General features: G+C 26.9%; 44 protein-coding genes across 44 annotated transcripts; 28 read left to right on the forward strand and 16 right to left on the reverse strand.

Moving 5' to 3' along the window:
* Window positions 1–400: 400 nt before the first annotated feature.
* VNE69_05213 (uncharacterized protein) lies at window positions 401–1450 on the forward strand (the record flags this gene model as incomplete). Its single annotated transcript, XM_065473697.1, has 1 exon — window positions 401–1450. One exon carries the CDS (start codon window positions 401–403, stop codon window positions 1448–1450), a length of 1050 nt encoding a protein of 349 aa, XP_065329769.1.
* Window positions 1451–12247: 10797 nt separating this feature from the next.
* On the forward strand, window positions 12248–13300 carry VNE69_05214 (uncharacterized protein; the record flags this gene model as incomplete). The annotated part of the gene is made up of 1 exon (XM_065473698.1): window positions 12248–13300. One exon carries the CDS (start codon window positions 12248–12250, stop codon window positions 13298–13300), a length of 1053 nt encoding a protein of 350 aa, XP_065329770.1.
* Window positions 13301–18492: 5192 nt separating this feature from the next.
* Window positions 18493–22407, forward strand: VNE69_05215 (helicase (MOT1); the record flags this gene model as incomplete). The annotated part of the gene is made up of 1 exon (XM_065473699.1): window positions 18493–22407. One exon carries the CDS (start codon window positions 18493–18495, stop codon window positions 22405–22407), a length of 3915 nt encoding a protein of 1304 aa, XP_065329771.1.
* Window positions 22408–22960: 553 nt separating this feature from the next.
* On the forward strand, window positions 22961–23986 carry VNE69_05216 (APC/C activator protein (CDH1); the record flags this gene model as incomplete). The annotated part of the gene is made up of 1 exon (XM_065473700.1): window positions 22961–23986. The coding sequence occupies one exon, from the start codon at window positions 22961–22963 to the stop codon at window positions 23984–23986; it is 1026 nt and encodes a 341-aa protein (XP_065329772.1).
* Window positions 23987–24264: 278 nt separating this feature from the next.
* On the reverse strand, window positions 24265–24489 carry VNE69_05217 (DNA-directed RNA polymerases I, II, and III subunit RPABC5 (polR2L); the record flags this gene model as incomplete). Its single annotated transcript, XM_065473701.1, has 1 exon — window positions 24265–24489. One exon carries the CDS (start codon window positions 24487–24489, stop codon window positions 24265–24267), a length of 225 nt encoding a protein of 74 aa, XP_065329773.1.
* A 327-nt stretch (window positions 24490–24816) lies between these two features.
* Window positions 24817–25227, forward strand: VNE69_05218 (peptidyl-prolyl cis-trans isomerase NIMA-interacting 1 (PIN1); the record flags this gene model as incomplete). Its single annotated transcript, XM_065473702.1, has 1 exon — window positions 24817–25227. The coding sequence occupies one exon, from the start codon at window positions 24817–24819 to the stop codon at window positions 25225–25227; it is 411 nt and encodes a 136-aa protein (XP_065329774.1).
* Window positions 25228–25470: 243 nt separating this feature from the next.
* Window positions 25471–27501, forward strand: VNE69_05219 (minichromosome maintenance protein 5 (MCM5); the record flags this gene model as incomplete). The annotated part of the gene is made up of 1 exon (XM_065473703.1): window positions 25471–27501. One exon carries the CDS (start codon window positions 25471–25473, stop codon window positions 27499–27501), a length of 2031 nt encoding a protein of 676 aa, XP_065329775.1.
* A 237-nt stretch (window positions 27502–27738) lies between these two features.
* On the forward strand, window positions 27739–28344 carry VNE69_05220 (transcription initiation factor IIE subunit beta (tfa2); the record flags this gene model as incomplete). Its single annotated transcript, XM_065473704.1, has 1 exon — window positions 27739–28344. One exon carries the CDS (start codon window positions 27739–27741, stop codon window positions 28342–28344), a length of 606 nt encoding a protein of 201 aa, XP_065329776.1.
* Window positions 28345–29229: 885 nt separating this feature from the next.
* VNE69_05221 (putative SP-containing protein) lies at window positions 29230–29631 on the reverse strand (the record flags this gene model as incomplete). The annotated part of the gene is made up of 1 exon (XM_065473705.1): window positions 29230–29631. One exon carries the CDS (start codon window positions 29629–29631, stop codon window positions 29230–29232), a length of 402 nt encoding a protein of 133 aa, XP_065329777.1.
* A 3999-nt stretch (window positions 29632–33630) lies between these two features.
* Window positions 33631–34572, reverse strand: VNE69_05222 (putative SP-containing membrane protein; the record flags this gene model as incomplete). The annotated part of the gene is made up of 1 exon (XM_065473706.1): window positions 33631–34572. The coding sequence occupies one exon, from the start codon at window positions 34570–34572 to the stop codon at window positions 33631–33633; it is 942 nt and encodes a 313-aa protein (XP_065329778.1).
* A 4072-nt stretch (window positions 34573–38644) lies between these two features.
* On the reverse strand, window positions 38645–39619 carry VNE69_05223 (putative SP-containing protein; the record flags this gene model as incomplete). Its single annotated transcript, XM_065473707.1, has 1 exon — window positions 38645–39619. The coding sequence occupies one exon, from the start codon at window positions 39617–39619 to the stop codon at window positions 38645–38647; it is 975 nt and encodes a 324-aa protein (XP_065329779.1).
* A 4779-nt stretch (window positions 39620–44398) lies between these two features.
* VNE69_05224 (putative SP-containing membrane protein) lies at window positions 44399–45316 on the reverse strand (the record flags this gene model as incomplete). The annotated part of the gene is made up of 1 exon (XM_065473708.1): window positions 44399–45316. One exon carries the CDS (start codon window positions 45314–45316, stop codon window positions 44399–44401), a length of 918 nt encoding a protein of 305 aa, XP_065329780.1.
* A 3913-nt stretch (window positions 45317–49229) lies between these two features.
* On the forward strand, window positions 49230–50126 carry VNE69_05225 (putative SP-containing membrane protein; the record flags this gene model as incomplete). The annotated part of the gene is made up of 1 exon (XM_065473709.1): window positions 49230–50126. The coding sequence occupies one exon, from the start codon at window positions 49230–49232 to the stop codon at window positions 50124–50126; it is 897 nt and encodes a 298-aa protein (XP_065329781.1).
* Window positions 50127–52356: 2230 nt separating this feature from the next.
* On the forward strand, window positions 52357–53289 carry VNE69_05226 (putative SP-containing membrane protein; the record flags this gene model as incomplete). The annotated part of the gene is made up of 1 exon (XM_065473710.1): window positions 52357–53289. One exon carries the CDS (start codon window positions 52357–52359, stop codon window positions 53287–53289), a length of 933 nt encoding a protein of 310 aa, XP_065329782.1.
* Window positions 53290–55181: 1892 nt separating this feature from the next.
* VNE69_05227 (putative SP-containing membrane protein) lies at window positions 55182–56114 on the forward strand (the record flags this gene model as incomplete). The annotated part of the gene is made up of 1 exon (XM_065473711.1): window positions 55182–56114. One exon carries the CDS (start codon window positions 55182–55184, stop codon window positions 56112–56114), a length of 933 nt encoding a protein of 310 aa, XP_065329783.1.
* Window positions 56115–58440: 2326 nt separating this feature from the next.
* On the forward strand, window positions 58441–61403 carry VNE69_05228 (putative SP-containing membrane protein; the record flags this gene model as incomplete). The annotated part of the gene is made up of 2 exons (XM_065473712.1): window positions 58441–59238; window positions 60786–61403. 2 exons carry the CDS (start codon window positions 58441–58443, stop codon window positions 61401–61403), a joined length of 1416 nt encoding a protein of 471 aa, XP_065329784.1.
* Window positions 61404–63373: 1970 nt separating this feature from the next.
* On the forward strand, window positions 63374–64288 carry VNE69_05229 (RING finger protein 121; the record flags this gene model as incomplete). Its single annotated transcript, XM_065473713.1, has 1 exon — window positions 63374–64288. The coding sequence occupies one exon, from the start codon at window positions 63374–63376 to the stop codon at window positions 64286–64288; it is 915 nt and encodes a 304-aa protein (XP_065329785.1).
* Window positions 64289–64452: 164 nt separating this feature from the next.
* VNE69_05230 (uncharacterized protein) lies at window positions 64453–64761 on the reverse strand (the record flags this gene model as incomplete). Its single annotated transcript, XM_065473714.1, has 1 exon — window positions 64453–64761. The coding sequence occupies one exon, from the start codon at window positions 64759–64761 to the stop codon at window positions 64453–64455; it is 309 nt and encodes a 102-aa protein (XP_065329786.1).
* A 1487-nt stretch (window positions 64762–66248) lies between these two features.
* On the reverse strand, window positions 66249–66572 carry VNE69_05231 (spore wall protein 8-like protein; the record flags this gene model as incomplete). Its single annotated transcript, XM_065473715.1, has 1 exon — window positions 66249–66572. One exon carries the CDS (start codon window positions 66570–66572, stop codon window positions 66249–66251), a length of 324 nt encoding a protein of 107 aa, XP_065329787.1.
* A 769-nt stretch (window positions 66573–67341) lies between these two features.
* Window positions 67342–67899, reverse strand: VNE69_05232 (uncharacterized protein; the record flags this gene model as incomplete). Its single annotated transcript, XM_065473716.1, has 1 exon — window positions 67342–67899. The coding sequence occupies one exon, from the start codon at window positions 67897–67899 to the stop codon at window positions 67342–67344; it is 558 nt and encodes a 185-aa protein (XP_065329788.1).
* A 1296-nt stretch (window positions 67900–69195) lies between these two features.
* Window positions 69196–69735, forward strand: VNE69_05233 (Rho-related GTP-binding protein; the record flags this gene model as incomplete). Its single annotated transcript, XM_065473717.1, has 1 exon — window positions 69196–69735. The coding sequence occupies one exon, from the start codon at window positions 69196–69198 to the stop codon at window positions 69733–69735; it is 540 nt and encodes a 179-aa protein (XP_065329789.1).
* Window positions 69736–69887: 152 nt separating this feature from the next.
* Window positions 69888–71198, reverse strand: VNE69_05234 (queuine tRNA-ribosyltransferase catalytic subunit 1 (QTRT1); the record flags this gene model as incomplete). The annotated part of the gene is made up of 1 exon (XM_065473718.1): window positions 69888–71198. One exon carries the CDS (start codon window positions 71196–71198, stop codon window positions 69888–69890), a length of 1311 nt encoding a protein of 436 aa, XP_065329790.1.
* Window positions 71199–71390: 192 nt separating this feature from the next.
* On the forward strand, window positions 71391–71831 carry VNE69_05235 (YEATS domain-containing protein; the record flags this gene model as incomplete). The annotated part of the gene is made up of 1 exon (XM_065473719.1): window positions 71391–71831. The coding sequence occupies one exon, from the start codon at window positions 71391–71393 to the stop codon at window positions 71829–71831; it is 441 nt and encodes a 146-aa protein (XP_065329791.1).
* Window positions 71832–72123: 292 nt separating this feature from the next.
* On the reverse strand, window positions 72124–73461 carry VNE69_05236 (ankyrin repeat protein; the record flags this gene model as incomplete). The annotated part of the gene is made up of 1 exon (XM_065473720.1): window positions 72124–73461. One exon carries the CDS (start codon window positions 73459–73461, stop codon window positions 72124–72126), a length of 1338 nt encoding a protein of 445 aa, XP_065329792.1.
* A 679-nt stretch (window positions 73462–74140) lies between these two features.
* VNE69_05237 (nup54 domain-containing protein) lies at window positions 74141–74675 on the forward strand (the record flags this gene model as incomplete). Its single annotated transcript, XM_065473721.1, has 2 exons — window positions 74141–74452; window positions 74610–74675. The coding sequence occupies 2 exons, from the start codon at window positions 74141–74143 to the stop codon at window positions 74673–74675; spliced, it is 378 nt and encodes a 125-aa protein (XP_065329793.1).
* A 3326-nt stretch (window positions 74676–78001) lies between these two features.
* On the forward strand, window positions 78002–79396 carry VNE69_05238 (MULE domain-containing protein; the record flags this gene model as incomplete). The annotated part of the gene is made up of 1 exon (XM_065473722.1): window positions 78002–79396. The coding sequence occupies one exon, from the start codon at window positions 78002–78004 to the stop codon at window positions 79394–79396; it is 1395 nt and encodes a 464-aa protein (XP_065329794.1).
* Window positions 79397–84407: 5011 nt separating this feature from the next.
* Window positions 84408–85010, forward strand: VNE69_05239 (nucleoporin NUP57; the record flags this gene model as incomplete). Its single annotated transcript, XM_065473723.1, has 1 exon — window positions 84408–85010. One exon carries the CDS (start codon window positions 84408–84410, stop codon window positions 85008–85010), a length of 603 nt encoding a protein of 200 aa, XP_065329795.1.
* Window positions 85011–85077: 67 nt separating this feature from the next.
* On the reverse strand, window positions 85078–85536 carry VNE69_05240 (calmodulin; the record flags this gene model as incomplete). Its single annotated transcript, XM_065473724.1, has 1 exon — window positions 85078–85536. The coding sequence occupies one exon, from the start codon at window positions 85534–85536 to the stop codon at window positions 85078–85080; it is 459 nt and encodes a 152-aa protein (XP_065329796.1).
* Window positions 85537–85708: 172 nt separating this feature from the next.
* VNE69_05241 (nuclear transcription factor Y subunit (nfya-1)) lies at window positions 85709–86077 on the forward strand (the record flags this gene model as incomplete). The annotated part of the gene is made up of 1 exon (XM_065473725.1): window positions 85709–86077. One exon carries the CDS (start codon window positions 85709–85711, stop codon window positions 86075–86077), a length of 369 nt encoding a protein of 122 aa, XP_065329797.1.
* Window positions 86078–86508: 431 nt separating this feature from the next.
* On the reverse strand, window positions 86509–86889 carry VNE69_05242 (putative SP-containing membrane protein; the record flags this gene model as incomplete). Its single annotated transcript, XM_065473726.1, has 1 exon — window positions 86509–86889. One exon carries the CDS (start codon window positions 86887–86889, stop codon window positions 86509–86511), a length of 381 nt encoding a protein of 126 aa, XP_065329798.1.
* Window positions 86890–87168: 279 nt separating this feature from the next.
* VNE69_05243 (ABC transporter (ATM1-type)) lies at window positions 87169–89031 on the reverse strand (the record flags this gene model as incomplete). The annotated part of the gene is made up of 1 exon (XM_065473727.1): window positions 87169–89031. One exon carries the CDS (start codon window positions 89029–89031, stop codon window positions 87169–87171), a length of 1863 nt encoding a protein of 620 aa, XP_065329799.1.
* Window positions 89032–89902: 871 nt separating this feature from the next.
* On the forward strand, window positions 89903–91624 carry VNE69_05244 (ABC transporter (ATM1); the record flags this gene model as incomplete). The annotated part of the gene is made up of 1 exon (XM_065473728.1): window positions 89903–91624. One exon carries the CDS (start codon window positions 89903–89905, stop codon window positions 91622–91624), a length of 1722 nt encoding a protein of 573 aa, XP_065329800.1.
* A 124-nt stretch (window positions 91625–91748) lies between these two features.
* On the reverse strand, window positions 91749–92330 carry VNE69_05245 (ribosomal protein eL18; the record flags this gene model as incomplete). Its single annotated transcript, XM_065473729.1, has 1 exon — window positions 91749–92330. The coding sequence occupies one exon, from the start codon at window positions 92328–92330 to the stop codon at window positions 91749–91751; it is 582 nt and encodes a 193-aa protein (XP_065329801.1).
* A 330-nt stretch (window positions 92331–92660) lies between these two features.
* On the forward strand, window positions 92661–95153 carry VNE69_05246 (endoplasmic reticulum aminopeptidase 1; the record flags this gene model as incomplete). The annotated part of the gene is made up of 1 exon (XM_065473730.1): window positions 92661–95153. One exon carries the CDS (start codon window positions 92661–92663, stop codon window positions 95151–95153), a length of 2493 nt encoding a protein of 830 aa, XP_065329802.1.
* Window positions 95154–95264: 111 nt separating this feature from the next.
* On the forward strand, window positions 95265–95600 carry VNE69_05247 (uncharacterized protein; the record flags this gene model as incomplete). The annotated part of the gene is made up of 1 exon (XM_065473731.1): window positions 95265–95600. One exon carries the CDS (start codon window positions 95265–95267, stop codon window positions 95598–95600), a length of 336 nt encoding a protein of 111 aa, XP_065329803.1.
* A 108-nt stretch (window positions 95601–95708) lies between these two features.
* Window positions 95709–96149, forward strand: VNE69_05248 (putative SP-containing membrane protein; the record flags this gene model as incomplete). Its single annotated transcript, XM_065473732.1, has 1 exon — window positions 95709–96149. The coding sequence occupies one exon, from the start codon at window positions 95709–95711 to the stop codon at window positions 96147–96149; it is 441 nt and encodes a 146-aa protein (XP_065329804.1).
* Window positions 96150–96190: 41 nt separating this feature from the next.
* VNE69_05249 (uncharacterized protein) lies at window positions 96191–97435 on the reverse strand (the record flags this gene model as incomplete). Its single annotated transcript, XM_065473733.1, has 1 exon — window positions 96191–97435. One exon carries the CDS (start codon window positions 97433–97435, stop codon window positions 96191–96193), a length of 1245 nt encoding a protein of 414 aa, XP_065329805.1.
* A 2630-nt stretch (window positions 97436–100065) lies between these two features.
* Window positions 100066–100623, forward strand: VNE69_05250 (glutaredoxin-3 (GRX3); the record flags this gene model as incomplete). The annotated part of the gene is made up of 1 exon (XM_065473734.1): window positions 100066–100623. The coding sequence occupies one exon, from the start codon at window positions 100066–100068 to the stop codon at window positions 100621–100623; it is 558 nt and encodes a 185-aa protein (XP_065329806.1).
* Window positions 100624–101153: 530 nt separating this feature from the next.
* On the forward strand, window positions 101154–102059 carry VNE69_05251 (Ran-specific GTPase-activating protein; the record flags this gene model as incomplete). Its single annotated transcript, XM_065473735.1, has 1 exon — window positions 101154–102059. One exon carries the CDS (start codon window positions 101154–101156, stop codon window positions 102057–102059), a length of 906 nt encoding a protein of 301 aa, XP_065329807.1.
* Window positions 102060–102332: 273 nt separating this feature from the next.
* Window positions 102333–103295, reverse strand: VNE69_05252 (transcription factor tau; the record flags this gene model as incomplete). The annotated part of the gene is made up of 1 exon (XM_065473736.1): window positions 102333–103295. The coding sequence occupies one exon, from the start codon at window positions 103293–103295 to the stop codon at window positions 102333–102335; it is 963 nt and encodes a 320-aa protein (XP_065329808.1).
* A 920-nt stretch (window positions 103296–104215) lies between these two features.
* Window positions 104216–105211, forward strand: VNE69_05253 (glycerophosphoryldiester phosphodiesterase; the record flags this gene model as incomplete). The annotated part of the gene is made up of 1 exon (XM_065473737.1): window positions 104216–105211. One exon carries the CDS (start codon window positions 104216–104218, stop codon window positions 105209–105211), a length of 996 nt encoding a protein of 331 aa, XP_065329809.1.
* Window positions 105212–109222: 4011 nt separating this feature from the next.
* On the forward strand, window positions 109223–109915 carry VNE69_05254 (uncharacterized protein; the record flags this gene model as incomplete). Its single annotated transcript, XM_065473738.1, has 1 exon — window positions 109223–109915. The coding sequence occupies one exon, from the start codon at window positions 109223–109225 to the stop codon at window positions 109913–109915; it is 693 nt and encodes a 230-aa protein (XP_065329810.1).
* Window positions 109916–116721: 6806 nt separating this feature from the next.
* Window positions 116722–118716, forward strand: VNE69_05255 (uncharacterized protein; the record flags this gene model as incomplete). The annotated part of the gene is made up of 1 exon (XM_065473739.1): window positions 116722–118716. The coding sequence occupies one exon, from the start codon at window positions 116722–116724 to the stop codon at window positions 118714–118716; it is 1995 nt and encodes a 664-aa protein (XP_065329811.1).
* A 1612-nt stretch (window positions 118717–120328) lies between these two features.
* On the forward strand, window positions 120329–120715 carry VNE69_05256 (NEDD4-like E3 ubiquitin-protein ligase (WWP2); the record flags this gene model as incomplete). The annotated part of the gene is made up of 1 exon (XM_065473740.1): window positions 120329–120715. One exon carries the CDS (start codon window positions 120329–120331, stop codon window positions 120713–120715), a length of 387 nt encoding a protein of 128 aa, XP_065329812.1.
* Window positions 120716–124197: the final 3482 nt, after the last annotated feature.

Consider the following 124197-nt stretch of genomic DNA (forward strand, 5'->3'; position numbering starts at 1 on the left):
TATGAAATAAACAGTATATTTATTGTTATTATTGTTGTTGTTCATTCTTTCTAAAATACTTGCCCTTAAACATATTATTTTTATTTATACAAAAATAATTTCTAGAAAATTCGTTATGATGTCAATAATCTCATGTGGTTTATATCACATTTATATAAAAAAAATTGACAAAAGTTTCAAAGTATGTGTAACACATATTATCATCATCATTCTTTGTACGTCAAAAAATGTCAAACGTCTCAGTTGATTTTTTATCAATGTCAAAAATCATTGTTTTTGAAAAATTCGGCGATCGGCCTAAAATTACCACATAGCGCCTAATTTTTCAATACAACAGTTTTTTTTTCTCTAAATTTTTTTTTGTATAATTTATATGAAAAAATTCTAGTTAGCCCATAAAATGTTTTTAATATTAGATTTAGTATATTGCGCTAATTTAAATCTAGATGCGCACTTAGAATGTTCAATTTACAAAAATAGTAATGATACTTCTAATACATCTACTCAAGAAAAGTTTGATAATGAATCACATGCAGAAATTCTTAAACAAAATTCAAATATCGATGGTTTAAATTATGAATCTGCTAATGATTTATGTGGTATCACTAATTTCATATTTGAAAATATTATTAATTTTAATATAAACAATGACTATCAAGATTTAAATTCTTTAAAGGAAGAAATGGCTAGTACGTATTTAGGTAAAGACTATAACGATTCTTTGGAAATTGACGATATAAATATTATAACAATTGAGTCTCAAGATGAAGATACAAAATCTTCTCAAACAACGGATAAAGTAGGGGACATACCGCAAAACACCAAAAGTTTAGCCCCCGACAGCTCTTGTTATTTTTTTACAGTAAAGGAAAGATTATCTCAGTGTGAGGAAAAAATCAAAACAATTCTTAATAAAGGAAACTTGGAAAAAATTATATTAGAGAAAAAAAATCAAAATGGGATAAACGAAAAAATGATCGATAAAGAGATTATGAAATCCTATAATAAAAAATTAACAAAAACCAGATTGCATAATCGTAAACTAAACGTTAAAAATTTACGAGCTTATGAAAAAGTATTAAGTGAACCATGGATACCTACAGATATAAAAAACATAATAACTGATTTTATAAGAATTTTCAACTTATTTATAGAAATTTTTTATATTAATGCAAGACTACCCAAACTGAAAGTAGGATCAGTTGAATCCAGAATCAATATCCAAAATTTCAACATCAAAATTTTTTCCCAATATAAAAACATACCAATTTTAGAAAGTTTTCACTTACTAGAAGATAAATTAGAAACATATGAATACAAATATGTTGAAATTAAATATGTTTTAGAACAGCTTATAACTAGAATTAAAACGAAATTAACAACCTTGATCCTACACTATAACGAAACTATAAACATTCTTAGAGGGTTGAATCAATTATACTACAATTAATAAACTTCTTAAATGCGTTTTCTATATTATGTTGTAGTTAAAAATGGCACTTTTTGTAGACTATTTTATTTATTTCTGCAATAAGTTTTACGAGATAATTCAATGAGTAAAAAATTTAACTTTCGATTTCATCGCATTGAGATAATGGAATGCCGTATAAACATGATAAATGAAATTAGATGTATTTAATTGTTCAGTGTAATACTTGATAAATCTATACATAGAAAAGTACTCTATTTGAAACTTAATAATTTGCATCTTTGATCTGCATGAAATCAATCGCGGATTATTTTGGATAAGTACAGAAAAAAGCACCAAATATTACAATATAACAGCTCATGATCACCCGACAACTAAAGAAACTTAATTTTAAATATGGCAATTGCCTCATAAACATGCTAGAACCAAGAATACCCTTTAAAGTGCTTGGCTTCGCCAACTTATAACATAAAGATCTTGAAACTATATTTGTAATTTCTTCGATTTTTATGTAAAAAACAATAAAATTCATGATTATTAATCGTTAAAAAAATTTTAGAACATAAACAGATCATAAATACACACTTAAAAGGCCGCTACAGTATTTACAAATAAATTTGCAAACGAACTATTAAAAACTTTGTTGTATAATATCAATTCTTGTTTATATATATATATATACAAGAAAATGTTTTTTAATAGAAAAATATCTTAATTCTTCATACTAAAACTTTCCCGCGCATAGGTATTCAATCTTTTCCTCTTCTAAAAATAAAATTACTTATTTTTAATTATACAATTCAATCATATGTTTTTTATTAACTTGACATATAATGTAGGAATGAAAGGATCGTTGGATATAATCCTTACAATATCGTCCAAAGCTAAAAAGTTTAGATGTCTATTATATTTATGTATAGTATCTTCTACCAATACAATATTGCATAGTAATGTTTTTTATGTGTTTTGTTTGAAAAAAACTGTTTTTACTTGTTAATTATTTTCAAATATATATTTTTAGTAAGTCTAAATTTTCTTAATTTAAAGCCTTTGGGTGCAAAGTTTATTGCCGTATTAATTTTTTTTATTTTGACAATTGAGCTCATTATCATCTGTCTTAACAATCTTATTTTTTCTTGTTTGTTTTCGCCTTCTCTAATCTTTCAAGTTTATCCTTTAAACAATGCTTTATAGAAGTTACATGGAAGGCAATTTGTTTTTCTTATTCTGTTTCTTATATAGTCACTAAATTTTTTTACTACATTAGAAATCAATATATTCAGATTGAATTCTTTGTAATATTTTCAAAAACTTAAAAAAATCGTACTTGATTTTTTTTTCTAAAACGTGTTTGCTTTGGAGCGTAGAAAAAGTAATTTATTGCAGTAAACATACATGGGCTTACCTTTGGGCCTATATTTTCAAAGGGCGTCTTCCCCGCCTTTTTAGGCTTCAATATGTGTTTTTAGCGTAAACCTTGCCGAAGTGTATCCTTAAGCATAATACATTCTTTTTTATTCTCGTACTTTGATTTATTTAATATTTAAAAGTCTTCATATGAACACTCACTGTCCATCAACTAATCTGTTATGAATCAATTTATTTTTTTAGATAAAAAGCTTTAAACGCAGTGTAATCAGTAGAAATCAAGTTTTTTATAAATAACCATTATTTAAAGCATTTAATCGACTATACAGCTAAAGTTTCTTCCTATGTGATAGTTTACTAATTTCGCATCTCTAGGTTGCCCGGATACAAATGATATCGATAGTTCTATTCAATTACAAATTTAGTCTAATATTGCATCTAGTCCCAATGATACGTGTAAACAGTAAAAAAAATTAGATTATAGAATGCTTACAATATGTATAGTATTAAACTCAATGTTTTTTTGTATTATTAATTGGAATTCTTCCCATATATATTGGCATTTTCCTTTATTAACAGTATTGGAGGACTGCAGATTTCTGCACAGTACAAAAAAACTTCTATGCTAGATGATAATTCCTAGTTTTTTTTAACATCCTTCGAGTTTTTAGGTCATTTGTAGTAACTAATTCCTTTTGTTCTATATTCTATTGGTTGACTTCTATAATGTAAATTTTTTTGCCATAAATACAAATTAATGCTTCTAATTGTTATTTTATTTTTTTTTAATAATTGAAATAGATATATTAAACGGTATCTAAAGCTTTTTGATGCTCTCTAATAGTTTTGTAGTGTACTAAAATATCGATGACATATAAAAAGCGTGTCTATACACCTATAAATATTAACTTTATTTTTACTTTTAAACGTGTCCTAATATTTTAAACCCGTTTATTAAGTACATATAAATAAATTCCATTAGGGTATACTTATTGTAATTTATATTTTAGTTAAACAAGGATAGGTTCCGCGTTAGGGTCTCCTGCTTGTAGGTGGCTTCTCGTTTCTATAGTCCTTTCCACATCGGCTTCGTCTCCTCTCCTTCGGTAGTCCAAAGAAATGCTTTCTAGCGTCTTCTATAGCGTGATCATCTGGATATACGCTTCTACCTTATTAGGATTCTCAAGTCTTGTGGTATAAAATTTGTGAAACTTAGTCACTATACCGTCCTAAGTGATTACGTAGGAAATTATTTCTGTTTAAAAATCATATATTAGGCCTAATTCGTTCGCGAGGATTCTATACTTTCTTAAATTATCGTTTTCTACTTGCTGTAACACTCTTGTGATGTGACACCTATTTCGATTATTCTGATCAATTTGTTCTTTTTATCTACTACGACAATGTCTGGTTTATTATATTTGATCTTTATGTTTTTTTACTGTCGTGTCTATTCTTATTTACATATTTGTTGGCAACTATCTGTTGTACTGAGTGGTTTCTTAATTTCTTCTTATCTGCACTTTATATTTTTCACACAGTAATAGGTAGATACATTTAAAATATCAAAATGCAGTCTCGTATAATCGTGTCCTGGCATTTTTCGCACATTGTCGCTAGATGATCCACGGCCTTTGCTGATTTATTACAATAAAAGCAATTTCCAATCGATTTATTAAATATATTTCGGTCTTGTAGGGCACATAACTTAATTTCTGTCCTGGTATTCGTGCTACCTACCTCAAGCCACAGTGATGAATTGTTAATGTCGACTATTTCATATTCTAATGCCTTAAACAACTTTTTATGTTTGTTTTATTATTTATGTTGTTGTATAGGGTATTCTATTGAGCATCCGTCAGTGGTTTTTGTTCCACATCTATTAGCTTATATTTTTCCTGGACATATGCTTTAATTAGAAAAAAGTGAGTTTTCTTTTTTTTTCTGGCTTAATATAATAGCTCGTCTTCTGGGGCAGATATTGACCGATTGTTTGAGTCCGTTTTTACTTTAAGTAGCATGCTTTCACTTTTACACACTGCACTAGTAAGTCCTTCCCGACCGCATCGCAAAGAAAGTATAGCCTTTCTTTTTATGACGGCTGTGAATGACCTATCTGTACGTTCAATGGCATTATAATGAGTCTATCTCAGGTTCTATATCTAGTACACCAACGTAAAAATTTATAATTTAAATAGCAAATTCGAAAATTGACCTTAAGGTGTTTTTGGCGTTAAGTTTTGTACTACAAATCTAATAAGTACATAATATGTTTTTATTTTATATTTAAGGGCTGTATGTTCTCTGTATGATTGTTTAAGTTTGCCCCCAAAAGCTTCTTATAGATCTATTAGCCAAGTACTGGTATATAAACATAATTGTATTAATTTATCCGTCAGTCTATAACTTTCTAAATCTACAAGATTATTGAGTTTAATTAAAAACTAGTAAATCTAAAGCTACTTTCAAACAGCAGGGCTCGCTTTTCTTCCCACGTCAATCAGACTCTATAATACATTTTTTAAGTAACAATCTTCGTAGTTACACTTCCTCTTTCCTTTTCCAACCTTGTGAAATTATATATAGTCTTTCGACAACATTTCTCTCACATTTAAGTGTTAAATATAAGATAAAATCTTTTATTCCTTTGTTTTTCAAGTACAAATTATAAATTTCGATACCTGGATCTGAAACGATTCCTTCAGAGGGTATTTACTTTATTTTTCTAACCCCTAAAATATAAGGCAAAACAAGAAAAGCATGCACTAGCACTCAAATTACTACTATTATTTAATATTAAAAATACCAAATTTAAATACATAAGTCATAAAATTCAATTTTTAAATCATGTTACAAATATAATGCGCTTTTTAAATTTCAATGAAGTTTGTTTATAAAAATTAGACACACGTTTTACATTTTAAATTAAATAAGTCGAAATAATTCTAAATATATAGTCTAATTTATATCTAATAATTTAAAATTGAATTTTATACACAAATGTATTTTTATTTGGTATTTTTAAGATTTAAAGATATCAGTAATGTTTTTCCTTCCTTTTTGCACTACATTTTGGGGTTAAAAAAATAAAGTGAACCATCTCCGGGGAGCCGTTAGAATATCTCGGCCAAAAAATAGGATTTATTATTGAATTTTTTTTACAAATAATACAAGAATATAATATTTAAACTTCTACAAAAATTCCATACAAATAATTTATTGATTGTGTCGGTATATATTGAACATATTAACTTAGCATTTTTCTAATATCATTTCTTTTATTTGTAAGTATACAAAATTAAAAACGAATGTGAAATATACGCCAAAAAAGTTAGAAATAACAGGACTGAAGTCATATAGATTTAATTGTACAGAAATATGAGATAATAAGAAGGAATCTATTCTATAATAAATTAGAAGAATGGGCTAAAAACAGCTTTAGTGTAAAAAAATGGGGGGGGGGGGTCAAAATTTTTAAAAAATTGCCCCTTTTTTTTAAAAAGGAAGAGAAGAGAAAACTTCAGAAAAAAAATAAAATATAATTAAGAGATAAAAATGCATGAAAATTAAATTTAAAATAAATAAAATATATCAAAAACATAATTTTAATAATGCTTTGAAGATGTCTTTGCTCTCATTTCTTTTAATCATATATAGAACTAAATATATTTCAGCAAGTTCATAAGTCTTACACCTATTAGGTATAGAGGCTTTTAAAAACCTCCAATTCCCTTCTATGGTGTTTGTATGCACACCTGTCTCTAAAAGTTTGACTGTGATTCACAGTCCTATGGTCCGCATAATGATTTTTTAACGTTGCATACGCCCTCCACATATCCGAATAAATTACGGATTCAAAATTTACATGCTTAAACATGATTGGAAATAATGTATTTCTGTCTCTTTTCTTTATAATTACGAATACAATCATCTTTGCTTCGGTTCGTTCCACCATACCGAAACACCAAAACCCCTTAACTTATCTTCCCCTATGATGCTTATTTTTTCCAATTTTACTTTCATCGATCTCCAATATAGTATTTTCACCTCCTATTTGCTTTGTTTTATTTATATATTTCTCATAAAATTTTAATTTATATAATTTTTCCAGTGTAGAAGTTACATTTTGAATGATACAGTTTAAAATTTTAGAAATATGCGCTACTTTAAGTCCCATTGTCTATAGATTAACAATTTTCAGCATAAGAATATGATCTGTCTTACTATTTATATTTAGAGTATTATTCCATTTTTAAAATCTTTGGCCGCATTTGGGAAACTTACATCTCAGATAAGCTGTTTCATTGGATACTCTAGATGTATTCCCACCACAAATTGTACATTTTTGCTTATTTTTTTTTATTTTGTAGGTTTTCATAAAAATCTATAATTTCTTCATTGCTCAGCATTCCCTTCCTTTTTTTAGAAAAGGGCAATTTTTTAATAATTTTTACCCCCCCCCCCCCCCAATTTTTTTTACACTAAAGCTGTTTTTAGCCGAAGATTGTATTAAAAGAATTAAGATTTATGATAAATTAAATTACATTAATAAGGCAATTCTAAGAAAATTTTTTTTAGAAAATAAAATGTATAGGACTAACAAGTAAAATTTTAAATTTTTTCGTTGAAGATAATAGGAGGAAGTTTGAGAACGAGTTGAGACAAGAAGCACTTAAAGAAATAGATAAATTATTACATAAGATTCGGGGATAAGTACCCAATTCATAAATGAGTATAAACAAGAAGAATTAGAAGTATTTTATAAAAAGCTGTCCGATATTGTAAAAATACAATTTAGAAGAAGTAGTAAAAGATATTCGATAAAGCTTTACTAGAATAATTTAGGAGTGAAATATTTGTACTGGATCAGAAGACATTTTTAAGCATAAAGAATATAATATCAAACTTGAATAACAAAGAAATGATAGTAAAAATTTTAGGTATACATGATAGTCTTATAAAAAAATATTAAGTAATTTACCATGACAATATATACTCTTTAATTTTACATTGTTTTAGTGAAATTGATCATATCTTATGTGTTAAGAAAATGTGGTATTGTCTCAATTTATAGATATTTAATACAAAGCAAACAAAATAAAATTAAATATTGAAAATAATGTTAAAAAACTTTATAAATTTCTTCCTATATAAATTTGATAATATTAGTTTAAGTTTTACTTCTGCGATTAAAGTTAAAATTGCTCGTTTTAAAATCTTATATGTACTTCTTTTTTAAAATTATTTTCATGAGCATAAATTTAAGGCTTCTGATATCTTTATATGTCTAATGCTAGAAATGCATGAATAAAAATGTTGATTATGAATGCATTCAAGCAAATGAAAATTTTTAATATACTAACCAAATATTAATTTGCAAGACAGGCCGCATCATACATTAAATAGTATAAGAAAAGGATATTACATTTACTATGGTTTAATAAGGGTATCTACATAAAATATTGTTTAGAATGAATATGAAAATAATATAAATCTCAAAACATCAACCAATAAACTGATCTGAACTAATTGAAAAAAAGTGCATGCAAATGACTCTCGTAAAGTATTAAAATATGTATGCTCATCTTAAATTCATTACTCAATTTGATATGATCCTCTGTATTAATATCAACCCTCAGTTTACAAATACTAATATATTAAATTTGGTGAACTTCTAAATCTAAAACTAAGGAGCGTTTTTTGTGATTGTCACGTTATGTATGTCTAAGGTCTTTTGAAATATAGTCTGATGCAGCAGATTGATAAAAAACTGTATAAAATACATTATCGGAGAATTATATGTAATAAAGTCTTAAATTTATGTTAACTATATAATTCAAAACATATTTAGATCTTTAATCCCTATATATAGATTAAAAAATTTTTTAAATTTCACTGACGTTAAGAGATTAGTTCTCAAACTCGAAAAAATTAAAATGCCATTAAATTCCTTTTAAGTTATTTACACTATCTAAATATATTAAATTAACTATTTATTAAGAACTTTTGAAATTTACTTTGTAAAATATTTTAAAAAAGCATATACAAGACATATGAAACCGTCTTTGAGATATTAATTTTATAACTTCAAAAAATTGATAACTTCGATGTCTTCGAATTCGTAAATATATTTATCTTTTAAACACATATCACACGAATTATTTAAAATCCCTTTCTTAAAAGATATTATAACACATAAATATAAATTATGTATTTGTATTCAGACTGCGTTAGATATATAAAATCGTTTCATAGACATTATCTGTTTCTAATCTATTGATAAACAAAGAATTTATTATCGTATTTATTGAAAACTTCTTTTTATAACATCTTTTTACAGTCCATTTCATTTTTATAGACACCTTGTTATAAAATTTATAGACTCCTCATTTTATTAAAGACACCTTGTTATAAAATTTATAGACACCTTATTTCATTTGTATAGAACCCTCATTCATTATTATAGAACCCTTGTTCTAAAATTTATTTTACTTTCCATTAAAATTTTTAACCCTTAAAATATGAGAAACCTAAATGTCAGAGAAGAACTTGAGGAATATCGTACAGAAGAATCATTTGTCGAGATAGAAGTTGAAATGCAGTCTTCTACCCCAAGAAAACCCAGGAAGATGATTACCAGGTCGATAATCGAAAGTTTTCTTTCGTTACTCGACACTGGTATGAAACTTATTGATATGGAAGTTGCTTTAAATCTCAGCAAGTCTAGCCTCACACGCCTATATAAAAGATATCTTACAGGAGATTTTACCAACCTTTCAACTTTTAAAACGGCAGGACAAAAAAAGAGTGAATTTTTAAAAGATATTTCTATGGTTTCAATTATTATTGCAACGGAAATAGCCCCGAATCCTCGTCTAGGTCTTTATAATTTATCCGATAAATTGCAAAATGTAAATTCCACGGGACATTACTAAAAGTCAACTGTTTGCAGACTTGTTAAAAAATTGGGGTATAGTTCTAAAACCCCGACCTTGATTCCACTAGGTAGTAACAGTCCTCAGAACAAGCTGTTAAGGTCTCAATATGCGAGAGTAATAAATATCATATTAAATGATAATTTAATATTTCTCGATGAAACTGGTTTAAATCTGCACCTTAATACTTTTGGTTATTCTTTAAGAAATACTAAGTGTTGTGTAACGGTCCCGAATTCTGAAGGGACTAATGTTTCGTTAATGTGTGCTATAAGCGTTAATGGATTATATGAGCATAAAACTAAAGTCGGAAGTTTTAAATCTACAGATTGTCGAATTCATTAACAACTATTTACCTATTTGTGAGCAAGGGGAAAACAGAATTTTAATATTGGATAACGCATCTATACACAGAACATCCGAAGTAGCTGCTGCATTTAGAAACAAAGGATACAGTCTAAAACTTCTCCCTCCATATTCTCCACAACTAAACTCCATCGAGAAGTTTTTTAACAGTTTCAAGTCCAGAGTAAAACAGAGACCTAGACCAACAACCACTCCTTTGTTAATTGATTGTATTGAGGGCGTGTTGAACACAGAAGTATTCGTCATGGATGGTTACTTTTCTCATATGAGAGAATTTATCGAGAAAGCTCTTGTCAATACGGATTTTTTCTGAATTAATGAAATTAAAAAATTTAATTTAAAATTTCTAGGATGTTTTCATTGTTTGGCATGTAAATATTGATGTTTATATCTTTATCATTGTCTCTTCTTCGCGATTCAACTATATAAATAAATTATGAAAAAAATAAAAATAAATTATATAACAAGGTGTCTATAAATTTTATAACAAGGTGTCTATAAATTTTATAACAAGGTGTCTATAAAAATAAAATGAGTTGTCTATAAAAATGAAACAAGGTTTCTATAATTATAAAACAAGGTGTCTATAAAAATGAAATGGACTGTATATCCTATTCTTCTCTTTAGTTGTATTGTTTTTTGTAACATATTTATCATTTAAAAATTCAAATAAAAACTTTAATTAATAGTCCTCTTTTTACAACAGCAATTGCAAAATGTAAAAAATAAACACAAAGTTCGATGATTTACTCAAAAATTTTTATATTAATACAATAATAAAAGTTTGATTGTAAAGTGAATATTTATATATTTAGTACCACGTACCCCTATACTGCTAGTGATGACGCTCTACAATGTTGTAGAATAATTATTTTAATTTAATTGTCTCTATTTTCTTTTACACCTCTTGTGTTTATCTCTCATTATCTCTTCTTTTGTATCTTTTTTATGAAAAAAATTTCTAAATTTTCTAAAAAATTGACACATCTTAGAAAAACAGTCCATAGTATTTGTAAGAATCATATGTATCATTGTTAAAAATTGTACGCAATAAAAAATGTAAAATCATAATCTATAAATTTATTAAAATATGTTGTAATAAAAAAACTTCGGAGTTCGAGTAGAAAAAGATCATAAAAAGTGTTGCTTTCGTTTTCTACATAACAATGAAGCACTAAAATTTATAAGTTAGGCAGACAAAAATATTCGACTATTTCTACATTGAAAAAAAGATATTATGAAATAGCTAAAAATTAAAATTTACAGTATATTTTTAATGTCGCTATAATTATTAAGTATTTTTTATAATTTTAATTTTGTAAAATATTCAAAATGTTTACCTATTATATACGAAATTTGCTTTAAAGATCTTTAAATTTTACAATAAATGTTAAAATGCAATACGGGTCTTAGATAGAACACATATTTCACACTCTAAAATCAATGCTCTAAGAAAGGAAAATTTTACATATATTATGTCTAATTGTTGCAACATAAAATTAAAATTTTGTATCTAACAATATAGTTATTATATCTTTTAAATTATAGGTTCAAATGGTTTTGTCTTGATCTTGCTCCTCCTTTTTGCCTTAATTTTATATGTTAATGAGAAAACCAAAACTCTTTTGGAAGTGTTTGCTACTTTCTACCAAAAACTATAAGTATTTGATCGCAAAAAATCAACCATAATTGGTTTCTATGCAAATTGTTTTAACGTGCCAGGAAATGTACATTTTCTTTTTTATGAACATCTTTCGGGGTATATCTAAATATTACTGTTTCGAATTTGTCTCTACACAATAATCTTGAAAATTTATAAACATACCAGTTAAAAGTTAAGTGTTAATTACTCACGATACACTTCTTGTAGTAATTTGCTTGCATACTTTTTAGAAAATATTTATATAAAAAAATTGACAAAAGTTTCAAAATATGTGTAAACACATAATATCATCATAATTCTTTGTACGTCGAAAAATGTCAAACGTCTCAGTTGATTTTGTATCAATGTCAAAAATCATTGTTTTTGAAAAATTTGGCGATCGGCCTAGATTTACCGCATAGCGCCTAATTTTTCAATACAACAGTTTTTTTTTCTCTAAATTTTTTTTGTATAATTTATATAAAAAAATTCTAGTTAGCCCATAAAATGTTTTTAATATTAGATTTAGTATATTGTGCTAATTTAAATCTAGATGCGCACTTAGAATGTTCAATTTACAAAAATAGTAATGATACTTTTAATACATCTACTCAAGAAAAGTTTGAACATGAATCACATGCAGAAATTTTTAAACAAAATTCAAATATTGATGGTTTTAATTATGAATCTGCTAATGATTTATATGGTATTACTAATTTTATAGTTGAAAGCTTTACTAATTTTGATATAAACAATGACTATCAAGATTTAAATTCTTTAAAGGAAGAAATGGGGAGTACGTATTTAGGTAAAGACTATAACGATTTCATGGAAATTGACGATATAAATATTATAACAATTGAGTCTCAAGATGAATATACAAAATCTTCTCAAACAACGGATCAAGTAGGGGACATCCCGCAAAACACCAAAAGTTCAACCCCCGAAAGCTCTTGTTATTTTTTTACAGTAAAGGAAAGATTATTTCAGTGTGAGGAAAAAATCAAAACAATTCTTAATAAAGGAAACTTGGAAAAAATTATATTAGAGAAAAAAAATCAAAATGGGATAAACGAAAAAATGATCGATAAAGAGATTATGAAATCCTATAATAAAAAATTAACAAAAACCAGATTGCATAATCGTAAACTAAACGTTAAAAATTTACGAGCTTATGAAAAAGTATTAAGTGAACCATGGATACCTACAGATATAAAGAACATAATAACTGATTTTATAAGAATTTTCAACTTATTTATAGAAATTTTTAATATTAAGGCAAGAATGCCCAAACTGAATGTAGGATCAGTTGAATCCAGAATCAATATCCAAAATTTCAACATCAAAATTTTTTCCCAATATAAAAACATACCAATTTTAGAAACTCTAAACTTGTTGGTAAGCAAATTAGAAACATATAAATACGAAAATATATTAATTAAACATAATATACGAAGGCTTATAACTAGAATTAAAACGAAATTAACAACCTTGATCCTACGCTATAACAAAACTATAAACATTCTTGAAGAGTTGAATCAATTATACTACAACCAATAAACTATTTAAATGCGTTTTCTATATTATGTTCTAGTTAAAAATGGCACTTTGCGTAGACTATTCTATATATTTCTGCAATAATTTTTACGAGATAATTCAATGAGTAAAAATTTAACTTACGATTTCATCGCATTGAGATAATGGAATGCCGTATAAACATGATAAATGAAATTAGATGTATTTATTTGTTCAGTGTAATACTTGATCAATCTACACATAGTAAAAGTACTCTATTTGAAATTAATAAATTTCATCCTTTGATCTGCATGAAATCAATCGCGGATTATTTTGGATAAGTACAGAAACAAGCACCAAATATTACAATATAACAGCTCTTGATCATCCGACAAATAAAGAAACTTAATTTTAAATGAGGCAATTGCCTTATAAACATGCTAGAACCAAGAATACCCTTTAAAGTGCTTGGCTTTGCCAACTTATAACATAAAGATCCTGAAACTATATTTGTAATTTCTTCGATTTTTATGTAAAATACAATAAAATTCATGATTATTAATCGTTTAAAAATTTTAGAACATAAACAGATCATAAATACACACTTAAAAGGCCGCTACAGTATTTACAAATAAATTTGCAAACGAACTATTAATAACTTTGTTGTATAATATCAATTCTTGTTTCTATATATATACAAGAAAATGTTTTTTAATAGAAAAATATCTTAATTCTTCATACTAAAACTTTCCCGCGCATAGCTATTTAATATTTTCCTCTTCTAAAAATAAAATTACCTAATTTTAATTATACAATTCAATCATATGTTTTTTATTAACTTGACATATAATGTAGGAACGAAAAGGATTGTTGGATATAATCCTTACAATATCGTCCAAAGCTAAAAAGTATAGATGTCTATTATATTTATGTATAGTATCTTCTACCAATACAATATTACATAGTAATGTTTTTATGTGTTTTGTTTGAAAAAAAAATTTTTACTTGTTAATTATTTTCAAATGAATATTTTTAGTAAGTCTAAATTTTCTTAATTTAAAGCCTTTGGGTGCAAAGCTTATTGCCGTATTAATTTTTTTTATTTTGACAATTGGGCTCATTATCAACTCTCTTAACAATCTTATTTTTTTTTTCTTGTCTGTTTTCGCCTTCTCTCATCTTTCAAGTTTATCCTTTAAACAATGCTTTATAGAAATTAAATAAAGGCAAATTTGTTTTCTAATTCTGTTTCTTATATAGACACTAAATTTTTTTTACTACTCTAAAAATCAATATATTAAGATTGAATTCTTTGTATATTTTCAAAAACTTAAAAAAATTCGTACTTGATTTTTTTTTCTAAAACGTGTTTGCTTTGGAGCGTAGAAAAAGTAATTTATTGCAGTAAACATACATGGGCTTACCTTTGAGCCTATATTTTCAAAGGGCATCTTCCCCGCCTTTTTAGGCTTCAATATGTGTTTTTAGCGTAAACCTTGCCGAAGTGTATCCTTAAGCATAATACATTCTTTTTTATTCTCGTACTTTGATTTATTTAATATTTAAAAGTCTTCATATGAACACTCACTGTCCATCAACTAATCTGTTATGAATCAATTTATTTTTTTAGATAAAAAGCTTTAAACGCAGTGTAATCAGTAGAAATCAAGTTTTTTATAAATAACCATTATTTAAAGCATTTAATCGACTATACAGCTAAAGTTTCTTCCTATGTGATAGTTTACTAATTTCGCATCTCTAGGTTGCCCGGATACAAATGATATCGATAGTTCTATTCAATTACAAATTTAGTCTAATATTGCATCTAGTCCCAATGATACGTGTAAACAGTAAAAAAAAATTAGATTATAGAATGCTTACAATATGTATAGTATTAAACTCAATGTTTTTTTGTATTATTAATTGGAATTCTTCCCATATATATTGGCATTTTCCTTTATTATCTGTTTTAGAGGACTGCAGATTTCTGCACAGTACAAAAAAAAACTTCTATGCTAGATGATAATTCCTAATTTAATAACATCCTCCGAGTTTTTAGGTCATTTGTAGTAACTAATTCCTTTTGTTCTATATTCTATTAGTCGACTTCTATAATGTAAATTTTTTTGCCTAAAATACAAATTAATGCTTTCAATTGTTATTTTATCTTTTTTTAAACATTGAAATAGATATATTAAACGGTATCTAAAGCTTTTTGATGCTCTCTAATAGTTTTGTAGTGTACTAAAAGATCGATGACATATAAAAAGCGTGTCTATACACCTATAAATATTAACTTTATTTTTACTTTTAAACGTGTCCTAATATTTTAAACCCGTTTAATAAGTACATATAAATAAATTCCATTAGGGTATACTTATTGTAATTTATATTTTAGTTAAACAAGGATAGGTTCCGCGTTAGGGTCTCCTGCTTGTAGGTTGCTTTATGTTTCTATAGTCCTTTCCACATCGGCTTCGTCTCCACTCCTTCGGTAGTCCAGAGAAATGCTTTCTAGCGTCTTCTTTTGCAATTTGTCTGGGTATCCGCTTTTACCTTATTAGGATTCTCAAGTCTTGTGGTATAAAATTTGTGAAACTTAGTCACTATACCGTCCTAAGTGATTACGTAGGAAATTATTTCTGTTTAAAAATCATATATTAGTCCTAATTCATCCTCGAGGATTCTATACTTTCTCAAAATAACGTTTTCTACTTGCTGTAACACTCTTGTGATGTGACATCTATTTCGATTATTCTTTTTATCTACTACGACAATGTCTGGTTTATTATATTTGATCTTTATGTTTTTTTACTATCGTGTCTATTCTTATTTACATCTTTGTTGGCAACTATCTGTTGTACTGAGTGGTTTCTTAATTTCTTCTTATCTGCACTTTATATTTTTCACACAGTAATAGGTAGATACATTTAAAATATCAAAATGCAGTCTCGTATAATCGTGTCCTGGCATTTTTCGCACATTGTCGCTAGATGATCCACGGCCTTTGCTGATTTATTACAATAAAAGCAATTTCCAATCGATTTATTAAATATATTTCGGTCTTGTAGGGCACATAACTTAATTTCTGTCCTGGTATTCGTGCTACCTACCTCAAGCCACAGTGATGAATTGTTAATGTCGACTATTTCATATTCTAATGCCTTAAACAACTTTTTATGTTTGTTTTATTATTTATGTTGTTGTATAGGGTATTCTATTGAGCATCCGTCAGTGGTTTTTGTTCCACATCTATTAGCTTATATTTTTCCTGGACATATGCTTTAATTAGAAAAAAGTGAGTTTTCTTTTTTTTTCTGGCTTAATATAATAGCTCGTCTTCTGGGGCAGATATTGACCGATTGTTTGAGTCCGTTTTTACTTTAAGTAGCATGCTTTCACTTTTACACACTGCACTAGTAAGTCCTTCCCGACCGCATCGCAAAGAAAGTATAGCCTTTCTTTTCATGACGGCTGTGAATGACCTATCTGTACGTTCAATGGCATTATAATGAGTCTATCTCAGGTTCTATATCTAGTACACCAACGTAAAAATTTATAATTTAAATAGCAAATTCGAAAATTGACCTTAAGGTGTTTTTGGCGTTAAGTTTTGTACTACAAATCTAATAAGTACATAATATGTTTTTATTTTATATTTAAGGGCTGTATGTTCTCTGTATGATTGTTTAAGTTTGCCCCCAAAAGCTTCTTATAGATCTATTAGCCAAGTACTGGTATATAAACATAATTGTATTAATTTATCCGGGCAGTCTATAACTTTCTAAATCTACAAGATTATTGAGTTTAATTAAAAACTAGTAAATCTAAAGCTACTTTCAAACAGCAGGGCTCGCTTTTCTTCCCACGTCAATCAGACTCTATAATACATTTTTTAAGTAACAATCTTCGTAGTTACACTTCCTCTTTCCTTTTCCAACCTTGTGAAATTATATATAGTCTTTCGACAACATTTCTCTCACATTTAAGTGTTAAATATAAGATAAAATCTTTTATTCCTTTGTTTTTCAAGTACAAATTATAAATTTCGATACCTGGATCTGAAACGATTCCTTCAGAGGGTATTTACTTTATTTTTCTAACCCCTAAAATATAAGGCAAAACAAGAAAAGCATGCACTAGCACTCAAATTACTACTATTATTTAATATTAAAAATACCAAATTTAAATACATTAGTCATAAAATTCAATTTTTAAATCATGTTACAAATATAATGCGCTTTTAAATTTCAAAGAAGTTTGTTTATAAAAATTAGACACACGTTTTACATTTTAAATTAAATAAGTCGAAATATTTCTAAATATATAGTCTAATTTATATCTAATAATTTAAAATTGAATTTTATACACAAATGTATTTTTATTTGGTATTTTTAAGATTTAAAGATATCAGTAATGTTTTTCCTTCCTTTTTGCACTACATTTTGGGGTTAAAAAAATAAAGTGAACCATCTCCGGGGAGCCGTTAGAATATCTCGGCCAAAAAATAGGATTTATTATTGAATTTTTTTTTACAAATAATACAAGAATATAATATTTAAACTTCTACAAAAATTCCATACAAATAATTTTTTGATTGTGTCGGTATATAATGAACATATTAGCTTAGCATTTTTCTAATATTATTTCTTTTATTTGTAAGTTTACAAAATTAAAAACGAATGTGAAATAGACGCCAAAAAAGTTAGAAATAACAGGACTGAAGTCATATAGATTTAATTGAAAGAAATATGAGATAATAAAAACGATTTCTCATAATTAGCAAGAAGATTGTATTAAAAGATTTATGATAAAGTCAAATTATCATAAAAGCTTAATTCCTAATTTATACGATGATGATACAATTAGGAAATATGAGGGTAAAGAATTAAAGATAATATTTCAAATAAGATCTGGGAGTAAGCAAACAATTTATGAACGAGAAGTAGTTTAAATTATTTGGGAATGATAAAAAGTGTCAAAGAAATGTCTAAACTTGAACCATAGAAAGAAACATTAAAGTAAAAATCTAAAGTGTTTTTAAGCCTATAAAATTATTCTTCTCTAAATTTGTAAACAATTATTCAAAATATTAAACAAAAGTACACATGATAAATAATATGTAATTTCTTTTAAATATGTTTACTTTTTGGATTTTTTCATTTTCTTGAGTTTATTTGTTTGCGCTTTATTTTTTTTAGCCCTTTTTCTATAAATACAATTTTTCTTGTTAACCCATGAACAAATTGGAAAAATTTTTTAATACACTTTTATCTTCAAATTCTTCTTTATTAAAAAAATACACTACAGACGAATTGACTTCACAAATCAAAGAATACGTCGATTTTACTCCTTATTTAGTCCAAAATATTTACAAACTTCTTATTTCCAATAATTCTGATGATAGAATTAATGGTTCAGAAATATTAAAATCTTTAATGTTTCAATTTAAACTTATTACAAATTTCAAAATTGAATTTAAAAATAAAAATGAAGAATATTTAAGTTCAACAGGAATCGAATTTGAAGGAAAAAACGAATTTAAAAGTAAAAATTTTTCAGAACAAAAAAAAATTTTAAAAGAAATTGCAAATTTAGAACATGTTGAAAATAATTTAGTTACAGAAATTGATTTCAAATTTGATAGCAAATTTTGTATAAAAAAACAAAAAATTAAAGACAAAAAAATCGAAAATGTTTTCGATTTTTTTGAAAATTTAACTAATAATTTGTTAAATTTTGAATGGAATAAAAGACATGGTGCATTTTTAGCTTATAATGCGATTTTCGAATCAGAAACTAAAGGTGATATAGAAATTAAAATAGATTCAGAATTATTTAATAAAATTTATGAAATATTAAAAAATGATAAATTTACAGATTTTGTAGAAGATAAAGCTACTTGTCCTGTAAGAGAAGCTGCTTCTAAATTATTAGGTGGAATTTATCCAAGAATTTGTAAAAATAATATAATTGAAGAAATAATAAAATTTCTTGATGATGAAGATTGGCAGACACAATATTCAGGGTTATTAGCAATAAAAAATCTTAAAGATTTTATTAATAATCCAACTTTCTTATGTAATAAATTGTACAATTTATTAAATTGTAAAGATGAAGATGTAAAATATTTAGCAGCAGAAATTTTAAATTTTTTTTTTGATTTTACAGATAAAAATATAATTTTTAGTAAATGTATAGAAAATTTAAAAGATAATGAAGAAATTAGTATTAGTAAAGTTTCCATTTTGAATTTATTAAAGAAATGTAATAATTTAGAAGAAGTAGATTTTTTATATGATTATTTTACATCACCAATTTTAGAAGTAAGAAAAAGTGTATTAGATTTATCTAATACACTTAGAAATAATTCTCTAAATTTTTTAATAGGTGAATTAATATTAATAGATGAAAAAGAAGAAATTAGAAATGAAGCTATAAAAATTTTAAGAGAAAAAGAATTGACAGAAGATTTTTTAAATCATTTTATGAATATTTTAGGGATTTCTTTGTATGAGCCATACAATACGAATTTGTTTGTTTCTTATGATGACTCATATTTCACTAAGAGTGGAATACAGAGTATAGGGAAGAATAAGATATTAAATAATAGAGTGAAGTTATTTCAAATAATGATTAGGAATAAAGGAGATATTTCTTATGTACCTAGTACATTAATAGGAGATGTGTTTTATAAGATATTTAATGAAAATCAATATAAGGAAAGAAATGAAATTATTAGAAAGCGAATAAAAAAAGATGAAGAAAAAGATAATTTAAATATTTTGTATGATAAATTTAAGGATATCAAATTATTACCAATGAAAGAATTAATTTTTAAACTTAATAATCCTGATAAATTGTCTTTACATCCTCTAGGAGAATCAATTTTCGTAGATTTTTTAAGATGGAAAAGTGTCCAGGAATACCCAAAGATATCAGAAAATTTAATAAATTTCTATAAATACGAGAGAAGTGTAGAATTCTTAGAATTCTACACTTCTCTCATAATTGAAGATTATGACAAGGATCAAATTAATTTAGACTTCTTTATTTCTGAATCTTATAAATTTCTAATATTAGGATATGAGAACTTTCTAATATTCTTTAAGATATTTGGATTTAGAATTTTCTCTAGTGCTTTTTATAAGAATAAGATCTTAAAAGATGAGAAGAAATATAAGTTCTTTAGTTTGACGATATTTTATTATAAAGACAATTTGAAAGATTTAAGATTTTTATATGAAGAAGTAATGAGTCGATATATTCAAGACAATTCTAATGACTTAAATAATATTGACAATACTAATAACAAAGATTTTAATAACTTAGATTATAATAATACTAATTTTAGTTATGACAATGTTGTTTATAGGGAAATAATTAAGGGCTTCTTGGTGGATTTAAGTTACACTGAAGATTTCATAGACAAATTCCTTGGAAATCTAAATCTCAATTTACTGGATCCTTTGATTTCTTTCATTGATCATTCATTTTACCCTGTCTTAGTCAAGCCTCTTTTAGGCTTGACTTCTTCCTCTAAACTCTTCTCTTTTATAATTCCCAGACTCAATTTCAAGATAAATCAAAATATCTCGGCCGCCTGGACTTCTAAGATTTCTTCTAGTAAAGAAGACTTAGAATGTCTACTGGATAATAAAAAGATAAAAGATTATAAAATCAAATGTCCCACTACAGTAAAATTAAGGAATTATCAAATAGAAGGAGTCAGATGGATAAACTTCTTATATAATTTCAGGCTTAATGGAATATTAGCAGACGACATGGGACTAGGGAAGACAATACAAGTATTGTCATTTATATGTAGTGAAATATATAAGACAGAGAAAAAAGTACTGGTGATTTGTCCGTCGAGTTTGACGGGACACTGGAATATGGAAATTAAGACATTTTTTCCTGATATAAAATCTGGAATTTATTCTAAGAAACAAACAAATTCGTCCTCTGACGTCATAATAGTAAGTTATGACTCATTTAGAAATGACCACGAAGATTTCATCCAAAAAGACTGGTTTTATATAATTCTCGATGAAGGACACATTCTCAGGAATTCTAATACACTTCTTTATAAGAGGATTAGTAAATTTAAATGTAGACAGAGACTTATCTTGACTGGTACACCAGTGCACAATAGTGTAGAAGATTTAGTATCTCTTTTTAATTTACTAATGCCTGGTTATTTAGGGAATATCAAAGATATTCCCTTTATGACTAGTAAAATGTCAGATAAAGAGTTAGAGAGTGTAAATTTGAGACTTAAGAATCTTAATAAACAGATATTGCCATTTATAATGAGGAGATTGAAAGTTGATGTATTGACAGATTTACCACCTAAGATAATAAGAGACATAGTAGTTGAGATGGGACCAGAACAAAGGCAAATATACGACAATATACACATGAAGACCAATACTATAAAAGATGTATATCAAGATGGAAATCAAATAAGTCAAGATGAAAGTAAAATAAGTCAAGATGGAAATCAAGTTAGTACAAAAGATGATGATCTTAGTTATAAATCTCTAAATAAAAGTGATGGTTTAAAAAGAACAAGAGATTTATTAAATGCCACGTCACACATCTCATACTTCAAGAAATCTACAGAATTATCTTGTAAGTTCAAAGGTCTAGAAGATATCATAAATTTATACGGAGGAGAAGACATAAAAAACAAGATCTTAATCTTCTTCCAGTACAAAACTACCATAGACTTCGTCCTGGAAGATTTTAAAAAGAAATTTAATCTGAAATATCTCAGACTAGACGGGAGTGTGCCTACCACTAAAAGGGCGAAGATAGCACAAGATTTTAATGTGGGAAATATCCCCATATTATTCTTGACTACTCATATAGGAGGCCTGGGACTAAATCTAACAGGAGCAGATACAGTCATTTTTTATGAACATGACTGGAACCCATTTAATGATCTCCAGGCTATGGACAGGGCTCATAGGATAGGCCAGAAAAATACAGTGAATGTGTTCAGGCTGATAACAAAAAACAGTGTAGAAGAAAAAGTGATGAATTTACAGAGTTTTAAAGTTTTTATAGCGTCGAGTATAGTGAGTCAACAGAATGCGGATATTGAGACAATGAACACTAAAGATTTATTAGAAAGATTTACTAAATAAAAAAATATTATTCTAAAAATGTTCTATATTAAAAATGTTCTATATTAAAAATATTCTATATTAATGAACTAAAACATAAATATAGATGTTGAATATAAGTATTAAGTATGACTATTATATTCTAAATTTGTTTGTTTTTAATTTATTTATTTTTATAGAAAAAATAAACACATGTCAAAATGCCCCAGTAAACATTGATCAATGAACAAACACAACAATAAAGAAAGATATAAAAAATTTTGACTTGTATTTTAATTATAAAATTTTTGAGTCGTAATATTAATTCTAAAATTTTTTCGTGTTTTTCAATATACAAATAAATATCATTTAAACAACATAATATTAAAATAATATTAATTATAAATATTAAAATAAATATCATTTAAACAACATAATATTACATTAAACATAATATTACATTAAACATAAATATTATAAGATATACTATTTTATACAACATAATATTAAACATAAAATTAATTTTTTTTTTATATTGTTTACTGGCCTGAAACAATCAATTTACAATTCTAAAAGTGTTTACAAAATAAACAACATGGACAGATCTTTCCAATCTCCATTCATAAATCCATCTTATTTCCCAGATTACGATATTAATAAAATCCCAGAAATCTTCTCTCCTCTAATAATCTCTCAATCTTACAGAGAAATCCAGACTAAATCACTAGCAGACGACTTCTATTCTAATTTATTAGATTGGCACAATGATAAAATTTATTTCGCTATTGAAGATACTGTCTATATTCATGATTTCCATACTAGTAAAACTTCTTTATTACAAACAATTTATGATAATAATATCACATGTGTAAAAGGAATAGGAACTAAATTATTATTAGGTACTAGTTCTGGACATTTACATACACTAGATTTAATTAAAAATAAAATTAATAGAAATTTAGTACATAAATCTAGGATAGGAGTTATAAAAATAGAGAATAATACGATATTAACTGGTAGTAGAGATAAAAAGATCAAGTTGATTGATACTCGCTCTGGTAAAATTACTAGTGTTATTTGTCAACATAGTCAAGAAGTATGCGGGATGGATTTAAATAAAAATTTTAAGACACTTGTAACAGGCGGGAATGATAATAAAATGTACATATTTGATTATAGAAATTTAGATTTACCATTAAAAAAGTGTAATCAGCACAAAGCGGCAGTCAAAGGGATATCTTTTTCACCTTTAAACACGAATTTGTTTGTTACAGGAGGTGGGTCAGCGGACAAGACAGTGAAATTGTGGGATATGAGTTTGATAAATAATACTAATAATAATTTATTAGTTAAGTCTACAAATTACGGGTCACAGATTTGTAATTTAAAGTGGCTTAGAAATAATCAAATATTAAGTACACATGGGTATTCTAAAGATGATATAAGAATGTGCGGATCTTATGATTTCCAGTGTACTAGACAGTTTTTAGGACATAGAAATCGAGTAATACATTTTTCGGTGAGTGAAGATGAGAAATATTTTGTGACAGGATCTTCTGATTGTAATATAAGATTCTGGGAGATATATGGGGAGACACGAAAAGAGTTAGAAATACGATAATAAAATGGATTAAATACAAAATAATATTATAAAAAATTTAAAAAAATCAATATTATTAAAATTTAAATGGTATTAGAATTTTTATATATTATAAAAAATTTAAATATTATAGAAAAAATATAAGTAAAAATTTTAAAAAAACTATAGGTAAAAATTTTACAGATTATTAAAATTTAAATGTTATCAAAAATTTTACATATTATAAAAAAAATCAATTTTTATATATTTACAATATTAGAAAAATCAATTTTTGTAAAATTTTAAATATTACTTTAATATTATAATTCATTCCTAAAGTGCACATCTCTCGCTACATCAAATTTGACTAGTTTATTTATTATCTCTGCATTCCCTAAGAACATCCTTCTACAACAGTATCTCTTAATGTCTAATTCATTAAGGGCTTCCGCCTCTGTATTCTCAGTCTTGATTAAGTACTGGTAGGCTTCCCACTTACTGGAGATTTCTTTATTACAAGTGAAGCATCTAACAGGAATCAACATATAAAAAAGAAGGGAGTAAAAACATAAGCAGAAAAACAACATAGTGGAAAAACATATAGTGGAATAAGATTAAGGAAATGCATAGTGGAAAAACATAACAAAAAAAAACCAAAATCAAAAAACATAACAAAAATAAGACAAAAAAAAACAAGACAAAAAAACAAGACAAAAAAATAAGACAAAAAACAAGACAAAAAAAAAGACAAAAAAAATAACAAAAACAAGACAAAAAACCAAAATCAAAAAAAAAAACATAAAAAATAAGACAAAAATCAAAAATCTCATCAACAAATAAATCTTCATTTTCTTTCTTTACACCCCTTTTTCATGTGGCACAAAATTAAAGAAAATGACTCTGTTTATTTCTACAACTCTGACACAAAAGAGAAATCCCAAGAAAGACCAAAAGAAGGCTTCAGATTGTACCACATCCTCATAAAACACATTAACTCCAGGAATCCAGTAGAAAGAAGTGAACTTGAGTCACTAAATCTTTGTAAAAAGATTTATGAAGAATTACAGACAAATATAAATATTGAGAATTTTAGGGAATATTTCAAGTCTAAAGCCAGGGAACTTTCAGAATGCAAGTCGAGTCTGAAAGGAGGGGACTTGGGATTTGTGTGTAAAAATGAGATGTATAAAGAATTTGAGAAGGCGGCATTTATTTTAAAAAGGGGGCGGATTATAGGGCCAGTGAAGACGCCTTCAGGATACCACATAATATTTAGGAGATAAACCAAATAAATTAACTAATATAAATACTAATATAAATAAATTTTATAGTAATTTAAATCTTCAAGCTTGATTTAATCTTAAGTTTGATTAAAATAGTTAAGCTTGTTTAAATCTTAAATATCTCTTAAGTGTTTTCTTAAATCTTTGAGCTTAAATCTTAAGCTTGTTTAAATCTTAAGCTTAAATCACGCTCGACAATTTCAAAATATGTTTCAAAATATTTTTCATTTTTTTTTGGCCCTAATGACTTTTGATGAACAGAGAATTACAAGTGTAGATCTCATCACTAACTCTCTTCCTTTTAATAAATCCACTATCCAGTCAAGTTTCTTGGATTTTATCCAGAATTTTAGATCTGATCATAGGGAATATATTCATACCCTTACTAATAATATAAATCAACATATTTATGAACTAGTTATAAAACTAGAACACATAAATCAGTACTCTGATACTCTTTCAAAATTCATTACTACTAATCCTGAGAAATTTATAGAATATTCTGAAGAAATTATAATTAAAGAATATTTTTTAGACCCAGTAAAAAATTTTCAATTACATATTATTAGTAGTGAACAAATCCAGAATATTAGAAATATAAACGCGTCAAAAACACACAGAATTATAAGAATTAAAGGACTTGTAGTCTCAGCATCTTCTATAATTACAAAACCAAAAAAATTATATATTGTCTGTAGAAATTGTCTAAATGGCAAATTTGTAACAGAAATTATTCCTAGAACATGTGAATCTTCTTGTCCAATTGATCCTTACATTATTGTACCAGAAAAAAGTCAAGTACTGGATATTCAATATATAAAAATCCAAGAAGAATTTGAAGATATTCCTATGGGAGAAACACCACGACATTTTAGTCTTATAATGGAGAAAAATCTAGTAAATAAAATCATACCGGGATGTTTAGGAATATTTACAGGGATTTATGGGATAACAAATAAAGGAAATAATAACTACTGTTATATAAAAGTAATAGGCTTAGAAACAGTAAAAAATAAAATAAGTAGACGATTTAGTGACGAAGAAATTGAAGAATTTAAAAATATGGCAAAACAACAAATTTACAAGAAACTTACAAAAAGTATAGCGCCGAGTATATTTGGACATGAAGATATAAAAAAGGCACTAGCTTGTATGCTTTTTGGTGGTACAAGACGAGTAATGGAAGATAAAATTAATTTGAGAGGAGACATAAATGTTTTATTATTAGGCGACCCTGGGGTCGCAAAAAGTCAACTACTAAAATTTATGGAAAATGTCGCGCCGATAGGCGTGTACACCTCCGGAAAAGGAAGTTCGGCCGCCGGCCTGACGGCCAGCGTCATAAAAGACCACAATGGGGATTTCTATTTAGAAGGAGGCGCCTTGGTTTTGGGGGATAATGGAATTTGCTGTATTGACGAATTTGATAAAATGAATGAACAAGACAGAGTCGCAATACATGAAGCTATGGAACAACAGACTATAAGTATAGCGAAAGCGGGTATCACTACAATATTAAATACAAGAACTAGTATTCTAGCAGCTGCTAATCCTGTATTTGGTAGGTATGATGATTATAAAACACCTGATGAAAATGTGGAATTTGGTACTACAATTTTGAGTAGATTTGATTGCATTTTCATTTTAAAAGACAAACATGGGCCAAATGACCTTGCGATGGCCAAACATGTACTTGGAATTCATAAAAAAGATATTGAAGAAAAAGATGACGAAGATATTATTAATATTGACAAATTAAGAAGATATGCTCAATATGCCAAGTCTAAAGTATTCCCAGTCTTGTCTGAGTCAGCCGGGAAATTATTAATAAATTATTATGTCAATACAAGAAAAGAAGTCAAGGATCTAGAAAAAGACACTTTTAAAAAGAGTGCGATTCCTATAACAGTAAGACAATTAGAAGGAATTATAAGGATAAGTGAATCTTTGGCTAAAATGGAGTTACTTGATAAAGTATTAGAGAGACATGTAGAAGAAGCTATAAGGATTTTCAAAGTGTCGACAATGAACGCAGTGTCACAAGGGCACATGCTTGAAGGGATGGTCAGGTCTGATGTACTGGAGAAGATAGAAGGAATATGTGAGAAAATAAGGAATTTAGTGCCTTTGGGGGCGAGTGTAAAATATAGTGAATTGATTAGTAAAATAGGGAGACAAGATGAGAATTTGGGGAAGAAGGCTATTGACTACATGTGTAAACAAGGGAAATTGATTTACTATGAAAATGGGAAGTCTCTTGTGAGGCAGCCCTAAAATTAAAAATTTAATAGTTTATTAAATTTATACTATTTTATTTTTTACTACATTTTATTTTTTTCTATTAAAATTTAATTTTTTATACTATTTTATTTCTTATATTAAAACTATTTTATTTTATTATTACGACTTATTTTTTTTATAAATTTTTTTGCATTTGATTTTTTTTCGTTTTTTTGCTTTCTCCCATATATTACATCGTAATATATAATTCTTTTCTAAATTTGACCCCTAATGCAAGAGAATGACAGACATACTAATTCATATTTACATGACATCCTCACATTCTTAAAATCAACTTCTGGCTCAGTCACTTTCACTGACTTATACAATAAACTAAAAATCGACATACACAGCAATCTTCGTCTCTTAAATGCTCTCCAATCTAATGAGAAAATCCGGATACAAAACAATCTTATTGAATATTTGTACACTTACAATATTAAAAATAAAGAAGATTTAGTCGAAATATTCAAAAACAAGAAAGAAGGAATAGAACTAGTAAAACTAAAAGATAATCCTGTAGACATCAGTGGATTCTTAGAAGACTTCTTGATTCTTAAAGATAATGATGGAAGTGAAGTCGTGTTTTATAATGAACTACATATTGACAAACTGGACGAGGAATTAATAAACTTATGGAGAGCAGTAAAGATACCAGGATATCAAGATATGCTTAGTGAACTTAATTGTGCGGGATTGAAGAGCGACAAGAATGAAGTGGTAAAGAGGAAAATAATAAATAAAAAAGCGAAGAGTAAAAAATATAGAAGGAATATAAAGATAACTAATACACATGTAAAAGGATTAGATCTGAGTGGGATGGATGATCATCCATAAAATAAAAAAAAAATTTTAAGTGTAAAATATATTAAAAGACATGTATCTTATTCTAAAATAAAGCTTATTAAAAAATAGAGATCTTTTCGACGCTAGTTATATAAATATATAGGCCATATATAGAAATTAGATGTATAAAAAAATACTATTTTAAGTACAATACGATTAGATTGACATTTGGAACTACTTTACAATTGAAATTGACATATAAAAGAAGACATTGTAAAAAAATCTAAACGACTGCAATTTATAATATAAATAAAACACATGGAAACCACAGTAAAAAAAATATAACATCTTTTTAAAAATGAATTGGGCTTAACATATGAAAAAAAAAAGCACTGATTATATTGGTTAAAAAATTTTATTACTAGGTGAAAATATTTGTTCGAAATTTTTTTTAAAATAAGATTATCTGATAAAAAAATTCTAGTTCAGCTTTGCTAAATGACATAGTTTTAAAATCTTTTTGAATTGCACAAAAGCTTTGATTCGTTCTATTTTTTAGTGGGCTTGTTGCTGATTTCATCTTATCATAGAAGAAAATTTAAGTGTCTTGTACTTATTAATGACATATTAATAAATTGTATAGAAATACACAAACAAATTATATTTATGCCTTTTCAACTTAAACTACACTAAAATCCATATGACGTAATTTTTAAAACTTTACAATAAAAATTTGTTTTTTTTTATACAGTTAGTTATAGACACAATCTACCACGAGTCTCTGTCATATATTCATCTTTTTAATTTAATAAAGTATTTCAGTAACATATAAATTCAAGTATGTTTATATTGTGTCTACATGTTAATTATTTTGTAGATACTAAATAAGAATAATGTATTACAAATAATAAAAAAATGATGTGTAATTTTTTTTTATTATTTTCTTATCGTATTCTGTAGAATCTCGCCCAATGATATGTCATTAATCTTATTTTTCAAATCATCGTCTTCTTTATTATCAATACCATCATAAAAAAGACAATCATTTTCTGATAAAAAAATAACTTTTTGAAATTTTTTCATTTTTAATTCATTTATAATATTAGTGAGATCTTCTATAAATTTTATTCTGTATTTATTAAAATATGTTAAACTATTCAAAGAAAATCCCAATGCACAGTTTACATTCTCAATTTCTCTAGTTATTGGAACAGTTTTATAAAAAACTTCTTCGCTATTTTTTATTTTATAAGTTATGTCGTCTACTACTTGTTCAATATCTTTTATATTATAAGAAGCAGTGTAGATGCAAAATATATAAAAGAAATAACAAATCATGATATGGGGTTAAAAAAAATTTATTTATATTGAACAACTCGTTATGGGTGTAAACAAAAGCAAAATTATTATATTATTTTTGAATATGAATCATAAGAAAGAAACATTAAAATTGTGCTGTGTCATAATATTGTAGACTAATTATTTGATAAATGTCAAACATGTCAAGTATTTAAATTACTAACGAAAAAATATTTGCTGAAAAATATAGAAAAAAGTTGAATATATGAAAAATACAGCAGCTCCGTATGAGCACCAGTGGACATATTATTACACATGTAAGGACTAGATTTTGAGGTACACATATATAAAACTAAGCTAACTCAAAAATCATTATTTCTTTTTCTTTAAGTTATAACAAATACATTAAGATAAAAATTTTGGTTTTGGATATAATATTATTTTTTTAGTCAAAATAAGAGATTTTTTTTTATTGGTGTTTTATAATCTTATTTTGGTGCGAGACATAATGAAATTATTGTCATGTGTATTGATGTAAACAAACTTATTTTTGAAGCTAGAAGACTATAATAGTGAATAGTACAAATAAGAAAATACTTACCAATATATTTAAATATCAATAAAAAATGAATAATTTAAAGTTATGTATTAAAGATGGGTTTGAAAATTACATCAACAATGCAATGATTAAACAAAGTTTATATTTAAGACATCGTAAAAATTTGTGCAAGATTATAAAAATATAAAGTAACTTTTACTGTAAAAATTGTATTAACCTAAAAAACTTGATTTTATCGACAAGTATACTAAATATTTACATATCAAAGTAAATAAAAAATATAATTTTTTTGATAATAAAAGTATCTAGTGGGTTGAAAAATCTAAATATTAAAGATAACAGCGTTTTATATTACAACTACCATTAAATCGCACATTTCTGATAAATAAACGTTATCAAACTGTAGTTATCGTTTTTAATCATCTTCCAGGGTCTTCAATAATTTAAAACAAAAAGAATTTCGTGTCTTAAAGAGATTAATGAATGGATCTTATTTTTATTTATAGATACATTAGAACTTTTACTATGTTTATCGAAAATATGATTCAACACAGACTATAAACCATAGTAATTGAAATTTTCATATGAAGATAGATGATTTGGAAAAAAATTTAGACATGCAGCTTTTTCGTCCCAGACCATCTATTATTAAAAATTTTGTATGTTTAAAAATTCAGTAGTATATAAAATCGATTTAGTGGAGAGTGTGTTTCAAATAAAATACTTAAATTAATACTCGAGATACGTATTATTGATGTACATTTTCTAAAACTTTAATCAACATTGAAATAATAACTATTTAAGATTATGTATAGTACCGAAACATTGTAAAGATCCATCAAAAAGAAGAAAATGAAGATTTAGTATTAGTGGTAAAAATCGTGATATTTACGACTTAAATAACAAAAAAAACCATAAAATTATTTATTTTCTATGTTGACGAAAAATATGATAGATTTATACTGTATATAAATAGCAATGACGCTAAAACATATGTCTTTCATAGGCCGGATATATATATTTTAGAATTTTGACCTTAATAAATGCTAATGAAAATGAAAGTATCAATTATTTGACGACATAAACTAAAATATCCGACATTTCGACAAATAATTTTTACCACATATCGATTTTCAAAAAATTAATTTTAAAAAAAATCTTTTTTAATTAAGTTGCTTCTTTTTTTGTAGTTCAAACTGATCATATTTTTATTATCATTTAATTTCTGGTTTTTTGTATTAAGTTTTTTGTCTTTATAGTAGAGACCTGTTGAATAATCTTTTACATGTTTTAATATAAGGTATAACAGAAACAAAAAAACAATTAATAAAACTACATTGACCCCTAATATTATATAAATATTATCACTTAAGAAAGTAAATATACTTCCAGACATCCTGAACTCTTTCTTGGAATCTATATTAGTTTCAGCCGTTGTAGCATTTAATACTGAAGTTGATTCAATTGTTATTAGATTGTTAAAAAACGTTGTTTTTTTTAACGTAGCATCATTGATAGTAGTTGATTTGATTGTAAAGTTGATAGTACTAAAGGTTTTGGGTGTTTATTCGGTTATAATATAATCTGTTGATCCTATGTTTGTAATTATTAGCGGTTAAGAGCCATGAATTCCCCGCAGTTTCCACGTTTTGTCGATGTTTCATGCTCTTGTTGAATTTTTTTTAGTTCTATATGTTACATTTCGACCAAATATGCAAAATTTAAATATTTGTATCAAAGCATTATAAAAAAAACTTTTCATTTTCATATTTTTGGCTTTATTTATAGAGGATAAATGTCATTAAAAGAAGATTTTAAGTAACTATGTTTTCCATACGATTCAAGACTAATTTTTTTCAGAAAAGATAGATATTACGAAAAGAGAAAATTTAACTGTGTCTTTTATTAATGCTACGTTGTTGTATTTTTACTGCTCACTGATTGATTGTAGTAATTAGCAATTAAAAAGCCATTACAAATTTATTTTTTTGTTTACAACTCTTAAATCATTGGCAGTTTTGTTACGCCATTCTACTCCTGTTAAGCCAAATACTAATTTACATCGTCCTTATTTTTTTTTTTGGAAAGAATGCTCTTTTATACAAGTCTTTTTGGAGGTGTGGTTTAGCACTTACGTGCATTACTTATTCTTTATTAATTTTTTCGGGGGGGGGGGTTTGTATGAATATTAAGTGTAGAATATGCCATTGGTTAAATACTCATTTAAATTACTGTACCCTTGACGTATTATATGTGACCAAGTCATGATATATGTATACATATTTGCGGAAATTAGCAGATTTGTTGTCTTAATGCATTTCATAGCATAAAAATATTTGAGCAAATCTCAAAGCATCATGAAATTTTATTTGCAGGTGTAAAATAATGCAATTTATTATTTAAAACGAAACCAAGTAATTAAGATATTTATGTGATATCGGCATAAAAATTCTATCTTAGAAAAAAATTTAAAACATTATAAAATGTTTAATAGCATAAATGAGGGGTTTATAGTAATATATCTTCGATTGCTAAAACAAACACAATTATCTTTAGATCTTTAAATTTGTCGTGATGATGGCAATATTTTCTCCGACTTACAGCTTTAAAATTTTCTAAGCTAATTACATTGTAAAATGACTAAAAAATGAATTTAATAGCTACAATTGAATAATTTTTTATTACATCTTAGTTCGTGTTTATAATCAACTTTGTATCATTAAACCCATTGCTTAATGCTCAATTTACCAAAAATATATTATATTTACTAATTGCCTTTTTAAATGATTATAGATTTGTTATTGATTTCAAAACGGTGTATAACTTCAATACAACTGAATTTGTACTTCGATTAATAAAGTTTTTTATACAAACAATCGTCTTAAAATCTGGGCATATACATAGTAATTAACTTAAATACAACTATAGAATTTCATAAAATTTTTTAAACGCATTTATTTGATCATCATTTTTATGGTAACAATTAATAATACAACCATTTTATTCGTTTTAATCTTTCAGAATAAATCAAAACTATTAAATTGTTTCTTTAAAATCATATTTTTTGGTTAAAATGTAAATTTTTACTTCTTAGACAAGAAGATTGCTCAGACATATTTACTTGCTAATAATATAAAAATAAATTCTTTTAATACTTTGTATAAGGTGTGAATCATCTGTGATATTTCTATTACTATGTTCAATTTGAATTGCCATTTTATATCGTACTTTGCAATATGTATTATACTTGATAAATTGGGTTTGTATTTATATATTTTATAAAAAACGTTCTAGACAATATTTTATGAGTCTAAGAACAAATGTATATGTCATTGAACTTTCAATGTTCTGCAAATTAATACTGCACATGCAAAAGGAAATACTACGTGTTTTACCTAATAACCAAAATAATTGATAAATAAATGTAATAATTTACTTAATATAAAAATTTATCTTAAGTATTGTTTACAAAGGTTCGTTTATACTCGGATTTCATTTAATTCAATTTCCTCGTGAACTTTTTTAGGCTTGTTTTTTGAAACCCTTTTACAATACTTATCGACTCTTAAGTGTCTTCCTCTTAATGATCCGCATGCACTATTTATCTTCCAGTAAGCTATAGAAACTACAACAATAATTAAAAACGCATTAATTCCCATTAAAATATAAAAATTGTCATGGATAAATGTACTTAAAGCTTCGCCAATTTCGTAGGTGCTTTCATGATTTATCACAGTATTATTGTCTTCAATTGGCATATCTTCATAACATACTGCCTTTGATATTTGTCTTCTGTTTTCCTTTAAAACGTTAACAATATTTTCTTTCCCTTCTAATCCATAACAATTCTTGTTATGAGATATGAGTGTATTGCACATTCTATAGAGGATTCCAGGAATTTCTCCTATTCCCTTGAATACATAACATGTGTTTTTATATATAATGTCTTTAATCGCATTTTCCACCGACGAAGAAGCCTCTAGTACATCTTTAAAACATATTCCCAACGTATTATAAAATCTTATTGTAATATCTACGATTTCATTAATAAAAATTTGCACAGAAAAATCAAATTTATCTAAAATAAAAGGGTCCCAAGCCTCAATTTTAAATTTTTGCTTAATTACAATCTCAAATACATTCTTCAATTCGTTTTTTACCTCAACAAAACTATTATCTGTATCATTGCTTTGAGCCATTCGTTTAAATATAATATGTTCCGTTATACTTTTCCACACTATTTCAGCAAAATCCTGGATAGTCATCGGAGGTTGGCCTGTTATATTCGCAATTCCGTCATATGTACTGCATAATTTATAATGATTGATATCATAAGAATCAATACTCATATTATTTTCAGTTGTTCTTATTATTGATATTAGTATTAAGATCAGATTAAAAGAATAAAATAATAAACTCATTAAAGGGTATAATATATTTTACTTAAAAAAGAATAGGATCATTCTATTTTTTTATATATTAAAAAAACTACTTTAAATTATATTAAAAAGTTATAAACTAGCTATTCCAATCTAACCATTTGTTTTCCATTTTTTTAAAACCCGGTCTAAAAATTTTGACTGAATTATATAAATCTTTAGAAAACCTTTAATTAATCAGCTAAATACTAAATAAGTATGTTGGATAATTATACGAGTTTTCGGTTTGTTTTTATATTTATATCAAATTTTGTGATTTTTACATCTATACATAATTATTTTCTCGGAATAAAATTATATGTATAGTTTATTGTTTTTTACTATAAATTAATAAAAATATAGTAGTATTTCAAATTTATAATGAAACATAAATTGTAGGAATATTATAAAAACATGCCGTTTAGGATATTGGTTTTAAAGTAATTATTAAAAAAAAATAAGTTTGGTCTTGCTTGGTCATTTTATTTTAAATAATTCTTGGAGCAAATTATAACAACTTTGATTTATATTATTAATAAAAATATAATAACAAGTATCATTTTCAAAATAATGTGATAATGATATAAATTTGAACATAGCGGTTTTCTATAGTCATTTGAGATGTAATAAATTTTTAATGAGACGTGGATTTTTTGCAGTGGATGACCGTTGGGAACCCGCAATGAAAATTTAAAATGACCATACACGATGTAAAAAAATAGCAAGATCTGTGAAAACAAAATTTATTGTAACATATGAATTTTATGGTGATAAATAGTTTTGAATATTTAAAATAGATGAAAACTTAATTGAAAAATGTAATAAAACAAAATCTGAGTGTGGCTACTCGTTCCTGTAGCTAAATAAAAACAGCTATTCTCTCGAGATAATACAAGATGAGGGATTCCCGGTTCTATTGTAATCCTGATCAATGGAAAGAATACGATGCAGCATTTATACAAATTACAGTATAGAGCAATCTAACCGCGAAACCTCTATAAACATTGTGCCTATAAGCAATCCTGAGATACATACCAACAAAATGAGAAATTTAAGTCTCTTTCCAGATATATCTTCTGTCTGTACATAAAATAAAAATGACGAACACTATGAGTATTTTTTACAATTTATCTAGGCCTATAAATATCGAAAAATTGGCGTGTAAATCACCATATTTTATTTTTTAAGGTAAAATTTTAAGGTTCTTTTTTATTTTTCAACTGCTTTTCAATTTTCATTGCGAGTATATATTCTAATGGGGTTTTAAACGGGCAGGCACCTAATTATTATATGATCATGTCTATTAATTTATATGAACTTACTGCACGTTAAAGTCTACAATGCTTCTTTTTATGTTTACTTCTGGTCTTATTAAAGTATAACGCATTAATAGAAAATTACGGAAGTACTAAACAAAATAAGCCTAATAATCATTTTCCGCTTTTGATAGCATTTAGAGTTTAGATATTGAACAATAAAATGAAGTACTAAACGCAGAAAAAAAGCGCCTTAAGCACACGGTGTAATAACAAGCATAAAAGTTAAGTTTGGGTTGTCAAGTGTGCATACAAGACAAAAAATAACCGTTTTACCCCCAATCAGAATTTTTTTTCTACTTATATAAAGTAAAAAATTAATGTCAAGCTTTTTTATACTTCAATATATCTAGACCTTATTTGGGCAGGGATCTTGTAATTTTTTCAAAGTTTGTGTGTTTTATTGCTTTGTCTTATTCCGTTTGACCTATAAACCAAAATATCTGTGACCGATTATACACACAGATTGTATTTTTTACCTATGCACATACATGCAACAAGATAAATTTTCGCTGTAACTTCTGTGACTTTACAGTTAAGATCCCTTTGTATCATTAAAAAAGATATAATATATCACGCTCTTGTCGAGGTTGACTACTATGCGTGAGAAATATGTAAATTAAAAATCACCGTGATTTAATCGAAGAAAACATGAACCTTTTGCAAACGGACTGAGTCTAATACAAAAATCGGACAATAATAGTTCTTTATGGGATGAAGCGGAGATAAATTTAATGGAAAGTACATCATAGAGCAAACCCCCTATTATACGGCGTATAGATCCAGCTTACTGTGCCAAAAAGACTTTAGAATATATCCATGTTACTAAAATACAAGGAAAGGAAAAATAATAAGAAGTATTGGTAGATCTGTAAGCGCACTATCTAAAAGAAAAGTTGATTTAGTAGGGTGGGGGAAATAGAACTAGACTTATACTAACATGCGTCAAAAGTATGCACATTATCATTGTATCTAAAATCTGCTGAAAGCACATTATCGTGCGGACACAGAAATATAGGTGTCATAGTTGATTGTAATATAGAAAAACGAGAAAATATAAATCAAGAAAGTTATTTTATTTATAAAATATATTAAAATGTTTACAAAAATATCTTGTTTTATATAGATACTAGTTTAGCTTTGATGTTGATATAGCGAGATTTGCGTAAATGTTATAGCATTTTTATTTTGATTTACCAATATAGTTAGAAAATATAAGGAGAGGTATATTTTGGAAACAACAAAAAAATCATTAAATTTAACTTAAATAGAAAATTGAATTATAACTTATCTATAAAATTCGGGGAATAACTTCATATGTTTTAAATTCAATTTCAAAAAATTCTTCTAACAAAATCTTGATGTTAATACTTTTTTCATTTTTGGCGAAATAGTTAAAAAAATCTTAAAGTCGATATTTTAAAACTGGTTTTTAGACAGATAATAATCAATAAAATGTATTAATATTTAATATACTCACTTATTAATATTAAATTATTGCAAATAATTCATATTTAATTCTTCATTGAATAGATAAGTGCAAAAAATGATTTTTAAATTCAAAAGAACGGAAAAAGTGGTGATAGAAAATTAAATTTTTTTTTGTAATATAGTAGAACTATATAGATATTACAGCAAAATTTAGACATTTTGCTTATAGGAACTATTTGTATTGTACAAATTTTTTTAATATTTTTTTAATTTATTAGATATATGAGTTGCATTTATTCCAAAAAATCTAAAAATGTAACTAAACTAAAAGTCTGATTATACTTAGTCACATTTTAGCAACCCACACTAATTAGATGCCGACTAAGCAACAAAATTATAAAAAATTATTTATTGAAAAGAGGGCCGTGTACCACACGCGTTTGTAAAGATTTTTGACAATAATCAATGTCTTAATTAAATTTAAACAAGGTTTTTTGGCACATATCTTTCTGAGATACAACTTTATTAAAGATAAATTTTAGTTAAGGTTTATATTTTTATCATCCATGTCCATAAATATGGATTTCTTTTAAAAAATTTTATTATTGTTTATGAAGTAAAAAAATCAAGATATGACAATATAATATGCTTATGTGGGATACCACAATTTTATATTATGATACAATGTCCATTATTAACATAGATGGAAGCTGTGTATACCTGTTTGAATATCGAATTATATTTAATCATTTGTTCTTCAAAGTACTTCAAAAGCATTTTTAAGAAGTAATCAAAGGCAGAGATAGTAACTTAATAACTATAAAAAATTTAAAAACGTAAATTATTAAGCACGGGATATAATATAAGATAAAAACTTTGCGAGTCAGGCTTCTGCCTAGCTGCTATAATGCTTTTTATTGAAAATGCTTTTATATTATAAACTTTCTCTGAGTGTTTCATTTCCTTTTCTCTTCTTACTTTCATGCCCCAGGTGTGTTTTTGCTTAAATAGTATAGAATGACCGTTTTGACATGTTTGGCTTCAAAAGTACAGTTGTAAAACATGGTAGTTAGGCCTTCACAAATTCTCCTGTCATATCTCGACAATATTGTTGTCTCTCCAGAGACCTGTCAAAACACATGTCATTCCTTGGACAGGGCAAATCTCAGTATGCACCTAGGCTTGTACTCTGCAAAACTTTTTTTACAATATTCTCTAAGAAAATCATACATACTTTTCTATATTTATACAAAAATTAGCTTACGAATTTGTTTAAATAAAAAAATAAGTTAAAATTACATTTAATTTTTAATTGAAAAAAATTAGAATTAATATTTAATCGAATTTTCTTTTGATCCTTCAAACCAATTAATAAAATTATCAGCAGCTTTTTTTGCAGCCTTCAGTATCTTTGGAAGAATATTATAAGCGTGGATTAACAGAAATGGCGTAACAACCCAGGAAGCCAATGTTTGATATAGATTCAATAACATAAAAATTAACGCGATGGTATTATTGTAGAGGCCCTGTGAAAGATCAAATTCTCTATATGTAAAAAAACCATTAACCCCGAAATTTATAACCGTTTCAATTGGGCCGAGTTTAAGCATTTGTCCCACAGCGCCCATACCAAAATCTATAATTTTTTTCCAAAGAGGTTTTTTAGGAGATTCTTTTATAACATTAGATTTATAAAAAACACATTTTTCTGCATTCTCCGCAAGCTCTTTGCTAAAATCTGCATTTTTATAGCTAGATAAATCATATTCCAGAGACACCAATTCTTCTTTATCGTTCAACTTCAATTTAATCTCATTTAAAATAAAATTTCTGATTTTCAGTTCTTTTGGAATTGAATCACTACCGGGGTTATCAAAAATATATAAAGAAATTTCATATGATTCAATTGTGAAATCTGCCATTTTTTCAACAAAAGATTTTTCAGATTCAGTAAGATAATCGAATTTTACAGAATCTGGATCGATCAGATTTTTTTTTAGCAAAATGTAATCGTTAAAGGCGCGCTTCATTTTTTGTTGTTTTTCTTCGAAAGTACTTTCAGAGGTATTTTTTGCTAATAATTCTATTGTTTTATCATTTTCTACTATAGCTTCCCATACGACTTTTATGAATTCTTGCAAATCAGACATTTTTATAAAATTAAGTTTTCCGTTTTCAATTAATTCGTCGAATCGCCCGTTAATATTAAAATTGGATTTTAATATATCTACTTTGCTGCTGCTTGTTCTAACTAAATGTAGCATTAGATGCAACAATTGAAATAAACGGAGTGAGGATCTCATTAAGGGGAAGAAAGAAAAAATTATCTAAATAAAAATTAATAAATTTTGAAGTAGGAATTTAATATTTTTATAATGTTTATTAAAACTTCCAGAATCATATGATATTTGTTATTATTTGATTTTTTACTAATTCTTGTGCGTTTTATATTGAAGCCGCTAGGAATCAATTAAAATTACATCTTGTCGAATCTTTATATAACAATTAGAATTTATTAACTTGATTTAGAAATAATCAATTGTATACTTGGCTAATATTAGTAAACACTACTATAAACAAGTAAAATAATTATTGATGATCTATCAACATAAATAAAATGTTCAAATTTATGACATAAGGAAGTCAATTTTAGTGATAAATTGATTTGTTTTTAACCCATAAAAAAGAACATGTTTAAATTGAACAAAATTTTATTTTTTTTATATATTGTTAACCATTTATTTATTAAGGGTTCTAAACCCTACATCCCCCCTCCAGACGGGTAGTCTCTCCATCTTCTAAACAACTCTTCCTTATCTCTTTCAAATCATAATGCCTCTTTTTAACAATTTTACCATCCAGTAGTCTCACAATATATGAATCATTTTCACTTATAGCTACGATCCTTCCGCGACCCGTGAATCTTCCCTTGTCTGTTTTCGCACGTGTACCTAAATTTTCTCTCCTAGCGATTCTTACCTCTTGGCCTACTGTAAATGTCTCTCTGTGTCTTCTCTTGAACCGACCAGCATATTTTCCATTTTCATCATTTTCAATTATAACTTCAGCAGTTTGATCTCTCCACGCTTCCATCGGCGTACATTTTATTGCTGTATGTAGTGTATTATTATATCCTTTGATTGCTCTTTCTATCTTTCCAGAAATATTCCCATCATTTTGCTTTATCAATGTCTCTCTTATAGTTCTGATGCATCTCTCGATTCTACCATTACTCCTATGAGCTTCTAAGCCCACTTTCCTATGTTTAATATCATTAATACTACACCATTCTTTAAATCTATTACTTACAAACTCTTTTCCGTTGTCTGTCACATATTCCTCTGGAAATCCATCTTCCCTTATCCACTTTTGTAATACCTCTATAACTTCACTACTCTCTTTACATCTCAAATTCGAACCCCACAACCTTCTAGTAAAGTAATCAATACCCAGTAACACATACCTATTCTCTCCACCTATGTCCATTAAATCCAACGCCACTTTCTCCAATTTCTTTCTAGTTACTACGAAATCACATCCTCCTGTGTTTTTCCTATTGTTAATCCCACATATTTCACAATTCTTAATTACCTTATTAATATGATCTTTCATACCAGGCCAATACCATCTTTGTTTAATGTTATAATAAGTGCCTTTGACACCTCTATGGTTTAACTCCTCATGTACTCTTGTTATTTCATGTTCTCTACTATCTAGGCTCAATATCTCTTTCACCTCACCTGTGGAAAATTCCCAATACTGTTTACCGTCCTTTTCTTTAATATGTTTCTGCTTTTTTCCCAATATTTGTTTTTCGATCACTTCTTTTCTCTTGTTGTCCTTTTCTTTTTGTTCATCCGAAACTTCTACCTGATCATACTGCCTACTTAACGCATCTGCATCTGTCATCAACTCCCCTTTCACATACTCTATTGTAAAGTCAAACTCTTGTATCTGTTCTACCCATCTGTTTATTCTGTTATTATTGAAGTATGGCTTATTTCTGATCTCTGCTAATGCTTTATGATCCGTCATCAAATGAAATTTCCTTCCTCTCAAATCACTTTCAAACTTCTTTATTCCAAAAAACACCGCCAACATCTCCTTCTCACTTATCGTATATCTTCGCTCGGTAGGAGTCAACATTTTCGATGCCCATTGTATCGGAATCCACTCACCCTCTTTATTTTCTTGTAATAGAATTGCTCCGATCCCCGTATCACACGCATCAGTTCTTACTCTAAATAGCTTTTTTCCGTCCGGAATCTTCAACTTTTTCATATCTCTCAAGCCTTGCTTCATATCCTCAAAAGCTCTTTCCATATCCTCCGTCCAATTCCACTTAACATCTTTCTTTAAAGCCTCAGTAAGCCTTACTGTTCTATACGCATAGTTGGGAATAAAGTCTCTAAACCAACCAGTTAGTTCTAAAAATCTTCTTAACTCTCTAACATTCTCAGGTTTTCCATATTCCAATGTCTCCTGCTTTTTAATCTCATTCGGTCCCATGACCTCCCCATTAATTGTTACTCCCAGCAACATCACCTCATCTTTTTTGTATTGTATCTTTGTTTGGTTTATTCTCAACCCACACTCTTTAAACTTTTTAATTACCCTCTCTAGTAACTCGTCATGCACTCTTACGTCTTTACCATGAATAACTATATCATCCATATATACTTCCCCGCCTTTACCTCTGAATTCATCTAAAACTCTGTTCATTACTCTCTGCATTATATGAGGCGAATTCTTAAACCCCATAACCATACTATTCCATTCGTATACTCGACCATTCACTTCAAATGCTGTTTTGTGCTTATGGTGCTCCTCAATCTCAATATGATAAAACCCTTCTTTTAAGTCGATAACCGTAAATACTTTTGACCCCTGTGTGGCTCTCATAATATCCTTAATTAACGGTAGTGAGTACGGGTCCTTGTCAACCAAATCGTTTAACGCCATCAAATTGCTTACCAATCTTACGTCCCCATTTGGGTTTTCAAGTGCTCTTATTGGACTCCTCCACTCACTTTTGGAACGTCTTATAACCCCTCTATTTTCCAACTTATTCAAGTACTCCTCAAATTTCACCCTAAGGTAGTATGGCACATTCTGCCCTCTTTTCACAACCTTTTCACCTTGCTTAGTATTTATTGGACACTTCTCTCCTGTGAGATATTTTATCTTTTCTTCTGATTCTTTAAAAACTTCCGGATACTTTTCAATTAAATTTTCTAACTTATTTACTGTTTTACATCTTTTCCCTTCATTGTTGATAATTGGTTCTTTCTGTAAAACTTGTTCCTTTTTAATTTTATATTTTTCCCTACCAGCTACACTTTCATGACATTCTCTAGCGTAATGCCCTTCTTTCTTACATATAAAACATTTTGTAGTTTCTCTGATTTTTCTTCTTTTCCTATACATCCTAAGATTTTCTTTTCTTTCTTCCCTAAACTCTTTCAACACTTTATCCATAATCTCTTTAATCATTTCTTGTCTTTCTTCTGACTCTCTCTCAAATTCTGCTCCTTTTTGTAAGCCTTTATAAATTTCCTCCCAACTGCTCCTTCCGTCACAAAAATTTTCAAAAATATAATCCTGCAAGTTCGCAGATGCCAAATCCATAACATCTTTCCACTCAACTTTCTCAACTTTCAATATTAACTTTAGTCTCTTATCTATCCTAATTGACTCTTTCTCTAATGTTCTAGCCTCTTGACTACGGGACTCTCTTGTTTCCCTGTTCATCCTTGTGTTCGCCATGTTAACCATTTATTTATTAAGGGTTCTAAACCCTACATATATTAATAATTTTGTCCTACATGTTAGTCTAAAAAATTTTTAATTGTTTGCTTTTTTCCTAACTTATGTAGAATTCAAGGTGAACTATATTAATATTTTATTCATTTGTATGAATTAAATTGAATATTTTACCACGTTCAAGAAAAAAACAAAATAAAGAATTAATAAAAACAATATTCTTAACAGATAAAAAAATATCTTCAAAGGTTAAGTAAGTTTCCCGTTTCTGTAAGATTTTTATAACGGCAAATTACTTTTCTAGATATCGTCTACCATTAGCACTGTCATTTGAAAGTGAGCTTATCCTTTTTAAGCATTCAAGATAAAAAAAAAATTTTCATCAAAAATTGATAAATAATCTATAACTTATATGATCAAATACAAAGATCTTTGTATTTTTTTCTAAGGTAATTTGTATCTATACAGTTTCAGGCCAAAATTTATGGTGATATTTTTTCTTTGAGCAAATTTCATAACTATACATCAAAACTTCATATATTTAAAAACAAAGATAGTCATGGTAAGACAACACGTTACAAGTTTTATTCTTTAGTTGCTCTACAAAAAGAAGGGTTTCGTTAAAAAAATAGTGCATGCTTCAAAAACCTACAGAACAGTCAGTTTAAATATTGTTATTAGTTGTTTATAAATTTTTTTTTTTGCACTTTCGTATTTTCATCACATTAAAAAAATTTAGTTTGGCCGTTTGAGAATAATCTATTAATGATGGATTTGACATGTCGATGAAATACTTAATATTATAAGCAAGACAATAGTGATTTAATGTCTATTAGAATCTTAGAACATTGGTGCAAGACTAAAACGTCCTCGATGAGGTTGTTTTGTTTCTGTAAAATTTCCTCACATGTTTTTTAAACAATCATCAAGCCCATATTAATTTAACCAATAAACTTGACAAACAAACTAGTTTTAAAAATACATTTCAAATTATGTAAAAAAAGATTACAAAGTCCGGAGTGAGCTATAAAAGCGAAGCACGAAAAATTAAAATGACTAAGTAAAAATATAACTAATTATAGTCGTTCATTGCGAAAAATTTTACAGTTGTGTGGCAGAGAAAAATCTATAAATTACTAATTTAAATGCAATCATTATTTCTGTATCGGCATATTTTTGATTTTTTTACTTAATATAATTAGTGTAAAAATTTTATAATTCTAAAGATTTTGAATTTAAAAAGCCAAAATAGACCCAAAATATTCTAATTTATGAAAGAAAAACGTATACTTATATATTATTAGAAGTAATAATCTTTATTATTCTTCTTTATATAATATCTTTTTCTTTTTTGTTACATTAAAAAGGTTACTACTTTTTTCACATAAGTAAAGAAACCCCTTTGCTATTAGTGCTACTATTAGAATATAGAAAGTAAAAACATTAAAATATTTATAAGACGACCAAATTCCACCAAAAAAATTTTCATATGTGCTATTATTAGGATCGTACTCTCTATAACTAGAAAACATACCAAAAAAGAAGCTAAACAGAAAGGCCCCAAATCTATAACTATACAGCTTGTTGAGTATACTTTTATTACAAGATTGCAATTTTGAAATGGTTGTTTTTGACTTGTTTTTTATTTCAGTTATCTCTGCAATCCTTTCAAGATCTTCTTTTTTATATGCTGGAATTATAAACCTCAAGCCAATAAGTGCTCCGTTTACGTCTTTTAGTAAGCTAATGTTATTAAAAATGCACTTTTTTATTTCTCTTCTTTTTTCTTCTGAATTGGTTGTTTCATTTGGCCATTTATAATGAAACATATTATATGCATTTACTGTAAACCTTGACAAATCATCAACGATTGTTATGTCGGGCTCTGGTAGTCTTTGGAATAACTTAGAGTTATTATCAGACATGTTTAACTTCAGCATAACTAATTCACTGTGCGCGATGTGTAACATCTTCAGTCTCACCTCTAAGCTGTTTTTAGACTTACTCTTTTCTAATGCCTCTTTAAAACCATCACTTCCTGCCATATTTCCATATACAGTTTCAATGAAATCTTTAAGATCCTTCAACTGAGGGAATTTTTTTTCTAAATTGTCCTTCAATCTAACACATTTTTTCTTATAAGAACATGATTCTACTTCATCTGTTCTTATGTTGCTTCCTAAAACTAATCGCATCATACAAAGCACCAGTGGAAAAAAATTAAGCGACAATTTCATTGGGGTAGAAAAAAAAATTATTTAGATAAAAATGAAATAAATCATAGGTAGATAATTTATATAAATAATGTTTTTTAAAAAACTTTAAAATCATAGATAATTTGTAATTATTGGCTTTTGTTTTTTTCTGATACATTAAAATTTTATCTATAATAGACAAATAAAATACAATTAGTTAAAAGATACCGTTGTCGTGTTAGTCTCGAGACAATAATTAGTGGGCTTGTGAGAAGAAGGTGAATTATTAGTTAATCGTTTATTACTCATCGTACCCTTGTTCGGGCATTTTCTTAAATACTTTTACTTAAAGTTTCCCTCCGAAATGTAGCATTTTGGGCGGGAAATAAAGACAGGATAAAAGTTGTAGAAATATGTGTAGTACACATATTTGAGACATAATGGTGAGTTACCAAAAATGTCAAAAATCTCATTTGTTCCAAATAAATACAGAATTAATTATGACTAGGAATTCTGATGGTCGGCGTAGGTTTACCGCATGACAGAAACATTGTTTTATATCATAAAAGTAAGACAACTGATATTGTTTTAATACTATAATTCATGATATGGATAAAATATCAAAAACATAGAAAAAAATATTATTTAATGACTTCAACTACAAACAAAGTACTACAATAAGCATTTTCGATGGATTAATTTGAAGATCTAGTTAACTTTACCATCGTATAAATTGTTAAAATGTTAATTCGCTGTAGTGCAATATATAGTTTGAAAACAAATCAATTAACTAATACTAATTTAATAGAATATAATTAGAGTATGCTTATTGTAGTTTATACTTCTAGTTAAACAAGGATAGGTTTCGCGTTAGCGTCTCCTGCTTGTAGGTAGCTTCCGGCTCCATAGTTCTTTCCACATCGGCTTCGTCTCCCCTCCTTCGGTAGTCCAGAGAAATGCTTTCTATCGTTTTTTTCCAGCGTAACTATCTGGATGTACGCTTCTACCTTATTAGGATTCTCAAGTCTTGTATTGACTAATACTATTTATATTTATTTATATGGTATAAACATATTAAATATTCATTAATTTCTCTAGACCGTTGGTGTCAATATTTTCATGTTTCTATAAATTTTTCGATATTGATTATTTATTTGGTTATAATTATCTAGATAATAAATGAATTATGATATTGTTCTTAAGATTTTGGCATTACTGATGAAAAAAATACTTATTTTTTTTTTTAAATAAAAATGTATTACTTTAAAAACATCTCTCGTTTATTAAATATTATCATTTATAGAATTAATATGATTTTCTAAAATATATGGAATTGTGAGTAGAGAATACAATCCGCAAAATATAATTGATTTCTAATATAAATTTCAATACATTAAACCAGTTTTTTTTACTAACTAATACATTTTTTACTATTAATATATGTGATAATTTTTTATTGGTTATAAATAAGAGATTTCATAATATTGTATAAATGAGAAGTTTAACTGTTAAAAATAAGTAGAATTTAGCTAATATAATACTTGTAAAGTTATTTATTTATGTTAAAGGAAAATTAAATATGCTGAAACATTTTTAAAAATTTTATTCATGTCTCTTAGTGTTTGAAACTTACATACTTACAAAATACTCATTTTAAAGACCGTTTATTTTAAATTTATTTGTCTTTCCACTTAAAAAACTAATCCCAAAAAGGGGATAGAAAAAAATGACCACTTTCAATAACAAAAATAACATGTAAATTTGATTTACATGCATGCAATACTTTCATCACGTACCTTATGAATTTATTTGACAAATTTTAATAATTTTTTCTTTGCACTTTAAAGCAATTTGGAAATATTAGAGATATATTTTATTTATTCTGACTAAATTCCGCTGTTACGGCGAGTTAATATTAAAGAGTTTTTATACATCCTCCTCTAAAATAGGCAGAAGTATTGAATAATTAACACTTCATCTTAAAATGTACAAAATAATAGTTGTTTCGGTTTAAATTGAATGTTGTACAATAACATTTTTTATTTAAACAAAAAAATTTTCTTAATATTTGTTCCTTTCTCCCAACCAATATATAAATTTACTATAAATAATGCTTCTATCAACAAAAACGAAACATTTTAACCAATTTTAGTAAAAATTTTTATCAAGACTTAAAATTTTACTGGCTTAAATATATTCTCTAATTATTTATTATGTTGTGTGCAACATTAAAATGCTTACACTACCATAGAATTCTTAGTTTAAATTCTTGTAATTTTCTGCGAAAAAATACATTATGTTAAAGTAGTAACAATGTCCTTCATGTAATTTTTTGTAAATAACTTAGGTTATTTAAATACCAAGTGTGTAATCCAATATAGAATTTTGATTGTACAAAAAGACACAACGAAAAATTAGATTTGTAGGTATTACTGAAGAAAACATACAAAGTACGTGAGACCACGAAAAAAATATCGCGTGGATACGATGAATACTAGAATAATTACTAATAAAAAAATTTACCTTACTATGATTGATATTCTCGTGTTCATCAAAAGGGAGGATATCAATATTCGAAGATTATATAAGCAAAAAAACCTACTTTTCTACTCAAAGCTATTACAAAAATGGATGCAATTATAAAACAGAACTGATGCATATGAATCAAACAATAGTAAATCGTTGTTTAATAACATGAAATAAAATATCGATTCAATATTTTCGACAATATAAGGCACGTCTGAAATCGATTTTTACACATCACGGCTATTGTGTCGAAAAAGCATAGAATCTACCTCAAAAAACAAAGACGAAATATTAAAAAAAAAAAATTTAAAGAGCAGTAAATGCATTTATGGAAGTCAACTGCCAGCAAATAGATTTGTTCGGCGAAGAAACTGTAAACCAGGAGCTATTTTGAAATTCAACAAAAAGCTAAAAAGAAGGGGAAAATTCCTTTTATTATTTAAAAATTTAAAAGTTTGACGAGACATAGATATATTCAGAAGCTCATGTAATATATTAGAGGTATTAACTATAAGAAGCAAAATTTTTTTACTAAACTTATCACCAAAGACTGTCTTGCGTCTACTCTAAGTTATAATAAAGTATCGAATAATTTAGCGAAAATAGCTCTATGGGGTTGATTTCTTTTGACTATTAGAATCAACGACGAAAACTTGCGAAATAACTCTCTATACAATATATAGCTTAAGGTAAAACAATCTTACAATAAGTCAACAAAAATTTAAAAATGTTATTAGGAGGGAACAATTAGTTGTGTATTTTAATTCGAACGCATTTGTTTGAATGTTAAAAAAAACCAAATGAATATCTTATAAGAGGTTACTGTTTTTCACCTACCGTGATAAAATAAAATTGAAATGGTACTCGATAAAGTAAAAAAACAAATGTAGGCATATTTTTCACAGATTCGTTAATACTGTACAAATAACTAGTTTCCTTCACAATATATATTTAATTAGTTTTTTGATAAAAAAATTTGAATCCACCTTTCAAATTTTTGTATTTCGGCTTTTGATTTATTTGCCATTTAATATCATAAATGACATGTATACGACATTTATGACAAGCTATTAAATATTACAAAGGACAATAAATTTTAAATCGTTCATAAGTTTTTATTACATTTAATTCAAGAACAAAGGTTTTTACTGACAAAAGGTAACATTTTATCTGAGACTATATAGTTTTATCTGGCTTTAGTCATAAAAGTTTAGAGCCGCATTAATGCTATAGTGAAAATATTTGTTATACATAATTTTAGGTTTTACGATAATATTGAGCACATATTTAATTTTTCTCAAAAATATGACTATTTTAAATATTTTGAAATAAGTATTTATAATGCAAAACAATATAATTTGGTTGATCAACAGTCAATTAGAAAAAAATTAATATAATTTCAATTAAATGTATGAATTTTAGACCCCAAATGAGCTTGGTTTGTATATTAACTCAATTATTTATTTTCAAAACATATACAACAAAATCTTGTAAAAATATTTCTGATCCGATAGATTTGATTATTAAAAGTGGGAAAATTTGTGATGTTTTAAATACAAAATTTAACGAAACCGGCCTGTCATTTGAAACTGTTCAAAGCTTTGGGGAAAGTATGTGGTACGCAGTAATAAATCATGAAATTTTCATTAATATGACAAAAAATATTATCATGAAAGCTGATTTCTCGCAAAGACTAATAAATTTGAAAAACGCATACTTAGAAATGATTAGAGGAATATTTATAACAAGTACTTGGAATTCTACAATAATAGATTTGATTCCAGCGAATGATCAACACTTCATTGATGAACTTATTTACGGTACATTAGAGTATTACAATATGTTACTTATGTGTTATAAAGATAGAATTTTAAGTTCAAACTGCATTAAAGACGCAATCGAAGAAATTATTAGACAAAATACATGTTACATTAAAAATGGAACAGAGAAATTTCCTAGTCTCGTTTTTAAAATTTGTAAAGGCCTTATCCCTCATTTTAAGGAGTGTTATAAAGATAAAGGCATGGAATACATTTATAATGAAATAAAATACAATCAAGATCAATTATTAAGAGCTGAGTGTATAAACAATTCTAATTATGATGTTAGTAATATTAAAAACATCACTGACATTTTCACGTACGATTTTTTAAACGTAAATTATGATAATAAAGTCGCCGAAAATGATACTGGTACAGTACCATTGATATCAAAATGGGGGTTTCTCATATTGATGTGTTTAGGCTTATTATTATTAGGATGGGTGTATTACAAAAAGAGAATTAGAAAAAAAATACAATATACAACAGTTTACAATATTTATTAAATTTTTTATTTGAATTATATAAAAAATTAAAGTTTGTTAATAAATAATAAGCTAAAAACAACTCATATGAGGCAAATCAAACGCTGCATAAAATATTAATATCTGACCGAACATGATCTTATTTATATCTTAGATTAATTATTTTTTTTGAGAAATATGAAGAAATATAAAATATAAAACGATATTAAAGTAAAATTTCATAAAACAGCTTGAAACTAATTGAGTGCAATTTTTTATGAATTAAATTTTTAGAATGTTATGAAAATTAAGCTATCAGGACCTTAATGAATTGTTTAAGGATTTTTTTCGTATGACTTATAATAATACATTCAAATCGATGGAGGCTATGTTGCATCAATTTTCATTTTTTACTAATACTAACATATTTATCAGAAAACCTTGTTATATGTCAGTGTTGGAGCTGCTAGCTTTTATTTTATACTTCGTTGATTTTTATTATTATATGAACACCATTCCAAACATCGATAATACAAAAAATGACACACTGTCAGCATTGCAATTGAATATAATTAACAAATTATTCTAGAAATATATATATATATATGCTTCAGACAGATTTTAAATAAAAAACAATTTCGTTTGAATAAATATTGACAAACTTTATCCAGATTTTATACTTAGCTCTTTATTTTTAAGAAATTAGTTAAATAAATGTGTTTATGTAATTCAAAATGTTAACATAATAAATTACAGTGATTATTTGTATAAATGAGCAAAGGCTTCTTTTTTTTTAAAAAAATAGAAAAATAACTAATATTTCTACTTATTAGTATGTACTGACCCTTTCTTTTACACGGGCGTTTAATGAGATATAAAGACTTATAGAGTTATACATAAGAGTAATCAAAATATTAACAAAAAGACGATATTAAATCGTAACAACTAAGGTATTAGGGACAAATCAAATTTCATATACTCGAAGAAAAAATATTTTGGTTGTTCTAAGATAAAATCAAAATATTCTACTTTATCACTGGTAAATACAAAAATAAAAACTTTTAGTTTTTAATAAAAACATTTAAACAAAAAAATTCTTATTACATAAAATTTAAGATGGAACATGGATAAGAAAACTCGTAATAAAAAAAAATATTATTTGCGTGATTTTTAAGCTACATTGTTAAAAATATATTTTAAATAAATTGCATGATTAAATTGTTAAGGAACAAAAAAATGATATAATATGTACGTAAGCAAACACGACTCAATTTACACCATATAAATATGCATTTTAAATTTTGATGATTGGAAGATTTTGCATATTTCAATTTTTTTAAATTTTTTGCATCATTCACAAATATATACTTATCGTATTATTTGATATTAATTATTTTTATAGCACAATCATTATGTTTATAACTTGCATTATGACTTACTTTAAATATTATGTTACACAAAACTATTGTTTATGTTTACTTGGAAAAAATCACCAATTTTTTTTATATTTAGAGGAGTAACATTTTGATTATTGTCGATCTATATAAAATTAGCGGGTAACTCAGCTTAAATATTTTTTTTCTCGCACTTTACATGATTTTTAATTTTTGTGAAACTTCATATTTATTTAATGAATATTTTTAATAAAAATGATGACTAAATTTATCAAAAAAAATAAACGTCATAGTTACTAAAAAATACAAGGTTGTGATCATACATATTACTTTGTTCTTTGATTGTGAAACTTTATTTACACATAAATTTTAAGGTAAAAAATTAGACATCCTCAATAATCTTACTTAATTTCTAGCTACACAATGTCAAAAAATGAAAACATTATGTGCTAAGAAGAAAAACAAAGAAATTTACAAAATTTTTAGTTTATATTCAGATATTATTAAGTAAATTAATATTTCAAGAGAAGCAGATTTAATAAAATAAAGTATCTAGAGTTTTGATAGACAGATACCTAGAGAATTTTGCTCATTTTAAAAAATATATGAAGTTTTTAAAAAATATGACAGGTGTTTTTAGTTTTTAAATATTGAAATAATTTAAATAAATACTATTAATTAAAGAACATCAGTATGTTAATTTTAAAGTTATCAATTAAATTTACAAATAATTACATGTCTCCTATACAACCCTTTATCAAAAAACTTACACAGTGTGGTATTTTTTTAATATGAATTGAGAACAATTTTGCAATTAAATTTTTATTAAAAAGCTATTTATTTTAATTATATAAATGTTTCCTTGTTGTTGCCCATAAATGAAGTTAAAATATTTTTCTATTCAGATTCTAATATACACATTTGGTATAATAAAAGCCGGAAACAACGTAACTGAAAATTTACATGATATGATGAATAGTAATTTAAATAAAAGTCAGATTTGTAATTCTTTACACAATAACGTTGGTGATAATGGCCTGTCATCAAATGCAGTTCTTGATTTTGGCTTTTTATTTTGGGATGCGATAACAAACCATGATATTTTCAAAAACATGACACAGAACATAACGTCACCAGAAAGTTTCAATTTTTTACACTTAATATTGAAAGTCTATTATATTGAGAAAATTAAGGAAGTATTTAGATTAAAAAAATGGAACCCAGAATTGCTGGATGGAATTTCATCGACTGTGAGAAACTTTACTTATGAGTTTGTAGACGGAACACTAGATGCTTATAACATGCTACGTTTATGTTTTAAAGATACAATTAATGACTCTAATTCTACCAAAGAATCTATAGAGAGAATTCTTAAGGAAAACACATGCTTTATACCCAAAGGGATAAGTGAGACCATTCCATCTTTTGTTATTAAAATGTGTGCAGGTATCCGTCCATATTACAACGAGTGTTATGGAAATCGAAGCACTCTTCTTTTTTTGGAGGATGTGAGAAAAAATCATGACCAAATATATAGAGCTGAATGTAGCAATGATATTTATGATTTTAAAAATATGAATACAAAAGATTTAAGACTTGAAGATAACGTTAAATTTTCATATTTAAATATGTTAGAAGCCAAAAATAATGGATATATTTTTAATTTGAGTCCTAATTTATGTGTCGGTATTATAATTATTTGTTTAATGTTTACCTTTTGTGGATACTTGTATTACAAAAAATGTATTAAAAAAAGATCTGATCAATATAAAGCTTATGATTCGATGGAAAAGGAAAGAGTTGAAGTTTAAAACTTTTTTGATGTAAATAAATAATTTAGTTTGTAGAATTCTTTTCTTGGTAAAAAATATTTTATAGGGAGTAATTTCTAATATGTATATTGATACGTCAAAAATATTCTATAAAAAATTTAAACAATTAATTTTTAACATTATCCTTTGCAAAAAAAAATTATTTACGTTTTGAAAAGGATTTTTGTGATGTATTTTAACTAATTAAAAAAAAATTGTATGATTTAGTAAAAGATTTAACTTGATTAAATATATGTATTATTATTTTGATGTACTTGAAAATCGAAAAAAAAATCTAGATTTTAAACTGAAAAATATAGTATAAAGTAAAGAAAGGATAAAAATACAAAAATATATGCATATAAATAGAAGCATTTTCATATATAAATACTTTGTGATAGGCTCTTAAGACATTTTATCAAAACCCAGATTAGAAAATGTTAGAACAAAAAAAAATTATTTTTAAAATTCAATGAAACGACATGTCGAATATATTGAACCTATGCACAGCATTTTTGACACGCACTGCTCTTCCTATATAGACGATAATAGGTTATAAAAAAAGACTATTCGACACTTATAATCCAGAACATCTAAATATTTTTTTACTTCCATTTTGTTATATCTAAAATACAAAATAATATTTTCTGTCTTACTATAAAAAAATCTTGTGAACTTACAAATGTAAATATTTCACACGTGTTGTACATAATTAGCATGTTTTTCTTGTAAACTCGTTCATTAATATTGACTTTTCTATAGGCTGTGAATATAAATTCAAATACTAATAAAATAAAAAAAATAAAACAGGATCTTCGTAGTATTATATGACTTGGCTTCCAGGTCTCTTTTGCTGCCTATTACAACAATACAGAGTATAAATATCAATTTTTATAGCTTTTTCTGTAGGTAAGTATATGTTTTTATGCAATTCAATATAAGAGAATTACAAAGCTTTTAAAGTATTTTGTCTTTTGAATTATTTGTTTAGTGAGCAAGAAAGCGTTAAGAGTTACAATCGCCACAGATGTAATTTTTTTTAAAATTTGGAGGCATTATAACAAATTAAAAACTCTAAAAACGAGTTAAATAATTATAATGATTACCAGTATGTGTATAACAACTCATTATAAAACACAACTGGTAAAAATAATTTAGAAACTAAATATTATTCTTAAACGTTTAGAATGGTTTAACAATAAATTATGTATTATTTAAGCTAAAAAGAGCATCCTTATACTTTTAGTGCATCTACTCTACGTATTACACTATATTTTTCGTAATTTTTTGTACAGGCTTTTACATTTTTTTATAAAACATAAGTTATTTAAGTGGGAGATGAAAGCACACGTATAAATTATCCACACAATGTAATACTATAAAATTATTGAAAATGTGTAAACGAATCGATAAAAGACATTATAACGATAGATAGATTAAATTTATACAAATGCAAATTTATTATGTGGCATAAGTTAATATTTAAAAATTTAATCCGGGTTGTTTGCCTACTACTTTAGATGTATTAGGCAATAAAATAATAAACTGAAAATCATTGACTTTGCAATTAAATTATTTAGTTTAAATTAAACTGACGATGTAGTTTAAATCATTTTTAATCAAAAATTATAGCAAAAAAAAAGAGCCAATACAAAAAAAATATACGTTTTATTATGCGTTTTGAGGAATTTCTAAGCAGAATTATATCTACATCAACTATGACCTGTATTACTAATAATTTACAAACGTGATTCTACCGATATACATATAAATTAATGTTCAGATACTTTATAATTATGTTAGATAATATTTACTATACTTTGTATATAATTTTAATCTCAACAAGTTGTATTAATTTATATTATAAATATAGTAAATTGTAATGCCCCCAAATGAAGTTATTTAAATGTTCTTTCCTTTCAAGTTACATTATTTTTTGTATAACAAATACGGATGATAATGTTTCCAAGCTTTTACACTCTATGGTTAATAGTAATCTAACTAGGAATCAAACTTGTGATTCTTTAAATAATAACGTTGGTGGTAGTGGTCAATCAGTTGAGACTATTAAAGCTTTTAGTAAACTGTTCTGGGAAACAATAATAAATCATGATATTTTTAAAAGATTGACAAAAAATAATACCGCAACTTCTTTTTTTGTTGATATACGTGCATTATTGCAAGACAGATATTTAGAATTAGTTAAACAAGCATTTAAATTAACGAAATGGGATCCCGACTTATTATTATATTTTCCATCGTCTGAAAAAATTTTCACATATGATCTAGTGGGCGGCACATTGGATTATTATAACATGTTACGTTTATGTTATAAAGATACAATTAATAATTCGAACTCGACTCAAGAAGCTATAAAACAGATATTTATTGAAAACACATGTTTTATACCAAAAGGCTTAAGTGATATCATTCCTTCAACTGTTTTTAAGATGTGTAAAGGTCTACGTCCGTATTACGACGAGTGTTATGGAAATAGAAGTACACTCCTTTTCTTGGAGGATGTGAAAAAAAATCAAGAAAAATTATCAACTGCAGAGTGCATGACTAACTTATATGATTTCAAAAATATAACTACTGCGATCAATAATACAACTGAAAATATAAGGTTTGAATATCTAAATATGTCAGAAGATCAAAGTACAAATTTTTATGGTTGGTTTGGATCTATCTTTGGAGTTGGTATAATAATATTCTGTCTAGTATTTATTTTATCTGGATATTTATATTATAAAAAAAATAATGAAAAAAGATCTGCAGCTTTTAAAACCTATAAATTAGTTGAAATGGAAAAAAATAAAGCTTAAAAGGTTTTTTATATTTTAAAATTTTCTTTCCATTTAATGTGTTTTTTATAAATATACAATGTACATATATATCATTTTTTTAGTATAATGCAAATTACAATAAAATTTAAGGCTCATTTTTTTAAGATATAAATCTCCTGTGATATCGTTAAGTGTTATATTGTGTTTCAAAAGTTTCGAATTTCATTAAAAATACTATAGTTACAAGCATAATTTTTAAAAATAGGAAGTTTATTAGTTTTGTTGCATCTAAAATATTTCTAAAAGATTTATAATAGTTCTAATGCAATTGTAAATAAATATTTAAATACAAACGCTACATACTAATTATTCTTTTTACATTATAGACTATAATTTAAATGAATTTGTATAATTTTGTTCATTTCCTCGTAAGAATAAATCCATAATTTCAGTTTTTTTTATATACAGTTCATATACTTATTTTCTTTTATATTTTACAAAAAAAAATTATTTAACAAATTATGACATCTATTCGTCAGATCACCTCAGTTAATAAAAATTTTGGGTACATGGCCGTTTGGAACCCGCTTTGGGAAAATGAACCCGCATTGAAATTTTAAAGGACCCCCCTTTAAAAAAATGGCAAAATTGGCAAAAACAATGTTTGTTGAGGCAGATGAGGTTTTTAGTGATGTAATGTATTTATACGTGGAATATAAAGAAAAGTTTATTTTGGAAACATTTGATGCTGAATCAGTGCGCCTTGCTCGTTTCTGTAACTAGTAGAATACTGCTTTTTCCTTGAGGTGATACAAGAAAATGTATAACCTGTTTCTATATGATCTCTAATCAATGGGTAGCATGTGATGTCACATTAGCTAAGCAAAGGGATGGAGCACAGTATTAAGAATCACTCCATAAATGCCGTAACCTCTAGCGATTCTGAGTCACAATATTATATAATTTAGTTGGTTTCGGCTCATTCCTATAAGAGATATTTGATCTTAACATAAACAAAGAAGAACACTATGAGTACCTTTTACAGTTTCACTAGGCTTTTCAAATTCCCAAAAATTAACGGATAAATTGTCTTCTGTCATTATTAATAATAAATCATCAAGTCCTTTTTTTATAACTTTTTTTTATTTTTCCCTTTTTTTGAATTTTTCAAAGCGAGTTTATTTTCCCAAAGCGGGTTCATTTTCCCAAAGCGGGTTCATTTTCCCAATGCGGGTTCATTTTCCCAAAGCGGGTTCCAAACGGTCATGTACCAAATTTTGTAATTTTTCATATTAATTACTCTTAAATGTAATTCACATATAGTTCTAAAAAATGATTTAAAATTTTTGAAGTATACGGGTACATTACTAGACTAGCTTTAATTATAGTTGCATGTTTGTTAATATTTTACTATACTACAAATTTTATTTAAATACATCATTCGGCTTCTTGAATTGTCGTCGTGTATAAACATTCATTCAGCATAATTAGTACGCAACATCTATTTTTATTGATATGTTAGCGCGATTTTATGCTTATTGAATATAAATATATAATCACGCATTTTTATATTAGGATTTATATATGTTCGATTTATAAATGAGCATATTTATATAGAATTACAATATCAATTATTTAAATTAATATTTTTATGATAATGGTATTTCGGTGTACAATCTTTTCAATGCTTTTATTTTTTCTGCTTCCGTTTAATTACACCAACTATTATTGTAATATATTATATATTGTGATAAAAATGCTGACTTCGACAATAAAACATTTCCTTGTGACAAAATATATTTAATACATATAATCAAAGAATAAATTAATTATTTATATAAACCAAAGGAGCTTTGCGGAATGAACATAAAAATTATACCATGTGTTTGCTCTAAAAAATAAAGATTTGTTCAGCTAATTTTTATTCTCTGTACCCAATAAATTATGAATTAAAGTAAATACGTACTATAATATGAGATTTAAAAACTTGTTCCAATTCAATTAAATAAAAAATATCAATTTGTTTTATTTTAAAATTCATCGAAATCATAAGCACAATTAAAAAAAAAAACAAAATGAAATTAGTAATTATTTGATTTTTTTCTTCATTATTACAATAAAAAAATTCCAGTCAGCGGTGACGTGTGTTGACAATTTACAAAAATCAATTTATCACAAAAAAATGTTCTTATTTTAAGATATATCATTAAATTTGCCCAAAATAATGGTTTGATAAAAAATTATTTTTTTCTAAACACTTTACGAGAGTTGTTTGGATTAAAAATTAACATAAAAAAGTTTTACAACAATGTAAAAAATGTTTTCTGATAAATTATATATAATAATAAAATTTTAGTACCCATATATGAAATTCGAGCAATGTTTTTCTGGGTTATTTTACTTATTTCTTGGTGTAAAAAATGCGAGTGATAGTATGTCCGATATTTTACATGACATGATTAATAGTAATTTGACAAAAGATCAACTTTGTGATTCTTTAGATAATAAAGTTGGAGGAAATGGATTGTCATTATTAACTGTTCGAATATATAGTGAATTATTTTGGGAAACGATAACAAATCACAAAATTTTTAAGGATATGGTACAAAATGATGTCTCAATATATAGCTTTGTAAATCTACGCTATTTGTTAAAAGATGGATATGTAGAATTAATTAGACAGTTATTTAGAATAATAAAATGGGATCCTTATTCATTAGACTTTCTTTCAATGTCAGAAAAAAAATTTATTTATGAACTAGTTGAGGGCACCTTGCATTATTATAATGTTTTACGTTTGTGTTATAAAGATATAATTAATAATTCAAACTCTACTAAAGAAACTATTGAAAATATAATTACGGAAAATACTTGTTTTTTACCGAAAGATGCAAATGGACAGTTTTCTTCTTTTGTTTACAAGATGTGCGACGGACTTTACCCCTACTATATGTTGTGTTATCAAGATTTATGGATGAATTATACATTAAACGATCTAAGAAATAATTTTAATTCACTATCAAAGTCCGAATGTACTGATAATGCGCTTGTTTTTAAGAATATAACTGATTATGTAAATAGTAAAATGAATAATATAACGGAAGACCTTAAAATTCAACCATTGCATATGTACACAGAAGAGAATACTAGTTATAATGGTAAAGTTAGTTTAATCTTCTGTATAATCATTATGTTTATGTTTTTAATCTTCTTTTATATGGTACACAGGTACTACAAGAAAAAGTACCAACGAAAATTAATAAATTTACAATTCACAACTTAATCAAAACAAAGACAAACTATTGTTTAACAAACATAAAAAAAAGTATAAATGATTTTGTTTGTAAAACTTCTATCCTTATAATCGATAGTTATAAGTGTAGCGTATGAAAAAAGTGACATATTGTCTATATTCAGCCCTCTCCTTAAGTTATTAATTGTATATGTTGTAATTACATTAAAGTTTTTATTTATTTGTTTTGCAAAACATTAGTATTTAATTTGGCAATGTATAAAATATTTTCTAGATTTTTATAGCCATCATTATTAAATCAAAATAAACGTTATATATGTTTGTCTATATTTCATAAAAGTATTTAAAAAAAATTTATTAATTATTTAAATCTCATTCTAGTCGTATAAAAGTCTTATTTTTAATATAAATTTGGAGCAGCTAAATATTTTATAATTAATTGAACATTCGTTTTGATATATCCAAATATGTAAAAGCATATTGAAATATTAATGGAAAAAAATATGAATAATGTTAAGTGGATTGTATATTAAAAAAGTAACAAACATATGTTAAAATATCTATAGATTCTTTAATTTTAAGGAACAACAAACATGAGTATATAAACTTTTTTTTTATATTAGTATATACAACGATATGCATGTTTTCTAGTATGTCATACTCCTATTTTAAAAATATATTAATATTTTTTTCATTTGTATCCTTTTATATTGTAATTTTTAATTGCTGAGGGATTTTTATTTTGTTTTTTATTAACATTAGAAGTTTTGGATTTCATACTCTAAAAATTGATAAAAAATCATTAATCGCAGTTTCAATGTGCTTTTTACAATTTTTTATTGCAATACTTAATTTGTAAATAAAAAATCAAATTTTTTATGTACCTATATAATTTTTCAATGGATTTATATTATTTTTTTAAATTTTATGTAGATAAGTTACTATTGGACACTATGGAATGTTCAAATAGTTTCATTTAACTAATAATTAACGTGTTTAATTGCATATCGAAAATTTGTTAATTGATAAATTCTAATGGATTAAAGATATAAATTTTGCAAATCACAATTTTACAAAAAAAAAGCTTCTTAAATATTTGATTGGTAGTTAATTTGCCAAATATTTTGCTAGATTGTGCAAATCAAAGAGTTGATAATTACAGACCTTTTTTATAATTTTTTTTTTATTTCGGTATTACTTTCTATTTGACTAATATTTATATTAATTTGTTTATTTGTTGATTTTCTCGGCAACACATATAGTTAAATTTTGTAAATATACAAGAGGTGTTACTTTTCATCAAAATGAAAATAAATTATTTGCATGTCTTGACTATTTTTTATAAATACCAATTACACGTGCTAATTTTTCATAAGTTTCTTTTCAAAAAATAATTAGTCCGATTCGAAAATGTTATTAAAAAAAGGTCATTCGTTATTAAATAAATAAAAAAAAAGAATGGAATAAAATTAATGGACAAAAAAGAATCAACTTCTAAGAAATCTGAATCATCTAAAGGCTCAACATCTAAAGAATCAGCTTCGAAGAAATCTGGATCATCATTGGGCTCAACATCTAAACATTCTGTGTCATCGAAAGGGGTAACATCAAAGAAGTCTGTATCTTCTGAGTTTAAAGATGGTAGTTCCTTAGATGTTGGGGTAGGATCTGCTGCTTTCTCTAGTACGGCTTACGACACTACAGATATCACAGAACCATTAAAAGAAACAAATTCTTCAAGTTTTTCTGACGTTGAAGGCACAAATGCTCTTACCAACACTTATGTAATAAGAGACAAATTTGATAATCCTGTTCGAGAACTAGCTTTCCAGGAAAAATTCGGGTTACCTGTTGATTTCACGGCCCAAGATGTTCGCCTCTATGTTTTTAGTGATGGGTTTACTGTTTGTTGTGCTAACCAAGAACCAGAAAGTTCAAATATACAGACAAATTCTTTTCATCAACTGAAATATACGAGGATGTTTGATCGACCTATAAGAGAAGTTTATATGGAAGTTGTGGAAGGAACCGTACTTGTAGTTGGGGAATTTGCAGATTATGATTATCCACAATAAAGTATATTTCATTTACATATGTATTTAGAAATAATGAATTTTCTATTTAAAGCAACGTTTTTGAAATAAAAATCCTCTTTTATATACGTAATTGAAAATTAGTCAAGGTATGAGTGTCTGTTTTTGCAATTAAATTTATATTTGTGCATTGATAAATGCAGCAAATATCTCGAGGGAATAAATGATAGGAGTAAATAACGTTTAATCGTAAATTTATCATAGGGGGTTATATTTCAGACTTTGTTTGTGCAATAAATCAATGTTCGAAGACAATATATATATGCTCATGTAGATTTTTGATCTTTTTAAAAATTAAATAAGTTTTTACAAAGATATTTATTTTGCCCACGGGCATAAACTAGTCTTCCAATATATATATTTCCAAAAAAATATCATTTGTTGCAATATGTTTTTTGTTGTTTTGATCACTTCTTATGAGTTAAATGAAAAATCTTATTGAAAATGAAGTACAACACTTAATTTCAAGTAAACTTCTGTTCAATAAACCACTCCGATGAGATCGTAGTAGAGATTAAATCAAGACTAATCGGATTTTTAATCATAATTTTGTCTGTAAACACTATGTATAATGGATGTTCTCTTTTAAAGACGTTTAAGAATGTATCTCCTAGTTCAATTGGTATTACATTTAATACGTACTTTATACGTGACTTTTGATTTGTGCATTTCTTTGTTATGTCTCAATTGATGTATCGATTAAAGTCTTTTTCAATTGATAATTAAACTAGGAGGTTGTATTTTGGCAGTGCATATACGATATTTGTGATAATGTACATGAGTATTGTATTAATACATCCCAAAATTCATATATATTACTTTATATTCTAAAAGAATTTTCAAATAGAGGAATCTAAGATTATCTCGTCAAAATTGATTTTACTTTGTATCATTTTACAATAATGACGTAATCAACTTCTTAATCGTTTCCTACTATTTATTTGCGACTCTAGCTTGTATTTGTAGCAAATATTACTATTTATTGATTTTCTGCTAATCAAAACATGAGTTTCCCTTAAATAATATATAATAACACTGTTGTTTTAGTCGATCATCATATTCAAATTTCACAGCAGCAGAATCTTCAGGCATACATTACTTGGTTCGTATTATTATTTGTATTAAACAGACGACAAAGAAGTAATTGGTACGGCGGCATGGCAGAATAAGTTTACACTAACAAATTTTTTCCGACGTTGTTTTTTAGCCTAAAATAATTTCTTATCAAGACGTAGCAATCTCATATATGGACTCATTTTGCATCTAATATGTTTATATGTGCTTATTTGTATTCAGTGAAAGGTTTTCAGTACAATTTACAATATTTATATTAATTTTTTAACAATTACATCATCGAGCTTAGTATTTTAGTTACTTGTCATAGTTATGACACAATATTTTACGCATCAAAGTTTAAAATAAATGATTACTATGCATTATTCATTTATTTCTGTTGAGAGTTTACATATTGCAAAGAAACTATTAGATTTTATAATGTACAAGAGCGTGGTCTATTTTATTTTTTTTGTGTTATATTTTTTCTTGTGTCCAAAGAATTATCTTTTTGCCTTTTCGCCTCTGATTATCCTGCTTATAATATCGTCAAAAACGTTTTTTACAACATTTGATTGGGTAAATTTTTAATTAATCATAAGTTTCTTTTATCAATGGTCAATTTTTTTTCCAGTAATTTTATTCATAAATATTTACTAAAAATTCATTTTAGCAACTTTTTCTTTACCATTTTTAATCATAAATTTTTTGATATTTACCTATTTGGGATTTTTTTCTCCTTTATTAAAAATAATTTTTACTATTAATTTTTAACAAATTAAATTTGCAAATTTTTTTCAAAATAGAAAACAGGTTTTATGTACAACACTAATCGTAGTTTGTATATTTTTTTTTTAATTGGTTTTTTTTGTTATTTATACTCTGTTTGTTTTACCCCCATGTCAAGTTTTGATGATGCACAGTCTGCTACAGAGCATTTTATATATAATGCAGACAATTATAATAGGAGAGAATATCATTCTCCTCCTCCCAGATATATTTTTATTCAAACTGAACCCACTATAATAGATTTTATTCCGTTTATATTTTCAATGTTAATATACGCCTTAGTGGTTCAGACGGGCTGCGTTATAGTTAAGAAATGCAGTACTAGGTTTTATAATATCTTAGTATTCTTGACTTTAATGCTCGCTCCACCTTTTATTTTATTATATACTGGTTTTCTTATGTTTCCATTTTTATGGGCTTTATTCGTCCTACCTATGTCGGTATTATACTATAAAATTAATAAGAAACCTCTACACAAGAACATGCCTAGAATGATTTTTAATATATTTAAAAATTTATTTTTTATAACTAATATAGGTATATGTGCACTACAATCTTTTACTATACTAAGTTTCTTCTTTTTTTCATCCTATATTGTTTCTTCTTTCTTGTCTCTTCTTACAATAGTCTATTTCGCTCTTTTAAGTAGAGAATTGGTCTTCCTTTTTAGTGAGACTATGGCTTCTAATACTGGTTTTTACAGTAGAGAAGGTATTCCTCAGAGGAATAATAATGAGTCTCTTTGTATGATTTGTACTAAAGTATTTGACAATAGTGAGCCTATTCATACGTTGATTTGTAATCATAATTTCCATGAGACATGTATCAAAGGATGGACTATGATAGCCAAGAAGAAGAGTTGCCCGTATTGTAAGAAAGGTGTCGATTTAGATACATTTAGTAAGGATATTTGGTATCAAAGCGAGATATGGTTTTATCCTTTGATTGAAGCATTGAGGAGTGGAATAGTGTTTGTTTTTATACTGATAGTTATAATATTTTATAGACTAATAAAATCGAAATAAATCATTCAAAAACATATAAAAGAGATATATATACATTATAGTAGTATTTTACCACTAGACATATTTGATCTAATATAATTTATACTAATCTAGTTTATAATACATGTTTATGATTTATCTATTTTATAATGAATTTATCTAGTTATTAGTCTATTATTTATATTTCATTTAAATAAGTCCCATTCATTCTTATTTATGTCTAAATCTTGCAAATATTTGAAGAACCTCTCAAAATAAACTTCTTTACATTCCAGCAAAATCTTGAGGAATTCTTTGTTTTCTTTAAAGTTAAGATATAATTCCACAAATTTATCAAAACATTCATAATCCTTTACAATTATAATAAAATTCTTAAGATCTCTAAGATCATCGTGTTTATTAGTGTTATTAAGAAGTCCAAGGCGGACTTCGTCCATTCTAAGTAATATCTCAGATTTAGACAAGGAATTTTCTTGAAATAATTCGGTGCACATTTTTGGGGGTATTAAAATAACAAAAAAAGCCAAAAATAAGAAAAACCTAAATAAAAAATCAGAATACCGACTAAGAAGATATCTGGCGGGATACATGAAGAATTTAAAGCTTAATAAATGTATATTGTTGTAACAGTCGCTTTAGAACGCGACAAACAAATATTTGAAGATATTAGGCAAGTACTGACTGAATATTATCTAAACACAAATAGAAAGCATAAAGTGCCTATGTCTGTGAAAAGATGTTTTTTAAAATGTAGGTTTAATTCGTGAGCAGCCTATAATCCCGATTTAATTACCATAAAATCATTAACACGGAATTCTAAATGGACTCAAAGGCAAATTTTACTCTAAAATTTAAAAGGGTCGATTTTTTTCTGTGCGCTTTTAGGAGCATTTTCACTTTATCCCCCCCCCCTTACCAATATAAATTAAGAATTTTTAAAAAATATCCCTTTTTTTCGAAATTCGAAGCGGAAAAAATGTGAAGGAGCAAAAGTCAAAAAAATAAAGTTGTAAAAAAATAGCATATTTACCAAAAATAAAACAATTGTTTTTTCGTTTTTTTTCAATTTTTTAAAAATTTCCTTCTTCCAATTATTGATCAAGATTTATCTTTATTGTACATTGCAATGTATAACAACGAAATCTCTGTATAAACAATATTTATAAGGTTTATTTGCTGTTGTAAATGAATATTTTTCAAGAATTAAAGAATTTTCAAACATGTAATATTTTACTTTTGGAGCTAAAATATAACATATATTAATAAATTGACATTCTATACGATTCAATAGATCTTAAAAGAGCATAAATATAACATTATTTTTACTTTGTTTGTCTAGAAAAAACCAATAAAAACCTAAAAAACAAGACTAATAAATATACTACCAAACTAAGAATAACCAAACCTAGAATCTGTTTTAAACAACATAAAATGAAGTATAAACAAGTTTATCAATGGCAAAAATTAATTGCATGACAAAAGAAAGCAATAGGTTAAAACATATTTTTACAAATTTAGACTTCTATTTAACTCATAGTTTTTTAGAAAACATTATTAAATTGGTTTAAATAATATATTTTTCATAAACTATGTTTAAATTAGATATTTCTAAGACCTTTTTTTTACTTATGTAAATTTTTCTCTGTTCCTTTCCGCTCTGGACGCTTCGACTTTTAAAAAACAGGGCTAAAAATAAAAAATTCTTAATTTATATTGGTAAGGGGGGGGGATAAAGTGAAAATTAGCCCGCTTTTATGTTTAAATTAGAGGTCAATGCCTCTTTAACCGCCTTGTTTTGGGCGACCTCCCAGTACAAAATTACATAGTCAAAATATGCTATAGGAACTTTTTTATAGGCTGTCATTATGACGAAGTCTTAATTTAGTTTATTTATAATAATAGTCCCGGGCTTACAATATAAATGAAAAAGTTGGTATAATGCCACGTCATAGATAAGATATATTAATAAAATCATAATGATTTATTGAAATTTCCCTTCTACGTAAGGATGTCCTTTCTCTTCTTTAAGCTCCACATCTTTAACATTCTTCGTAAATTGTCTTTCATGCTCAACCCTGAAGCTGCACTTTTCCCCGGTCTCACAAGTCATACTTGAGTATCCATGAACTTTGTAACTATTTTTGCCCACTTCAAGTTTCAGATCTTCTTTCTTGAATCCTTTTGGTAGCATTTGGAATTCTTTAAAACATGTGTCAGTGCATGTATTACAAGATTTCAGGGATGTGGGACATGGTTCACATGTGCAACATTTGCAGTCATTGTTTTCTTGTTGACTATAAGACATACTCATTAATTGTAAGATAAGACGAGCTTAAATATTTTTAATAGCCAATTAAAAGATTAAAAAGTTTTTTACTGTCAAGAATAGTATTTGATTGGTTGTTTAGTAGAATTTTGTGGTTTATTTTTGGTTTAGAATTTTAATTTGTTCATTGACAAAAATTTTATGTCTAAAAATAAAATTCAAGATTTCATTTTCCAAGTTTTTATAGGATGAAATTGCAGGTCAAATTTATTGGCTAATTTTGACTTAAATTTCATTCGACATTTTAGTAAATTTTTGATTTGTCTATGACATAAGTCTTTCAAATTTTAATGGCTGAATTTTAGCTTAATAAGGTATGCTGGTGTGTACCACAAGTTATCGGCTGTTAAAGTTTTTATTTGCTGGGTGCTTTTCTTCAATAACAATAAAAGTTTTTTAGTTAATTTTAGCTTAAATTTCATTTATGCATTTTTGATACATATTTATATAGTTAGTTTTTTTAATGTTTCTTTAAACATTAACTAAGTAGATTACTTTACTAAAATATGTCAAATCCTCCTTTTCTAAATTTTTGATTTGTTTTTTGATAAAAATTTTTGCGGTTGATTTTTGTAAATTTTTTTATGGTTGATTTGTTTTTTGAGATGTTTGACATTTTGTAGATAATTTATCTACAAAAATATGACGCATAAACTTAAAATTTGCATAAAATAAATATTTGTGTAAAATATAATTTTTAGTTAATATTTTATTAGTAAGATATTGTTAATATTTCTATTATTGTTTATTATCTTCTCTCAAATATCTCATTTAATGAATCTCTCAGATTATCAGTCAAATTTTCTATATCTTCATTCTTAACACTCAGCTTATTCTCAAACATATAATTTATATCTTTAAGAAATGAACTTTGTTCTCCATTTTGTTTTTTTAATCTGCATAAACAATCAAATAAATAAACAAGATTTTCTTGTTTCTTATCTTTTCTTCCTATACAATGTCTTATATAATCAAATATATTTTTTAAAACTCTATCATAATCTTCAATAGCCTCTTTTAGATCATTTATCTCTAAGCCCATTCTGTACTCTTTTTTTTCTAAATCTTTTATGTGGCCTAATTTCTTCTCTCTGCTCTTTTTTGCTGCTAATCTGTTTTTTTCTTTTTTCCATATTATTTTTAATTGTTCTTCGTCAAGATACTCATTCATTCTAACCGGGTGCATATATTCATTGGGTATTGGATACCTACCATATCCTGGTTCTATGCGTTCTTGGTAATAATAATTGTTATCGTATTGGTCTGGGGCGTTAAACTTTTTATTGGTGTTTTGGTGCTCTTTCATATGGCTTACATCATTTTTTATTTAATATTTTGGATTTGGAATAGACCGGTCTATTGGTCCATTTTTATAGATTTGTAATGTTGACACAAAAAAAAATAAAAAAAAACATTAAACAAGAATTTAAAAGACAAAAATTTAGACATTTATAATTTAAAAATCAAGAATTTCAACTAAGACAAATAATAATCATTAAGATTATACATTATTATTATTAAAATTATATTTAAATTCAATTTTTATGATGTTTATTTTTTATGCAATTTTTGATTTTTTTGTTTATGCATTTTACTTTGTTGGTTAACAAACAAATTGAAATTTAAAAATATAAATATGACGACATTCTGCATAAACAATGAGAAATATTTTATATTTTACAAATTTCATGTCAAATATCATTATCTCTATGATTTGATCATGAAGTAATTTGATGACCGAATCATAATTAAGTATAAAGTGACTAGAAGTAAAGTACGATGAAATTTCTAGTTTACGCATTTATGATCAAAATATTGAATTATTTTATTTTGATTTATTAAATTGAAGAATTTATTTATGATTTAAATATAGAGAAATTTACTAAGAGAAATATAATTATGACTTAATTCCAAAGAATGTTCTTTTAGAATAAATGAATATTTATTCTTAATTAAGAGACAGTTGGTGGTCTATAAATTGAATTATGATTCATTATGAAATGTATTTAATAATGAATCATTAAGACTTTAATGATGATATAAAGAGGCACTATTCATATAGAGCCTCTTTATGTTCCAGACTGAGTTTATTTTATCCTCTGGGCTTTGGAGTTATGATGTCATCATTTCCTGACATTTGACACTTTGAAAATATTTAAGAGAGCTTCCAAAGAAACCTCAGAATGATAAAAATTATTTAAAATGTACAGAATAATATAATTATACAAGATAAGTTAATATTCATTATAGATGGAATATTCTAATAAACATAAAGGTTTTATTTATAATAAGAAACATAGCATAAGAACAATAAGATCATGTCGGCTAGAAATATTGTAAGATGTGCATAAAAGAGTAGCAAGACAAGATTTATGTCGGTAACAAATATAATAAGATAGCTTAAAATTTAAATAAGACACAATAGAAATACATACATAAAATTTTAAAGACAAATATATAGAAATTTATAATTGGCACTTTTATTTATGAAGGCGTAAATGTTAAGTTGATTTATAAATTTGACTGGTCCCTACAAATCCCAAGTGTCCAATAAGATATTATTTCTTTTTTTTCTGATTAAATATCTTGGGCTTCTTATTTTATGAGGACTATCAAGCTGGTCTTTGTAGGGGACAATTCTGTAGGGAAGACTTGGCTTATTCGGACATATTTGAGCAATGAGACGCCAAGTGGATATGTCAGCACAATCTTCGACAACTTCGGGACAAGAATCCAGTACAAAGAAGAATATTATATGTTAAGCATCCACGACACAGCAGGGGTCAGTGAATGGAGCAAGACCAACACTCTGTCTCATCAGCAGACAGACGTCTTTATCGTCTGTTTCTCTGTAGACGACACTGACACATTTAATAATGCAGTCAAGTTTGTAGACAAATTGAGGCGATATGATGTCCCAATAATCTTGTGCGCTACTAAGGCCGACTTGAGAGATAGTCGAGTAGTAGACGCGAGTGTGTCTAATCATTCGGCCGCGAGACTGGGGTGTTATGATTATATTGAGACATCATCTGTAGACTTCAAAAATGTACGGAGGGTATTTGACACGGCATGTGAAGCGGCCATAGAGCCTAAGGATTATGGGACAAGTAAATGTTGTGGAATATTTTATTGTTGTTAAATAAATAAAAATTGATGTATTTTTATATGTATTTTATAATTATATGATAAATGCAATTGTATTCTGTTTTTATATGTAATGATTTATATTGTATTTAACATTATTAGCATAGAATTTACTAGCTAAATTTCTAAGTTGTAAATAAATTTTTATTATAATTTTATATTAAACTTCTTCATGATTTCTACAATCCACTCAGGTATAACTTTGTATTTTTTATTCATATATTCCTTTATAAATTCGGGATATTTATCTTCCAAAATGGCCTCTCTAATTCTCTTGGTCAGATTTCTCATGTAATATAAATTGTGCTCAGTAGCCAACATACAGAAATTTGTAGTACCTTTTATTAGGCTTAAATAAGCATACGAATAATTTGTACACGTAGAACATCCACACTCTTCATTCTTATTAATTTCATATTGTAATTTATTATTGATTAATATATCTCCTTTATCGCTGAACAGTCTGCCGAATCGCGCCGTCCTTGTCGGGTACACGCAGTCTGACATGTCTGTGCCTAAGGAGACACACACTACAATGTCCTCGGGGTAGCCGACGCCCATGATGTATCTCGGAATATTGTCAGGGAGATTATTAGTGCAGTATAAAACAGTACGAGCAAATTCACTCTTTTCTTCGCCGCCACTCAACCCGCCTATGGCTAAACCTTTGGGCTTTCTTTTGAGTATTTCGTCAATACTGTATTGTCTTAATTCTTCTGAGAGTCCGCCAGTGACTATAGGAAACAAAATCTGCTTACTAGATTTATCTAATTTAATAATTAGATCATTATCTCTTTTTAATCTCTTGGTATTATTTTCTATGTTATCTTTTAAATCTACTGTATTCTTATCATTAGAAATGTTATTGTCTTTAACATCTAATTTATTTCTGTCTTTGACATCTAATTTATTATTGTCTTTGACATCTAATTTATTATTGTCTTTATTAATGTTTTCTTCTTCATCTAATTTATTGTAATATACTTGTTTAATACATCTATCAAGCCATCTTATCGATCTTTTACTTGCAACTTCTATCTTTTCTATATCATCATTAGGATTAACTACCTCATCTAATTGCATTATAATATCTGCACCTAATGTAATTTGTATATCCATACTTTCTTCAGGCGTAAACATCTTATCAAAAAATTTTACACCTTCTTCTTCTACTACAACATCCGGCAAACTGCCAATCTGGAAGCCGCCACTATCAGTGAGCATATTCTGTTTATACTTCATAAAATTTTTAATATTTTTTCCCAGATTTCTGAGATGATAAGTGTTGGATAAAATCATGTTTTCTTTTATATTGTCAACTGTGACTGCTTTCATTGCGCCGTATGTTCCGACGGGCATGAAAATGGGAAGGGAGAGTGAAGAATTTGATAATTGAAGAGATGAGACACGGGCATTTGTAGTAGAACACTTTTTTATAATCTCGAACTTGCCGAACATGGGTTGAAAAATAAATATATTATAAATTTGTGCAATTTTTGGAATTTTTATATTTTGTTCGTTATTAATTTTAAGATTTTTCATATACCGTTATTAATATAAATTTATTAAGATTTTTCTTACTATAAAATGCCCCCAATTTTAGACAATATAGAAATATTAATGTTTTTTTAGTTTTTCCTTCCCCTTCTAATGGATGGATACGCGTCTTGTAAAATTGTTATTGGCACAAAAGCCACAAAAAAGAAAATCCCGAATTCAGACATCACACATGAATGGATGGTCTACGTAAAAGCGCCCAAAAACATTATAAAAAATGTACAGTACAAACTGCACGATACATTCACGCCCAACACAGTGATTAAAGAATACCCTTTTGAACATGTTGAACATGGGTGGGGCGAGTTTACGATACAAATAAAAATTTTATTGTTTAATGATGACCGACTTTTGACTAGTCATTTCTTGAAATTGCACGGGGAAGGAGATGTTGTAATAAATGAGACTATTGATGAGATAGCGTATAAAGGATTGGGGACTGAGTATAGTGTAACAAAAGAAGAAGAAGAGGAATATCAGAAGATTGATAAAGGAATAGAATACATGTTAAAGCTACTTGGGGAATATGATTGATATTTCAATAGAAAAGAAAATTGGAAATGTGTAATATTAAATTAATTTGAAAAAAATATTAAAGGGGATATTTGTTTATTTAATACAAACTTATACAAAACTAATATAAAAAAAATTGCATACATAAATACTAGTTTACCTAATACAAAATAATATTAAAACATATATAAAAAAAAATTCAATAAAAATTAGTTTATTTAATACAAAACATATATAAAAAAAAATTCAATAAAAATTAGTTTATTTAATACAAAACTGATATAAAAATTTTTAAAATAAAATTTTTATTTTTTTATCTTTTATATAAATGCTCATTAAATAATATTTCTAAATCTCTAAACTTCCTATATTTATATTCCGAAGTTGTCCTTAATCTATAAATCATTTTTTTTGCTTCTTTTTCTCTACTATAAAAAGTTACAAGTGAAGTTATTGTAAATCTTGAAGGTTCTTTATAATTTTTAATATTCATTATATGTCTCATAGACACCGATGAACACTTAAATTCTGGATTATTATAATCCATATCTGCTAGATTTACTAACACGTCATTCTCTTTATAATTCGGTGGTACCATTTTCCACTCATTCTCATCATACAAATCTTTGGGAGTTTTCCCTTGTTTATTTTTTATATTGACGTCGCCTTTGGATCTAATTAATATTTCTAATACTTTGTAACTCTTACACCGTGCTGCTATGTGCAAAGGCGTGTCTCCATTTTCGTCTTGTAAATTACAATCTATTTTTACCATTATAGATGTTACAGCATGATTTATATCGTCAAGATAGGCAGAAACGTGTAATGGCGACATTTTACAGAATTTCTGTATGATATCTATAGAAAAAACTGCTAGTACTTCCATAACTTCGAATGTGGAATTTACTACAAAACAGCACTTAGAATAATTTATTAAACCTTTGTCTTCTTGAAGAAGTTTCTTGACCATTTCTGTATTATTTTCCATACAATAGAGGTCTAATAAAAATATAGGATTTTCTTCATTATTGATTATTTTTACTAAATTAAATTGATTTAACAATTTATATTGTGTTGTAGTAAGAAAAGACCATTCTTGTTTGTCGTATAAAAAAAGATTTTTAGAAATACAAAGCATTTGTGGTGTCAATCCGTTGTAGCTGAGACTGTATGATGGATTGAAATCCATCATAAGTCGCCATATCTCGTCACTTAGTACACAACTTAGTTGGAAATAAGTCGGCGACAGATCACTAGCAAATGTCGAGTCGTTTATATTACTAGGAAATCCTTTTTTTAGGAATTCGTAGACGATTTCCGGTCTTTTTTTTAATAAAGCGAGTAAAAAAATAAAATTTTGTAAATTGTAGAAACCTGTTTCTGAAGGTATAGGAAGTTTATAAGGGGTATTGTCTAAGAGAGAAATTTTTAGTAAATGTAGTGCATGTCTTTTATAAGTGAGTTTTGGTTTTTTATAATCTGTTTTTTCTTTTTTTTCGTTTTTTTGGATTTTATTACATTTGTAGTGTTGAGAAAGATAATAAAGATTGAGAAGGGTCTCTTTTTGGAGATTTGGGTTTGTGTCTTGGAGAATGAAAGTGCAGTATTCAATTTTTGGATTGATAAGTTTCTCGATTTTATTAAAAAACATTAGGGACAACAAAAAAATAAAACAATAAATAAGTGATAAAGGAGATCAATAAAATATTATCAAAATATTTATTATGTAGTTTGGTTTTTGTTTTTTTAAATGGGCCCAATACCAATCAAAAAAAGATGCGACAATTTGAGACGTTTTTAATATTGTTGTGCACAAAACATTTAGATTTATGTAGTCACACAAATAGTAGGGCTTATGAAGTTTAAAAGACTCTAACTTTGCTACATAAAGAGCGTTTAGATATTTAGAAATAAGAATGTGAAAGTCTGGACTTCTGCTGCCTACATTCTTTGTTGTTTTTTTTAAAGACGTGACCTTGTGTTCAAGTCCAATTTTGTGCTATATTTTTATATTTTTCCTACGTAATAATGCTTAGTAATTGTTGCCTCCTTCCTTGCTCTCCTTTTTTGCACTTCATTTTTGGAGTTTAAATGTCTTTCTCGGGGGACTAAACTTCTCTTTTTTTTCCTCAATTTCGTTCTTTTTTTTTTTCTTACTTATACACTGGCTTTTAGTAATAAGCTTGTCTTTCTTTTTTTTTCTAGATACATCTTAGTTTTGCCTTTCCAGTCTTCTTCATAAGAATATTCGTTTTAGCTCTTCGTTTCTGCTTTTGATTTATGCTGATTTTTTTTCTTTACCCATTAATAAAGAAAATGATTTGCTCTTCATGTTTAGTAATCTTGAGATGGCTTACAATCCCGAGTCCCCTAATTACAAATTTAAATTTGTTTTTTATAATAAAGTCTCTTCTCCCTTTCTCAAGCCTGTAGATTTCCCTGATGATCTCTGGTTTAATGCTCTGAAAAAGGACAATACATTAATGCCTGTCTTATTGAAAGGGAAGGAGATAGAATTGAGAAGAAAGAATCAGTTAGATACACTGAGTAATCTAAATATGTCTTATTCCTTCTTACAAAGCAGGATAGATGAGTTAAAGCTCAAGTCCGAGAGGATAAGAAGCAAGTTACAAAATTCTCTTGTAGCGTACAGGATACTTGTCTACAATAAATGTAGGCTTAAGAAGGAATAATTGTAGTCATATGAATGATATTGACAAGATCAATACGGAGATAGAGAAAGAAGAATAAAGTATTTAATTAGAAATAATAGGAAATTTGCTTAAATTGATCTGTAAGATAAATGAATATTTGTATGAACACGAGAGGAAGATTTGTATATTTCAAACTATAAATAAAATATAATAATATCATCGAAGGCGAGGATGGAATCAGTAATATGCGACAGAAGAAGAATAAATAAAGACACAACCCCTGCTTGGCTGCGTAGACAACTGCTTTTGAAGAAGTGCATGTTGAGGAAAATGCTAATAAAATTTGAAACAAGAACCAAATAAAAAGATAGTTAGAACATGTGAAGATCTGATTTATTTGAATCCAACTTGAAATGTTCGTCCTTAAGTCATTGGCTAAAGGTGCTAATAGACCCCCCCTCCGAGGGTGTACACTTTATTTTTTAAAACCATAAAAACGAAGTGTAAAATAAAGGAGGAGCAGGAAGGGGACAAAAATTACTAAGCACTTATGACATTAAAAATAACAAATAAATATATTTTTATGTACACAATTATATTTTAATACAAGTTTGTATATTCATTTAGATTCATAAGCATTTTTTACCCTTCTGATTTTTTAGAATTGGGGACCAAAACGCCCCCTCTTAGGGTGTTCACTTTATTTTTTCGAACCCCAAAACAAAGTGCAAAATAAAGGAGAAGCAATCATTAGCATCTAAATTAGTTGCATCTTTAAACATAAAAAATACCAAATAAATATACATTTGCGTACGAAATTTAATTTAAAAAAAGATTATAACCATAAAACTATATAATTCTAAATAACTTAACATATTTAAATTAAATTTTTTGATTTAACAATCTGTATAGATCGTTGAACATTTATTTAAATTTTCTTATATAAATAATATTTATAATTTAATTGTTGGTTTATTATTGTTAAAGACAATTGTAAGTTAAGGATTAAATTTATTAAATCTATATTCTCAACATCCCCGCGCTAAATTTAGAATTGGGCGATAAAAAAACTTTACTACTTCCTACGTCTACTACTGGTCTCTCAAAATAAAAGTGCATTTTTATATTAACTGACCATGGGCTGCGCTTTACTCTACCGCGTCATACAATCCCTTCTAATATTGGTCTTCTAGGTACTTTCTTTCCCTGTTTTAATACATAAAGTTGGCCCTACTAGGAAAATCGACCCCCCAAAAAAATAAATATTTATTGAAAAACCAAACATTTTTCTAGAAGTAAAGCAAAAGCATGAGGAATTGAATATTTTTTTTTATATTGGCAATGTCTTTTACGCCAAGAAAGTTCTTCTAAAAATTTTGAGATACGATTATGGTTTAACCCACTTCTTTTTCTATAATCGTGTTTTAAGTGGGACCAGAAATTTTCAATCTGGTTTGGATGACCACCCTCTCCATTAACAAATCCCTTACTATGATTTACTATTTCATGCACTGATCCAAAATTAGCCACAGCTTTAGGATATGATGGATATCCATCAGTAACAATAATAGTTCCTGGAAGTATATATTTTTTAAACTCTTCTAATAGAGTTTCATGTTTTTTATTAGGAATTAATGAAACAAAAAAATTCGTTCCTTCACCTTCTATAACTCCTCCAAGTATCCATTGTATACTTTGAGTATCGTCTTGTATAGACGATGGATTATCAATCACTAGACCATTGCATATGGCCGTTTCATCAATTTGAATGTGTGTATTTTCTCCACCTATCTTTTCAATTCTAAGGAAGTCTCACTTATAATATTCATTAATACATTTTTAAATTCAATGTATGTGGACTCGGCTATCTGACAAAAATTAATAGCCTGATAATTGGTGTATGAAAAGACCCAACAATACAAGCCCCTTAGAATCTTCTTTTATTCTATATTCGATTTAAAAAATTTGGTGCTTTTTTTAAGGAGCACTTTCTTTTACATTTTTTACTTGGGCATTTGTACCCTTTCCCATCAATAGAGGAAGCTGTTTTAATTATTTTCATGTTTCTTATACAAGTATTAGATACACATGGCATAACAGGTTTTATTACACCCACTTCTAACAAAAGTGTAATTGCCGTGTCATTATCTTGGAATATAGGATTCTAAGGATCAAGTTCTCCTACCTTTTCTAAAATTCCTTCTACTAGCATAATGGGTAAGAAAATGGAAAAAAAAATAAAAAATACCATAGCTTGGAAAATCGACCCTTTAGAAAAAAAAAATAGACAATAGAGTAAAAAATCGAGAGATTTTTTGATTTTATAGAAGTGATATTTTTTTATACTGTTTTAAGTAGAGGGGGTCGATTTTCCTAGTAGTGCCATAAAGTCTATGGGCATGTGATTATTCTTTACACATGTCTTCCCATCAATGAAATCGAATTTTTTCCGTCTATCTCATTCTTCGACTATAACACAGTTTCTTTTCGATTTTCTTCTCTTTTTAAATCTCTCTGGATTTTTGAACACTATTGATTCAGCTATCTTGCCACGATAGCTTAAATGTGAATAGTGGAATTAACACTACACTCAATCTCGACAACTCTTATGTAGATCTTATTACAGTCAATACTGTTTCTCCATAGCTCTTTATAGCTACTTTACGTCTTCACCTATCCGGGTCCCTCGACTGATGCAAGCCATCACCTTCTCTTCTGTTAGACAACCAACCATCCCCATTCTAACCTAGACTGCATTTTTTACGTCTCATGCTTCGACGGAACTTACGACCTCTTCTTTTGTTTTTTGTTTGGGTTCAATAATTTTATTCTCCACCATGTTAAAGACAATTGTAATTTAAGGGTTAAATTTATTAAATCTATATTCTCAACAATTATAAAGTAGATTTTTGAAGAAAATCTCTTTTTATAATAAACCAAAAATTAAAAAAACTTGAAAAAATAAGAAGGGCAAAAAAGATATAATACTTTAAATGATTTTTATAATTAAATTTAAAATTAATTTTCGTATCTAAGCATATATTTATTTGTTATTTTTAATGTAAAAAGTGCTTAGTAATTTTTGTCCCCTTCCTGTTCCTCCTTTATTTCGCACTTCGTTTTTGGGGTTCGAAAAACTAAAGTGTACACCCTTGGAGGGGGGGGGGGCCTTGGATCCTAGCTCCAAGTCATTATAACCCGACCCATTAAATTCTAATATTAAAATATTTGATAATTTTTTAAAAAATTCTTGTATTTTTGTTATTTTCATTAAAAAAACGATATTTTAGATTTTAAACATCATGTATTAGCTAAATGTTTTATTTTGATTATAAATACTAACAAATTTTTCTTCATGTCCTCTGTAATAAAGTTTTTTTTTAAAATGAAAGAACATAAATCAAAATGGGTACCCGTAAATTCGCCTACAGGCGAATTTACGGTTTTTCGCCAAAAGTTCAAAAATGGTTGTTTTCGCCAAAAATTTTGCCCATAAAAATTTTCCTTTTTTTTCGCCGAAAATCTACCCTTAAAAAAATGAACGACAACTTTGAAATTTTTAAAGGTCAACGTGGAGGGCAAAATCTTATCTATGAAGATCAGATATACACTTTAGACTACAATAAGGACGGAACTAGGCGATGGAGGTGCAGTAATAGGTCTTGTAGAGGAGCCATTACAATGAATGAACAAAACGAAATCGTTAAAAAAGTTATTCATTCACATGAACCAGTACCTGAGAAATGCATGTTTAAAAGAACTATCAAAAAAATAAAAGAACAAGTTGCTACAAGTAATGAAAACTCAATAGAAATAATAAAAAAACAACTACCAGCATTGTCAACCAGCTTAGATATTACTAAAATGCCTTCCATAGAATATTTAAGAGATACAATCAAACGAACAAGAAATTCAAGACTCGGATTTATAACTGGTTGCATTATGGATATACCCGAAGTCTTGCAAGTAGATTCTAAAAAAAATCGTTTTCTTAGATTTGATAGTGGTATGCAGGATAATAATAGATTTATAATATTTTTTTCAGAATTCAAAAAAAGTATGATTGAAAAAATAGATACGTTCGTTGTCGATGGAACGTTTAAATCTTCTCCTCAAGGATTTTACCAAATTGTCGTCTTTCATGGACATATATTTGGCAAAAGTTTTCCATACATTTATATTCTACTCAAGGGAAAAAGTGAAAGGTCATATTCTAGAGCCTTCGATAAATGCAAGGAATTAGTTATTATGAATGTTAAGAACTTTGTGACTGATTTTGAGAGAGGATTGGTCAATGCATTACGAATATCTTTCCCTGGAGCAAACTGTAATGGATGCTTGTTTCATCTTGGGCAGGCAGCCTATAAAAGAGTCGGGGCAATGGGGAACATAGAAAAGTTTAAAAACGATTCTAACTATAATCTAGTATTCAAAAAGATTCTTCGATTAGCTTTTGTGCCAATACGAGATGTTCCGGTTTTTTATAATGATATTAAGAAATTTATACAAGATAATTCAATTACAACCACAGCTAACTTTCAGTTATACTTTGAAAATAATTATTTAGTTTCCCATGTAACAAGAGAAGATAATGGTGGGAGAGCTGTCGCCAATATAAATTTTTGGAATGTATTTGATAGGGTAAAAAATGAAATTCCTCGGACTTCTAACAATGCAGAAAGCTGGAATAGAACCATAAACAAGAGGATGGAGACAAGAAATCCAAATATCGCTTTTTTTCTTTCAAGAATACTCGATTGTGAAGAAATGGATATATATAATCTAAAACGTTATAAAAAAGGATTATTTGAAGCTAAAAAAACCCAAAAAGCGGAGGAAAAAATTAGAATAATCGTTAAAAATTATAAACATTATTCTCGTGAAGAGTACATGAATGCTTTACTGCAACACGTGAATTTCAAATGCGAATAAGTTAATTCAATAAACCTATTTTTATTATAAATGCTTTTTTTATAACCAATAAATTTTAATTAAAATTATAATAAAGCTTTTCAAATCTTTTATTTCTTTCTTAATACCAATAAATTTTTTTTTGTATTTTTTTTTGGCGAAAAACGAGCAAATTTTAATTTTTGGCGAAAAACCGTAAATTCGCCTACAGGCGAATTTACGGTTATCGGCTCACCATGCCCTTGTGGGGGTTTCGCTATTTATACTTTACATGTTTGTTTGATTGTTTGTAAACAAACAAACTACAAGAAGTTTTAGAAAGACCATTCTTAGAAAGGAGTATATTGTATCATTACATGGATATGAATTATTTGTTAAGAATAGCAAACAAATAATGTGATGAGCTATGTTTGTTTGATAAGGTCATCCGCATATATACTGAAATTTTCATAACAAAGTTATTATAATATCTTTACTGGACTTTTCGAAACATCTGCTAGAATCTACAAAGTATTTTCTTTTTTAAGTTGTTGAATTGCATTTACGAATGCTTCAATGGTTTTCTAATCATTGTAAATTTATAAATCTGTCAAGTTTTCAATATAAATTATATGATAATTTTTGCAAGTGTTTAGAGTTGTTTTGTCGATTTACAGTACCTACAATTGTTACTTTGTCATGAGTGCCACATTCTTCGTTGACTTAAAGGTTTTTTACACATTTAACTTTTATTCATTTTCTTAAGTTATACTATTTTCCCATTGTATATATTGTGCTGTCTGATTAAACGATTTTGCGCTGTTTTTTTTCGTAATTTTTTTTTGCCGCCTCCCTATTCTCAAGTTTGAAAAAAAAATCAATAAATTAATGGAATTTAAAATTAATCGTTATATCAATTTATTACATTATATAACAATAATTATGCAAAATGTATATCCATTCTTCATATTAGATTTAATTTTTGAATAAAAATCTTAGAATATCGCAATACTAAACAAGCAATCCAAACAACTGCGTTTGTCGAAGAAAAAAAATAGTAAAGATTTTTTAATGTCGCCATCCAGATGAGATGCTTGTGAAAACTTTACTCAATAACAATAGAAAACCATTAGAAAACTAAAAGTTTAAGATAATCTGTCTCATTTTGTTGAGTTTCCCTTCATAACTACCAAGATGCAACATGGGACATAGGTAAACCGACATGCGTAGATCGGTAAAGATATATATATATATAAGTGTATTATTTCTATCAAATTTAGCATATAAAATGTTTTTTTGATTTTTGCTTGTATAAATAAATTAAGACTTGTATATAATAGTCGCGCTGCCTTTAGATCAGAATATATATAAGTTAAATATACCTAACTATTTTATATAGTGATATTATACAAAGCGAGTTACAAATCGGGGGTTATAAAACATTATTACTCACGACTTACACCAATGTTTGCAAAACACGATTAAAAATTGTTTAGTACAATTATTGGCTAAAGTGAGCTTTAGGTAACGAAAATCGATATAGGGGTTTTTTGCCCCTCTTTTCAAAAATGGAGGAACGAATTCTGACAAGAGAAGAAATCGAAATTATATATAATAATTTGTTTAATAAAAACAACCAATATGTACTGTGTGTTATGTTAGGATGAGTTTGGTTATGTAAACGGGATTACCTCATTAAATGTACTTGGAAGGACTGTAAGAAGACAGTATCTTTATGGAAAGACACTTTCTCTGAAAACAGTAGACTCGATCATATTACAATTTTACAGGTACTTAATTTGTGGATTCTTGGCTATCCTCGTAAGAATATTTGTCAATATTTAGGTTGTTCTAAGCGTTCTATATCCTTCATTTAACAAAATTAAAAGAAATAAACATTTTTGATAAATATTTATCATCTTTGAACAAGATAGGCGGAGAAGAAGTTATAGTAGAAATAGATGAAACTATAATTGGAAAAAACAAATATCTTAGAGGTAAATTAGTAAAGGGGTTTTGGTGTTTTGGTATGATAGAGCGTTCTCCAGAACGCAAAATTATACTTATATATATTAAAAAAAGAGATAAAGAAACGTTAACAGCTCTTTCTTTGAAATTTGTAAGTACGAAAAGTACTATATATAGTGATATGTGAAGGGCTTACCATTCTTTGATACAATATTCAATGAACACCACATGGTCAACCACTCATTAGACTTTCGAGATCCTAGTACTGGGGTTCATACCAATACCATAGAAGGTAATTGGCGTTCCCTCAAAAATTCTATACCTAATAGAAATAGGTCGGCAAATAGTGCTAAACTTTATTTATTTAGATACATGCTTCAAGAAATTCAACTAATTCTGTTTTTGATGCATTATTAAATTTATTGTTCTAATCTTTATTTTTGTTACTTTCTTCAAATTTTCTTTCCTCCATTTTTGAAAAAAGGGGCAAAAAAAACAAATAACCCTATATCGATTTTTGTTACCTAAAGCTCACTTTAGCCCAATTATTTATTTTTCTGACTTTTACGTTATGTTATGAACACATTAGAATAATATCACGAATCCATGTTCTTTAACCCCTTCTTATTTCTGTATCCATTTTGTGCGTACAGACATTGATAGAAAAGAATTATTGTGAATTTTTTCTCTAAAAATCATTTATATTTTAACAAATAAATTTTACTGTAGTAAACAGAAGATAAAATAAAATAAACATATTAAAAGGATGAAAAATTTTAAAACTAAAATTATCAGCTATTTATTTAAAATAAAACTAGATAAATATTAGAAAGACTGTACAAAAGAAAAAATTTCTCATTTATAATAGATTACGAATATTTAAAATCAATGCTAAATATGTTAGTTTTTTAAAAGAGTATTTGTTTACAAGACAGTTAAAATTTAAGAATCTTAAAAAAATTCTTTGGGCAAGTAAATAAATTTGAGCGATATTTTGGAAAAATCATAAATGCGCTAAATACAAAATAAAATCATTCATATAAATCATAAGAATAATATTAATAGTGATGATACAACAAACATTTAGTACAATATATATATTAATAATAACGAAGGTAATAACAATGATGGTATTAGTTATGATAATATAACAGTTTTTTGTGCTTGCGAATTTTTTTATTAGTTTTCAGATTATTTTTTATAACAATCAATATTCTGATAATTATAGTTCAAATTAGGTAAAAATCTCATTTTTATATGTAAGTGAGATATCTATTTAATAAATAAATCTTATTTCGGGACATATCCGTATTGTGGTGTAATTAAAAAATAAAACCAGAAGTACATATTTTATTAGATATTACTTTCAAATTTATAACAAATAAAGCAAGAAGTATATATATAATGTATAGGTAAATTAATCTAAATGTAATTTTAATGATTAATATTTTAAATTAAACACTCAAATTCGAAATGAGATTTGTCTTGTTAAAATGTGTAAATTACTTCAGCTTATATTTGTTTTACATTATAAATTAGTAGTTTTATACAGAAAAAAATTGTATGAAAGAGGTATAAAAAATTTTATATTTTAATAAGAAAGTATTATGAATATATATATACTGTGTTTTATGGTGAAAACACACAATTCCTCATATTGAAACGTATTGAAATAAATAAAATAGTATATGAAAAAATTATAAACATATTTAGATACAGAATAGCTTAAAATATCATAAATTAACTAATGACGAAATATGAGGTATATATATTAAAATAAAATAAATTTTTAATTTTGTAATATACTAATTATGAAGATTTTAATATGAGCATTTAAAGTATTTAGATAGAAATAATAAAATAATTAATTTATTTATGCAAAGAACATGTTTTTTTATTGCATAAGGTCAAAATTAACATGATGGTATATACAATAAATAAAAAGTTATGTATAAAATTATTATTGTCGTAGTTACTTACGCTTAAACCGAGCATTTATAATGCTTGGATATTTCTTTATATTTTTATAATATTTTAACCCCATCTTATGGAAGAATAAGCCAATAATACATTTCATTAACAATTATACTTAAAATTTATAGAATTTTAAAGTGGTTCTAGCACATTTGTCGTTTTTTTTTGATATAATAGAAAAAAATACCCAAAAAGAGCTCCCATTTTAATTCTTTGCAAGTATGAGGTAAAGGGAACCCTTAAATACAAGCACGGGAATTTGATTGTGATTCTTATCTAATTGTTACTATTAGATTCCTACATACAAAAAAATCCGTGTAATTTGCCGAAGCAGCAAACTTCACTGTATACATTAGACTTGAGTTCAAGAAAATATTGTTCAACCTAAAACTCAAATCGCGTCCAGAGTAATATCATGGTAAATATACTTAACGGTCATAGTTTTCTATAACTCGAAAATATACATCGTCGTACTTAATGAAAGGTCCCGACATCGATCTGTATCACGCACGCTTCTTATACCGCCACAAAAGCAACCCGGCATTTTTGTTGGACTACGTTGACAACCATTCTCGGCTGATACCGGCTACCTGTTACAGAATCTTGTAAGATAGAGTCAACCCCTTCACATTGCCATATTTTGTTTAGTCTCTCAGTTAACTCTAGGATCCCACTCTGGAGTGCACCAGCAATGTGGCCCAACTTAGGCCATACCCAGCAGATACTTTTATGTATAATTAAGTCACCACAAGGATGATACAGTTTTTTGGCCTTAAGTGGCGTTGCTTCACTGGTAGATGCAAATCCCCCAGTGGCTGGACGTACACAAGTTTCATTGAATCAACTTAATGATTATCGTAGACTTTTTCATCATCTGAGTTGTTCAACTGCACCATAGAAATAGAAACATCCTGGCGCTTTCGAGAATCGAACACAGTCTTGCTCAATGATCGCATCGCCTTCGACCACTGGACTGGAGCTCTTATTTTATCTTTACTGTGTGTTCAAATATATTCTTCTTAGTTTTGCCTTTCCAGTCTTCCTCATAAGAATATTCGTTTTAGCTCTTCGTTTCTGCTTTTGATTTATGCTGCTTTTTTTTTCTTTACCCATGAATAAGGAAAATGAGTTACTCTTGATGATTAATAATCTTGAGATGGCTTACAATCCCGAGTCCCCTAATTACAAATTTAGATTTGTTTTCTACAATAAAGTCTCTTCTCCCTTTCTCAGGCCTGTAGATTTCCCTGAAAAACTCTGGTTTAATGCTCTTAAAAAGGACAATACACTAATGCCTGTCTTATTGAAAGGCAAGGAGATAGAATTGAGAAGAAAAAATCAGTTAGATACGCTGAGCAATCTAAATATGTCTTATTCCTTCTTACAGAGCAGGATAGACGAGTTGAAGCTCAAGTCCGAGAGGATAAGAAGCAAGTTACAGAGTTCTCTTGTAGTGTACAGGAGACTAGTGCACAGTGTCTACAATAAATGTAGAGCAAGGAAGAATAATTGTAATCTCATGAATGATATTAACAAGATCAATACGGAGATAGAGAAAGAAGAGATGGAAATCGGGGATAAGAAGAAAGAAGTAGTAATGTATTTATTAGAGATAAAAGGGAATTTACATAAATTGATCAAAAAGATCGATGAAGATTTGTATGAGCACGAGAGGAAGATTTATGTATTCCAGAATATAAATAAAATAACATAATTTCTAGAAAATATGTCATATGTTAAATTTATAAAAATAAATATTAGCAAATTTCTTTTAATTTTGTTTATTCGCTTATTATTTCTCCATATTTCATTTTCTTAGTCAAATTCTTAAAATTAAGTCGCCCGTCTTCCCGGCACCCTTTAAAAAGTAAATCCACGTCTTCATTAGAAAGTGCATCTTCTCCTTTGGTAAGCCACTCTCTCAATTCGTCCTCATCTTGGAATTCACTCACTGCCCTGTAAATCTCAGACTCAGTGTTTGTCGCGCTAAGCCTTTCCCCGACCATCGTAATAAAAGTCATAAAAGAGAAGCCTTCGCCCATCTCAGACATCATCTCGTCCATTTCCTTCTCTGAGAAGGGCGAGCCTATTGAATTAGTAAAGGAATCTAAATCTTCCCTTGTTATTGAGCCATCGCTGTTCTCGTCAAGAATGGTGAATGTCTCTCTTAATTCTACAATTTGATTTTTACCTAACATGTGGAAGATATTTGAACTTTGTCTACGAGATCTTCTCTGCATTTCTGGGTAAAAAACAAACAAAGACAACACAATAAATATTTAACAAATACAAAATAATATATTTTTAACAAATATAAAATAATATATTTTTTATTTTTCTTATTTGTTCTTTTTTTTTACTAGTGGCTTTTTGTTACATCTTTTTTTATTAAATTTTCTCTCCTCATCAATCATGAAACTAGACAGTGAAACATCTGATGAAGAAATAAATACTAACACCAAACTAAATATTCCATCTATGCCTCATATAACCCCAAATAACTACAACAATGACATCCCACCCATGTCTACATACTCATATGAATATTATAACGAACAGGGAGACCAGCCAATATATGTAAATATAAAACAACTTGGCTGTATACAAAAGAGGAAAGCGCGTAGAGAATATTTGGACACTCTCATGGCCGAGCATAAGAATAATTACTTACATGAGAGCAGGCATCGACATGCCATGCAGAGGAAAAGAGCGCCGACAGGAAGATTTTTAACAAAAGAAGAGAGTAAAAAACTCAATGAGAACGAAGAACAATATAAATAAAACTAATTTATATGGGTAAAAAATGTATAAGTTTATTATTTTTTAGTATTAATTTTAAGGTTATATGAGATACTAAAGTAAAAAAAATTATAACAATAATAATTTAATGACATATGACTCGTTTTTAAAAAACATCTTTACAAAATAATACTGTAAATAAATTTGCATTGGAAATACCAAACATTTATTGATATTTTAAAATGACCATTTTTAAAATATGAATTAAGTAGATCCAATCACACTAAAAATGTAGAAGCCGATGCTAGTCACACTAAAATGTAGAATTTTGTATATATCTTTTTTGATTTTTTAATGTGTCTTAACCAATATATAGCTGAACATATAGAACATTATTATATGTTTATAAATTTATAAACAAATTGTAAACACATTAAAACATCAATAAACAATTTAAAAGTTAATAATTTATTTCAATTAGTCGTAGGAAGTCTGACATAAGAATTGCTCTCTTGACTTTTTCTTGTTTGATATCCAATAAAAAAGAACAAACAACACGCCACACTAAACATCGCCAATCTAACCATAGAGTGACTGAAAAATATCTCGCTAAATCTTCTCTTAAACTTGCTATTATCTAAATCATTTTTTTGTACTTCGTCATCTTCAACTGCAAAAGGTTGCACTTCCCTGTGAATTCTCTGTACAAACAAAGGCTCGGCATAAGGTCTCATGTGTCCTAAATTGCTATTGTATGAGTAAGGAGTTGAAGATGTCTTAGTGGTTATCATTAAAGCGTGTCTGGGTTCGAATACATAACAACTGACTAGATTGAAGATAAGAACTAAAGACATGATAATTAAAAAAAATAAAGAAAAAATTTAAATATGAAAAAATGAAACATGTTTCAAAAATGTTTCGAAAGTGACAAATCAAAGAGAACATGTTTGAAAAACGAGTGGTTATTCAAAACTACGCGCCAAATAAATCTATTACTTTGAATATATTGGCAACATTATAATGTACAAATGTATTAAAATAATAATTTGAAATTATTATAATTGAGAAATAAAATCAAAAATTTCACAGAAATATTAAATAATTGTAAAGACTTAACTTGAAATAAAATTAATTTAATATAAGTGCGACTCCTTAAGGAATTCTTTATAACTATCATAAACCATAATTTCATTATTATAAATTCCTAAAATCTTATCAAATTTCTCTAAAAGAACATGTTTATGAATTATCGCTATAACTGTCTTATCTGATAAATAAGTATGCATCTTATCAATGAGATTTAACTCAGACTTGGGATCCATGTTGGCAGTTGGCTCATCTAAAATGAAAATATCTCCATTTTTGATAACACCTCTTAAAAAAGACATTCTTTGTTTTTCTCCACCACTTAAAAATTTTCCATTGTCGCCTACATCCCGATTTAAATCTTTAAAATTCATATCGTACAAAGTACAAAGCTTCAAAATGTCAGTCTCACTCAGATTCTGACTGTTGTACAATAAATTGTCTGTTATCGTACCACTTAAAATTCCAGGTATTTGTGGAACAAAAGAGATTTTATCTCTTTGATCAATTTTATAAATATTTCTCATTTCTTGATTATCAATAAACAAAGAGCCTTTATAATCCCTGTACCTTAAGAAAACATTTACTAAGGTAGATTTACCTACTCCATTTTTGCCAACTAATCCTACTTTTTCACCTTTTTTTATTGTAAAATTTGCCGGATTAGTTAAAATTCTATCTTCAATACACAAAACAAAATCTTGAAATTTGATGTGTTCATTTAATACAAATTTCTCTCTTCCATCTCCATTTATTTTCACTTTCTGTGTCTCTATTATTGTTTTTTTTATAATATCGAAATCTTTAATGTCTCTACTTGAAATATTTTTTATTAATACGGGTTTCTGATCTTTTATTTCAACTGTTTGTTCTATATTTTTAACTTCTATGTCTCTATTATCAGTATGTTTGTATTCAAAATACATTTCCATATTTTCAATATCATAACGTATTTCGTCCCAGTCATTATTTCTAATATCTGTGTAATATTGGGAAAGCATAGTGTAGTGGGTTTTCAAATGATTAAATTTAGATTTTAACTCACAGAACAGCTTGTTAAACAAAATAAACTCTGCTGCGTTTTTTATATCGAGATAAGCATTCTTTTTTAACATTAAATAAAAAATAAACCCATTAGGTATTATCACGACACTTCTATTAATAAAACCACCAAATGAAGACAAAAACGCGGAAAAAATACCATAATATCTTATATTTCTGAGTTGTGTATCGAAAATTTCTATTTCTTTGCTTTCATTATTAGTAGCCTTAATAATATCATAATTATAAATAATTCTATACAAATTTTTAATGACTTTGTCATATTTCTCTGTATATTTATTTCTAATAACATTCCTGAACTTAGTTATCGGGACTGTTAAACTTACTACTGTTACTAAAGCACTCAAAGAATAAAGTGTAAGATATATATTAAAATAAATATACATCATAACGATAACTGAAATAGCAAATGATAAATTATAAGAAAAAGAAAATAATAAAAGATGAAAACCATGAACATAATGAAAAACTTTTCTGTCTATAATACTTCTAATACTTGATGGACCAATTTTATAATAAGTCGCTTGATTAAGATTTAAAGCTTTTAAAATGTAAAAACATATACAAATCCTGTAACATTTAGTCAAAAAATAATCAGAAATTATTGGCAACAAGTACACAACAATGTAGACACCTAAAATCTTAGCTGATTTAGTCATAAGAAGTTTGACACATTCATCTTTTTTTGAGAAATTTCCAATATTTTTCAATAATTCAATTTCATCAAAAAAAGCAGTCACTTCAACATAAGCGAACATTGTAACTAAAGCTAAAACTACAAATACAAAACTTTTATAAATTTTGTAATCATTTAGAAAATTAATCAATATTTTCAAATCTTTATTCATTAGGGGTATCTTATAATATTTTTATTTATAAAGAAAAATAAACAGATATTGTAAGTAAAGGAGAAAAAAACAACATTACCGTTTTTAATCAAAAATTAATTTTAATTTTTTATTAAAAAACAAATCTTTTATAAAATGAACAGAATTGTGTCATAAAAAAAAGTTAAAATAAATATTTTTAGTTTTAATTTATAAAAGCCGTTAAACTGAATTTAATATAAAATTAATATATTGAAAGACACATTTGACATGTCAACGGTCAATTCGAAAAGTATTTAGCCTCGTCATATTGGATTTAATAGTGTTTATAATAGCCCTTGATTTTTACATATAAATATTCAAATCAAAAGAAAAGGAGAAAAAATATTTCTACTCCCCTTTTGTAATGTTTGTTTTATAGAATAAGGCTATTTTTATAATTTTCTGCTTTTTGTTTATAAAAGCAACAAACTAGTCACTAAATTAAATAGTACAATTTAATGCTATAATTTACAGACACGATTTCTTTAAAACTCTTCTTAAGCTTATATGAGGGTAAATTTTTACGTTTTATAATTTTAAAAAATGTCAAACTCTCAATATGTCCAACTGTCGCCCATCCATTTTAATGTCATGTATATTGTATATGACTTTGATCATGTGATCAAAGTCTTACGCTTTTTGGTATTAATAAAAGCAGAATCCAACTGTTTTATTTACTAATTTGAGAAAATGATTAAGTATTTCATAATTCGTTATAGAAAACAATAAACAATAAATTGGCGGGAAAAAATATTTAATTTTAAAATGCTTAATTTTGTTTAATTTAGTTTAATATTAATTTTAAAATTTTCTGATAATTTTTTAAAAATGAAAACATCTGTACCCCTTTATGAATGAAGACCATAAGACCTTGACTTATCAACAGTCTATAAAGTACACTTTAAATTTCATTTACCATAATCCATTATTTAAAATAGTATTAGTTCCAATAATATTATTATCAGTAGCAGCTGCTACATTCGGAATTGTAGTATTGGAAGTTATAACAGACATAGAAAAATATTTTGTATGTGATTTGAAGTCTGAAAGTGCTTTCAATTTGATGATTAGGTACATGTCTGCCCCCTTTTTTCATTATATTTTAATTATGTTAAATGATGTTATTGTTGCGTTCTTTATTTCTTCTGTTCTAAGACAAGCCTTTTGCGCATTTACTAATGAATATGTCTTAGTTAATTACGACAAATTTCACTCTCTCGGGTCTGGACAGATACACGCTATAATACAAAGAAGATTAATAGCAATAGAAGAATTTATTAGATTATTAATTACAAGCGTATTACACGATTTTATATATGTTTTTGTAGCATTTAGTAAAATGTTTACTGACATAGAAAAAAGATTATTTTATTCAAATGTCGCAATGTTCGTTTTTTATTTAATAATAATTTATTATATCATGAAAATGAGAGTATCTTTTAGATTGAAGTTTAATCAAGCTTATAATTTAGTCTCAAACACATGCTATGGCATTTTAACTAATTATGACGTCATCAAGTCATATACAAATGAAAAATTAGAAATAAAAAATTTAGATAAAAAACTGGAAGTAGTACAAGATAAAAGTATAGTATTTGATTGTTTAACCACATTTGCTGAATTAATACAGAAAATAGCACTGGTTATTCCCAATGGTCTGATTTTATATTTAGGGATGTGTAAAATTTTTTTCGTCGAACTAAGTGCGGCCGGGAAATATTCGTTATATAATAAAATATTTTTAGAAGTTAAATCTAAAATAGCCAAAATAACTCAAGATTCATTAAAAATCACAAGATATTTGACTGATATTTCTGATTCCAGAATAGTAGAAGCCAAATTAGACGAAGAATATAAAGGCCTGCCTATAGACACTTTTAAAAGATCTATAGTATTAAAAAGGGTATCTTTTTATATAAAAGACATAAAAATATGTTCTAATGTTAATTTGACGATTTTTAAAGGTGAAAAAGTAGCGATAGTGGGTAAAAATGGCAGTGGTAAGTCAACTTTGTTTAATGTTTTACTAAGAATGAGGGACTACAAGGGAAGTATTCGTATTGACGATATGGAAATGAGTAATATTTCCAAATATGATCAAAGGCAAATAATTTCTTATATTCCTCAGAATCCTGGTATAAAAGAAGGCACTATTCTTGAGAATATTAAATATGGCAAGGAAGATGTTACGAATGAAAAAATTATCCAAATTTGCAAAGATTTTGGATCTCATAAAATATTTTCAGAGTTGCCTGATGGATATGAAACTGAATGCGGGGAAATGGGCAAGTACCTAAGTGGAGGACAAAAACAGAGACTTAGTTTTATAAGGGGAGTTATAAAGAATGCAGACATTTTTATCTTTGATGAACACACATCCAATTTGGACACGTCTGGTCAAAGGGAGTTAGTAGATTACATTTTTACTTTATTAAAATTCAAAACTTGTCTCGCAATTTTACACAATCAAGAAGAATTGCCCAAATTTGATAAGATCATTGGGCTATCTAATGGGAAAGTTAGAGTATATGAAAGTTATAATTCTTATTTAGAAGACATTCATTTATATTAAATTAAAACATTTAACTTTAATAATTTGTTGTATTTAGTAAACAAAATCAGACATTTATTATATTGCAAAAAAATTTGTTAATTTACAGTTACATTTCAATACTAAATATAAATTAAAGTTTTGTTTAATTTTCTGATTTTTTATTAGATGCCTTTCTTCCTTTCATTCTAATTCTCTTCTCTCCACCACGTTGCTTCTTATTAGCTCTTGGTAAAGTTGTAGATCCTTTCTGACCAGGAGATTTTCCCCAATATTTAGCGCTCTTTCTCTTCATTCTGTCTCCTTGAATTAAAACCATATTGTTGAGATCTGAGCAAATTTTAAATAATTGATCTAAAGTAAAGAACTTTCCACTAGATCTTTCTACTTTTTCTTGTACAGATTTGGACCAGTCTAATGCTACGATCCTCATAGGTGGTAAAGTAACAAGCCTTTCATCATCTAAAACTTTCCCGACAACAACGGCCACTTTGTCACTGTCTTCATTTAGAGACTTGACGATCTCGGAGACGCGTACAACTGGACGATCTTTGTTTGACATTGTAAGACGCTTGGCTATTCTCTTGATGTCATCGTTTGAACAGTTCTTTGCTACTTTAATGTAGAAATCGGCAAGAGACTGCAAAAGTGGATTGGGAGATTTCACAGTCTTTCTTTTAATGACTGTGGATTTTGGTATTATTTTTTTAGCAAAAGTAATGGCCATTTGGGGGTCGAAAAAATTTCAAAAGAAAAAAAAGGCGAAAATGTTTGATGTTCTTTCAAAAGAAATTGAACCCTTTAAAGCTCAAGAAAAACATATTCTTTTTTTAAAAAAAAAATTTAAATAATCTTAAAAAATTAATTAAAAACGGACAAAGCAAAATGATACGAATAAAATGTTTTTCTGATATACCATAAATAATAAGTTTATTAATAAAACTAAGCACATAATAATTCATCTATAAAAACATCTTGAAACATTTAATCTATGAAGTAGAATTTGATATAAAACAAAACAAAATAGACAATAAAAAAAATGACACTTCTAAACAAAATGAATTTTCTATTTTTATTAAGTTGTATTTACACTAATAAAACTAAAAAGAGACTAGACAAAGAAATAATTCCAATTCACTACGATTTAAAATTTAATATAACGCCAGAAAAATTCGAAGGTTCAACTGTCGCCACTGTAAAAACTTCAAGAGACACGAACAATATAATTTTAAATGCGAAAGATTTGAATATTCAATCAGTTAAAGTAGAAAACAAAGACGAGGTCAAAGTCAAAGAATTTACAATTAAAGACGATCTGCTAAAAATTTCTCTTGCAGAGCCACTTAGAAAAGACGAAACTTACAAGTTAACATTTAATTTTCATGGGAAATATTCAGACGAAATGGATGGAATTTATAAAAGCAGTTACAACGGCAAGCCGCTTTATTCCACACAATTCGAACCAACCTCAGCAAGGAAGGCATTTCCTTGCTTTGATCAGCCAGACATGAAGGCAACTTTCTCAATAACAATTAAAGCTCCTGAAAATCATACAGTCTTGTCAAATTCATCTTTGGATAAAAAAGAAGGAAATTCATATTTATTTAATTATACCAAACCTATGTCAACATATCTTGTCGCATTTGTAGTAGGCCAATTGGAATACATTCAAGCATCAACTTCCACTAACATACCCATCGCCGTATACGCAGACAAATCTGATATTAAAAACGGAAAATTGGCTTTAGACGTGGCGAAATTTACTCTTGACTTCTTTCAAGATTATTTTCAAATAAATTATCCATTTCCTAAACTCGATCTGGTTGCAATACCAGAATTCGCCATGGGAGCTATGGAAAACTGGGGACTGGTCACTTTTAGAAAGACGTCTTTATTATTTAATCCGAAAACTGACGCGGTAGCTTCTAAATTAAATGTCATTGAGACAGTTTGTCATGAATTGGCTCACATGTGGTTTGGTAATTTTGTAACAATGAATTGGTGGAATGATTTGTGGCTTAATGAAGGATTCGCGACTTGGGCATCTGTCATGGCTTTTCATAATTTGCCAAAATCCATTATCGATTTCGATATTTGGACTAATTTCGTAAATTCGACACTCGAAGATGGAATGGAATACGATGCTCTACACAGTTCACATCCTATTGCCGTGGAAGTTCAAGATCCAAATGAAATTAATCAAATTTTTGATAAAATTTCATATAACAAAGGTGCTTCATTAATAAGAATGATAGAAAATTACGTAGGTCATAAAAATTTTAGAAAAGGAATACAAAATTATTTGAATCATTTTAAATATTCTAACTCCGAGTCTGATGATTTTTTTGGTTTTCAATATAATTCTCAAGTAACAACAAAAATGGCACAATCTTGGCTAAACCAAAAAGGATTTCCTTTGATAAAAGTAGAAGAAAAAGATAAAAACTTGATAATTAGCCAAAAAAGATTTTTATCTGGAGAGAAAAAAGACGAAAATAAACTTTGGATTGTGCCGATAACAATAAAATTTGAAAATGAAAATCCAAAGACTTTGATTTTAGATAATCAAAGTATAAAAATTCCCATGACTAGTGATATTTATAAATTAAACATTTCTAACGTCGGCTTTTACAGAGTTCTTTACGGCCAGCGGACATTTGAAAGAATTTTTAAAAAATTTGATAATAACAAAGAAAGACTTAATATTATAAATGACTTATTTGCACTAGCGTATGCGAATTATGTCGATATAAATTGGGTAGTGAATTTCTTGACTTCTTCGTCTATTGATTACGATTACGAGACTCTAAATTCCATATTGTCTGGTCTAAGAAAGCTATGTAGGATTTATTATGAAGATAAAAAAATAATTGAAAGTATAAAAAAAGCTATAAAAAATATTATTGAGCCATATATCTTAGAAATAGATCTAGAAAAAAATAGTGAAGATATTACCGCTAAATTGTTCAATAGCTTGATCGTATCTAATGCATTATTTGTAGGTAATCAAAATATCAAAGACAAATTGAAAAAACTTTTTATTGACTTCAAAACAGGCGAAAAAAATATTTGCCCGGATTATATTTACCCGATGATGGTCTCTGTGGTCGATGACAACCTTGACGATGTGATCAATATTGCTAAAAATTCCATTTTATCAAATATAAGAATTATGGCCATGAGAGCACTTGGAGCTGCGCAAAATGTCGACAATATAAAAAAAGTCTTAAATTTGTATAGCGAGTTAGACAGACAAGACATAAGTTACTATTATTTTGGATTAAGTAAAAATATAAGTCATCAAAAAATGATAATAAGTTTTTTTATTGACAATTTTGATAAAATTAGTTCATATATTATAAATCAGAGTATTATTAATTCTTCTATGTCTCATGTCTTGAGTGAAATCTCTGATTCGAAATTGGCAAGTCAAATTTCTAATTTTGTAAAAAAATTTAGCGAAAATTTGACTGTACAAAAAATAATAGAAACTAATGAAATTTTTAAAAATTTTAAAGAAAAGAACCCAAAAATAACAATAAAATATTAATTTTATAAAAATTTTAAACATGACATGGTTTTTAAATCCTTTTGGAAGATCTTTAAATATTCCAGTGAATCACACCACTAGTTTACAATAATCTTTCTTACACCCCCGTAAATGTCAATACATTTTTTACTTAAACTACCATATGATTGCTCTGAAGATTTATTAGAAAAATCTTACAAAAAAAAAATTATAGAACTGCATCCAGACAGATCTAAAAAGAACACACTTGATCAATACTATGAAATAAGGAAGGCTTATAATAAATACAAGAATAATTTATTGGATGATAATTTCTATTTACAATGTTTTATTGAAGATGTCGATACGCTCATTTGTCGATGTGGTACTTATTTTGATAGATCGAACTTAGTCCACGATCGTATTGAGTGCGAAACATGTTCATGTTTCATTATTGTATGTCCAAAAATCAAACTTATACAAAATTAATATGTTCACAAGTCTGATGTCCGTGTCCAATAATAGGCAAAATCAACTGACACAATTGTAAATATTATGATTGTTTGGGATATAAAGAAAGATATATAAATAAACAAAATGCTTTTCATTCTTTTGTCTGTTATTCCATTTATAATTACAAGAAAACATGCTCATCATGCAAGTAAGTTGAGGCCCGTTGTTACTTATGATAGACTAAACGTTTCTAACCACGAACTCAAAAAAATTTTAAGAAATGAATTAGTAGACGTACTGCCTGCTATCAGTGAACAATTTGAAACAAATTTTAGGAATAGGAATATTGATTTTGACAATTATAGAGATCTCATTTTTGTTTCTAAGCGTGTCCGTCAAAATGGTGGACGAAAAAAAATCGAATACACAGTAACAGAAAAGATAATTCCTAAAAACAATGAAATTGAACAAACAAAATATGTCAATAATGATATAACAGTCTGGTATGTTGTATCATTTTTCTTTTTATTAGGATTAGGATTTACTTTTTTATTAAAGTATAAAAAAATCAATATAATTAAATAATTAGAAATTAAAATTTTTATAACTCAACTTTTTTATTTTAGTTATCCTATTTCCAGTTGTATTTTACTCATTCTAAATTTATAGATTACATTCCATTTGAGATAATCAGTTAAACTGTCAAACTTGAAAAAATGAAATCCATCACAAGTTTTAAACGCTATGTGAAGCGAATCGAGCTCAAATTCGGCTGATCTAGAATCTTTTCTTAAGAACATGGTGTACCCATTAGGTGTCTCCTTGATATTTGTTATTATTTTGTCAGATATATCAACTAAATCTTCATCTTCAGGAATTGGCATAGAGCAGAATTTAAACATTTTGCATTTTAATTTCTTCTTACAAATGTATAACGGACTTTGAAATATATCAATTGTATATTTTTTAGCTAGAAATGCGTCAAAGTCTTCCGGATGTTGTAAATCTCCAGAACTTTCGTTCATTACGATATTTTTACTCTTTTTTTGTATTTTTGATTTATAAACTGTTATTAAATTCTCTTTGAATGATATCCAATTGTCTGTGTAGTACCCCTTACTGCACATTTTATGGACTTTACCAATTACTGTCTTAAATTTCATGTCGTTAAATGTCAATATATCTTTTATATGTATAAGGCCAGGGTTCTTTTCAATAACAAATCTTCTTAAAGGAACATTAGTATCAGGTCTCTTATTCTGTTGTATAGTTCTTGTTTTAGCTTCGCTTATTAGACCAAAGGTACTTATAGGCATTGATGAATTATCATAATAACTATCATCTGGATAACTTTTCAGAAATACTTTTTTACAAGATATTGGTGCGTCAATTTTAGTTATTAGTATGTTAAAAGGCCTTGACTCGATTTCTTCTCCTCTATCTGCGTCTTCATACCCATTATTATGTATAGTTACTTGGGTTTTTTCATTTATATTTAATTCATCGTAATCGCTATTTGCATCAACACATTCAGAATCTACTAAATTGTGTTCGTTACACAAATCTATACTATCATTTTCGTTACTTGGTTCTTCATGATCTATTAGTTTCTTGTTTTCAATATATTTATTTAGATTTTTAACGGATTCAGCATATGGATTTTTTTCTAATATATAGGCGTCTAATAAAGATTCAAATGCAGTATCCTCTTCATATTCACTAGATTCTATTGTAGAATCCGAATTGACCTTATTGTTGTTGTAACTTATCCATTCATCAATATATTTTAATCCATCATATTTCGTAGTATCTACTACTTTTTCCTCGACATTCATATTGCCGTTATTTGATTCAATACTTTTATCTTGCATTTATTTAATTAAATTTACTCTTTTTATATTTTTACTCCTTTAAGTTTTCTCCTTATTTTAATGTTTAGAATTAAAGCTTTCTTATTCAATAATAATGACTAAGTGTGTCAGAGTTCAAAATTTACCTATTATTATACTTATTTAAAATATTTAAATTAAATTGATTTTACAATAAAAAGTTAGTTCTATAATCAAAAGTTTTTTGGTTAAGTTACATGTATTTATATTTTGTTTAATGAATAAAACGGTATTTATTAAAAAAATCTCTATTTTCTGTCGGAATAAATTTCTACATACAAATTATTTGTAATTGCTATGAGATAAAAATTAAATCAGTATTGGTCATTCAGTTGTGAGTCTCATATTTAATTGATGTTTCATTAAACCAATAATTTTCCTATTGGTACAAAATTTTTTCAATTTACTAATTGTTATAATCATTTTAAATATATTAGCATACATGTAAAGGTATTTATTATCATAAGAAATAAATATTCGAATAAAGTTAAAATTTTTAGATAGATTAGTTATTGTCCTGTATAGACGGGACTTTGCTATATTTATAATAGCTTTCTAAATAATTTTTAATATTATATAATTTATTGATGGTTTCTCTATTTCTCTTATACTCCATATATACCATACCCTTCACAGACAGACTTTCTTTTATAGTTTATTTTTAATTTATTAATTGTTGTCAACGCTAAACACAAACATTGGCGTACTTACGAATGTAGTAACGACCATCCAACTTTCGTTTGTTTGTTTGTTTGTGTGACTCATCATTACATGCCGTTTAAGATGTTTGACAGCTGATCGTTTTGACAGTTGTCTATGTGATGTAGTCATGTACATCACAGTTATGTAAAAGTAAATACGGCTTTACGGATCCTTTACTATGTATTTAATTAACTATTAATACTTGAGATATTTAAATTGATAATACTATCTAATAGATAACGATTTAAAAAATCTAAAAAAGATCTAGTTATCGTCAAGCAAACTAATGTACGAAAAACAGGTATCTTTTTGTACACATTATTAATATTCTTGGTACTTAGTTACTAAAAAAACAAGGCAATAAAATTAAGTTCAATATAATTGTAAAGTTCCTATGCATCTTAGTTTGCTATTTTACCATTTACTTAATGAGGTTTTGACTACGATATATTACATTTAATTTTTCGGATTGTGGATGTTTATTCATTTTTAATACTAGATAAAATATGTTAGGTAGTTGTATATAAATATTATTGTATTATTTGTCATAGAATTTCAAATATAACGTTGGGTGCATTTTAACCGCAGAAAACCTCTTTTTTATTTCATTATTAAAGATTCAAAAACTAGCAAATTTATCATTGATTCTCTTACGTTCACATATTTAGAATATTTTATTCCCTTTGTTCAATAGTTTATTATTTAGTAATAAAGTAAATATTTCTTTATAAATTTTTTTAATTATATTATTAATTTAAACATTGTAGATCTCACCATAAAAATTAAAATAACATTGTAATACTTATCAAAAAACATTTATGATAAAATCCGAGTTTTTAAATTTAGTTGAACAATAATTACACAACCTAAATTTCAAAGTGAACTTTTTTGTGTTGAATTTACATCTATATGGATGTATGGTATTGTTACTAGATAATATGGAATATAAAAAGACATCGCGGTAATTTGGTGTAATTTAATTATATCTCATTAAGTGGTCATTCAATACTACACAAAATATGAAAGGCTTATATATGTTTGGCGTTATCCTTTTCTTCATGCCCACAAATGTATATACAGTAACCGATGATTCAAACATTCAAGTCAACAATTCTTTGCAATATTCTTAAAAATTTACAAACGTTTATTTACACTATTATACATAGATACTACTTTACCGGGGGAAAATTTTAATGACTCTTTGTTATAAAAAAAATTTTTATCGTTTTAATTATCACTACATTGTGCCAAAATCATTTGAACAATAGAAACAAAGTTACCAATAATGTTATATATTTTTTTTTAAACATTCACTAAATCTTTAGATTAGGGGTGGTATACATTAGTTTAACAACGTCAAAGATCAGAATAAACAAATTTATCACCAATATAATATCTTCCTAGTTTATACAATCAGCTGAAAGATCAAAATAAGTGCGACCTGTTTATTTTTATAAATTACGAAAAAAGTTATAAGATTAATTTACGGCCTGATTAAAAATTTATTGTGTGTTATAAAACTTCCCAATTTAGATTTGTTTAATAATCTGATTCTACCTTACAATAAAAAAATTATAAACTGTTGCTGATTAAAAAAATGTAAATTTTTTTGATTGTTATAGCTCGAATATACACATGATTTAGTGCAAAACAAATTTCTAATTTATTTTTTAATATTAGAAATAGTTGCATGTCCATTTTTTTGATAAAATGTATTACATAAATAGTCAATGTGTTGATTTTTATTAAAAATATTTTCATTTTTGTTTTAAAGTTTAGTCATCGTATAGCTATTATTAACTTGTTTTGAATGGTATTGAGTCCTTTCGTATTAATGTAAATCATCTAAAAGCAATGTATTTTACTTAACCCGTTAAATATTCATTGTAATACATAAATTATGCCCTTTAATGGAATACAACAAGGAAAAGAATGTTTTCTATGAAATTGACTATTCAAACAAGGTACTATTTTATGAAAATGAGTTGCCTCATGAAATAGATGACAATATAAAATTAATAAATGTAAGAAACCAAGAATTTAAAGAGATTGTTATGGAAAAATACAAATTGAATAGCATCCCTGCTCTCATGTACTACAAGCAAGTTGTTTATCTTGATAAAGAAAATCTACAAGATTTGAAATTAAACAAAGACAATTTATTAAGAAACGAAATAACGAGAATAATAAATAGTGCTAAAATAGTACTTTTTATGAAGGGTGAAATAGAAAATCCTTATTGTCAATTTAGTAGAAAAGTCGTTAGTATATTAAAAAAAGCTGGAGTGAACTTGGAAGATGTCGTTTACTATGATATTTTAATGAATGAAGAAGTAAGAGAAAAATTGAAAGAAATGAATGATTGGCCCACTTTTCCACAAATGTTTGTGAATGGTGAATTCATTGGAGGATGTGATATTTTAACATCAATGGATGAAAGAGGGGAAATTTATGAATTGCTTAACTAAATTTATTTTTCTGTTCTAATTTTATATTTTTTAAATATTGTTGTGCTTAATATATTCATTATACTGTTGTGGTTTTTAAGAAACATTAAAATATTATGTGATGTATGGATTTGTATATAATATTTTTGTTTATAAAAATGGTAAAAGTAGTTGTGATTAAACAAATTGTTAATAAATTTTAAATGTAAAGTGTTCATTAAATATTTGTCTTTTGTAAAAAAACCGTTATGAGATTTTTGACGTTTTATTTTCATATCGAAAATAACGGTGTAAAATTATGATCAATTTTTATATGTTGATAATCTTTTTGTTGTCTTCAATGGATGGAGGAGCAAAAAAAGAAAACCGACATATCTCAATATTTACAACTGATCATAAAAAATTTAATTAATTTTTGATTTTCCGTTGAAAAATTAAAAAATCAAAAATGTTTACAATAAAATTCCATACTAATTTATTTTATAGATTTTATTATTTTAAATATGATGTCGTTTTTTATTTAATTTTTCATTAATTTTTTCCCCTTTACAATGGATCGAAATTTCATAACTGATCTTAACAAAGCTTTTTTACAAAAAGCCAACGAATTTGTTGAAGAAAATAAGCCAATTACAGAATTGTTTGAATTTTATAGAAAATGTATGAAAAAAAATATCAAAGAAGATAATACATACTTTAAAGTAGACAAAAATTCCATCGAAAACAATGCTAATATTTCGCACCACATTCAAAGTTCCGACAGCGACGAATTTAATTTGTTAAAAAATAAGTCTATCCAATTTAAAAATTTTAAGAAAAAAAACAGTAATCATGTTTGCTCAGAAACCGAGATCTACAAATTCCTTGTACAGTATTATGATTATGAATGTCCGTATACAATTCCGACATATAAAAAACGAAAAGTCGTTGAAACGAACTTTGATAATGAAGATTTTACATGGCCATTTTTGGAACCTCCAAAAAAACCAAGAACAGTTTTTGATTCTGGCCCGACCAGAGAAGAAGTTGGAGAATATAATAGAAGAATTTTTGCTGCTTATACAGAATATTTGAATTATGAGAATGACGTTATACCATATACATGTAATCCTAATTTTATTGATGAAGATGCAGATGAAGAATTTTGTAATAATCACCACGATCATCAATTTAAAGCCGAGATCGAATCTTATATTTATAATGGAACTGATTATATTTATCAAGATAAAGCAATAGTAAGAATAAGTAGAGATAAAGATAATCAATTAGTATTCTCTCTTAAATGTGGTAAATATAATATTGAATCTTCTTTAGATAATTTTAAATTGTATTATATCGAACATGATGGCAAAGTCGATGTTTTGAATATGGAAAATTTTACTATTTCTAGATTGTTATTCAATAATGAAACTCATTCTAAAGAATTCTATAGCTATTTTGACGTACCATGTGAATAAAATATTTAATTAAGTTTTTGTGTGTTATGTAAACAAAAAGAACAAACACGTCATTGTTTGCGTGAAAATAAAAATTTTCACAAAGATTTTAGGTTTTATAAAAAAGACAAATTTATACTCACAATGAACATTAAAAGATGCTTTATTTTATGTAATATGTAAGTAAAAACTATTACCATAGTCAATGACTTCGAAATATTTAAATTTTTTATACACAGTGTATAAAATGAAGTTAAACCATTTTTTAATTTAAAGATAGATAGCAAATATTTTTTATTCTAAAATATCAAAATATTCTTTTTCCTCGGAAGAGTTTTCAAATTTAACATGATTATGGTACAGAATAAGCTGCATGAGTGTTTTTTTAAAAAATCCATTTTTAAAGTCACAATCTTCTTTTACGTACCAGTCCATGTTTTTTTCAACTTCTTTAATAATTAAGTCTTTTTCAAATAAGTGAAAGAAAGCACCCTCTGATCGTAAATCTATTAATTGATATTTATAATTTTTTTTGTCAATTTTCGGATCATATCCAAATGAAACCCAGCAATTTCTAAATGGACCATCCATTACATAATATCTAAACATTGATATAATAGTTTTAATTTTTTCAGCTGCTATATTCAATTTTTTTGATTTTTTATATTCTTGAAATAATGCTTTAATTACAGAAAATGGCAGTATTAAGCACGGCAAACTATTTATAAAATGGCTAATGTCTTCGTCTACTTCTTCGTTATACAGCGGACTTACCGGAATTTTATCATTATAATAAACTCTTACACTTTCTGTTTTATTTTTATATAATATTGTGTTTTTTGTTATCGTAAGTATTTTTGGTGTCATTTCATAATGATTAATAATCGGTGGATAGTATGGTGGAAACTTTTCAATTGTTATTTGACTTGTATCAAGTAAATTTGTAATATTACCGTCTATGAAAACATTACCTAATTTATTTTTAAACGCTAGGAAATCTGTATTATCAATATAAAAATCGAGAGGTCCTTCGAACTCGTATAAATTTGTTGTATGACCAATAATGTTTACATTATTATCTTCTATGTTTAATAGTAGTAATAAATCAGTGTTTCTTTTTTTTGTGGCATAAATCTTTTTAGAATCTAGCGTATCCATAATTCTAAATTCTATTTTATATTTATTGTAATGAAATATTAGTTTTGTATTTTCTCTGATTTTTAAAGGATAGTCGATAACATCAAAATTATTTTTCATCCCTCAAAAATTATAAAAAAATTAATATTTTGTAAAATATTTTTTAGTGTCTTTATATGGTAAATATAATAATTTAAAAGTACTTTAATCATGTTTCTTATGTATAAAAAATGGTACCAAAAAACTGCATATTTTGTCTAATACAAATGTTTAAAAAATTTGTCTCTAATATAAACTCATGTACTTTTATTAAAAGACAATTTTATAAATATCTCTAATTGGTTTACTTACAAATTTTAAAAATTAAAAGGGGTTAGATATTAATTAACCGTTATTAAATTGATATTATTGGTGTTTCTTTTGTTAAAAAACCATTGATTCTTACAACAACAGAGCGTTATGTATAATTTTACATAAATAGCAAATGTACAATATAAAAAAGTACTTTGTAGTTATATATCTTGAAATAGTAGTGTAAAAGAGTTTTTCGGCAATACATGACGTTTCTAAATAACAGTAAGAAAGAAATTGGTAGAACTTGTTAATAAAAGCTCTTAGAATTCAAAAAAATGACACTTTGTTTGTTAAACAATATTTATGATTTGAAGTAAAAAAATCTATACAATTTATATCGCATATTTCGGCACTCCAATGCAATGTCTGGTCTTTAACATCGTTAAGCTATTTTACAGAATTTGATGATTTCTGAGCAATTCTAATCTTCATATTTTAGTCTCTACTTATTGCATCTGGTTTGCGTAAATCCTGTTTTTTAAAATTTAAACTAAAAATAAATGAAAAAGAGAAGACAAATAAATTCGTTAAAAATTTTATACAAGTTTGAAGATGGACATATAATGAATATATCAATAAAATGCTCAACATTCTCAAATAACAAAAAAATCAATAAATTAATAAAACTTTATTAATTTTTTTTAAAATACCGTTTTTTATTTAACTTTATTTCTCTACCCTTTAATATGAGGAGAGTGTTTTCTTTTATGATAGTTGAAATTTACGATATATCTAAAGATATCACTATAATGGTAAACCAGCAAACAAGAATTGTTGCTCCTGTATTATTCAATAATGTTAGGATTATAGGAAACTCAGATTCAAAAATTTTTATTAATGATAAAGAAATAAACAGTGAGCAAGCAACTGTAAACGTAGGAAGCGCAAATATTTTAATAACTCGTGAAAATTTTTATGACTTTCAGTTTACTAATGAAAAAAATTTAGGAGTTGTAGGACACAGGGGATTGGGCATGGACAATGGCGATGTATTGGAAAACACTATAGAGTCCTTTGAACTTGCTCTCAAGAAAGTGAAATGGGTAGAAATGGATGTTCAACTCGCGTATAAAAAGACTCCAGTAATTTTCCATGATACGTTAATTTATGACGAAGAGACAAAAGAGCACCATACGGAAAAAGGAGAAAAAGTTATAATGACTAATGATTTCCCTCCTACATTGAATCAAGTACTACAAGCACTCAAAGGCAAAGGAGGTATAAATTTAGAAATAAAGTATCCTATAAACATGGATCCTTTAATACAATTATCGGGATTCAATGAACATGACATCGAAAGTGATGCCGACGTGGGCTACGATGTGCCATTTTTTGTAGATTCTATCTTTAAAATAATCTACAAAAACAATTTTACTGATATTGTTTTTTCTTCCTTTTCGCCATACGTCCTTCTTTATATAAAGACTCGTCATCCTGATGCTAGAGTTCTACTTCTTACAGATAAATATTATGAAATAATTAATCCTTTTTGCACTGGTATAAAATTATCGGGCCTAGTTTTCAATTATAGGTCTTTCAAAACTGAGGATATCTCTAAACTATCAGAATGTCTCGATAAATATGTATATGATGTTTTTACTAAAGAAGAATATGAGAATTGTGTTAGCATGAACATACGAGGAGTTATAACTGATAACATTGATGAGTTATTAAGTACGTAAAGTTGATATTAAATGTCTATCATTTTTTACGATAATATATTTAATGTATGGATTGACTGTTTGTTTAAACAATGTTTTATATATAGTTCCACTAAAGTCTCTAAGCATGTGTTTTTTCATCACTAATCTATTTTTGGTTTAAATTGATATTACTCTAATATCAAATATTTTAGTGTCATCCAAATTGATAAACCTACTTCAGTATTCGGAAGTACAATACAAATGCTTTTTTTAAATATGTAAGAAATATTTTTTTTAAGTGTCAAATATATCATAACAAGTCAGTAAAAACATTTCCGTTATCCCCCGATGAATATAGAGGAATATATAAAATTACTTAATGAGGAAGAAAAAAAAGAGATCTTTTTGAGTCTAAGAGAAGCTAATAGAAGTATTAATTATGGCCTAGACACAGAGTTGTCTGTTTATTTTTTAAAAATATATTTGGAATATATAAAAACCAAACAGACACTTAAACAACATGTTGATACTTTAAACACCCATACAAAAATATATGAATATTTGCTTTTACTCATCACATTTAGTTTACTGTTTCTATTGTATGTATTTTAAGCATTTAAAGATATAAAATTATTTCTGTAAATATACAGTAATATATGAAGGCTTCATAAAATAAATATATTATTTTTGAACTTATATATATTAGAAAAAACACCGTTTTGATTAAATAAATATCTTAGGAACACACATCGATACATATTTGGACTACCATTTAATTTTTTTTAAAAAAACTTATTAAAGCTATTTTGCAATAAGTATCTACAAAACACATACAGCCGAACAAAAAACATCAAAACATTTCGGAAATCTTTGTATATAAATGCTAATATAAATTTTTTTAAAAAATAATATATAATAATAACTTAACCTTTATCGATTGTAATATGGAACAAAAAATGCCAATAATTTATTTTTATATGTTCCTCATCTTTAAACATTTTTATAACTTAGATTAAAATCTTTTAGTTATCTTTATTGTATAAACTACTCGTAAATCAAGGGAACATGTTCTGATCTGTTTAAACTTGCGTCGTGCATCTTGTAATGGCTTTGTATATAATATGATTACCACGAAAAGCATGTATGTTTGATATAAATTGGATCATAAGTTTTACAATAAAGCTAAAATTTTATCGAGCTTGAGTTGTAAACATTATTAGATCTCAATATTACCAAGGCAAACTCCAATTAACCTCTTTAGAGTATGTAAACAAATTAAAATTCTTTCTGAGATTTTTGCATATGACCTAAAAATCCTTCACAGATGCAGGACCATTGTATCTGTAGTTATATTTTTATTTTTACATATAGAAAAATTTACACAAATAATTTATTGTCGAATAACATAATATCTTGCTTGCTAATTACTTTTCACAAGCTATACTCACAATTTCTTCTGACATTTTCTGGAGTTCCTCCTGAAATCCACATATCGGATCCTCGAATGGCCCTTTCTGTTTGGTATAAAGCCCATGTCTTAATGACATAGTTAGGCTTCCTAAAGCCATTTTAAGGACTCATGTTTATATATGCTTTCGTTTCGGGTTTCAATCGGAGCTCTTTGATATGCGAACGGTAGACAGAAAAATTTAAAAATTTTGTTTTAATATAGAGATAAATTGAAAACGGACATCAAATTGTTTTAAGTGATAGAAATATGTAGATAAGATTTTCATGCAGCAAAATATTGAAAAAGATATTGATATTGCAGTTCTTTACTATGAGATCTATGGGATAACTCATAATTCCTGAAATTTATGTTAGTAAATAAGATAGATGGTATCTCACATGTGTAATTTTCTTTTTGTATTTTTTAAAAAATGATCATATCAAGTGAAAGGTTTGTCTTTCGATTTAACTTTTTTAATTTTCTAAATATAATATAAATAGGAGGTGGGGTACTTTAGACCCCCCCCCTTTGAAGCGCTTCAATTTTTTTTTCGAACCCCAAAATTGAAGTGCAAAAAAAAAGAGGAGCAAGAAAGGGACAAAAATTTCTTATCACTTTAAACAAAAAAAATACAAAATAAATATATATTTATGTACACAATTATATTTTAATACAAGTTTTTACAATAATATAAACCAATAAGCTAATTTTGCCCTTCTGATTTTTTAGAATTGGGGACAAAAACGCTCCCCTCTGAGAGTGTTCACTTTATAATTTTGAACCCCCAAAAACGAAGTGCAAAATAAAGGAGAAGCAATCATTAGTACTCAAATTACTTGCATCTTCAAACAGTAAAAATACCAAATAAATATATATTTGTATACGAAATTTAATTTAAAAAAAGATTATAACCATAAAACTATATAATTCTTTATAACTTAACATATTTAAATTAAATTTTTTGATTTAACAATATGTGTAGATCGTTGAACATTTATTTAAATTTTCTTTTATAAATAATATTTATAATTTTAATTGTTGGTTTATTATTAAAGTAGATTTTCTTCAAAAATCTACTTTAATAATAAACCAACAATTAAAAAAAATTGAAAAAATAAGAAGGGCGAAAAAAGACACAATACTTCAAATGATTATTATAACTAAATCTAAAATTAATTTTTGTATAAAAGCATATATTTATTTGTTATTTTTAATGTTTAAAGTGATAAGAAATTTTTGTCCCTTTCTTGCTCCTCTTTTTTTTTGCACTTCAATTTTGGGGTTCGAAAAAAAAATTGAAGCGCTTCAAAGGGGGGGGGTCTAAAGTATCCTTCACCCATATAAATATTATAAAAAATCATTAACTATATAATTAAAAAATTACAAAAGCAATTTTATGCTTAAAATGGTAAGTTTTTTCAGAAAAGCTATTAATAACATATTTTGCTTTCCAAGCCCAACTTCAATGTAATTTGTAAGTAATTTTATTTATCTAATTATTAAATATACATATGTTCCAAATTTATATATATAGAATGTGTCCATGAACTATGTACTTCGTTTCATATTTATGTAATATTAAATATTTTCTATTATTGCTGATGCTGTAATATTTAAAGAATAATTTGCTCATTATGTTATAAAAAATTTTTCTTTCTATAATGATTAGTTATTTATGAGATACAAGACAAATTTTATTTATGAAGTAAATCAAACATTTTTCATTTTTCTTTTAGCAATTAATCATTATTTAAAAAACGTAAATACAAATTAATTAACCAGAAACGTTATTGCAAATAATCAAATGAAGACCGATTCTGTTTCATTATTATTTGGCAAAATAAACACCACTAAGTTATTTTGACTCGCATTTTTTAAACGAAATTCTTTAAGATTTTAAGCTATTTTATGCATACATAATTTTTTAAATATAAAACAAAGTATTTTAATATCAACCCCGCGTGTTAATTATATATTCTCTTTGTTTGATGACAGTTGTTTTGTATATTGATCATAGCATAAAAAGATTTTTTTTAATAATTCAATTATAAATAAATTAAAATATATAAAAACATCTTAAAACATAAATATACCTGATATAATCAATTTGGTAAAATGTCTCACTTATTAATTACCTTTCACAAGATACACTCACAATCTCTTCTGGTTGGTCCCGGCGTTCATTCTGCAATTCACATATTGTGCCTCGAATACTCCCTGCTGATCAGTGCAAAGCCAATGTCTGATTGACATATAAGTCTTTCTAAAGTCATTTTATAAATTTTGTCTGTATATAAGCTTCTGTTATGCGTTATTATCAAAGCTCATTGATATGCGCGCGGTGAAAGCAGACAAGTTTTATCCTAAGTCATAACGTAAGGAATAATTTTCGGTATGTATTTGTAAAGAGAAGCAACAGAACACAAACATATATAATTCTTTTTCTGTATATTGCATGTGTTCATGTATTAATATATATAATTTATCAAAATTGATCATCATTTTTTAAAAAATAAAAATGTAACTATACTTTTTGTAACAACATTTTATTTTTCTAATAATTTATTTTTGCTATGAAAAAATCGTTAAATTTGCCCCAAATGTTTTTAAACAAGAAAAATAATTGCTATTATTTATTAATGAGCTTGTATATTTCTGCTACTATTTATACTGATCAAATTTCTGGCGAGGAAATAATGCCATTTAAATATCTCGATGTAAACTCGCCCACTATTAATAATATGTACAATCAGTATTGTTCTCATCACATTTATAAAAAAAGGATTAATATATCTCTTTTCAGCAGTGTGTTACAAGCGCTTTACTATATATGTCATATGAAAGAATGTCTAATTCAAAAACTATTTGATGATAGGATCCTGTCACTTGATGAAGAGATTCCCAATGAAGATGTCATAAAAAATAGTAACTCCTTTCAAAAAAACCTAAAGTGTTGTAAAAGAAACGAAAATTTTGTTAAAACGTTATTTGCTAATCATAATTACAATAATCGATACTTGGAACATGGTTCATTTCTAACAAGATTTTCGGAATTCAATGGGAGATTGACAATTAATAAATTACAAGGATTCAGACTTAGAATGTTTGTTGAGACAACAAAATTTAATGAAATTGGTAAATTGTTACATGATGTAGAGCATGCTAGTGAATTTCTCGTTAAAGATGTAAGAGATAAGTTATTAAACCGAAGATGGATCAAAAATGATAAAACATATTCATTTGTTGATATTGTATTTATGGAGTGGTTTTTTTTTGTAAAAGAAAGTTTATAAATAAAATTTTATGTATAACATTTTTATCTTTAAGGAGCTTATATGGTAAAATGTTGTTCTCAAAACATTTGCGTCTAACGTAATTCTATTTGCTTGCATATATTAAATTCAAATCTTAGACATTTTTCCAGAATCAGATAATATTTCATGTTGATTATTTGTCGAAAAAAGAATGAATTTATTTAAATTTAGTTAATTAATTTTTAAAATTATTTATTACATTTGCAATGGACTTACCTTGTAAATTTGCTGATTGAATGATTATATAAAATCTGAAAAATTTCATAGCATCAACTTTTTTAAAACATATATTATAAATGCAAAACGATTTAATAATTTTTAATTTTTCGTTAGACATAAAGTAATAAATTTTCTGGCAATAAGGTTAAAATGGTATTATTTTACTTCATAAACGTCTTAAAATTTTTTAGTTAAATTCAATTCGGTATTATGTTTTCACCAAATATTTCTTGCATGCAGTATTTTTATAAATAACAGAGATTGAATGATACTAATATTTGATTTTTCAATTATACAATTACTATTGAATTAACAATATTGGAAGATTTTAATTTTTATTTAAATTTACTAACAAAATTACTCATTTAGTTCCAATTCAAAGCATAAATGGCAGTGTTACTTTCAAACGTTTTGTTGCGTAAGATTCAGGAAATCTCTGTAAATATATAATACAAAAAGTATCCGTTATATTATATTCTTAGATAAGAGTTCATAGGATTCGTATTTTTATGATCGACATGCTTGATTAATGTCTTTAAATTTCTATCGCATTCATATACTACATTTTTTTCTCTTCACGAAAATGCTTAAAAACCATTTCAGAGACCAAATAATTTTAAATCTGGACCCCAGACAAGTGAAGTTGTGAGATTTGCTTTATTTTATACTTCCTAAATATAATTTGCCGGCATAGAAGCTCCGCCCATCCATTGGATTTTAGTTATTGACAGAAGTTTTTTATTTATACTTCAAATCGCATCCAGAGTGACCTCACAGCAGATATTCAGAAAAATTATGGTTTCATATACCCGGGGAAATGCTTTATAATATACTTTTACTTCTCACAATTATGGCATTGCACATACAGCATCTTACATGGGGCATCGCTAACCCGGCATTTTCATTGAAATGCATTGACCGCCAATGACCTACTAGTGACAGCTTTCGTGCTTTAGAATTTAAAGTCCAGATTTAACAACGGCCCAACATTCTCTTTAACGTCAAGCCTCTTAGATAGACTAGGATTACACAATAGAGCAACCAGCTATGTACAAACTAGGTCGTTCTGAACAGATACCTTTATACACCATTAAGCTATTACACGAATGATAGTGTTTTCGAGCGTAAAGCGCGTATGTATATTAGCTGCAAGTCCCTCTATTCAGAATGCCCAGATGTTTATTTTATTCACTTAATGATTATCGTAAACATTTACATCATCTATGCTTATAAAATTGTACCATTTACATTAGAAACATTTTAAGGCTTTGGGATTCGAATGCAGACATTGCTTAATGAAAGCATCGACTTCGAACACTCGACTAAGGGCTCCTTACGATTTACATCCTCGTAGTTCGGGCGTTTTATAATTTTTTTCTTCATTCTTATTATATACGACGTTCAAATATTTAGAGACTCCTAATTATTAATAACCAAAAATTAATTAATTGGTTTATTTTTTATTCAATCTGAAACAAAAGTTTGCAGTCTGTCTTATTTATATTTTTTAAGGAAAACTAAATTCTCCTACGGGAATTTTCTTTTGCGTCTTTCTAATATAAAGAAAAGAAAAATTTAGGATTGACAATGCATTATAAAGTACTAGTTGCAGTGTAATGTTATTAATATTTCTAAATGTTACTTATTTATGTTATAAAATAGATAAAACACTAGGCCGCCAGAAAAGCATTTCTTTTATTGATCATAGTACAAAAAAAAATTACACTAGAGGAGATAGTTAACGATAGCCCCAAATTTGTTAATTTTTCTATTTAAACAATGAAGCTAAAAAAGCATTAGCGAGATAAAGATGCTAATTATGAGCATTTAAATATTGAAAAATTAGAATGGGTGCAAGAACACGAAACAAAATTTATTTTCAAAATTCCAAATATACTAATGCTATAATATGTATTTCCTTTTATTTTGTTTATTATTAATAATGTTTTGTATATTATGATTAAATCTAAAAAACCACCTTGTGGTATCCACCACTGAGGAAAGTATTTAAAATATTTTTATTATTCATTTTATGCTTCCTTTCCATTATTCCGTACCCCTCTCCAGATAAAATATTTAAATAAATGTTGGAGGGAAAACGGGTCGAATTTGGAGGGAAGATTTTAGAAATATATTTTATGATATTTGGTATATCATAATCTGCCTCTCCTTTTGCTTCAAAGTTTACTATCAACCAATTTTTCATATCCCGGTATTATATTAGATACTATATCTGGAGGCTCTTCTATTGTATTATTAACATCATTATTTATAGTTTCTAACCTATTTTTGGTGTTTATATTATCCAATGTAGCTATCATCCTCTTTCTTGTTTTAAAAGTCTTCAATAGTTTTGATTTACCAAAGTATTTTACTTTATACAGAATTTTCTCGCGATTTTGCTTATTTTCACCTTCGCTGTTTTCTATATTGTCTTTCAATACATTGTCCCCGAGGGTTGATTTTTTAGCTCTTACTATTATCTCTTCGAGTTTCTCGTTTTTAACTTCCTTGGCTTGTGGTTTTTTAGCGGTATCTGTGCTCGCTTCTTTAATTTCATCTGCGTTAACCCATTCTCTTTATGTAACTCGCTGTTTTTGATGTAGTGGTCTATTTTTTCGGCAGTTTCAATGCTTTTATTTTCCTCACTTATGGATAAGCAGTTTTGCATTAGCAAATCTTTATTTTGTGTGGCTTCATCTGTCTTCATGTTGTTATTCTTATTTTTATTACTTTTATTTTTCTTAAAGCAATCACTAGTATTATGAGTTCTTGATCGATGCAAACTACACCATCTATTCCCATCCTCTCTATGGTTTGGTTCTTTGACCTCGACTCGGTTATTCCTTATTAAGACTACATCATTTCGAATTCTAGCTACTAATTCTTTCTCCAAGCTTACCAATAGATAAATAATGTCTTTAACATTCGTAGTATTTAATTTCAGAACATAATCTTTTGTATCTTCAGATAAATTTTTTTTTTTTTTTTTTTTCTTTGCAAGTAAGAGGTAGGGAGAAACCTTACATAGGGACCAGAGGGATTTGGGTGTGATCCTTTTCCAACTGGTACTGTGAGATTCTTACTCACTAAAACTCCCTCCGTATAACTTGCCGGTGCAGCAAGCTCCGCCGTATCCATTGGACTTTGGCTCCAGGAGAACACTTTCCATTTATACCTCAAATCGCGTCCAGAGTGACCTCACAGCGGATATACTTAACGGGCATGGTTATCTATAACCCGAGGAGAGACATCATCGTACTGACTCAAAGGTCCCTACAATCATCTGTATCGCACACACGGCTCCTTACACGACCACATCCCCAGCCCGGCATTTTTATTGAACTGCGTTGACCACCAGTCTCCCACTAGTTTCGGCCACCGTGTTACAGAATCATGTAGGATAGGGTCCACGAGACCTTCTATTGCCCTACTTCGTCTAGTCTCTTAGTTAGCTCTAGGATCCCACTCTAGAGTGCACCAGCCATGGGCTCCAACTAGGCCGTACCCATTAGATACTTTTATGCATCATTAAGTCACCAAAGGGCGATACTGCTTTTTGGCCTTGAGGTGCGTTTCTACACTAGATGCTAATCCCCTTGTGGCTGGACACACACAAGTTTCATTGAATCAACTTAATGATTACCGTGGACATTTTCATCATCTGAGTTGTTCCAACTGCATCATAGAAAGTAGAAACAATTTGGTGCCCCTGGGACTCGAACCCAGCCCATTGGTCAATGAGAACATCCCTTCGACCACTCGGCCAAGGGCACCTTATCTTCAGATAAAGCATTTAGACAGATTTCATTAAATCTTCTCTCATATTCCTTCTTAGTATATTTTTCTAAATAAGATGCCACTTCAAGTTTGGCATAAATATCATTTATCATATCTTCTATCAAAACATAATTAGATTGTTTAATTTCTAATAATTTAATTCCTACATTTGAAAAGATTGTATGTGGATAGGCAACAGTTAATATTTCTTCCTTACCCCTCATATAAGACTTTCAATTGTTCTTTCTTTTCCATTCTTTACTTTCCACTAGATTTTGTAGCACTAACAGATTCTCTTCATCGCTCCATTCTATTTTCTTACTCAATTCTTCAAATTTTCTGAACCATTCTAGCATATTGGTTCCTTCAATACAGTTTATTATTTCTAACTGTTTTATAATAGGCTCTTTTAGGCCCTTGACTTTGATCTCAAAGCTGATCGTGTCTTTGGATTCATAAGTCTTTATCCTTTTGTTTAGTATAGGATACATCTTCGTTAAATTTAACTTGTGGTATCCACCACTGAGGAAAGTATTTAAAATATTTTTATTATTCATTTTATGCTTCCTTTCCATTATTCCGTACCCCTCTCCAGATAAAATATTTAAATAAATGTTGGAGGGAAAACGGGTCGAATTTGGAGGGAAGATTTTAGAAATATATTTTATGATATTTGGTATATCATACACCTCTAAAGCATTATAAATAGTATAATTGAATATCTGACAAGTATACAACGATTAAATTTTACTTAGATTCTACAATTGTTTTTATAGTTGGCGCGTTGCACAGGATGCGGCTTGTTCTTAAGTAATACTCCAAAGAACTACATGTTTGCCCGTCTGTCGCTGGCAGGCTTTTCTAAATTTTTAAATATTTGTTTATTAGTATTGTTTTCCTTGTAAAAAATTCCTTTCTTGAGGTCAAAAATAAAAATTCTAAAAATAAGAAGGAGGGAGAATATTTTGTAGTTGTAAAATACATCATATAAGAAAAAGAGATGTAATATGTGGTCATAATTCCATAATAGTGTAGAAATATGCCTTGTTTAAATATTCGTATAGTCCACAAGATATGGGGCGGATATATTTTTCTATGGAAAAATCAAAATTTGTATCCAAATATAATTTAATTATTTTATACTTTAGAAATGGTTTTCAATTACAGTTCGCTTCGTTTCTTTTTTAAATCATTTTTTAGAGCAAAAAAATATTAATGAAAGACCTTAAATAAAAGGGAATGCTCGCCTCCCTTTGGCCTATTCACAGCCTTTTAGAATTTTGATGACAAATAATTTATTTGTTGTAGAACAAACATTTCTATGGTTTATGTACGCGTATATTTATGTGCTAGCTTATATACTTTCCAACAAGCTTTGTGAATCTTACTTGATGTATTCTCTCTTAAAATGAATCTTAACCCCATTTATTGTAATAAACACCTATGATATAGACCCCCAAGGAATAAATCATAAAAATAATATTCTTATTACTAAATATACTACTTTTTAGTTTTTTTTTGCTGCTTATTAGTGAAATTACTATGCAAGATGCATACAACTTGACTAAAGATTTCAACTCGGGAAACTTTTAATTTGAAATTTCCAAAAATATATTAAATAATATATTATATTGCTATATAAAAGGTGACACGTTAATAATAATAGGATGAGAAGATCTAAATTTTTGTAAACAAAATAACGTTACTTTGTTAAAAACTATTTTTATAGTTTCATACAAATATTTTAGTCTAGATAATAAAATGCACTACAAATATCACTTTTACAACGATATATCTTTGCTTAAATATTTTTATTAGTTGGTTTAGTTAGTTGTAGCAGTTAGTCATAAATAAGAATATATTCAATTTTTTGTCTTGTGTCTCATTTATATTGTCCTATAATTATATGTAGTAGAAAAAAATATAAATCTTACGGAATCGAGATTAAATGCTCAAAATTCATAGTAAAACTTTTATAAATTATAATTTAAACAAATTTGACCAAATATACAAATTATCTGTAGCAATATAATACAGAAATTGTTAAAAAATCAAATGTTTTACATCTATTTTTATTAGAATTGTTTCGGCGAATCAAAATATTAAAACTACGAGATTACAAAACAAAACAACTCAATAAGAGTATAACTTCTGCTATCTATTATTTGATACTTATATTTTTATATTTGATATTAATACTCACAAAAACATGAATAACAGAACATGTTAGATAATAATCACTTTAAAACATGATTTTAGAATTTAATCCTTACATATTGCTATTTTTTTATAAAAATTCGTATTTGCTAAACAATCAATTTGTAAATTTAAAATATTTCATAAAAATTACTAAAATATCAAAAATCAAATTTTCGGATAAAAAAAACTGACGATTTCTGAAAAAACCAATTTTGGTAAAATATAGTTCTTCCTGGCTTATGTGTTGTTTCTCATCTATTTTGCGGCTTTAACCGTTTGTTGTAGAGGCGCTATCCCTGGGTGCAATAACTTTCTTGATCTTAGTCTTAGGACAACGCTGACTGTTCTATTTTCTAAACAGGATGTAGGCTAAGAAGTAAAAAACAATAGATAATGATTTTTTAGAAAATACCATTCCTAATGTCAATTCTGAAAAAGGTAAATTGCAAAAATAAAACAAATAATTTATGACATACTTAATGTTAACAATACTATCGTGATATTTTCTATTAGTAGTTTAAAAACTATTTTTATGCTTTCAAATTAATTTTTTACGTGATCTTAAAATTTTCTAATTTTTATCCCATATGAAAATTATTCAAGCACTTCTTACAATAGTATTCGTGCATGCATATATGTTTGTTTATAAAAATGTAAAAAAGACTTTTACTAGGAAAATATATAAAAAAGATTTTTTAATGATCCATCATAGTAAATCCTATTTAAGAGTGATGATCGATTTTGATGCAGAAAACAATATTATAAGAGGAAATATAAAAAAAGATATGTCACAATCCGAAAATCAATTTTCAAAAGATTTTTTTATTAAATGTGTAGAAATTCCCGATATATCAAATATAGCTCTTGAAATCGAAAATCACTTGAAGAAAACTGGTAAAATCTTAAAAACTGATTTTATTATATTAGTCTATAACCCTCATGACTATATAAATTATAATTTTATGAAGAAGTTAATCAAAAACATTAAGAAATCAAATTCAGAGAAAAACAGAAACCCTACAAATCTACACTACGAATATATTCTTGAACGAAATAGTGATTTTGAAAAAATTTTATCAAGGGGGAAATTTGATAAAAATCACGATAACAAAGAGTTTGGTAATTTCGATGTGCCCATATGTCATGTTCGTAGAAACTATATGAATTATGTAATATTTAGTATTGACATCATGAACATTTGTTATATTTTTAAAATAAATTACAATGAAATTGATGCAAAATCCCTTTATCGCTCGTTTTTGGCTTCAAAATTATCCAATAATAACCACTACAAAGACCTACAAAGAGAGCTATATTTATTACATAATTTTATAAATAAAAATGAAAGAAATTTACATCTACAATCAAGTGCATTAAAGTGCACGGATTCTAGCGTTAAATTCGAAAATAAGAGCTTTATAAAATTTTACAAAGAAAATGGAAAAATAATTTTTACTCAAAGAGGGGGAAATTATGTTTATCCTTCAAAAAAAAAATTTTATCAAAAATTTGTAATAGAAGAATTTATTGAAGAATTTAGATCAATTTTAAAAAAAATCTCGGACATACAAAATGGACAAGATTTTATTAAAGTTGAATTATTCATTAAATTACTTGTAAAGAAGGATAAAATAAAAACGATTCTAAATAATATTCTAAACAAACCAAAATCCGCTATAAATTTGATATTTATTCATTTATTATTTTTTGATAGAGTAATAAACGAAAGTGAATTAAAACAACTAAGGAAAAATCGTAGTTTCAATGAAAAAAGAAGAACTATCTCAAATGTTTTGAAGAATAAACTATCAAATCAAAAGGAATTAAATTCTCAACCGGCACGTGACATGTTAAAACTTTGCATTTTTATAGAAGCAGATACATTTCTCAATGAAAATAATTTAAAGTTTGAACCACCATTCTATAAACTTAGAGAGATTGGTAAACAAGTACTTAAACATGAACCGAAACAAGTGGAATGCAATAAAATCAACCTCCTAATAAAAAAGAAGATTAACTTAATGAGAATTTATGACAAAGTTTACCATCATTTGGATGACATTATTAAATTAAATGATGATTTTGCGAAGATATTATCCGAGATAATATGTTTATTTAAGGGCAATAATAATTATACTTATTATATAAATGAAGTAAATTACAAAGGAAATCTAAATGAAATTGTTAAGCTATATGAATTTAATAAAAATGATATTGAAAGAAATAACAAAGAAATATTAAATAAGTTGGAGAAATATTCCAACGATGAAAAAATAAAAAAGATAATCGAAATAATACAGAAATCATCATTAAAAGAAAAACTTGCAAGAATAATAATCGAATCTAAAAATAAATACCAAAACACAACTATTGACGAAAAAGAAATCATCATGTCAGAACTACTAGAAAAAGGAAACAAAGAAATTGAAAAAACATTTATTGACAAGGAAATAAAAAAACACCAAACCATTTATAACGAAGATTTAATTAAAAAGTATAAAAATGAGTTAAAAGCAGAGTTTAAAGAGAAAATAATACTTATATTAAATGAGAATATAAGAAAAACTTCTACAGAACAATAAAAATAAATTTATTTCGAAGTTATAAAATATTTTTCACTTACGAATTTATAATTAGTACATTCAGCGGTTAGGCTAACTTAGAGTTTATGACAAAATATTAAAATATATGATCTCAAAAAATTTAGAGTTTATAAAAAATCATAATTCCTAAGTAGTTCCAATTGCAACAAAATGAATAATTGTCGCGCGACCGGATTTTTTCTAATTTTTCCAACAAAACTAAAATTTTTAACATTTGGATTTGGTTGTTTGTAACTGTTTATGATTTTATCCAACTAATTTTTTTTTAATTTACTAACCCCCAAGTAAATTTTTACCATGTTTATATCCTCAAATGCAAATCCTCGTTTAAACAAACAGAATAATGATAGATCTATTGATATGCAATTGAGTCTTGAATGATGTTTTGTAATCCATGAACCTTCATTTTTTATATGGTATTAAATTCTCAAAATTACTTATTATTTTTTATACATATAATCATTTTTGTAAAAATTTGACATTGGTGCATATACATTATTTAAAGTCTAGATTACGATTTTGTTATTTATGCGTCACAAAGGTTCAGAATAAAATTAAAAACAATTCAACAAATTTGATATTTAAATTTCTAAAAGCATTCGAGAAGAACTTTAACTCAGATAACTTTTGTGTTTTCTGTAAATGTATATTAAAGTTTAATTTTATAATAAATTTACTAGATACAGTTACCCATCAAAATTTATTTTTACATTTAATCTCAATCGTATTTACCCAACATGATTGTAACTGGATTCATTTTAGGTTTATTTGCAATTATCATTTTCAAAACACTATAAGAATGCTGTAAGTATGAAAAATATGTTAAACAATATGAGAAAGTTGAAAAATGTAAGAATTTAAAATTAAAAAATATAAAATATAACACGTTAGATATGGTTGCCGCCCCAAACCTATTAATTAAATTGTATTAGACAGAAAAAATATGTTTCAAGAATCTTTTAAAATTTTAAAGGCAATGTTAAAATCATCTTTACATCCAAACAATATAATTAAAATCAAATATAAAGATGAGGAATGTGTTGATTTGGGAGGAATTAATAGAGAATGAATTACTTCGTTGTTTGATGAATTTTTTGCAACAAGAAATCAATTGTTTTATTTCCTAAATGATGATCTAACGGAGATGTTTCCTATTGATAAAGAATTAATAAGAGAAAACGATCTAACATATTTTAAGCTTTTAGGAAAAATAATTCGGAGAATGGTTGTTAGAAAAGTCAATGCCAATGTAAAATTACATACAATTATTTGGAAACAAATTTTAGATTTGTCTTGTGACAACACAGATTTTGAAAAAGTTGATCCACTTTTTTACAAAAATTTTACTTCTTTAAAAGAAGATCTAAAACATTAATCGATTTGCAAACGACATATTCGGAAAATGATTTTAGTTTATTAAAATCGGAAAAAATATTTTAGTCAATGAAGAAAATATAAATTTGTACATAGACGAATATTTAAAATATAAATACGTTACAAAAATAGATGAACAAATTGCGGAAATAAAAAATGGATTATTTGAGATTATTCCTAAATATTGTCTAAACACATTTGACGAAACAACTTTAAAATGTTAATATGTGGAGCAGAAAAGATAAATATGAAAAATTGGATTCAAAATACCACATACGAAAATTATAATTCTAAAGAAAAAGTAATTATTTGGTTTTGGGACATAGTAAAAAGTTTCACAGACGAAGAAAAAATTCTACTTGTACATTTTGTAACAGGTTCTAATAAAGTACCAGCCGGATTTTTTGAAGATCTTACTGGAATAAGAGAAGAAAATAAAAAATTTACAGTTACAAAGATCGCATGTGATCATGATAAAATACTACCTTTTGCCAGAACATGTACCAATACTTTATTACTTCCAGAGTATTCAAGTAAAAAAAAATTAAAAGAGAAACTTCTGTTTGCAAATAATGGATGTCGAGAAGGATTCGAAATATTTTAAATAAATATTACAATAATTATAATCATAATTAAACATAAACAACTTTAGCTGCAGTAAAAAAATAACAAAAGTGTAATTCGAAACCTATCTCTTATGTATACCTCTTGACGACAAACACGTTTTTATTAATAAAAAAAATATTTTGGGTGCTTCTTTGGTATGCGATCGGACACCAAGACCCCCCCCTTGTAAAGGAAAAAAAATATGAAAAAAACGTTAAAAAATACTATAAATTTGATTTAATTGAGTAAATTATATAATAAATCAACATAACAGTCGTAAAACACCTCTAAATTGTTTCTTCTACAAAAACTTTTCCTAAATATAAATTCATTGAGCCATGAATCAATTTCATTACGCTTAACTCCATGTTCTTTGGTCATTTCAGATTTTAGCTGCGACCATACATTCTCAATGTTATTGGTATGAGTACCATCTGCAGATTTAAACCCGATAGAATGGTTTACTACCTTATGTTCAAGACAAAGATTCCGTGCTACACTTGGATAACTCGAATGACCATCACTATATAAAATCGAACCAACGCCCATTTTACCTTCTAGAGCAACTGTTAAACACTCGACTTTCCTATTATCCACCACTGTAATGTAAAAGTTCGATGAATTAGATGCTTCTACTATACCTAGTATCCAAACAGTATCGGGGATTATATCATCACAACTTGTTTAATTTCTTATTTTACCTCTTCTCAAATTACAGACTCATCAACTTGGACAATTTTTCCCGATCCACCAATAAAATCCTCTTAGAAATTTTGTTTTTAAAAATTTCTCTAATTATTTTTTTTTGCATCGGAAACTGTCGATGAAGAAACTCCTAGTTTTGCCTCTAAAGTAAAGTAACTACTTCTACACAAAATTAAAAATATTAATTCACAAAAATTATATAAAGTTAACTTGCTTCCTTTGTTAACTGATATTTTAGCACTGCATTTATAATTAGAACACCTGTATACCACTCTTTTAACCTCTCTCTCCTTATATAATACAACATTTGAAATCTCATTGCATTTAAAGCACGTCTTTTGCTCTTTCAAGACTTCTAACTCAAGTAATGAGTTTAAACAGTCACAATACCATAGAAAAGCCTTTGTATTGCCTTTATTTTGATTTTCGTGCTTTTCTTTGGTATGCGATCAGAAATTTTAAAGTCATTATTTTTCATTTTTAGGTGGTCAGAATTTTTTTTTAAAAAAAATTCTGATCGCATACCAAAGAAGCACCAAATTTTGTATACATTTTTTTAATCACACAATCTATGGAGATTAATTTAGTATACACAACAAAAAAGAATTCACATAATATTATAACGTATTTTATTTATATTGAGTTAGTCATTTTTGTTTACTAAAATATTTGTTATTATTGATCATTAATATTTAAAATGAAGTTTATTTACATTTTATAGCCTTTATTTTATTTTCGCCTATAACAAATGTCTCTTAACAGGCGATAACTTATTAAAATAACATAAAGAAATTTTTTAACTTTCGCGTTGACGTACAATGGTCATTTACGCGTGTGTTAATCGGTATATTATAAAAGCACTTTTGCGATTCTAAAATGACTATAAAAAATATCTCACAATGTTTCATATTGGTTTTAAATATATCCTTAAAATGAGATTATTATTTGGCACTTTGTATCGTCCTGAGGTTGATTTTAATATTTCCGAAATAAACAGAAAAAGTAAAAATAATATACAGAAACATATGATGCGTCTAAAAAAAACAAAAATCTTTAACTTTTGTATCTCTTATGAAAATTTTAATAAAATTTATGTAATAAAAACAAAGAAGAGGTTATGTGAAATGTCATTTTGTTGATAACAATTGTGGAAATAATTCTGATTCTATGAAAATGATGCTTAAACAGTTACCATATAAAAAACAACGAAATAATTTATATGCATCACAACAAATGAAAAAAGACAAAGAAAGTAAACAACGGCTAAAGTTAGCTTTAGGACGCAAATTTTTTTTTTCAAATCTTATATAATGTTATCAAAATGTGAGAAGAATATTGACGAATTTATACATCATATGGAATTTTTGACATGGGCCCTTTTTACACAAATAATTAAATTAAAATAAATAATGATTAAGGCTTTAGACTTCGTACATATGGAAAGAAAATTGATCGTTGATTTAACACATCAATCGAGTTAAAAAAACAACTTCAATCGATAAAAAGAAGATAAGAAATCAATTTACAAGAGGAACCTTTTAATACAATTATAGAATTTTTGAAAATTTTTAACATCAGAGAAAAACATCTAAACCTAAAATTTTTACATTTTAGATTAAATATCGATTGACCAAATATAATTAAGATAAATTCTCGAAAGTAAAAATACATACTCAAAAAAACCATAGAATCTATCGAATGAAGAACTCGGCTTATGTAATTATAATATATTTTTACAAAAGAAAAAGACAGAAATAATATATTATCTTTAAAAATTAAATTAAATGGGTTATCGATTAAATCTAACAAATGCATTAAATTTCATGATATATAGCTCATATATACAATAAATAACATTTTATTATGTTTAAATTGATGATCAGAACAAATTTTTAACTTTTAGACCTTAGTAAAACCAAAAACATTTATTTTTAGATTAACTTATCGTAAGTTAATTAAATGCAAATTTAAGCGTTAAAATATATTCTATACAACACATAGAAAAAATATAAAATATAAATGGTTACTGTTAGATCATAAAAGTAAAGAGATGGTTTTATACATTATAAAGATAGATTAAATTTAAAATACTGACAGAATATCACCATAGAAAATTTCATTTATAATCAGATAGCTTGCAATTTGATGAGAAAAATCTCAGTAACGCCCAAAGTCATGTTCATTTTGTTAGCCCTTTGTAGTTTTTAGGCTTAAGTTTTCAACTGTATCCATTCTACACTCGTGATCTTGATAAAAGATGCCTCGATAGCTAATGTTTACAGGCAAGTCAGTAATTTTTGACAGAGTCCCCTGATCAAAGCTTATGTCTTGAAGTTTTATAGGTAAAGCTATATTTTATCATATTTACTAGAATTGCTTTGAGAAATAGCTTTATTATTTCACCCTAATGAATTTTCAATATATTGGTCATCAATTAATTCATTATTCAACGAAATTATTATAAAATTTATTACAAGGGCCATATAGATGGTTTTCGTTCAGCCTAGCGTATACCACATTTTAAATTTACCAAAAAATTCAAAATTTCCAAATTTTACGGTTGAAACATTTAAACATTTTGCATATAATAAATTTTTTGTTTTTATAATTATTAGTTACTGCTTTATCAAGTCGTCGAGTATACAGTTGCTTTGCTTAAATTAAAATAACATCATAAGACTTTATTAGATACGTAGATTTACAAAAAAAAATGTACTTACACAAAGAGGGTGACGCTGGCCTAAAATTTGTTTGAGTTATTTATATTAGGGTAAC

Source organism: Vairimorpha necatrix, chromosome 5 (assembly GCF_036630325.1).
Source record: "Vairimorpha necatrix chromosome 5, complete sequence".
In the NCBI taxonomy this organism is placed as follows: domain Eukaryota; kingdom Fungi; phylum Microsporidia; family Nosematidae; genus Vairimorpha; species Vairimorpha necatrix.